The sequence below is a fragment of the Dermacentor variabilis genome, chromosome 1, assembly GCF_050947875.1.
Source record: "Dermacentor variabilis isolate Ectoservices chromosome 1, ASM5094787v1, whole genome shotgun sequence".
In the NCBI taxonomy this organism is placed as follows: Eukaryota; Metazoa; Arthropoda; class Arachnida; order Ixodida; family Ixodidae; genus Dermacentor; species Dermacentor variabilis.
Window position 1 is genome coordinate 137,023,326 of NC_134568.1, and position 144,179 is coordinate 137,167,504.

The 144,179-nt window shown below is 44.9% G+C and overlaps 4 protein-coding genes and 3 long non-coding RNA genes across 14 annotated transcripts in view; 3 read left to right on the plus strand and 4 right to left on the minus strand.

Moving 5' to 3' along the window:
- Positions 1-2,402: 2,402 nt before the first annotated feature.
- On the minus strand, positions 2,403-6,854 carry LOC142585116 (uncharacterized). The gene is made up of 2 exons (XR_012829032.1): positions 6,386-6,854; positions 2,403-3,884 (listed from the first exon to the last, which is right to left on the minus strand). It is a non-coding gene; the product is annotated as an uncharacterized LOC142585116 (long non-coding RNA).
- Positions 6,855-9,760: 2,906 nt separating this feature from the next.
- Positions 9,761-11,633, plus strand: LOC142585151 (uncharacterized). Its single transcript, XM_075695680.1, has 5 exons — positions 9,761-9,964; positions 10,131-10,900; positions 10,960-11,096; positions 11,170-11,221; positions 11,290-11,633. The coding sequence occupies exons 2-5, from the start codon at positions 10,157-10,159 to the stop codon at positions 11,368-11,370; spliced, it is 1,014 nt and encodes a 337-aa protein (XP_075551795.1). The 5' UTR covers positions 9,761-9,964; positions 10,131-10,156; the 3' UTR covers positions 11,371-11,633.
- Positions 11,534-97,354, minus strand: LOC142585135 (26S proteasome non-ATPase regulatory subunit 5). Of its 7 annotated transcripts, XR_012829043.1 has the most exons (11): positions 96,972-97,354; positions 94,920-95,064; positions 77,958-78,200; positions 61,888-62,140; positions 60,910-61,098; positions 48,860-48,969; positions 45,775-46,181; positions 31,544-31,601; positions 29,280-29,344; positions 23,889-24,024; positions 11,534-11,732 (listed from the first exon to the last, which is right to left on the minus strand). XR_012829043.1 is itself a non-coding variant. In XM_075695664.1 (8 exons), the coding sequence occupies exons 1-7, from the start codon at positions 97,151-97,153 to the stop codon at positions 45,792-45,794; spliced, it is 1,512 nt and encodes a 503-aa protein (XP_075551779.1). In that variant the 5' UTR covers positions 97,154-97,353; the 3' UTR covers positions 11,534-11,732; positions 45,775-45,791. The 7 variants fall into 7 exon arrangements, 1 of the variants encoding a protein (XP_075551779.1); XR_012829041.1 differs by lacking the exon at positions 29,280-29,344; XR_012829040.1 differs by lacking the exon at positions 29,280-29,344 and having other exon boundaries at positions 31,544-31,679.
- LOC142585152 (uncharacterized) lies at positions 12,927-14,157 on the plus strand. Its single transcript, XR_012829046.1, has 2 exons — positions 12,927-12,989; positions 13,744-14,157. It is a non-coding gene; the product is annotated as an uncharacterized LOC142585152 (long non-coding RNA).
- A 78-nt stretch (positions 97,355-97,432) lies between the features above and the next one.
- in (inturned planar cell polarity protein) lies at positions 97,433-107,175 on the plus strand. 2 transcript variants are annotated; one of them, XM_075695645.1, is made up of 2 exons: positions 97,433-104,012; positions 106,789-107,175. In XM_075695645.1, the coding sequence occupies exon 1, from the start codon at positions 97,795-97,797 to the stop codon at positions 100,492-100,494; it is 2,700 nt and encodes an 899-aa protein (XP_075551760.1). In that variant the 5' UTR covers positions 97,433-97,794; the 3' UTR covers positions 100,495-104,012; positions 106,789-107,175. The 2 variants fall into 2 exon arrangements, with proteins under 2 accessions (XP_075551760.1, XP_075551768.1); XM_075695653.1 differs by having other exon boundaries at positions 97,433-101,557.
- A 9,612-nt stretch (positions 107,176-116,787) lies between these two features.
- Positions 116,788-119,486, minus strand: LOC142585155 (uncharacterized). The gene is made up of 2 exons (XR_012829047.1): positions 119,223-119,486; positions 116,788-118,277 (listed from the first exon to the last, which is right to left on the minus strand). It is a non-coding gene; the product is annotated as an uncharacterized LOC142585155 (long non-coding RNA).
- A 24,200-nt stretch (positions 119,487-143,686) lies between these two features.
- Mvb12 (multivesicular body subunit 12-like Mvb12) overlaps positions 143,687-144,179 on the minus strand; it is a 33,528-nt gene continuing 33,035 nt past the window's right edge. Inside the window, exon 10 of the mRNA XM_075695722.1 lies at positions 143,687-144,179. This exon is cut by the window's right edge and continues 222 nt beyond it. The gene's annotated coding sequence lies outside the window, so the exon portion shown is untranslated.

The window sequence follows — 144,179 nt, forward strand, 5'->3', positions numbered from 1 at the left end:
GAAATGTTTTGCATTCTCCTCTTTCGACTCATTCCCCGTTTTTAGATACACAACTCCCAGGATTGTCTCAACATTCCCTACGGTGCCCTTGAGCCACATGTGCTCACTGCAGCTCTCCCTTACCCTTTCCCAGTCCTGTCCCTTCACCAGCGCCCCAAGGCCTCCTCCTCTGCGTTCTTTCCTTTTTCTATTGCACGCAACCCAGGTGTATCCCGCAACGAATGGTGGCTCTTCCTCATCTCTTAAATGGGTTTCGGCAACTCCATATACCTGAAAGTTTTCCGTTTGTAACTGTTCTTCTACTACTACAACTGGGATTTACAATCCCAGTTGATGTCAATGTCGCGAGGTGCTCTGTTTCGCGGTTGGCTGCGCATATACTTTAAAATTGATTTTAATGATGTTCTAAGCGATATTCGCCGCTGATATTTTATAGACGATGTGTGTGTGACAAACTAAATCGATCTCACAAGTTATCTCGACTTCAAATTTTTGTGTCAGTACTCCTTGAGTACTGACACAAAAATTTGAAGTCGAGATAACTTGTGAGATGATAACTTGTGAGATCGATTTAGTTGGTCACACACACATCGTCTATGATATATCAGCGGCGAATATCGCTTAGAACATCATTAAAATCAATTTTAAAGTGCGTGCGCGCAGCCAACCGCAAAACAGCTGGTTTAAGAGTGTACACTCTAAAAACAGGTTGCACCCTTTGGGGTGTATATTTGTCCCACAACGATAATCGTCATCTGCCTTGCTTGCGTTTCCTTTCTTGAAAACTCGGCGCTCGCTACTTTCCTGTCGAGAATGCTGCGTCACACTGATAACGCACATATCGTTCGTGACTGGGAAGTACCGGGCTCGCAGCGTTATAGAAAGGAAACGCGGGCAAGACAGATGACGATTATTGTTGTGGGACAAGATACGCCCCAAAGGGCGTAAATTTTTCTAAGAGTGTATAAAACAGTTGCACCCTTTGGGGTGTGTATTTGTCCCACAGCAATAATCGTCATCTGTCTTGCCCGCGTTTCCTTTCTTTAACGCTGCGAGCCCGGTACTTCCCAGTCACGCCAGTCACGAACGGCATGCGCGTTATCAGTGTGACGCAGCATTCTCGACAGGAAAGTAGCGAGCGCCGAGTTTCCAGGAAAGGAAACGCAAGCAGGGCAGATGACGATTATCGTTGTGGGACAAATATACACCGCAAAGGGTGCAAACTGTTTTTAGAGTGCACACAACGATAATGGTCATCTGCCTTGCTTCCCGAATTAGCACCAAAAAATAATTTTTACAACAGCAATAACAACCATGCATGTACTTTATATATATAAATATGCTCATCAAGTATCTATGGAAATAAAAATGTATTATGAGAAAGTGTTGCGCGCTTGAGAGGAATGCTAAATGTGTCATCTGCTACGACGCCTGTTTGCTGCGAACACGAGACTTTTCTCGCGAACGCTCGCTCGCCCTTTCGAAAGGCTGCGTCGGCTGTCACGGTTGCTGAACGTCTTCAAATACCTTTAAGCACATCTCATCATCATCATCATCAGCCTGGTTACGCCCACTGCAGGGCAAAGGCCTCTCCCATACTTCAACAACCCCGGTCATGTACTAATTGTGGCCACTTCATGCCTGCAAACTTCTTAATCTCATCCGCCCACCTAACTTTCTGCCGCCCTCTGCTACGCTTCCCTTCCCTTGGGATCCACATCTGCTGCACTGCTAGCCGGGATGCTTGAGGCCTCGTACGAGTATGCTTCGTTTTATGTTAAAGTATGTCCGTTTTATGTTCGAAGCGTTACGGCGTCGCTTTGCACTTACCCCTTTTGCGACACTAGACTACAGCCAGGAAGCAGAAACCTTTCCTACCACAAGTAAGTTTGTGTTCTCAAAGTCCTAAATCATGCATTTCAATGAGCAGATAAATGAGCAATGCATAATGAAGCCTTCAATAAAATTTGACTCAAGCTACTGCCCAGATGCATCCATTAGATGCGCATAATATGGTACACCTTGGGGATTCAGTATGTCCATCAGATATCCAGATTTATCCAGAAAACGTTGTATGGATGTACTATGGATCATCGCAAATGCATCTGCAACATGTAAGTAGTACGTTGTGGGGATGACAGTGCTGGATATATGCAACACCTAATGGATATCCATATTAACCACCCTTACGTCCATAGGCCGCTCATTGTACTATTTTTGGATGTTTCTTTTATTCGTCATGGATGCATGCACTGGGTCTCTTCAATTTGTTGTCCCAGAGTTCCCCACACTGCTTGAGACGCTACTACAGCCAGTGATTATTGGCTGTATGCAGCTTCTCAGAGTCCTGGACTGTTTGAGACAACAAATCGAAGTGCCACTGTTAGTAAGCGAAGAAAAACTTCCTTGTCACCACCAGCATTTTTATTGTGAAATTTCTTATTGGTATCAACCGTTTGACATGTACGTAATGATGCACGCAATATTTGCAGTGAAATACAATGGCAGACTGCAGCTGTCTCATGAAAATAAAGTGAACAGTAAAAATACAACACAATGCCATCTCTTGGTTTCTGAAAGGCACAATGAACACTTAACACATGAACCAATACAAAAATACTATGTATGCATAACAGCTAAGCATAAACATACTAAAGGATAAATAAAATGAGACATCAAAAGCAACGCTTGCCAAGGAACACTTCTCATAGTGCAGTGTTACATTCTCTCCAGTAAAATAGAACACAAATGGCACATTATCAGACTTCTCATGAACAAAAACAAAATTCACACACGGAAACATCAAAGCACTATTTGACTAGCTTTGTATTCAGCAAAAGAAAAATAGAAACAACATAGTGAAACAAAGGAGAGCAACAGCTGAAGGCCCAAAAGAGCAATATATCCTATAGGAAAAACAATCTGAAAACCACCAATACGTTAGCACAATGATAAATTCTGTAAGAAAAGCAGGCAACCCCCAACTGCAGAAGGGTGCAAAATTAGCTTATCCATAAAGGGGAAAAATTTGGAACACAGCTGCTGCATAAAAAGAAAATTGTTTTCACACATTGTTCTCACTCAACGAGGAAGTGATTGTGCTCGAATAAGTAAGCATGCAGTATAAGTACAAAAATGGTATGCTCTATAAATTATTCGAGTAGAATAACTATACCATATTTCCATGCGAGTGAGACTACAGCCAATTCGTGTGTAGATTCATGGATCATAAGGAATGTCAATGTAATTGCAGTTAGTGGTTACCTGGTACCACAGCACGCTTGGCATGCACTAGTCAACCAAATGCAGTGGTACCAGACCACACCATGCTGCTGAGAGTACTCAGCCATTCGTAGCAGTACCAGATCAGTGCTTTCCTTTTAAACTGTCTCACTGCTTTCTGTACACTCAGCCTGACATCACATAACACGATTCTATATTTGTCACATTTTTGAAAACATACAGCACTACTTAAAATGCAATCAGGTGCCACGAAAGGCCAAAACATTGATATTCAACCGATGCTGGAGACGAGCTGCTACATCTACATCTCCGTAGCGTTATCTGGTTGGTGTTCATACACTGGGCTCAACATAGCAGCAGTGTAATTGCATTGGTCTTCGCGGCAGTACTACCAAGAAAACATGTTGCACTGTGTGCTCATCTTAAGGTTGCCACTTCAAAAGGAACATTTTTGGGCGCTGAAGATAGTGAGGTTTAGCCTTGTAGTCATTACCGTGACAAGTTAGACCGCTACCAGTTTTAAAAGAGGAAGAAAATTTGCCAGCACTCCTAAAGGCACATGGTACGATGCTATGTGGGGCTGGAAGGCGAACCGTACTTGAAAGATCACTCTCTTGCTGGCTGGCTTGAGCATCCTAAACCTGAAAAAGACGACAATCTTTACAACTATGCAAACACATCGCTTATTACTTCCCCTGCATTCAGATATTCACCCTTACTTAAAGCCCATGCTTGACTGTCACTATAACGATAGGTGTGAACGTGCCCAAGACACTCACTGTCTCCCCTTGGGTGCGTTCGCGTCGGTCTTTATCTCGACCAAATCAAGCATGGGCTTCAAGTTAAGGCACATTTCTGAATGCGTGGGGATGACATACAAGGTAGCTTAAGACGCCTAATGTAACCGGTTTTCAGCTTCTCTAAATTCAGTGATTAGGTTAAAATCTTAAGAGTAGAAAACCACAGCTATAGCATCTTTATCACGGAGGCAGATCTAAGGCAGCTGCTTAAGTAACACTGCTGACAATAAAAATGACAATAAAAAGCAGTAGAGCACAACAAAGCTTTATATAATGTGCAAAAAGATCGACTGTTCAAGAACACGTGAAAGTACTACATGGCTTGTGCCTACAAATGATACAAGCACGTAATACTGCACGCTATACAGAGGAGCTATGTAAACGTGCAGAGGAGCAACAAAGCGTGCAAAATATCATGTAACTCTACAGACAGCTCTTATTACAAAAGACCTCCAAAGCAATGCATTAACGGCGACTACCTCACAACATCGAGCACCACTATCGAAAACGTGTGCCAGAACCACTGAAACAATCGTGCTGTTGTGCACAAAACCTGCGGACCGCGAGACGCACGTACAGTACAGTATAAGAAAGACTAGGACGAGTATGAGAAAATGAACTGAAACACGGAACAAAGGGAGACAAACAAGAATGTCGCTTCTCTGTTGCCATTTGTTTCGGGTTGCAGTTCAGCTGTTCACGAGTCTTAGCTATGCACCAATTAATAGCGTCCTCGATCACCTGCACCGGTGCGCACCGGGGCGCCTTGATGCGCACTTTCATCCTCGATCAACCGCACCGGTGCGCACCGACCATCGATGGATGGATGGATGGATGATTGAGGCTCAACCCTTTGAATCGGGCGGCGGCGGCGCGCGCCACCTAGCCTTTAATGGTTCTATATGCATGCATACCTATGTATTTACTCCTTTACTTTTGCGTTGATATTATCCACCAATCAGATAGTCTCCGTTTAGTTATTTCTACCTGTTCAAAGTCTATTCTACTTTCACTGTCTTTAAAACCCAAAGATTTGAATAGTTCCCCGTTAGATTCAACTGCAGGGTGAAGTTGTTTACAAGCATCAGGTGTTCAGCAGTTTCCTCCTCCTCTCCACACGCCTCACACACCAAATCTATCTCCTGGTATCTGGCTCGGTACGTTTTAGTCCGCAGTACACCTGTCCTGGCTTCAAACAACAATGAGCTTCCCTTAGAGTTATCGTAAATATTTTCTTTCGCTATTTCTTGCTTAAACGTCCTGTATGTCTCCAATGCCGATTTGGTTTGCATCTCTGTACTCCACATACCCCTCTCTGTCTCCTTAACCTTTTTCTTGACAGATTATTCCTTACTTGTCCCCCCACTACTGCCCAAGTATTTGCTTGTCAATTTTCTAGTTCGCTTCCTTCACCTCGTGTCAACATTCCTCGTGTATAAGTAACTGAAAACCTTCCTAGCCCACCGAATTTCCCCCATTTTTCTCAATCGCTCCTCAAATGCTATCTTGCTACTAGCCGCAATCCTCGATCACCGGAAGCGCACCCTGTTGGAGCGGTTTTCCGTTGCCCCGTCTCGCACCGAGAAAATCGGCGGTGCGCCGGGGTGCAATAATCCCAGCAAGCACTGCGGGACGCGCGACGCGCGCGCGCACAGCCGACTGCAGAACCGCAGACGCTCTGGCCCGATAGCTGCGGTTGCAATGGAGTTGACGGAGTTAGCTAGTGGAGATGTCGGCAATGAGAAAGGAAGCGCTAGTAGTTGCCGCAATCTATGAGCTTTCTTCAATTTCGTCTGACAGCGAAGACGACGTACATGCTGATCGACCTCGTCCAAAAACAATGTGGTGAAGAGCGACCGAAAGTGGACAGGTTCGTTGAACGGGTCGTCAGGAACGACCCGTTCCTGACGACCCTAATAGCCATTGGTGTTTGCTTGCAACCAGGTATGTCGGAGCACGCCGTTTGACAAGGTTCGAGCGCTTGCCGCGGATGCTCAGCACCCGCAAACAATAAAATGTGCGCGGGCGCGTGTTCGCGCACGTTTCGTGCGCCAGGGGTAAAGTGGCGCTGCATGCAAGCACCCTGCACGGGGTGCAGTTTTGTCCTCGATGTTGACCCTCCGCAGTGCGCCACCACCGCGGTGCAAAGCGCACCTTTTTGGTTTCGGGGCAATCCCGGGGCAAGGTGATAGAGGACGCTATAAGAAACGTCACCGACATGTCTTGAAGGGTACTGCCGAAGCGCTGGGCGTTCGCGTTGTGCATCAGCTCTTCCGGCCCATGCTAAGCACTCATTACCGGCATAAAAGAGAAGAAAGTACAAAAACAAACCACCGACATACCTTGAAAACCATGTGCCTGCTGACGACCGGACACCACTGCAGACATGGCGAGAATAAGAAATGAAGTGTCACAGCATCTCGTTGTGAGAACGGAAAGGTTGGCGCTATATTCTGCAGCCTTCAGGGAGCACAGCATAGAGCAGCACTGCTCAGCCATAGAGAAAGCTCAGCGCCAGCATAGAATAAAGAACTAACCGGCCGGACTGGAACATAAGTTACATGACCGCATGCGCTTGCTTGCTGCTGCACCATTGCAATGACTGCGCTTATGGTGACGTATAACAGGCCCGCGACTGTGATAATAATTAATAATTAGACAATAATGTTGCGTAAAATCTCTTTAAATCATTTAACTTTTCTGAAGTCATTAAACACCATTTTTCATTTAGAGCAAAATTTGTGGCGTGCTTTCGGCTACTTGTTTTCGACGCACATGGCCTCCGAGATGGAGTGTTAAGTGTCGGAGGCTACGCAATCACTTTCCCACGGGAAGATTGCCACAGTTTAAAAAGTTTGGTGGTGCTCAACAAAAGTAGAGCGCCTTGATATAATTTTCATGCAGTTTTTTCTACTATATAAGTTCATTCCCAAACATACTGTACCTTGTTTTTTCAATTACTTTTCCAAATAAAAAAGTCATTAATTGCAAAAGAAAAATAGAAATGGGACGTTATAGACATCCATTACATGTTCACTGATGATACCGCGCGATCGTCGCACCAAACTATAGGCTCCAACTGCGCAGCATCGGCCACGTCAAAATCGTAGAAGCACGCGTAGACAATGCGAAAAAAACGCTTTGGGGGGCCTACAATGCACGTTTAAAGTACAAACTGTATGGACGTTCCATGGACATCCAAAATTTTGTCTGCTGTACGTCTGATCGGTCTGATGCATTTTTGTAGAAAACTCTATGGTCTGATGAACCAACTAAATGAATCTTCATCGGACATCCAAAACTTCGATGCCATTGTACTAGGGTCGCTAGAAGGGGAGGTGTAAATACCGGTGGCGCTTTCCTTCGGGCGCGCGTGACCCCCTTGCGCACCGATGCCACCAGGGGGAATGTGGCGCTGCCGCTCGCGGCGGGGGACTCGTAGCCGTGCTGGCCTGCGCCTCCGCTGTCAGTTGGTCTCGGCGCCCCTTTTGGAGTGTTCCTCGCGACAATCCGTAATTCGAGGGCGAGATGCAGTCGGCAGCGAAAAAGAAGACGGAGCTTTGTGCCCGGATGTTATACTCGGTGCAAGAAAACCACAGGAAAGGTATCTCTTGTGTGCCCCTGCCTGCAAACGCAAGCGTGTTACACTGAATGAACGAGTGAGTTTCTTTTCAGGGGCATTTACCAGCTTATAGGACGTCGAGGTTCCCTGCAGAAGTCATGAGGTTATTTTAACATAGTTTTTCTCTCAAAACGGTGCATGATTGTTCTCTTTGGTATTTCAGACGGGGCAGCAAGAAAGAGGCCACCCTTGATGAAACTCTTCCGTTTCTTGATGAATGGGAGGCTCACTCCAATGGGCTCGGCTTTCTTAGTAACAGTACTTCTAAGGGGCTGACGATGACCATCCATTCAACAAAACACCTTCTAAAGTACTTTACCGACAATGCTGACATCATGTACATGACGACTTCGAAACTGAGCCAAGACCGCCTGGAGCAATGTTTTGGCGTTGTGAGACAAGCGAGTGGGGCAAACAATCATCCTACCCCACCTCAATTCATTCTAGTCATAAGGTATGTATACGTGCAAGCTTGGTAAATAGTACCAATGTTTTGCAGAAGTTCGGCATGCTTAAGTAACTAATGTTGCTTGTGCACATCCAGGTGTCTTAGCTTCTAGAGCCTCACAAGGAGCCCCAAGGACGGCGATGTGTCTTCGGATGTCCTGGAGTTATCTGTTGAAGAGGTGCTGGCTGAACAAGAAAGCCACAGTGAAGACAGCGTGAAGGCTGTGCCAACAGATGCCGTGCAAGTGGCTGTGGACCACCAAAGTTATGTAGAGCACCGCAGCGACGCACGGCTTAAGGTTATTACATTGCAGGTTATGTGGCGAGAAGGCGTGTTTTGCCCACACATTGTGAAGACTGCAAAGCAGCATGTCTTAGTGATAAAGGCAATATCCCCAGAGAACTTCCATCAAAGGCATCCAAAGAGCGGGACCTTGGGGGCATTTTATATCCCCCAGAATCGTCCTATAAGCTGGTAAATGCCCCTGAAAAGAAACTCACTCGTTCATTCAGTGTAACACGCTTGCATAGCCAAAGCTGTGGCCGAAATATTGCAGTCAATTCGTGATATGCCAAAAATTGGTTGCCTGGACCATTCTGCTACCCTGACAGCCTCAGTTACACGTTTTTATTGCCTCACAAGGATTCACTTTTTGCTTAAAGGTGTCAATCAGCAGGGCAGTGAGAATAAATGGAAAACACTGAAACCTGGTGTGTTGTAAAGTTTTCACTATTTTTTTCCTCACTTGTAAATAAACGATTTCATGACCAGATCTGTTGCTTCACTGTCTGCAGTCATGGGAAATTGCTTATATGAGCGTCAAAATAACATGCTACAGGTGTGCAAGTGCAGACAGAAAGTGGCATGTAAATACGTCGAGACGAATTATCAGGTAATGTCTCTTAATCTGGAGACATTACCTGATACGCATAGGGTGATTGACTACTGTGCGTGACTACGTCATAGGGTGACTACATAGGGTGAATGACTACTATGCGTGCGTCACGCATAAGGTGATTGACTGCGCTGATCTAGAGGACGACGGTCGCATTTTCAGTGAGGCGAAATGCAAGGCGCCCGTGTGCCGTATGATGCGAGTGCGCGTTAAAGAACCCGAAGTGGTCGAAATTATTTCGAAGCCCCCCACTAGCCCTTAACACCATGAGCCGCTTCACGAAATGTGCACAGACAAAACGCGTTTGAATCTCGATACAGTGCGAACTGGGCCCGTAAAATTTCACCGGAGTAATGATGTGGTCTGACGTAAGATCGTTTTCATGATAAATATTTATTCTTTGACGCTCGCAGAAAGCCCGGGATATCTGAAACGGGCTCACTTTCACTTCGGTTCTAGAGATGCAGCCGACGCGAGGCTGGCGAGGCGCTCATTTCGTCTGGCTGCTTCCCCCGCCTCGGTCAACAGCGCCGTCCCGCGGCATCGGTGCGCTGTGGGGTCACGTTTTCGCCGCCGGTATTCACACCTCTCCTTCTAGCCACCATAATTGTTCGTCCGGTTGAACGATCGCAGCGCCAGATTTCCCTCTAGCTATACTGATATGAAACTCTATTTTCGCGGCCAACGTTTTTGGCGGAGACAGCGGCAAGCAAGGGGAGGGCGGTTCGGTCGCACCACTAGAAAGCTTCCTAGTTCACTATGGTGTCCCGAGCATCGAAGCACAGAACACCTATCATCATCATCATCGATTACCCGCTTCTGCTGCTTTGTTTTCGGTTTGTCGCCATAACAACCTCCGTGGTACGGAGCAAAACTTGCGCGGAACGTGGTGAAGGCCCGCAGATTTCTTACATGGTCTACCTCAACGACAACCAGGCGTAGCGGCTGCAAGGAAGGTATAAAGCGCTTAATATTAAACATCCATAATGTCGCACTCAACTTGGGCGATCACTTGGTTGCCCCCTTTTGCTCTGCATGCATTGCGCGCGCGTGTGTGTGTACTTTACCGTTCGGTTTGTGTTCCATCCATCCTCTTATTTTTTATTTTATACGTGTTCACAGCACGCAGCTGCAGAAACGCTGAAGCTATGGACACAACCGATACTGAATCGGTAGAAGATGAATCTGAACAACCACAGCAACCGTACGTGGACATCGAAGCAGTCAACAACACGCTAACGGAAGTCCACCAGCAGTACAATAACCTGCTACTCAAGTACTCCAATGCTTTAAATATAATTGACGAGCTTAAATGCCAACTAGCTTGCGGGGTGGTCAATAAAGAAATCGCCGGTGGCTGGAGCGAGTCCAATGCATTGGAACTTCGAAAAGACGTTCGCTATCTCGAGGCTGATATAACACGGGAGCCATTGCCACTGGCCCCAAGTAAGCGAAACTCAAATTTTGTTACGCTACGACATTCTGGAGATCGCATCAATCGAGAGAGGGCGATCCTTTGTGCTTCTGACGTCGGCAGTTTGCCACCGCTAGAACATGGACAAGTTGGGCTGCACTCCCCCACTGGAGTGCCTACTTTTCCACCAGAAAACAACCTGCGGGAAGCGCGTCACATAGAAGCAGACTGTGAACTCGAAGCGTTGGAAGAACCTGCAAGCAGCTGTATGAGTGTCATACTTGACCCTACAAATGACTTTGTTTCATACACAGCCCCCACAAGCATGGATGATGCACCCAAATTTTCATCGCACCCGTGTGCCTATGATAGCACTCGTAGGAGATCTTCGAGTCACAAGACTGCTTCAGTGCAGCGCAAGTACCACCAAGTTGCTGTAGTTTATCCAGCGCAGCGCAATGCCGAGTTGTGCACTGTGGTGAGTACATAGCTATAGCATGTCTTGCGGATTTCTGCCAACAACAGATGCAATTTCAGGGTTGCTGCCTAGCTCATTCCTGCTGCTGCTGCACTGAACAAAAGAAATCCAGGCACCGCCAAATGGATGCTCCTCATTCCTCATGCTGCTTCAATGCTGGCCTTGACGCCACGTTTACACATCTTTCAAGAAAATGGTAATTTCATGTCTTAATTCAACTCCTGCTGGGCACACGTCTAAATTTGTGGCCATGTTTTTGTTCCCAACAGCCTCTGGCCCTCCAGTGGCACGAGTGCCACCGCAGATACTTCACTATTTAAGGTATTACTTTTGCTGCAGTACTCGAACGAATCATTGCATTAATTTAAAAAACAATTCTTTTATTCCAGATCTCATCAGCTTTGGACATTGCCCTCAAGCTTGCAGCAGAATTGAGGAAAAATTCCTCTTCTCTGCTTCAACAACTATAGGGCCAACTTTAGTTGTGATATGTCTACACTTTATTTACCTATATGACGGTATCCCATTGACTCACACAGGAAGCCTGCTGCTCACAGTGAATCGTCTTAAAATTGATTTAGCTGCCTATACTATAAAGATGCATTAAAAAAGAAATGAAACGTGCCAAAACAATTGAGTGAATCATGCTGCCATATTTTTTCTGACAGAAAGTGATCCCTTTATTTGTTTTACGTTGGTGACATTCTACAATAAAACATTTTTTGTACAACTTTCCGCATTGTTCTGTGTTCCATTAGCTGTGGGAAGGAGCTGCAGAAAACAGGTCTAGGCCGCCAATGTTCTAAAATCACACTGCTCCTTGAGCTTCTTGCTGAAAAAAGAAAAATCCATAGGTTATTTTTATTAGTGACGCAAGTCTATTATTCATAGTAACCTGAAGCTGCCTGCGTGAAATATTTTTAATGGTCAACTTAGGGCAGCAATACAGAAAAAGTTGGGAGCATTTTGTAATGAACCATTCATTTTGTTTTAACCCCAGCACCAGGGGGTCAGTCTTTGCAACAGCACATATGACAGGTGAAGATGGAAAAAAACAAAATTGGTTGTTACAAACTATAACCTCAGTTATCAATTTCCTGACTTCTTTTCCAGAGGAGTTAATCATTAACTAACACTACAAGAAATTGTAGACTGGATGAGGTTGAAAGGTACAGATATTCCAACATGCGTCACAAATAATGAGCTGAAAACAAAAGTACAAGGAAGTGCTGACAAGCAGATGCACTGCTTTTGAAGCATTTTACTTTTCCTAGACAGATTTTATTGAGAGTATCCAATTGAGAACTGCATAAGTTTAGCATTTCAAATATGCTGTAATACCTATAGCTTTCTTACTAGGTGTACTATCTTTGGGATAGTTAGTGCAACAAGCCCCTTAAACTTTTATCCTATATTTAATCCAGTTTATGGTCATTCCAGGTGAACTGTTGGATAAAATAATTTAAACTGATTTAACAAAAGGTCTAACAGGTTGTACAGGTTGTTCTGCAATTACTGGAACACAAGTGGACTCCAGATTAGGCAGGGCGCTTCCTCACCGACACACAGTCTGTCTACACGGTGGCGGCGCCACACCCTTCAGCTCGCTGCTTGTGGTTTTGTCACAATTTACAGTCGGGAGGAGGTGCGCCACTGGCCACAAGCTGAGAATCTATGGTTTTTGTGTGCGCAGATACTGGCTGTTTCATAAATGGGAGCGTCAGGCATATAGTAACCCCTCATTAACTTGAACTCCGATATCTAGAAATAACGGACAAGTTTTTTTTTTTTTTCCCCGGTCGTGGTGTCGACCCATGTTTTTCACCTCTTATATCGAAAAGCTTTCGCACTAGACCGCATATCTCGAAATGTCGACTTCGAAAATACAAGGAAAAGGCGACGTCGCTTGAACTAGCTTTCCGCACAGCGGCAGCTAGCCGAGCCAGACGCCGTGCCGGGCCGCGCTTCCTGCTCACGCTTACTTTTTCCCCTTCTGTCTATTCTAGTACACTATACTTCTGTCTATCACCGCTCGCGCGCACTTGCTTGGCTGCTCGCTGCCATTTTGTTGTGGCCTCAAGCAATAGCTGTGAGCCGACGTCTTTCTTATTCCTTTATCATTTAGGACGCTGTCAGAAACACATCAATGTGGTAACGGCGTATTAATAGTAATCATGAGCAAGATGATTGGCACTTTTGAACAGGCACGATTATAGGCCACGCTGTGCGCCCAAAAGAAACGAGCATGCGAGCCCACACTTCAGCAAGATCGCGGCTTGATAAGGACGCTCGCTTCATGCTTGCTCGCGCGACGATGAGGCGTATATGCCACATCACTCGTGGGTGTCTCCTAAGGCGTGGCAAGGGTGCTATTCTGCAGTTCAGTTTCGGTTTACGAAGCGAAATTGCAACGAGTTCATTATACGATGCTCAAAGTAGCAGTGTCAGCTAGTTGGATGACTGGAACCGCGGTTATGCTCGGACGACTGGCTTCAAATATTGCATCGGGATTAATAGTCTGTGCTGGGCACGCTGTTTTGCCACAGTGCCAGTAAAACCGTACCTTGCCCGTTGACGCCGACGCGTCCAGTGAACGCGAAAGTGGCCGAGATTATTACTGACGGAATTTTGAAAGACTCCACGTGGTCTATGCGCGACCAGCGGGCTTCTATTGTCTGAAATAGCTTATTTCGAAACTCCGCTTATCTCGCATCTTTTCTTTAAATACAGCTTCGAGTTAACGGGGAGTTTACTGTATATGGCACCTCCTGCTAAACCGCTTGCCTGTTCGCACTCAAATTGTTGTTAAGCACTTGCTAAGTACTGTTTTCCATGGTTTTCAGTGCAAACCCTAGATGGTGCCATGAATCCACCTGCTGGGCCCACGTAAGAAGAACCGGTGGACTGCAGCACGAGGAGACACATGATCGTCTGCATTTGCATGCACTACAGCATTCGACATTGGCATCCTGTGTGCACCCAAGGACTATTCACACTAACAAGGAGCTGTGCTGAGTATGCAACAGCATCTAGTGTCCAGCACAACTAAGGAGTTAAAATGAAAGTTTTTATATGCACGTGAGCAGTTTACTCATCAACCTTTATAATGGACAATGCTAGCTAGCCATGGCAACGCTATTTAGCCAAATCAAGCCTAATGCATCAGCATGTCTCCGGTAGCACAATATTTCTTTGCCAACAAATGGCAGTTACATGTTGTAGGCCGCACAGAAAATAAAATTTGCTTCTTTTCATCACACATGTTTCAAGAAATAGGTGCCATAGTGGGCAGTAAACCTGCAAAAAGTAGTGTACAGACTGCATTTGAATTTTCTAAAGAAGTTTGGCGAAGTAGATGTCCCTTTAAACAAACAGATACCAGTGTTCCTCTAGTCCTCTAAAAGGTACCTCGACATTAGTAGTACCCAAAACTCAAGATACTTTTAGTTGGACCATGCGTGAGCAAAAACAAGGAATCGGTATGCCAAGGAGCAGCAATGCAAGCAGGTGTTGAGGGTTTACTGCAAGCATGCCAGTGCTGTGACTCTTGATCAGTCATGTTTGAGCCAACACAAGGTCTGTTCTGAAAGTAGTAGGACTGGTTTTTTCCTGGGCGGACAAGAGGCGATCTGCACGCGCTGTAATGGTTGTGGTCGGGCATGAAATAGATATAGTAGCTGGCCCATGCCGTTGTCAAACTCATCCACACTGAGGACGTTGTTGAAGGGACAGACTTAATTGATTGAGAATGATCGAGGAATATGGGATTTATTTACAGTATCTACATGAGAATGTTACAGTTCATCGGTCTAGCATGACTGAAAGAGAATGCACACTGAACAGTCGACGACGGCTGCTTAAATACACTATGTCCTCCCTAGATCCCTAGGTGAGGGAAAACAGCCGTTCAGACTTCGACCTATGGGAGCGTCCAAAGTCATCGTCGCCGACCCGCCTTTGAAGGGGAGGGTTTACACACTCACTTCCGCACAGGTTTCGCTGACCACACCGAGGTGAGAGGGTTCTCGAAGACAAGGCTCCTGCCCCGAGCAGGCGCCTTTTGATCCCAGTGTTGACTCCGCAGACAGTGGCCGCCGCGTCTGTCCATTGACTGATGATTTCTAAGACCCGTCAGACGGCGAACACACTAACATTACTTGGTCCACCGACCGCGCCTAGATATAGTGGCGACAAGGGGCTGGGGACTGTCATATTGTCCTTACAGAGCGAGTCGCCGCAGCAGACATGGTGGTGCCATTCGGTTGGGGACTGTCGCTTCCCCGAAGATCGCCAGCCCCCGCAGGACGAATGTAACAGCGCAGGATTGGTGAAGGGGATATTGGGAATGCTCAGGGAAAAATCGGCAGTCGGCTTTCGGCCGCTGAAGAGAGCAGGTCGCTTGTACTGTGAATCCCTGTCGAAACGCCTAGTCACGGAGAATCATGGAGCGTGCACTGGATCAGCGATACGCGATCAAATTTTGTGTAAAGCTTGGTAAAATGGGCAAAGAGACTCACAACATGATTAAGGAGGCCTACGGTGATGCTGCCGTGGGTAGATCAGGTGTTTTTGAATGGCACATGCTATTCTGAGAAGGTAGGGAAAGAGTGGAACACGACGACCGCTCCGGATGCCCTTCGACCAGCAAGACCAACGAAAATATGACCAACGAAATGTGAAAAAATTTACTGAACAGTGACCGTAGTATGAGTATCAGAATGATTGCTGATGACTTGAGCATTCCTCAAACCCAAGTTTTTGAGATTGTGATAGAAAACTTAGCCATGAGGAAAGTGTGCACGAAGTTCGTGCTGCGAGTGTTGTCAGAGGACCAAAAGCCAACCGGAAAACGATCTGCCAGGATCTTCTTTATCATGTGATTGAGGACCCCGACTTTTTGGATAATGTAGTGACCGGTGACGAGACGTGGGTGTTTGATTACGACCCGGAGAGCAAGCGGCAGAGCTCAGAATGGCACACCCCTTTTTCCCCACGCCCCAAGAAAGCATGAATGAGCAAATCCAAGCAAAAGTCCATGATCATTTCCTTTTTTAATCGACATGGAGTCATCCACAGTTCGTACCACATGGACAAACAGTTAATGCAGTTTTTTATGTGGAAGTCCTCAAAAGACTGAAAACGCATTGTTAGTGTCCGCCCAGCCATCGGCAACAATTGGCAGCTGCACCATGACAACGTGCCGAGCCACACAGCGTTCCGCGTAGTGGAGTATCTTGTCCAGCACAAGGTGGCAGCGCTGCCTCAGCCCCTCTACAGCCCTGACTTCGCCCTGCCAGACGTTTTTCTATTCCAGAGAATAAAATCGAAGCTCAAGGGGAAGCACCACGGATTGGTAGAGGCGGTTCAACAGGCCGCGACGAGGGAACTAAACAGCATTCCGGTCCAGGCGTTCCTGGAGGCGTTCCTGGAGGCGTACAAAAACTGGAAAACTCGTTCGCAGCAGTGTATAGATGCGAAAAGGTGCTACTCTGAAAAATTTTAATTGTTTGCACTATACTTATGAACAACAACAACAAAAAAATGAGTCCTACAACTTTCAGAACAGACCCTGTATTTACCTTGATGCCAACAAACAGTTATTACTGTATATCTTGAAATGGCTGCTAAATTTTCCTTTTAAACGTAAGCAGATTTCTCTCTGTATGTCTCTGTGTGCGTACGTGCATAAAAAGTGATGATTCATGTAACTGCAATATTATTCTACCTGAAAATTAAACATAATATGGCAAATCAGTTCTGTGGAACTTCACAAGGTGGAGAAAGATGGATGACAGTGAAAAATTGTTATGCTGTCTTTCATGGTTGTACACCACCCTAGGTGGTGCTATGAGTCTGCCTGCTTTCGATGCTTTCAGTTGAGAAACAATTTGGCCTCACTATATAATTTGCTAGCCTTATGGTTAAATAAGATGGGAGAAGGACCACCCCGGAAAGGCGTTGGTCCTCGGTTTGTGGGGTCTCTCACACCGTGCTCTTGGGACAAAGGAACGACAACACAGTAGTGCAAACAATCACAAGGGCATTTATTGCACCTTTCATAGATCAATGCCTGATAGCCGAGTTGCTATCCACAAAACATGCCGATGGGCGCGCGACAAATCTAGAAGTCCGACTCACCGCGACCGGAAAACGAGCGAATATGTTCGCCCCATGCTGGATCCCAACGCCTGGTCGTTCGCGCGTACTGTCACGCGAATGGTGGCGCATTCCAAGGCGGCCACGTGAGGCGGTCTCGCAGAAGCATGGGTCGGCGGCGCGCGGGATGTCCACGCCGTTCGCCGACCCACCGGGGAAGAAAGCCAGCCCGTCCTCCCCTGCGCCCCCAAGTAACCCTGCCGTGAGGCGGCGTTAGCAACGCAACACTCGCGCCATCTCGCACTGCGCCCCAACCACATCGACCGCCGCGGGCATCACGCAGGCCACGCGGCGAAGCCGGATTACAGGAGACGCGCCATGCGGGAAAAAACATATCAGGGGACGCGCGAGAGTCGCGCATCCCCACAGGTTCAATCCCTAGACCAGAATACATTTTTATTCAATTGCGAAGCTTTCTTTCTGAGAAACCCGTATGGATTTCCTTTCCTTTGTAGCTTTGTGCTACTGTCGTGCAAATGAGTTTTTATCTTTCATGAACATTAAACTGCCCGTTTATATGCTGATATGTTGCATGCCAACTCAGTGATGCCATCAGACTGTCACCATGACAACCATGCATGATAACGGCATCATTGACCATACATCAGTTCTTGCAGCTGGGCACAGAGCGATACTGCATGTAAGGCACTGTTGTATGTAAGCTGTCACCAATCATGCAAGCACATTCACCAGAGCTGAAATTTTTGCAGAACAGACATCATCTTTTGTCTGTCGGTGACAGCTGACTGAACGAGAAAGCCACTCCAGATACAGCCCATCTTTTGGAGTTTGTGAACAGTTTGAAAGCAACACACATTGCTTGCATTTGTAACACAGTCTATGAGAAGAGAGCTCCGACTGAATTGGACCTTGAAGTGAATTTCAGAATATCACAATTTTTTTGTCTCATATAAACAGTGACTGTGGACTTTAACCATGAAGAGACCAAGATACTGTGTACTTTCCATTTTACGAGTAGCCAATGGGTACAACAGCTCTCTGCCTATGGACCAAACTTCGGGCAATTATAAAGTATCATGAACAACCTTCAAATTTGCCTGTAGCAATTAGTACTTGGCTTTAAGCTATCAATGCTATATTAAGATCTTGACTTTGCAATACTAGCTATTCCCACATGTAACAAAAGAACAATAAGACTGGCCGAAGACATAACACATTCTGAACTTACTAGTACTAACAATGTGACGGCATTCCTGCGATGGTGTCACCACTGCACCAACTCGGGGACCCCGTAGGCTTCCTTGTACAATATTGCAAATAAAGTGGAGAAAATAGTTGCCACACCAACACTGATGATGCCAAAAAAAGAAAAAAAGGAATGTTTCCTTGCATTTAATTGGCTAACTAACTTTTAATGTTTTTGTTACCGATCTTTCACGGTACAGTGCAATTAGTCTAATGTGTCCAACAACATAGCTTAGAGCACTTGAAGGATTCCAAAAAAACATTACAATTTTAATCAAAGCAAGTGCCACCACAACACTGCAATGGACAGTTCCACATCTTTCTCTAACTATCAAAGTTCAAGTGTCCATAAACATAAGTTCTGAGCATCTCTGACTTCATTAGAGGTGTAGAAAGAGCAATACTGTAATGCTTCTCGCATTTATTCAGTTCAGAAATGTGTTCTTCATTGAGAAAACTTCCATAAAAAGAATAATGTTAAGCTGTACCAGAAATCAAAGTCTCGTGACATGCCGGCATCGGTTTTGACTGGGCCAACAGAACACCAAAAGGGAAACAAAAAAGCCAGTGCAAATGCGAACAGGAAGTCAATGCTGCAGGAGCTGCTGGCAATTATAAAAACAATTAAAATGAAGAAGCTTCTTTTAGTGTCTCATTTGCATGACTGTCCATAATGGCACCACATTTACAATAAAAAACGGGGAAGGCAGGAGATGGAAATTCAAGATGATGAGCAAAACGAGAACATGGTGAAAGCAGGAGCCAAGGTTTCGACAAGAGGACTTGTCCGGATATGTCGCCTTGAAGAATACAAGTCCACTTGTCGAAATGTTGGCTCCTACTTTCACCTTTGTTCTCATTTTGCTCATCACATTTACAAGAGTCATTCATATAAAGTTCCAAGTACATGCACAAAAAATTGGAATAGGTGGTGCATGGCTGCATCCACATGGCTGCATCAACAAAACCATGTCTTTCTGCTCTTGGCACTATATAAATATTGCATACTATTGTACCGGAGAAAGCTGCTATGGCAATGAAAAAAAAAAAAATTCACGCAGAAGCTCCTCTGGTAGTTGTCTATGTATGTGTAAGCATTGTGCCACTTGCTCATCTCCACGCAGCCCGGTGTCATTATCAATGTTATGGAACTTGATCCGACCAGTATAAACCCTCATCAACCCTCATCAGTTGTTCGCTTATCATATTTGAAAGCAAATATGATAAGGCAGGAACCCACGAGCATTGGTGTTAAGGTGAAGTTAATTATACACAGTTAAGATAGAGTTAATTAAGGTGCTTGAACCCTCAACCTTTGGTGGGAGTCAAACCCAGGACCTTTGGTGTTAAGGTTAATTAGGGTTATTTAGCGAAGCTGTTGCAAAACCACCACTACATGTGCTGAGGGGGGGGGTATGCAATGATTTATTGGTGGTTCGGATACTTGTGTTGAGCTTGTTATTTATTCAAACGTATGCTGTTCTGTGTGTTGTATGGGTGATTTAAATGAATGTATGCACTGTTCACTTCACTTTGCTGAGGGCGTGTAGCATCTCCCTTACGTGGGTATGAGCCATTGCATTTTTTGCTTGGTTACGTGGGTATGAGCCATTGCTTAAGGGGGTATGAGCCATTCATTGTCTTAGGTGATGAACAAATTTCTCCTCGTGTAGGCATAGAAATGCTTACGCATTTAAAGAATGGTGCCCTCACAGGAGAAAGTTGACACTTAATCATTCGTCAATTTCCTGCATCGGAAGGGAACCAATATCAACGAGATTCTTGCAGAGCTAGTGGCAGAGTATGAGAACCACAACCCACATTCTGGTACAGCGGTCAGTTGCTGAAGGTGCTTCCCATATGGGCGAACAGAACTAGTAGGTGAGAACTGAGTGACCAACTGTCAGTCAGTGACGAACCATAAATTGTAGTGAAAGTGAAAACTCTTGGATTTACTCAAATGTGGACAAGTATTGAGGAGTTGGTGCAGCAGGTTAATATGATTCTAGGGTCAGAGCACACAGCATTTTCAAATAAAACCACATTTATTTAATGTTGCAGCGTACTGGGGTTCTATGGTGGCTGAAGGCCACGCAAAACAGACTCCTCAGATTGAAGCAGGCATGAAAATGCAGCTGTGTGAGGGGGACTCTGATGACTTTTTTAGTGCTTCATCACTACACATAAGCATTGGATACACCAGTCCTTTACAGATACAAGCTTACAAAGCAAACAATGGCAGCAAGTACACTCACCATTGCCCAAAAAAGCCAAGAGGTCATGCTGAGAGTGTTCTTACACTGCTGTGGTTTCCCCACTCAGATTATGCCAGGAAAGGCCAAACTGCCATGGGAGAATGTAATCCGGAGCTTATGACAGTGTTGCAAGAGGCTATCATGATAAAGCACCAAGGAAAGCTCATGAAAGGTGGCTATCTGCTTCATGCCAATGGACTTGGTCACTCTGCATGGGCAACGCATGCTGCCCCATTAGGCTATAAAGTGTCGCCCCATCCTTGATGTTCATCACACACCTAGTGGATTCTTCCTCTTCCCTCATACGAAAAGCCAATTTCGTGGGAAGAAGTGTTTTGAAGATGGAATGAGTGGCAAAATCGACCTACCAACGCCACAGTCAGATGGCTGTTCCATCACTGCAATCATGATTTGGTGCAATGTTTTAGCAGATGATCGCATTGAGACCAGTGAAATGACAGTCGACAGGTTAGATCTAACTCTGCATGAATTCTCGTTGCACTGCCACCACCCACAGTCGTCGGTCGTGTCGTTGTTGGTCTAATATAACAACGCTGTCATTCAGGCACACTGTCATGCGTCCGGAGAACTGGGGACAATTGCTGGTGTCGGTTTCTTCGCATCGATGGCCATCATAGGCATAGCAGCCTGAGGTGTCTTGGCGCTGGTGAAGAACTGATTTGGAGCAGCTTCAAGTATATTTGGTGCAGCGTTCACAATACATCTTTATACCAGATATGGGTCTTTGTGTGCGTGTGTCTGTGTGTGCGTTCAGCATGCTTCAAGCAACCAGGAAAAAAAAAAATGTCAACAAGATCAGACCCTAGTACACGAGTGACTAAACCGAAGTTACAGTGAAGACATCAACAGGTTTCTTCTAATGTGCAGAATCTCTCCAGAACATATCTATATGGTGTCCCACTTAACGTCAGCCAAGCTGTTAATTCAAAGAATAAAAAAAGGAACACAGTACAAGATACGATAATAAGACCTAGGTGTTCGGTCGTCAGAGGTTCGACGACTGAACACCGTGGGTATTAGAATCGTATCTTGTACCTCATGTAATAGCCTGGCTAATGTTAGCTGGTACAATGAGTATAGCTGTGCCATGAAATATATGAAAGCTGATTAAATTACAACCACAAAACAGGCCCTTCCAATCGTGCAGGTTTGCAGAGAAGGTCCCAACTCAGCCAATTATGTATACTACAAGTATTACAATGTTTTTAAAATGGAACTGCCAGTAACTTTGCTAATGAATGTGCAGCCGGACATTATTCAAGGCTTCTTTTTGATCTGATGTCCTCCTAGAGTGAGCTATGTGCCACGCTGCCAGGAGGAATACCAATCTGCAGCACACACAAAAAGATAGCACGGTGGCAATACATTCGAACAAAAGTGTGAAAACTACCAATGGAGAACAAACGGTGGTCCGCTGACTTGCAGGATGATGATAATGATGGCCGATGATGGCATGTTTTAGATCTTGGTTTCAGTTTTACTGCCCAGGCACTATCAACCTATCAATTGGAGATCACAGGGAGAGGCCTTGGTCCTGCAGTGGACATAAAACAGGCTGCTGCTGCTGCTGATGATGACTATCAACTGAAGAAGGCTTTAATTCTTATGCTTCATTTGGCACAGGCTTAATACAATTTTCCGCTAAAATGCCATTTTGAAGCAGGAAAGCACGAAGGACCACTCTTGACGGAATAGGCACAGCTGTTCCATCACTGTGATTGCCAAAAATGCCTGTGCTCGTATGTATATTTTGTTGTACTCAAGATGAATGGAAACATGCTTTCGAAATCCGAAGTCTGGACCATCAGCAGTGGCCTACCTATGATGTCATTTGCATTCAGCGTAGGTCTAGTGCATCTGTCGAGTTCGTGACTGGTGACCCAGCTGAGGAAGTTTGTTGAAGGAAATGAATTTTCAGTTGTTTGCACAGCAGCGACTTCTAATACAGTTATTCCTCGATATAACGAACTTCAATATAACAAAATTTTTGACATAATGAAGTATTCAAATTTTCATAACCTCTTGTTCATAGAACACCACATATTTATAACCTCAATATAACTAAGTGTGTTTGTATGCGATTTCAATATAACGAAATTTCGTTTTCGCCGCAAAAGAATGACGAGACAATAAATAGAAACTTTCGTGGACGCACATGTTCAAATGATTTAATTACAAGCAGCAGCTTGCAAACGCACCTCCCAAATCGCGCGCCGTGTGAGAAGAGGGACAGCCGAAGAGGAGCAGCATGTTCCGTATAATGTTCAAGTGCGATAAGCTCCTATCGCACCCCATGCACTGCGTGCTACAGGGGTGAGTGAAAGTGTGCGAGGGTGAGACAAGAAAGATAATGGATTCACGAGTGCCACCTTCCCATGCGAGCAAAGGGAAAAATGGGGAGGGGGAGCAAGCTCGAGATAACACGATCAAGCATGCGTGAGGGGCGGGGTAAGTTGGCATGCTCGTGGTTTTTCGTGCGCGTCTTGGCCATGGCTGCGCCTCACTGTAAGCGCGGTTGAGAGCATATGCAGCCGCGCATGCTGGTTTAGAGGTAATCTGCAGCGTGTGGAAATAGTGGGCGTGCCGAGATGGGCGTGGCATCATGTGAGTTGTCTTCCAGCGCATTTAGTACTTGAGGTTGCGTAATCTCGAACTTCAGTGACTCGTTGGTGTGAAAGACAGACGAAGCATTCGCTCCCCACTGCCGGCGTTCTTCACGACAGCGTCGTCCTAGTGCAGGTGATGCCATCAGCCATGGGGGCGAAGTGCACGCGAAAGCGTGGCTGGCTTCGCTTAATTCGTACCGCCGATGTGAAGATATCATCGACATGGCACGAAACCATATCATTCTTTGCCAACTCCCAAATTTATCAAAATTAATTGCTTTCTCATTCAAACTTGCTTTTTTCTATTGCTTGATACTTAGAAAAATTCCGTGCCCCTTTCTATGCAAGAAAAATCGATCGGTAGCTGTACTTATTTGCATAAAAGGTCAAATTTTAATACAATAAAATTCCAATATAACAAAGTAAATTGCCGATTTTACCTACTTCGTTATATCGAGGTTTAACTGTATAGCATTCCTGCCTTCGTGTGGTGCGTGGTGAACTGTGCAGTGCATGTGGTGAACCGTGGCATGTTTCGCGTGTGATTAATGGTGAATGAAGTTTAAAGGGCTACCTCTACACTATTTTCAGCTGGAAAATTAACTTCTGAAACCAAAAGACACTAGTACCCGAGCAGCGGGAAGTACATCTTCAGCTATTGCATCCATTTTAGCTGACAATGCACTCTTCGATTCGACATATGAAATCCTGCTCAGTACAAGTTTACAGTGCTCTTCTACTCACTTCTTTCAAGTGCAGGTGTCGTATGGGCTAGTTGGAAATAAATCATTCGTGCAGCCCTCAAGAACACTGATGCATTGAAGGAAACATGACGCAGTGCTGTATTATGTTTGAGTCTGTGTGTCCTTGTACTTGAGCACTGCAAAAAAAAAAAAAAAAAAAAAGAATGATTTATTTGCGATATGCACTCTGTGTGCAATGCGTAAGAGGAAGTGCATTACATAAGACCCATGCATGAAGCTGCATGTACAAGAATTGCTTTGATGCCTGCTTAAGCAGCAGCACATACTGAGTCAATGAAGCTGTAAGCACACAAAAATATTTGAATACACACGAAAACTGCTGCAACATGGCAGCATTTTGTGCCTGCCACAGTTTATGCCTTTTCTTGAATTTGGTACACTTGTTTCGAGTACATGTCCTCCACTATTTATTTTCATCTTCCACACCCTTTAATAAACTTGCCATGTTAAGCCTAGATGTTTTTGTCTTGTACATGAAGTCTTCATGACGCACCTCTGTGTTGGAGTCCTGCAGTGGTATTTTCGGGCAATCACTTTCGGCAATATTTTCACTTTCGTGTGACGTAGTACAGGGCACGTTGGACAATTCAAGCATTTTTGCAAGACCAGCTAATCAGCGCAGACTGAAAGTGATATCTCCGAAACCGATCGTCCGAGCATGTGACTTGAGTGATGAGTTGCATCAAAAGTGCATTGTTGGCAAATAATTTCTGAAATAAAAAAAATTAAATTATGGAGTTTTACATGCCAAAACCACGATCTGATTATGAGGCATGCCGTAGTGGGGGACTCCAGAAATTTGGACCAGCTGGGGTTTTTTAACGTGCACCTAAATTTAAGTACACGGTTGTTTTTGCATTTTGTCCCCACCGAAATGCAGCTGCCATGACTGGGATTCAATCCTGCGAACTCGAGCTTAGCAGCCCAACACCACAACCACTAAGCAGCCACGGCAGGCCAATAATTTCTGCTGAAGCCTACAAGGTAGAGGGAGCAATAAAAAAAAGAAAGGAATAAATTACTGGTGTTTCAAGTATGTCAAATAGTTCTTTTATATAACACTGTAGTATAAAATGGTGTTTAAGCATGTGATATATTATTTCAGTGCAGTAGCTTTTGTGCAACATTGTCCTAATGTGAGAATGAGCTTTCCTTTTTTTTTAGTATGAATTCAAGAGTGCAATAAATCACAATGTGCTTATTAACAGTATTCATCCTGCTATTCATTTCATCTGAGATTCAATAATGGTTGTCTAATGTGTCCAGTTCTGTACAGTAAAATAATATGGCACAGCAATTAGGCCCAGCAATTATTGCATACCTCACGGGACCAACTGAATGTCTTTGTCAATCTAAACATCACAGTCTCTGTTTGTAAACAATGAACAACCTGGTACTGGAGTGTTTAAATTATAAAAATAATATGTTTATATATTAACTTTTTAAAATAATGCAATGACCTGTCACCGTACATTTCCCGTAATTATTCCCAAAGCTACAGTTACGTATTTCAACGCTTTAGAGAGGACATAGATTTAGTTGAAGGTATGATGCCAAGTTGAAAACTAAATTTTTTTTCCAAGAAGCTAGAGTTTGTTTATTGCCTAATTAGACGTGCGATTCATTGGAGAATGTCTTGCAGCAAAAATTACGTTCCTGCACTGCCTCTTTGAAAAGCTATAGCGAGACTTGTAACCCCAACCAGTGTTTGTGAAACAGAAACTGGAGGTACAAGTTTCATTTGTAGCCTAAAAATGTCGGACTATGCATAAAATTTTATACTTTTCTTAACATTACTATTGTGTTCAAAGAAGTAATAAGGTTTCAAAGATAATTACATGTTTCCACCAGTTATAAGCTTTCAGAAAGGGAATACACTATGTTTAAAACATGTTGCTTACACTATCCTGGTGTTCTGTGCGTTAAATAAATACCAAGTTGCCTTTCTTTGTGGTGTTTGTACACTACTTTTCTCATATATACTAGTAGCTACAGTATGGCAAAGATTGGAGTTCGGAGTGCAATGGCGTGGGAAACAACAGTTTGTCAGGAATCAATACACAAAAGTCACTGCGTGCGAAGGACCCAGTGACAGAAGCGCCTCAGGAAGTGCACTGAAAATTGGTAATTAATGTGGAAAGTGTTTGCAATATTCTTGGCATTTGGTCACACATTGCCTTGCCTTGAATAAGTGCTTCAATAATAGAAGTTGGCAAAGGGCAACTAAAGACAAGGCATGAATCTGAACGCTCAGATTCTCAAGATAGTGGTATCTGAGGTTGTCCATCATTTCATTAATGCCAAGACACAGCTGACATGTTGAAGCCAGTTACAATAGAACATGGCCTTTACAGAGTGAAAACTTCTCTTACAATTCACTGGCCGCTCAGTGTGAAGGCCCCCCGATAAAGTATTGATGCTTCAAAACAACCTAGAAAAGTAAATGACGTGCTCCATGGGTAAAATTAGACAAAACCAAGAATCAGGAAGCAACAAGCTACGAATTTGGTGAATTTTAGCTGTTTTAAATGTTTTTTGTGAGTGCTACAGGTACCTCAATTCGTTTTTTTTGTTGATTTTCTCACCACCCACTTTTTCATGCTTCTTTCATGTACCAACAAGCATAATTATTATTGTAGTAAAGATTTTTCAATGATACTTCACACAATTATTTCTTGGCTGTGCAATGAAGCTGCAAAAATAAAATTGTATGCCAGCTTTCTATATGACTTTGTATATGATATGACATAGTCATGCAGGTGTTTGCAAAGCGATTGCACAGGTGTTGGCTATCTTGCAGACAGACGGCGCAGGCACTGAACACAAGTGCAAGAGCTGATGCTGATGGCTTGTGGACACTTTTGTTGCTGTTGTTATGCCAAAGGTAAAAAAGCTGTTGCAGCAGGCGTATATATTCATAAATCAAAAGACCTTTCTATACCTACGAAAGCATACAGGTCACTAACTTATTGTTTTGAGCTCAGTGGACAGCATGTTGTTTTAGGCCGTACTCGGATGGTTTAAGATGAAATGATTAAGAAACAGTGCACTGCAGCTGAGGAGCAAGCGCTGACATGTGCCTGGCCTAGTGTCCTGTGGTAGCATGCCTTTTCCTTCAACAGGCACGATGCATCACATTGGCTAGTCTGAGCGCACCCGCACGTGCCAACATGTGCCTACAGTTGGGGCTTTAGTTTACCATACACCGCACCCTTGCATACACTAGAAAGTAGCGGGTACAAGGGCGCATGCACAGAGCACAATAAAGAACATTACATGTTATGTGCCCAAGCTAACTTTAGCCTTTTAGCATTGCAGAATTTGCATGGCTTCCAAGGCTTCCATAACAACATGGTGGCACCCAAGTCACTTGCTTGAATCAGAATTTGCCATTGCTACTTGCTTTTCATCGCAACAGCAAGCAATAAATGGTAAAATCAGCTTTTGCAGTCTCAAAGCATAGTCTCATTTCACTTTGAGGATAAAGTATGAGTGATGTTTTGAGATCAGCCACCTGTTTTGACACTGCCACACCTATTGTCACAAAATTCCTTTGATTGTATGTATCAGATAGTGACACAGCATTGTGTGTTGGCCATGCACACTGGCAATGCAAAATGCTCTACTAAATGCCTCCCTCTGGGGTTGTATTCACAGACGGTCACTTTGAGAGATACAGTTAAACCTCAATATAATGAAGTCAGTAAAATCAACAATTTGCTACGTTATACCAAAATTTTGTTATATTGAAATTCGACCCTTTTTGCAAATAAGTACAACTGCCGATGAAATTTTCTTACATGGAAGGGGCCACAATATTTTCCAATTATCTTGCAAACAGAAAAAGCAAATTTGAATGAGAAAGAAAAATAGAATTTTGTTGAATTTGAGAGTCGGAGACGAAAGATAGGGTTTCATGCTACCCGCTCTTTCCTCTTTGCCGACTGAGGACATTTGTAAAACGGTTCCTCCTGATCTTCCTTCTGAGCGAACAAAAGCTCTTTGTCGCCTTTTCTCTTCTTATAGAGATATTTTTGCCCTGGATGACAACCCTCTTGGACAGGCACCTGTAGTCATGATTTTGGGTTCTAGCGCGAAGTGAAACACGGACACAGAAAGGAAGCAGACAGGACAAGCGCTAACTCACAACTAAATTTTTATTGAAACGAAGAACATATATAAGGGCGATTGCAAAAACCGTAGCATGAGAACATGACAAAGTAAAAAGCATCAGTTAAACATATCAGGGGGTATGGAAGTCAAAGAACAAAAATTATTTCAGATTAGTACACGTATTGCGAAGGTACTCAAATTCGCAATCTAACAGAGACAACGAAGCATGACTGACGCAAGTGTCTCCTAATCTTTTTATGTGGAAAGCCTCGATAATTTCCCGCGTGGTTTGGCATCTATGTCTAGAAAGAATTTTCGTATCTTCAAAGAAAGGATTGCAACCACAATCGAAACAATGAGCCGCTAAATGTGATGCGTTAGGGTTGTTTAGTGAATGTTTGTGTTCTTTTAGTCTAATGTTAATGCACCTACCACTCTGTCCAATGTAAGCTTTCCCACACGCGAGTGGAATGTGATAAACTATACCCGTGTTGCAAGGGACTAAGGGGGACACATGTTTAACCCCGCAATCATCTTTTCTTTTTCCACAACCCTAACGCATCACATTTAGCGGCTCATTGTTTCGATTGTGGTTGCAATCCTTTCTTTGAAGATACGAAAATTCTTTCTAGACATAGATGCCAAACCACGCGGGAAATTATCGAGGCTTTCCACATAAAAAAATTAGGAGACACTTGCGTCAGTCATGCTTCGTTGTCTCTGTTAGATTGCGAATTTGAGTACCTTCGCAATACGTGTACTAATCTGAAATAATTTTTGTTCTTTGACTTCCATACCCCCTGATATGTTTAACTGATGCTTTTTACTTTGTCATGTTCTCATGCTACGGTTTTTGCAATCGCCCTTATATATGTTCTTCGTTTCAATAAAAATTTAGTTGTGAGTTAGCGCTTGTCCTGTCTGCTTCCTTTCTGTGTCCGTGTTTCACTTCGCGCTAGAACCCAAAATCATGTTAACGTACCAACTCGCCCAAATGTCAATCCTTTTGCACCTGTAGTCATCATCACATCAACACTGATGATGCCAAAACCATTCATAGATGACCTCATCGCGCCTATGCAGCGGAGCGGGCCATTGTACAGAAAGAGGTTGACATGTTGATGGACAAGGAAATCATTGAGCCTTCGAGCAGTCTGTGGCCATCCCCGGTTGAGTTGGTATAAAGAAAAAGGACAACTCTTGGCACTTCTGCATTGACTACCATCACCTTAACAAAATAACAAAAAAAGATATGTACCTACTGCCTCGCGTTGATGAAGCCCTTGATTCTTCACGGATGACAATATTTTTCGTCATTGACCTCTGTTTGGGTTAGTGGCAGATAAACATAAATGAGATAGATCGTGAGAACGCTGCCTTCATTACACCAGACAATCTTTAACAATTCAACGTCATGCCCTTTGGTTTATGCACTGCCCCAGCTACATTCGGGCGTATGATAGACTCTGTCCTGTGTGGCTTGAAGTGGGCAACATGTCTTTGCTATCTTGACGATGTGGTTGTGTTTTCACTGACCTTTAAGAGTCACCTTTAGCGCCTCACTACAGTCCTGTCTTTCGTAGTGCTGGCCTTCAGCTGAACATCATTGAAGTCCCATTTTGGCTGCTGCGAAATAACTGTGCTCGGACATCTCACCAATGCTGTGGGAATACAATGTGACCTGGAGAAAGTTTGCGCTGTGTGCAAGTTTCCATGTTTATGTTCAGCAATAAATGACCAAAGTTTTATGGCATTATGTTTGCATTTTGGTTGTTTTGTTAAGACTTGCCGATATCGCTCGCGTGCTCACCAACCTTCTCAAGAAAGATGCGCCTTTTTCTTGGGGACCACAGCAAGCCTAAGCCTTCTTTACCCTTATTGATCGGCTAACAACTTTGCCGATTCTGTCACATTTTGACCCCTCAGCTCACACTGAAGTCCACAAAGACGCGAATGGTCATGGCATCGGCACCATGCTTGGCCAGCGTCAACGGGGTCAAGACTGCATCATCGCTTATGCCAGTTGCCTTCCTTCTGCACCCGAAAGAGATTACTCCATTATTGAACGTGAATGCCTAGCACTCATATGGAACAGGTATGGTCCCGAAATTCATACCTGTTTGGTTGCAGTTTTTTCATTGTAACTGATCACCCCGCCCTTTGTTGGCTCTCCTCTTTGAAGGATCCAACAGGACGCCTCGCTCGTTGGGCCTTACGTCTGCATCAAGACGCTGACTGCCTGTCCCGCCATTCTGTGGATCCTCCGGACATCGCAGACGCTGACTTGGACATGTGCATTCTGTCCATCTCTGACTTGCTCCACATCGGTGACGAATAAGGCCGCGATTCCGTCCTTCGTACCCTGATGAATTGCCTAACCTCCATGCCCAGTGACCCTCCCCTCAAGACGTTCACCCTGCATGATGGGACTTTATATCATCACAGCATTCACCCCGATGGTCCAGAGCTCCTGCTAGTCATTCCAAGGCACCTCCAACTCGTTGTGCTCCAGCAGCTAGACGACGCTCCTACCACTGAACACCTGGCTGTAACTCATACATACGACTGCATGAGACGCTGTTTCCCCTGGTTCAGAATTTATCGATCTGTGCGTTGTTGTGTCGCTGCTTGCAATATGTGTCAGCACCGAAAGACACCTGCATTGCCTTGTGCTGGTTTCCTTCCACATATTGACGTCCCCACGGAGCCATTCTTGTGTGTGGGGCTTGACCTGCTTGGACCTTTTCCTATTTCTACCAAGAGGAAACAAACGGATTGCAGTGGCAACAGATTATGCAACAAGATATGCCATCACGTGAGCAATTCCAACTAGCTGCGTGACAAATGCCGCCGGCATTCTGCTGCACAATGTAATCCTATGCCACAGCGCCCCTTGCCAGTTACTTACAGACCGTGGCTGTTACTTCCTATCGAAATTCGTTGATGAGCTGCTCCCCTCCTGCGCTACCGAGCACAAAGTTGCTACCACGTACCACCTTCAAACGAATGGTCTCACCGAACGCCTCAACCATGCACCAACTGAAACGCTTGCCATGTACCTTTCCGACGATCACCGTGATTGGAACGTCGCTTTGCCAGACATTATCCTTGCTCCGGATTTTCACTATTCTTCCTTTTGTTTATGTGAGCCTGCATTATCTATGAACACCTAACTCCCTATGAATTACAGACCCCAACCGCTTACACGCGTGATGCTACTGCCCTGGCCGTCCAGTACCGACGAATCGTTCATGACTGCCTTGCTGCCTTGCAAGGTTCCCAAAAGTGCCATTACGACCGCTGGCACCGAGAAGCCCATTTTTCCCCTAGTGCTCTTGTGCTGCTCTGGACACCTTTGCATAGTGTCGGATTGTCCAAAAAAACTCCTATCGAGTTACTCTGGTTTGTACAAGACCTTGCACCAACTCTCTGACGTGATGTACAAGGTTACAAGTCTTCAATGACTCCAGACATAAGCAGCAATGTTGTTCACATTTCCAGACTCAAGCCCTATGTACCTACCTTAATTGATGCTCCATAACCTGCATCGGGATGGAGCTACTCCGCTAGGAGGGTGATGCTGCGGGGAAGAGAATGAGGAAAGCGCCTCAGGAGAAGGACGAAGCCTGTAGCTGCAGCTTGGGGCGATTTCTATCCCCTGTAAGTACAACCCCGTTTGCATCGGTGCGCCTGCCTCTTTCCTGCATCAATATCTTCACATTGGCAATACAAAGCAAAGCCAGCCACACTTTCACGTCCACTCCGACCCCACAGCTGATAGCGTCGCCCACAGTGGGATGATGCTATCATGTAAAGCTCCAGCAGCGGGGAGCGAATGCTTCATCTACCTCAAGCTTCAACGTGTCACTGACACTCAAGATTACACAACATCCAGTACTAAACACGCAGGAAGACAGTGCACATGATGCCTAGTTAATCTCGGTGCGCCCACATTTTGCACATGCGGCAGATTATCTTTAAAACAGGGCATGCAGGCTGCGTATTTGCTCAGACATGCCGACAACTATGTGCAGCCACAGCAGCACTAGAAAAGAAGACACGTGCCAACCTACCCCCTACTTTATCTTCCCCTTTCCCTTGCGTGCGCTTGATCTCGTTACTGCGAGCTCGCTCCCATCTCCACATTTCTCCTTACTTGCGCAGGAAGACAGCGCTAAAAGCCACCATCCTTCTCGGCTTACAATCGCACACATTCATTTGCACCCAACGCATACAACACAATAGGATATCATCGCATTTGGACTTTATATGGAACATCACACTGCTCCGCTCTGGTGGTCATTTTTGGTCGCACAGCAGGTGATTTCAGAGGTGCATTCGCAAGCAGCCACTTGTAATTGAATTATTTCATTATCTGTTTGGGGAAGTTTCAATTTACTGTCTCACCGGCAGTGAAATTTCATTACATTGAAATTGTGTATAAACATATTTTGTTACATTGACATTCTAAACAGATGGTGTTCTATGGAGAAGTTATAAAAAGAACACTTCGTTTTATTCAGAATTATATTAAGTTTGTTATATTGAGGTTTAACTGGGTCACTTTCAGTGCGTGCTGACGGGCTGGTTGAGCAAAACCGGTTGAGCTGATTGACTTATTGATCAAAGCAAGTCAAATCATCCAACAAGTCTTGTACTACGTCATGCAAGAGGGATAATATTGCCGAAAGTGATCGTCTGAGAATACGTCCTCACAATGTGAGTAGCTGGGCAATACCTGTATTGCATGCATCCATGTAACAGCTGAAATGCTATACTGAAACTATGTAAAAACTTGGAGGACGCTTAAGCTTCGCCTTTAAGAGTGGAATGTGATAGTGTTCATCAGTACATGTCTTTAAAACACTTCATTTTAAGGTAAAAATAACAACCCACTCACTAGGTCCCCCTACTATCCACACCTAGCATCCGCAGCCACTAAGACAGACCTCAAACGGCAGCTGGGAAAGGGTTTGTGTTTCAGTTTCCGCATAGCAGAATTATGTTTGCTTGTATATTCAAATTAGAATCTGATGCTATCATGTCTGTAGATTGTAAGTCATACTTTACAAATTTTCAGACTCATTTTACTTCGAGCAATTCAATTAGTTCAGTAATGCCTATGCGGCAAGTGGAGGGCCTGTGTGGTTCGGGAAGCGTAGTTCGGAATTATTTTTCTCTAATGGGCAACGCCGATGACGCCAACGACAAATTTTCTGCAACACAGGGCCCTTAACGCTTTCACGTTAATACAGTAGAAACACATTTGTACATTTTGGAAAAAAAAAAATGCAAGAACAAAAACTTGAATGAATGAATGTGTGGTGTTTATTGGCGCAAGGGCCAGGTATGGCCAAAGAGTGCCAAGCCAGTGTTGATGAATTTGCAGTGGATTTATGACTTCTATGAAGTTGATGTGATGTGGCTGTAAAGGGGCCTGAAATATGGTCGCTTTAATGTGCATAGAGTCTATGTGTAGTAAGATTATGGCAATGACAACAGACGTGTACTATGAGCATTAAGGTGCATTGCGAAATAATGATACCATATAAAAAATGTATAAGATTCTAAAATTCACTAAAGCACCACGGCCTCGTTAGAGCCCTTGAGACACAAGGGCCTAGAGGCATGTGCTATACAAAGCAACTATCACAGCGGCATCCTCTAGAAAGAGGATGCGCTATGAATTTAATGGGCTTATAACATGTAGGACAACATCAAAATTAAGGACTACTCTGGTGTTAAAAAACGGTTCTTTACCAAGGAACATAGCTGGGTAAAGAGGGACGCAATAATGATATGCAAGAGGAAAATGTTTCTTTCTTTCAGATTCGGCTTTCTGACACTCCAAGAGGACGTGGAGGACGGTCAGCCTCTCACCCCATCGATCACAGGTTGGCGGTTCATCTCCAGTAAGCAGAAAATTGTGGGTACCAAATGTGTGCCCTATTCTCAGGCGACAGAATGGGACATCTGTTTGCCGAGATTTTGTTGGGGAGGGCCAAAAACCTAACTGTGGCTTTATAACGTGCAGTTTATTATTTGTTTCAGCATTCCACATGCATTGCCAGTGTTGTCGCAGTTTCTTAAGAAAGGCTTCAGATCTGTGACAGAGACAGCAGCCGTAGGAAAAGTGGTTAGTGATGTGAGTGATGTGGCCATTTTGTCAGCTAGTACATTACCCTCGATGCCTCTATGGCCAGGTACCCAGCATATTACTACGTGTCTATGTGATAGATAAATATTGCATAAGCGCGAGTAAAGTTCAGTGAAAACAGGATTTGTATGCTCTTGTAAAGAAATTAACGCTTTTACAAGACTTAACGAGTCTGTAAATACTATTGCTCTGTCGAGTTTTAATTTATATGTTTCACTGCAAACAGTACTGCATAGGCTTCTGCAGTGAAGATACTTGTTAGCGGGTTCAATACGTCAGATTTGGAAAAAGAGGGACCAATAGCAGCATGAGATACACCAGCATGTGATTTTGACGCATCTGTGTAGAATTCTGAGCACGAGTACTTCGATTCAAATTCACGGAAATGCATAGCGATTTCGAGGTCAAGTGCGTGCTTTGTGACCTCTGCAAAGGACACGTCACAGTATCACCTGCCACTCCCAGGGCGGTAATGGCTTAGCTGGAGGCATTAGGCGATGTTCGAGAACTGGGAGATCCATTTCTTCGCTAAGTTCTCTTGCACGGAGTAACAAAGGAAGTCTCATGGAGGGTCTATTACGCAAAAGTGTTTCGCAGGTCAAGTCGTTTACAGTTGTGAAACACGGATGTTCTTTATTAGAACGCACTTTGACAAAATATGTGAAGCTAATGCATGTTCTCTGAAGATGGAGTGACCACTCATCTGACTCTACATATAGACTTTCGATAGGGCTTGTTCTAAATGAGCCAGTGGCCAGGCGGATACCCAGATGGTGAACGGGGTCTAACATCTTTAGCGCGCTCGGTGCGGCAGAGTGATATACTACGGCACCATAATCTAATCGTGATCGAACTAGGCTCCTGTAAAAATTCACTAAACATTTCCTGTCACTACCCCATATTGTGTGGGATAGGATTTTAATTAAATTCATAGTTTTTAGACATGTTGCTTTAAGACATTTTATATGTGAGATGAAAGTAAGCCTCGGGTCAAATATCACACCTAGGAATTTGTGTTCATTGTTCAGAGGTATCTGTTGTCCACACAGTTCTAAGCAAGGATCCGGAACCAGGCCTCTCTTTCTTGAAAACAGAACACAAGAACTCTTGTGAGGATTGATCTTAAATCCATTTTTCTCTGCCCACTTTGACACCTTGTTCAAACCATGCTGTACCTGTCTCTCACACACTGTGAGGTTACAGGATTTGAAACCTATTTGTATATCGTCTACGTAGACAGAATAAAAAAATAGCTGGTGGCAGTGAAGCACGAACTGTTGTCATCTTCACGATAAAGAGAGTGCAGCTGAGCACGCCTCCCTGGGGTACACCAGTTTCCTCTATAAAAGGATGTGACAGTACACTACCGACTTTTACCCGGGAGGTACGATTCGACAAATAGCTTTCTACTAGGTTTAGCATATTGCCATGAATGCCTATTTCTGATAAGTCTCTCAAGATGCCGTAGCGCCACGTTGTGTCGTACGCCTTCTCCATGTCGAGGAATATGGATAACAAAAAATGTTTGTGTAGAAATGCGTCACGGATATATCCTTCAATACGTACAAGATGATCGGTTGTGGACCGCCCTTCTCTGAAGCCACACTGATAGGGATCAATCATTTTGCTCAGTTCAAGGAAATGAATCAGTCGCAGATTAAATCATTTTTTTCGAATACCTTACAAAGGCAACTTGTGAGGGCTATTGGGCGGTAACTTGCCACTGAGGAAGGGTCTTTGCCTTGTGTCAATACAGGGACCACAATGGCTGCTTTCCATGCGGTTGGAAGGTATTCTAGAGCCCAAATAGTGTTGAAAAGTGCAAGTAGTGTAACTTGGGTGTCATTGTGTAAGCTTTTGATCATTTCATACATGATTCTGTCAGATCCCGGTGCAGAGCTCTTGCATGCGCTCAAGGCAGCTCTCAACTCGGCGATACTAAAAGAACGGTTGTACGGTTCATTCTGTCGACTCTTGTGAGTGGCTTACATTCTTCTATTTGCTTATACTTGAGAAAGGATTTTGAATAATGGGTTGAACTTGACATACTCTCAAAGTGCTCCCCAAGTGAGTCTGCCTGATCTTGCAGGGTATCGCCTTGTGTGTTTATCAAAGGGAGTGGATATGTTTGTCGCCCTCTTGTCCTATTAACCCTGTTCCAGACTTTCGCCTCATCTGCGTACGAGTTGATACTCGATGAAAACTTCTGCCAACTCTCTCTTCTGGCCTGTCGGCAGGTTCTCCTGCCTTGGGACTTTACTTTCTTAAAGTTGACAAGATTCTCTGCAGTGGGGAGAAGGGCGTAACAACCCCCACGCTTTGTTCTGTTTTTTATGAGTGTTTCTACATTCCTCGTTCCACCACGGGACACGCCGTTTGCATGCCAAGCCACTTACTTCAGATATGCATTTAGATGTGGCATCTATCATGAACTCTGTAAAATACTCCACTGTAGCATAAATTCCTAACGAAGCCATGTCAGCCCATGAGATACTAGTAAGAGTTCGAAATTTCTCCCAATCAGCTGTATCAATCTTCCACCTAGGAGCCTGTGGTGGATATTCGTTTTCTTTACGTGATCTTAGCAGTATGGGGAAGTGGTCGCTCCCGTAAGGATTCTTGGTAACTTCTCATTCAAGTTCAGGCAGTATAGACGGGAAAACTATGCTAAGATCAATTGAAGAAAAGGTTCTGTTTGCAAGACAGTAATATGTGGGTTCCTCCTTATTCAACAGGCACGCACCAGAAGAAAAAAGGAACCGTTCAATGAGACGACCTCGTGCATCTATACGAGAGTCGCCCCACAGGCAGCTGTGCGCATTGAAATCGCCAAGAACAACAAGGTTATGGCAATTCATCTATAAAAGACCGAAATTCATATTTCGTTAATTGGTAATGTGGGGGTATGTAAAGCGAGCAAATGGTGATGAGTTTGTTTAGGAGGACAACTCGAACCGCCACTGCTTCAAGGGGCGTATGTAGCTGTAAAGGTTGACACGCTATGCTTTTATGAGTGACAATGGCAACACCACCCGATGATGCAACAGCATCATCGCGATCTTTGCGAAATGTAGCATACTTTCGGAGAAAGTTTGTGTGTTTAGATTTTAAGTGTGTTTCCTGTAAACACAGCACTTTTGGACTGTGTTTAAGGATGAGTTCTTGCACATCATCAAGGTTTCTAAGACCTCTGACGTTCCATTGAATGATTTGTTTATCCATATTTAAAGTAAATTGGTGCTGTGTATACAGAAACAGAAGTGATGCCTTAGATTACAGAGCTCTTTCCAGGCCCTGTAACGGGGATTTTGCCCTTTTTGGAGCATTTGAGGGAGCCTCGCCGCCCCTTAGGCGCTTGGTGCACCGTGAGGATAGGTGTAGCGTCCATTGCCTCTTGTGAGGCGCCAGACATGCGCTCTTGCGAGCGAGAAATTTTCTGAGAGAGTCCCGCCTTAGAAGGCATGGCCCCTGCGCCCACCAGCCCGGAGGTCGATGGGGCTGCCTGTGGGATTGGGCTACACCGGCTGTTGCCAGCGCTAGAAGGGGCCGGGGAGGATGCGGCAGCCTTGGCTGCGCCCATCTTTGGGGTCGATGGTCCCTTCTGCTGGGTTGGCGGAGCAGCGCTAGCTGCAACCACCGCAGGCGCAGATGGCGTACCTGCCGACTCACTGCTTGTGGGTTGGACAGCTGCCGGAAGCCGTTGTGTCTCTGCCCCCTGACGCGTCACATTGGCAAAGGTTTTCTTGGGCAGGTATGAAACCCACCTGCGTGCCTCCTTGAATGATACATTCTCTTTTACTTTGATCGTTACAATTTCTTTTTCTTTTTTCCAGGATGGGCATGACCGCGAGTACGCGGCGTGCTCCCCATCACAGTTTACACAGTGGAGAGCGTTCTCACAAGCTTCAGAGGTGTGTTCATGCACACTGCATTTCGCACAAGTTTGGCGGCCTCGGCAGCTCTGTGAACTGTGGCCAAAACGCTGGCATTTGAAACATCGGAGCGGACTTGGCACGTACAGCCTAACACGGAGCTTGATGTATCCGGCCTCGATTGACTCAGGCAAGACATTTGAACCAAAGGTAATTATTAGGTGCTTCGTCTCAATCTCTATGCCATCCCGCCTCATTTTAATTCTCCTGACATTGATCACATTTTGCTCACTGAAGCCCTCCAGGAGTTCCGCTTCAGTCAGCTCAAGCAAATCATAATCCGACACAACACCACAGGTGGTGTTCATTGTATGGTGCGGTGTTACTGTTATGTGGGTCTCCCCAAATAACACTAGTTCCTGTTTCTGATTGCGGAGCTCCAAGAGGAGGTCACCGCTTGCCATCCTCGACGCCTTGTAACCTGGACCAAGAACATCAGTCAAGGACTTTGAAACAAGGAACCGTGAAATGGTTCGCACTGCTTTGTTTGACTTTTCAGAGTGAATAACATGGAAGTAGGGAAAATTCTGGATTTGGTGTCCGAAAAACTGGAAGACATCTTCGGTGCGCTCTCGTTTCTGAGGGCGATCAGGAAGGGGGGGAAAGAAGTTTCCATGAAAATATATAAACATTCGGCAACAGCGCCAACCACCCACCACGGAGCCCAATGAGGGGAGGCGGCAGAGCTTGCATACAAGTCTGTACGATGCCAGTCGTACAGACTTGTATGGTGTACCCAATATGGTGTACCCAAGGTTGTATAGCCACACAGGGTTAACCCTTGCCACCAAGGAGAAGGAAGTAAATGGAAGAGAGAAGACAGGAAAGTTAAAAAATGAGAGATAAAAACGAAGATTTGAGGAAAGACAGGAAAGGGCGACTGCCGATTTCCCCCAGGTGGGTCATTCTGGAGGTGCCTCCTACGTGAAGCCGAGGCCAAAGGGGTACGTTGCTGCCGCCGAGGGGCCGTAGAGGTCCAAACACCCGGCATTGGCTCAACCCCCAGGATCCCCTTTTCCCCGGACACGGCTAAGCTACACGCAGGAGGGTCCAACCCTCAAGTGCACGGGTACATGGTGTCGCAACACACCAAACGCCTGCTGACGCAGACGCCCCTGCGGGGAGAAAAAAAGAAAGAAAGAAAGAAAGAAAAGAAAGAAAACCTTGCTAACCGGGAAAATGTACGATACAAAGTCACTAAAATGTTTGGTATAGTGAATATCTGTAACAACATTTACGTTGACATCTAATATGAGTTGACATCCACGAGTTGACATCTACATAATGCAAAGTGTTGTGTGTACTGTTGCCCACCGAGCTAGTGGGGCCCGAGTGGCCCAAGATGTGTGCTGTTCATTTTTGTGACTTTGGCAAGCTGTTGCTTGCGCTCCTCAAATTTGTCTTCTGTGAGCAGCTTCTTTGGGAGGGGCATTTTTGCAGGAATATGTGACCCACCAAAATGGAAGATTTGCTGGCACTAGAAGTAAAACCCAGTGCATGTCGGTATTTTCATGCAACACGGGCAGGCGAGTACTGCGAAGGAGCTGTCGTGGTGGGCGCCTACTTCTCTCTAGAGCATTTTAGCAGCCAGGAAATGTACCATATGACTACAGTTTGGAAATGTACTGAACGTTGCTGACGAAAAATTCATTTTCTGGGAATGTATTTACCAGCAAAAAGAAAAGTACAACTGTATTAGAGTCATCTTTTTTTTTTTTTCTGTTCTCGATCATGAACATTGGCGCAAGGAAATCGTATGAAACAATATCTTATCAACAAGGTTCTACTACATCACTAAACAAATAAAATTAATGCCTTTCCTACTCTCTGGTGCTCAGATTTTGCCATGCCTTACATTACACAATATTTGTAGTATGATATGTTGTTACAGGAAGGAAGAAGAGGGCATGTATTTACAGATGGCTTGTAATGGCTGAGCCAACATGCGCAGAGAAGCTACAGCCAAAATCTTCTCAGTCGTCTCTAAGGCCAGCATTCATGTCCTCTTCCAACATTAGACTGTGACATTACCTCTGGCGGAAGAACCTTATTGCTGCAGCTCACTGGTTCCAAGAAGGCACGGCTTGAAGCGGGTGACGTAGATGATATCAGATAGAGGTGAAGGCCCAGTGGCATCCAGTGGAGACACTTCATATGTGAAAGGGGTCACCTGGTGGAGGATGAGGTAAGGGCTGTAATATTGTGAGAGGAGTTTCTCTGGAAGACCAACACGCTGAGACGGAGACCAAACTAGCACAAGAGCACCTGGTTCGTATTTCATATCGTGATGGCGCTCACTGTAACAGCTCCTTCTGGCGTGTACGTGAAGCAGAGAGCTGAAGGCAGGATATCGGGCGAGCTTGTGTTTAGTAGCACATGATCAAAGTAAGTTGTCGGTGAATATGGCAAGAAAGTAGCTTCAGCGTTTGGTAAGAAGTTGACGAGGTGCACTGTGGTGTAAGGTAATGTCGTGAAGCAAGGAGTCAGCGACGTTTGTAGCGCAACTGGTGGGTAGGACTCTTGTAATGCCATAGCAGGTTGCATAGTTCATAGCTACGGCAATCCACTTTTTTTCATCATTTGATATAGGGAATGGTCCGAGAAGGTCAATGCCAATGCGAAAATAAGGGTCGGTAAATATATCCAGAGGCTGCAGCAGACCAGCAGGATGCACAGCTGGCCTTTTCCAGCATTGACTCGATTCACACACGGCGACATAGCGACGGACAGAGCAGTTGAGACGGGGCCAGAGAAGCAGTTGCCGAATCCAGCCATAGGTCTGAGAGATGCCGCAGGTCGCTCTGCTGAAAATGACACCGAAGGGCAGTTAGCAGCTCGGGCCTGTCGGGGTGCATGTTGCGACGATGCAGGGTGTCATTCTGCAGCATAAACATGAGAAGGGATGGGTCAGGCAGATCAGAGAGCAGGCAAACTGCCGTAACGATTCATTGCGTTGTTGTTCAGCATCACTATCTTTCAAGGAAGAAAGAGTGAGAGTGCAGATCACTGCGGCATCCACTAAAACGTCCAGTGCATCAATGGGATGACGAGACAGGCAGCTGGCGTCATGATGTAAATGACCTGACTTGTAGACTACAGTGTATGTGTATTCCTGAAGGCATAGGGCCCAGCGACCGAGGGGATCCTAAGGGAAGAAGGCCAACAAGGGCATGGCAATCGGTTGTAACTGTAAATGGTCGACCATATATGTAGGGTTGGAACTTGCCCACGGCCAAAATGAAGGCGAGATATTCGCGCTTGGTAATTGAGTAATTGTGCTCGGATGGAGGGAGGAGGCGGCTGGCGTAGACGATAACGCAGCGATGCCCACATTGGCATTGGGCTGAAATTGTGCCGATGCTGTGGCCACTGGAGTCAGTGTGAATTTCTGTCGGAATGGAGGCATAAGAATGGGCGAGAGCAGGAGGAGTGGTGAGTAGCATGATGAGGGGCGAGAAAGAAGTGGCTTGTTCAGAGCCCCAGAAGAAAGGACCATCTTTCTTGAGGAGGTCCGTCAGGGGACGGGCAACATGCACGAAATTTTTCACAAAGCAGCTGAAGTAAGAGCATCTTTGGCACAGGTTGGTAAGGGGAAATTCTGCATTGCATGGACTGTCGCGGAGTCGGGGTGAATGCCTGAGCATGTTTATTTGGTGGCGACTGAAGTGGCATTTGGACGGGTTGAGCTGCAGGCCAGCGGTGTGAAAAACAGAACAGATAAAAGTCATTCAAGATGGGCCGCAAAAGTTGGAGAGAATATGATGACATCACCTAAGTAGCACAAACAGATGGACCATTTCAAGCCACACAAGAGCATGTCCATCATCCGTTCAAAGGTTGCCGGGGCATTGCACAGGCCAAAAGGTCCCTGAATTGATACATCCCTGAACATCCCTGATAAATCCCTGAACTGATACAGTATAGGCCGTCAGGTGTAACAAATGCTCTTTTCTCGCAGTCTATTTCATCCACAGGAATTTGTCAATATCTGGAGCGAAGGTATATTAGTGGCGAGAATCTGGAGTGGTGCCCTCTCGCGAGTGACGTCACAGCCAGGACGCCACTCTCTCCGGCTTGCTCGGCTGCCGTGTGTGCTCGATCCCTATATGGATGCTTCTGGATTTTGAGAAGGAGTTAAAAACGCAAGTGGTGGTGGCAGAATCTAAACTGCAGTTTTAGTTAAGTCCTCGTGTTACTGCCGAGCATTTCTGTGAAGAAATAGAAAAATCCAATATTATACCGTAAACTACTCGTCGTGAGCCACACAAGTTTAGCTGGTTAAAATCAGGATATATGTTGTAGAAGTCATACATAGCCAGCGCTTAGTTGTGACACGCATGTTGCACCATGGTGAGTATGGATGCACCATGGTTGGTATAAGTGGATTCTTATGTGCTGTGCCTCTGCGTCGATGCTTTTATTATTCACGTGAGCTACCACTGCGAAGTGCAGATCTGCGCATAGAAAACCCGTAATACGCTGGTCTGAGCTCCCTCAGATGGCACTATAATGTTGCCTATGAGAAATATATTGTCGTCTAGGAAATAAGCTACCTTGATTACATTTTCGCGAACGAAGACGTCGTAAAATATATATTTGAGAGGCCCATCATAATTATACAAGCATAGGAAATGAGAGCGAACAAACAGAAACACTGCAGAAGGCACCCGGACACCAACTGGACACCGCCCAAACTGCAGCAGGCGACAGGCGCAAGTCCGTGCCCCGACGTCACACGAGCGGTGCTCGCAGCGCCCCCAGGTCGCTCTCGGGGCTACTTGACAAAAAATAAGTGGCACTCTGGAGATGATCCAGATCATCGTCAATGCGTGGAAGTGTATAGACATCTTTCTTGGTGATCTTGTTCAGATGACAATAGCCCACGCAGAATCACCAGCTGTTATCCTTCTTTTTGACGAGAACAACAGGGGAAGACCATGGCTGGAAGAATGTTCAATAATCCCTTTGGCAAGCATTTTGTCAACTTCGCTCTGAATAACTTGTTGCTTAGAGGGCAACACCCGGTATGGGCGTCGGCGAACAGGTGTCGCATTGTCAGTATTTATACAATGCTTCACAACCGTAGTTTGACCCACAGGGCGATGGTTCAGGTCGAAAAAGTGGCAGTAGGACTCGAGGAGGTCACATAGCTCTGCAGCTTGTTGAGGCAAGAGGTTGGGCGCAATTATATTTGCAAAGTCGTCGGGCGAGGCAGATGCAGAAGACATAGGACAAGCACTGGTCGACAACGGCGCAGCAGATAGAGTGGAAATATGGCACTCGATGGACAGTGACAACATGGTGAGAGACATGCCTTGAGGAAGTACTTGAGGGCATTGTCCAAAATTTAGGATGGGAAGACGTGTCTGATTGCCTGCTACAGAAACGATGGTATATGGGAAGGAGACATTGTGGGAAAGCAGGACTGAAGTCAAGGGAGTAAGGACATAGTCTCCGTCAGGTACAGGTGGACAGGCTAAAACAGTGATGCAGGTTGCTGCTAGAGGTGGGAGACAAATAAAATCCACACAGCGAAGCTGAGTTGGACCTTGAGCAGGAACGTCAATGAAAAGAGGTAGGTTAAGTTGTACAACACTGTCTGAACAGTCAGTCAGAGCAAAATGGGCGGTCATGAAGTCGATCCCGGGGATCATATCGTGAGAGCAGCATTCGATACACTAAAACAAAACGAATGTGTGGTGGCCGGCGACACTGACATGTGCAGTACACATTCCAAGTGCAGCCGGAGTTCCACCGTCTGCAATCTGGAGCGGTCGAGCCGGAGCAGGAATAAGTACGTTCTTCAAGCATGTTTGAAGCGTTGTACTCATGTAATCATAATGAAAATTTGCGGTCCAGTGTCGATGAGTGCTGTAACAGGCAAACCATGCATGTCCAAAAGCTTCCAATCAGTAGGCAGAGTCAACAGAGGAATTTCTGGTTAGGGTACTACAGCAGGATCACCTCCAGGAGCTGCACTAGCTAGTTTCCCGTTGGAGAGCAGTGACTGTAAGCTGGGGATGGGGAGTGACACAGCTGGGGTGAACGGGAGCGGCGACTGTGTGGTGATAATGAGCGGCTTGTCACAGTGGCTCGAGCGCTGTCAGATGCATCTTCGAACTCTGCAGAGGGTGCAGGCGGGCGAGGATTCAGTGGGAAGCGGCTGTAGGTGGGAAAGCTTGGTCAAGAGTGGGCTGGCCAGGAACTTCAGCAGTGGCAAGGGATGTGGCCCACACGTCTACAATAGAAGCAGGTGGGTCTACCATCATATGTGCGCCATTTGGCCGGGTTGCAATAGCTCGAGTAGGGACGATACTGGCTCCAGTGAACAGGGGCAGAGGCAGCAGATGAAGCAAGGTCAGGATGATTGGCGGAGTAGATGGACGGCAGACTCACATTAGTAAGTTCTTGGTGAATTACCAATTGAATGAGGTACACGAGCGGCCGGGAATCATCAAAGCACTGTGTCATTGGTGTGGCAGGAGATGCTGCTTCAATTTCTCACCCAACAATATGTACAATGTTCGCAGAGGAGGTGGGCGCGTGCGGAACAAAAAGGTCTTTGAATCTCGATGAAGCAGCAGTGTTGGGTAGAAGCATGAACTGCTGAACTATGCGGTAGCTCTTCGCATCTTCAAAGCGGCGACATTCAATAATGATCTCATTGACTGTTATGTTCTTGTAAACAAGAAGGTTAAATGTGTCGTCCATGATGCCTTTTAAAACATTGCTGACCTTGTCTGCCTCTGCCATGTTATTATCCACCTTACAGCAATGAGCCAGGACATCCTGGATGTACGCCACATAAGATTCAGTAGACGTCTATGCATGGGTCCTAAATTCTTTCTTAGCAGCACGTTGGCGGCCAATGGGCTTGCCCAACAAATCTCAAAGCTTCTGTATGCATTGGTCCAAACTTGTATTTGTAATCTCTTCATGTGTCTTGAACTAGACCCATGCAGTTTTCTTTAGGTAGAGCATTATGTTAGCCAGCATAAGCGTGTCATCCCACCCGTAGTGTGCACTGACCCACTCGTAATTCTGCAACCAGTTATCGACATCAACACTGCCAATCCCAGAAAACATTCCAGGGTCACGGGGCTGGGAAAGGATGACCGTCGGTGGTGTCGACAGGGCCACAGTGGAAGACTCTCTTTCAGACGACATCGTGCCCAGGTTATGTCTGCTGCGCAGCTCCGTCCTGCACAAGAGACTACCGTGCACGTCCACCAATTATGTTATGGGAAGGAAGAAGCATGCGTGTATTTATAGACGGCTTTTAATGGCTGAGTCAACATGCACAGAGAAGCAATAGCCAAAATCTTCTTCGTTGTCTCCAAGGCCAGCATCCACATCCTCTTGTTTTAACATTACAGACTGCGACAATATTTTCTAGTGTCCCATATAATTTCACTTGTTGGGGATCTATTGCATAGCATCCATTATGAGATTGATAAAATAACCAACCCAATAAAAGAAACCTGTTTTTATCAAGATAAACTTTTCAATGACCAAAATTTTTTTTCTGAATATTTGCAGCAGCCATTGCTTCACCAAACTTAGTATATATATTACCTGAAAGTGAAATACAGGGATAGAACTGAAGTTGATAGTACACCATGGTGATATCCTAATCTAACAGAGCCTAGGGATGCCAAGAATACCTTGTCAGATGAGAGCCTCAGGAGAGCCCCTCAAACGTTACAGCGGCTTCCGAGGCCATGTAGAAGGGACCCTCTTGGTAGGCAGTCCTGATGCGTTGCCAGTCATCATCAGCAAAACCACGAGGTTGCATCTGAGCCAAGGTAGCCACGACAGCAAACTTGGCTTCCTTGCACTGTTTGTCAGCCTCAGTGGAGCGGTCAAGAAGGTACTCAAGGAACCCTGGCTGTGCTGCCAGTGCAGCCTGACCCCAGGGTAATCGTGCCACTTCAGCAACCACAGTCAGGGTGGCACAACGCAGCTCAGGGAAAGGCTGCCGGCAGAGGCGGAGCAACATGTCTGTGGGTCGGTCGCCTAGAAGGCTGTACCACCGCTCTGTCAATTGCACCAAGTCCTCGCAGCTGCTGTCCTGCAAGGGAAGAGCACCAAACAATACTCAATAAATGAGATGTTGGGGAAGATGGAACAGACTGATCTTTGGCAACAAGTAGTGAAAGACAGAACACTGGGGGGAAAAAAAGAAGAAAGGAGGAAGAACAGGGCACTGCATCCTGTCTTCTCTTTCTGCCATGTCCTTGTCTTTAGTGCGTTATCCCAATGATGAACACCAAGCCCCATGGCACTCTGTTGGGGATATAGTGCAAAGAAATGAGCAACAGGAAGGACAACACAGCTGTGTAGTCATATATGGTCACAATTTCACGTATGGTCCGAATTTTAACAGCTTAGTTTAATGAGGCTAGTGCAGATCACTTATGTGGATGAGAGGCCTTTTCGATCAAAAATATTTTTCGGACATTTTCACAAGTTCTGCTGACGTCATATTGTAAGTGGAAAATGAAATGCAAACAATGAAACGCATGGCCAATGCTACAATTACGTAATGTGCCATTGTTGCACAGTCACTCACACATGCTTCAAACAATGCACTCTGATATATCTGCCTTATATCGTTGAATAGCCATTTCGGGCACTGCCACTCTGCCTCCAAAGCACAATGAGCGCCACTGCACTGTGGTTACGACAACGGTAATGGTGGCTTTGCACTGTGCACTCTTCAGCATTTTACATTGAGATAAACTCTGCAAACAGAAGTCACAGAGTGATGTCATGGTTGCTGCATGCTTTCTCTATGCAAATTGAATATATGATGCAAAAAAAAAGAAAGGCACAGTACACCACGCAGGACTCAGAATCAACTGCTTGGTGATGAAGGTGGCAGGGCTGATTTGCCTGGCCAACTAATGTGATATTCATGATGAGGTAAAGGCAACGCTCTGGTTAGACATCTAGACAGAGTAGACTCATAGCTTTCATCGCACTGCTTGGAGTTGCTGAGTTGCCCAATGTAGAACATTTCTACATGTGGCGCAGGCTCCAGTGCACAATCAAGAGAGAGAGAGAGAGAGAGCACTTGGGCGTGCATGCATGTGTGTGTGTGTGTGTGTGCAACATGCTACGCGTACGTGCCACTTTCTCACACACAGTACCTTCTGTCACATTCATTCTGGCACTGCCTGCTCTTCACAGTGGGTATGTGTGAGTGCATGTGCAACTGTGAGTGTCTTTGTTGACTGAAATGCTGCGGTGTGCTCTGATGTTGGGGGAACTTGCGTGATGACCCAATTTTTCCTTTGCACAAGTACTGATGTTCTTTTTATACGGTCTCTGCTGTCTCGCTGCTCCTGGCTAAAGTGAAAGTTTTGGTTTCTTTGTTTACTTTAGTTATTGAAGCATGGAGATACAGGAAACGACTGCAGTTAAATTTTATGGAGGCTGCTCGTAAGCACAGGTTTGGTGGAATTTTCCCGTTCAAATGCCATTTTGATGCAAGATGGTGCAAAGACTCATCCTTGGTGCAATTTTGCTCAATTGACGCAGCCGTTCCATCACTCACATGCAAGAATAAAAAAAAAAAGAATGTTAGAGATGCTGTTGCAAGTGAGACAAAAGGCCCCTCAAGACACTGTGAAGTTGCACACCGCCTTTGTTAGAAAGGCATCACCTTCACGAATCTCTTCCAGTATAAAAAAACTCGGGCACCATCAGAGCTGTAAACAGACAATGGTTGCCACTCTTCAATTTCGAACTAGCATGCCAGAAACAGATTCGGCACCACCAGCAAGAGGGATTACTGGCACAGTGACCATGTTCTCATGGTGCACTTTTTTGCATGCCTGTACAGACCATCACCAGTAGAAGCTTTATGCATGCTTGCTTGTTTCATTTTTCTGCCCATCTTCCTTTCCGTTTAACATGCTTCCTCTGCACTCAGCTCACAGTGGCCCCTGCCATTTATGAGCTTGTGCCACTTGTGAAATTGTGAAAGAAACTTTTGAACCGATGATTTCTTCACATTTACATGAGAACATATTGTCTGAACAATAAAAAGGATTTCAAATATTCCCAGGAAAGGACAGGCCACCTTTTGTATGAAATTACGTTTTTGGCGATGTGCATAGACACTATTTCAATCACACGTTCATAAGCAACATTTCTAGATTACTGTCAGTTGCTTAGCTAAGTGCCACACATATCCCTTCTTCATTGCCTTCTGCACTTACTGGACAAAGTCCAGTGTGCCCACCGCCTCACAGCAGATAGTGGAGAGGGATCACATGTGACACAGACTCCGAGACTGTGCACATGCTCCCAATGTCGGAGGCCAAGCCATACATGACCACTCTTTTGTGTCAGCCACATAATGGAAAACACCATGGAGCACGAACACCAAGTGCTGATCTTGGAGGTCATGCAAGCTGTGACCTTTCCACTCTGTCTGCTATGTGGTGAAATACGCAACAACTTTTGCACAATGAGTGCAGCAGGCAGTGGAAAGGCATGATTATTTTCACAGCACTCCTAGAAGGAATTTGAAAGTCAGTGATAATTTAGTAGTGTTGCTCATGACAACACACTATGCATTAGGCAAATTTATTTACCATATAAAAGGACTGCAGTACGGCCCCTCTGAAAGCTAGCTGGGAACAGCCTCAGCAGATTTTCCATTTAACCACACTTCCACGTCAGCTAAATAGACCCCTTTCTGTCGTTCCTTCTTCTATCCACTGATCCAAAGGGGCTTACTTGAACGTGCAGAACATTGGCCAGGGCACCGAGATATCGAACTTTGAAGTCGACCTTTCCACTGTGGATGTTCTGGCTTAATGTTTTTAGGTAGCGGCTCATCTGATCCCCTGAAATAAAGACACAATACACAATGAGCACTTTCAATCACATGTCTGCACTAACATGCTCTCATATTTCACAGGTTCTGAGCAACGCCACTGCACATATGAATGTGCTGTTTCACATTGGCAAATTCACTAGTACACAGTTGCACATGTGCATTACTACACCTGTACTGACCAGCAGCACCCACAATAGTTTCACCTATGCTTGCCAAGCTTGAGCACATGTCAGTGATTAATTAATTTTTGCAGCTCAATCTCGTGACATTTAAACAATCTATAATAAAACATCGGTTTAATATAATCATAATTAAGGATCACTGTTCTCAGGTTTTATTTTTCTTTTTATCAGAGGATTTAATCTTTCTGGGTTTATATTACTCACACGAAAGGCTTCTAACTTCTTTTTAGGCAACTATATTAGTCATGTAATAGTTACAGGTTTCTTACAGTGGCTGTTGGTATGAAAAATTATTGTTTCAGTAAAACCTGCGATACCTACAGTAACCACATTTCATGACTGCTGTCTGCTTGTTTTCATTAGCAGGATATTTCTGTAGTTAAGTAGAGGGAAGAGCCTAGCTGAAACAGTGCAATCCAGAGGTGTATGTGTCTATGCATGCTGTTCATGCCGCTAAGTGAATATGCTTAAAAATGTACCAACAAAGAGGTTATCAATCTTTTTCTTACCACAGGGGTTCTCTACAGTGAGGCTAGGAGCACGGTAAAAATGTCAAACACTTACAAAATGCAATGAAGTGCTTTCAAGGATCCCAAAAGGCACCTAGTTGACCAAAAGATACTTTTATTTCATATATTCTTCCACCTGACTCCAACCAATGCAACCAACGCAACCAACTTAAGATTGTAAAAAGCACATATACGCCAGCTGTCCCCATCATCTTATGAAACCTTATCATTTTATAACAGCTTCTCAATCATATTCAGCTTCACAGGCTGCAAGGACCCAGAACTTAGCATATCACAAGGAATCCTGCCCATGTCAAGTTTTTAGGCAAGCATGGAAACAAATGCGTGTGGCACATTCATTTTTCCCTGTTTGCACTTTAATCTAACTTTGTAATACAAAGCATGCTGTGCACTGTGCTTACAGTGTTCTGCACACAGCTTTTCAAAGCACGTATGCCAACCATGTCGGCATTCTACACTGTAACGAATGCAGATTTTGTGTCTATAGTGGGCATGGAGACAAAAAAGAAGTTACATTCATTCATTACATATTGCCAATCCCAATGGGGACTATTGCAGGAGGGCAAAATAAAATGAAAAAGAAAAACAATAAGTTGTCAAATATCCATTTAATTTCAATATAAGGTATAACAACACTTGTTAGTCTACAGTGAGAAAGGCAGATGCATATGGTGACTGTTCTGAATGATTCTGCTGGAGGGGAGCTGCGATTACTGCATAGAGGCACTTGCTACTGTGTGAACACATGGAGTTGCTAACTTCGGCTCGATAATTTCCAGTCATTCAATAAGGACGTCCCGCCTTTATAGCTTATGAATTTGTTTTGTCAATTAGGCAAAGCAATTTCTTACATGTTCGGGCATTGTCACCATTTTTGCATCCCTTTAAAGCTATGTGTGTTGCTATAGTATTACGCTTCCCTCTTTTAACATCCAGTGAGATGCTATTCATGTGTTTCATTGCTGTCATTGTTATGGTGCACCAGGTATGATCACCTTTCAGTTTCTCCTTACCTACAAACTCATCAGTTGATGAAATTAAGTCAACCTCTGAACAGCTTTACATGTACAGTATCAAATGATGGAAACAAGTTTTTTTTTACCAGAAGTATTTCACTTTGTTTAGAAATGAGAAAATATTTGGTATTCTATAATTATTTAAAGGTAGTTATTCTCAAATATTCGTAACTGATTCAATTAAGTAATCTTGCTATTTGAACACTCCTAATTAAATGGTAGGGGACCAATGTACTGCTTCATGCCTGTGACTAGCCATGAGGTCCTCATTCCAAAACATGCCAGCTGACAGTACCGAGTGTGCAGCAAGCAATCCAAGGGGAAGATCCAGGATACCCTGGGATCTTCCCCTTATTGCATTATTTAAACAATTTTTTACTCAGTATACTGTTATGAAGAGAGAATGCTGCAGGCCCCTTTTTTTCTTTTTGTGACTGCGTCTTCATCGATGCGTAGGAGCCTTTGTGTGGGAATGACTGTGACGTCACCTCGGGAATGAACTCTTGCCTGGCCGAGGCAGACGTACCACCTGACAGTCATCTTGTGTACGTGTCACGCAGTTGTTTCACACTTGGCTGTACTGTCCATCGAGGGGGCAGGGGGGTGTTCACAATCATGCCTGGTCGCTTAAACTCTGGCCCCTATTGGACCATGTCCGCTTGCTTGGTTGGTCTAAATAGGCGATTGGCGGAGAAGCCTGCGTCTCCCGACAGTCCACGGGTCCCTTGGATGCTGTTGAAACCAATTTAAGGAAGGGGCCTAAGTCACTTTAGCATGAGCTAGGAGGCAGCAGCCCACAGTGCCACTTCACCACGGGAGACCAGGCTAGCCAGGCCGGCCATTGGCAACTGATATGACAATGTTTTGTACGCAATATGTGTACAGTGTATCTTTAAAATAATGCCAAGTTAATAATGCTAGTTTTTCTAATGATACCTCTCATTGTCGTCGTACCTGCAGATCTGCACTTGCCTCTGCCAGAGCTCATCCCCCTTCTTCGCCGTCTCCCTGGTGAGCTGCTGCATCCGAACACTAAGAGCTGCCTCACGTGGCTACAATACAGTCAAACCCGGATATATCGAACACACATATAACAAATTATTGTGTATAATGAACAGCAGTAAAATCCCCTAGAAAACCTTCAAAAGAAGTTTTTTTTTAATATATATATAACGAATTACCTATATGTCAAACTTTTTTGAGATCCCATTCAGATTTAATATACAGTTAAACCTTGATACAACAAAGTAGGTGATGATGACATATCAAGTTTTATGATGCAAGGGCCAGCGAGCGCCATACACATGGTGACGGGTTTTCAATGAATTGTTCATGAAATGGAGAAATGTACTTTGAATGGTGGATGTGGCATGGCTGTAAATAGGCCTAAAATCATTCACTGTAAATTGTGTAAAATATATAAGTATTAAAACAATGACAATTACCAGAGATGTGTACTATGACACCAAATGTTTTGTTACACAGGGATGATGTAATACAGCGCATAGATGAACGTAGCACTGGTGCCTCAACAGGGCCCTTGAATGCAAGGGCCTGGAGACACGTGCTATACAGTCAAACCTGACCATATCGAACCCGTTTACATTGAATTATTCTATATATCGAACGATTTCTGAGCACGGTATAGTCACAATGAGCATATATAGCAAAGATTACGCTTACATCAAACAAAAATAGCAGTGACTCCCGATATATCGAGCGACATATCGTACCGAGCACAAGTGAAAGTGGGCACAATGAGGAAAGCAACGATGGTCCTTTGCCCACATCCTCCCAGGTGATTGGTGCACTTGCACTAGTCCGGTGCTTCTGTGCAAACGTGGAGAAGTATGTGCGTCGCAGACAGCGAAATTGCGCAAGCAGAAGGAAATACAGGACTATTTAATGCGAAACAAAGCTAGCTTCATCAATAAAGTGATCTTACAAATGGTATGTGCTTTTATAACATCCAATTCTTTAGCAGGCTTTTATCGAATTATGCCCTATATCGAACTGATGGCTGTTTTTTTTGCAAGTTTGATATAGCCGGGTTCAAGTGTACTAGATGTAACGAACGCAGCAGCAGCCTCTGGTAAGAGGCCATACTACGTAACTTTTGGTTTGATAATGTGCAATGTAAGAATGTCACTTAAAAAATGCATAACAGATTTGGTATCAAATAATGGATTCATGCCAAGAAACTATGCTGGATGTAATGGGATATGCTGTCGATATGCTAAAGGAAAGTGCTTTTTCCTCTCAATTTCTGTTTCACGATGCTCCACAAGGATGTGGATAACTGTCAGTCTTTCACCACATCTACAACATGTAGGTGATCCATCAACAGTCAGCAAGAAGTTGTGTGTACCGTATGTGCACCCTATTCTTAGTCGACAGAACAGGACATCGGTTTCTTGTGATTTTCTTATTGATGAGGAGGTGCTTACTGTGGCTTAATTAAATGAAGTTTATTTGAGGCTTAGGCGTCACACAAGCATTGCCAATAGTCTCTAATTTTTTCTGAATGAGAGGTTTCAAATCTATGGCAGGGACAGCTATGGAAGAGTTAAAATCTTTTGTTGCTGTGGATGTGGCGATTTCGTGAGCGAGCACATTACCCTCGATGCCTCTGTGCTTGGGCACCCAGCACATTATGACACTATGACTGCATGCATAAACAGCGCAAAAGAGTGTATAAAGATCAATAATTACAGGTGTTTCGTGCTTTTTTAGTGATACTAAAGCCTTGACAATGCTTAGAAAGTTGGTAAATATAATTGACATTTTGATGTACCATTATTGGATGTGTTTCCCAGCCAATAATAGTACATAGGCTTCAGCTGTAGAGATACTTGTTCGCGCATGCAGAGTGCCAAAGTGCGAAAAGGATAGACCAACTGCTGCATAAGAAACGCCGGTTTGCGACCTAGATGCATCGGTGTAAAACTTTGGGCAGCAGTACTTCAACCAAAGTTTAAGGAAGCACATTCAAATGTGCATCTCAGGAGCACGCTTACCGACTTCAATAAACGACATGTCACATTCCACGAGCTGCCACTGCCACAGCGGTGACAGCTTCACGGGAAGCAGTAGATATTTTCGAGAAGTGCAACACACATTTCTCCACCGAGATTCTTTACACAGTGAGAAGAGCTCCCTGGCTATGGGCCGATTATTAAAAAGTATGGCACAGGACACATCGTTCACAGTTGTGTAACAAGGATGATCAGGATTCGAGTTTGCTTGCAGACAATATGTGAAGCTGGAATATGACCTCTGTAGATGGAGTGACCACTCATTTGATTCTACATAGAGACTTTCTGCAGGGCTTGTCCTGAAAGCACTGGCCGCTAGGCAGATACCTTTGGTGGTGCACAAGGTCTAGGATTTTTAGCGCACTTGGCGTTGCAGAATGATAGATTATAGCACCATAGTCAAGGCAAGAGCAAACAAGGCTCTTGTACAAGTTCAGGAGACATTTTCGATCACTACCCCACATTGTGCCCGACAATTTTTAAAATGCTTATCAACTTCAGACATTTTGCCTTCAGATATTTAAGTTGGGGGATAAAGGTAAGCTTAGTCTAGAATTATTCCCAGAAATTAGTCTTCACTGCTCGCAGATAGTTCCTCTCGATTAATCATGAAATTTGGCACTGGTGTCATGCCTCTTTTGTTTGAAAAGAGTATACACATACTTTTCTGGGCATTTATTTTAAACCCATTTACATTTGCCCATTAAGACAACTTGTTTACTGCAAGCTGCACCTGTCGTTCACAGATCGCAATGTTACATGATTTGAAACCTATCTGCACATCATTGACATACACAGAATAAAACACGGTGCATGGAATGACTGTATACAGGGAGTTCATTTTTACGATAAAGAGTACGCAACTAAGCACACCCTCTTGCAGCATGCCAGTCTCCTGGGTGAATGTTCTAGATAAAGCATTGCCCAATTTTACACGAAATGTGCGGTTGGACAAGTAGCTTTCGACTGTGTTTGATTTGCACGGACCCCCCTTGCAGAAAGATCTTGCATATCTCGAAGCGCCATGTTAGTCGTATGCTTTCTCTAAATCAAGAAATACCGAAAGTAAAAACTGCTTATGTGTAAACGCATCTCTGATGTTCGCCTCGATGCGAACGAGGTGGTCTATTGTCGACCTACCATCTCGGAACCCACACTGGAAGAGGTCTAGTATTTTGCTATTTTCTAGGAAAGAGATTAAGCATCGGTTTATCATTTTTTCATACAGCTTGCACAGACAGCTTGATAGTGCTATTGGCTTGTAGCTGCTGGCTAAGGACGGGTATCTGCCTCGTTTAAGTATGGGGATGACTATGGCTTCTTTCCACGAGGACTGAATATACCCAGCCACCCACATGAGATTGAAAAGAGATAGGAGCGTTTTTAGTGCTTCAGGATGTAGGTATCTAATCATTTCATACATAATGTGATCGCCACCTGGAGCCAAGTGGTTGCAACAATTGAGAGATGCCTCAAGTTCAGTTAAGCTAAATTGGCGATTGTAAGCCTCACTCGATGAACCTTTGCAGTTAAGGGGCTGCCACTCTTCGCATTCTTTCAACCTCAGGAAAGTTTCTGTATAGTGCGATGCACTGAAGACATATTAAGAGTGTTCGCCTAGACAATCCACCTGATCTTCCAGGCTATCATCTTGGCTACTTACTAAGGGTAGAGAATGTGTCTGCGGCCTATTAATTTATTTACCCTATTCCAGACTTTTGTATCGTCTGCGTAGGAATTTATACCAGAGATGTACTTTTCCCAACTCTCCCTTTTAGCAGGTCAATGTGTTCTTCTGCCCTGAGCCTTTATTTGTTTAAAACTAATCAAGTTTTGGATGGTTTGAAAGTCGCAAAGTCATCCCCAAGCGTTGTTTTGATTTTTCCGTCCTTTTTTACATTCTTGATTCCACCATGGGATACAACGCTTATTCGCTAGTCCATTAGTTTGACAGATACATTTTGTGGCAGCCTCAATTACAAAGCCTGTTATATACACCACAGTATGGTCTATATTAAAAGAGGCAATATCATCCCGGATTAAATATGTTAGCTCTTGGAAAAGTTCTCAGTCAGCGGATTCAACCTTCTACTGGGGAACATGTGGCGAGCATCCATCTCTTGATAAGCTTAACATAATTGGGAAGTGGTCACTCCCAAACGCGTTCTTGAGAACGGACCACTCCAGGTACAGCATTAGTGTACTTGACACTATGCTTAAATCTATAGAGGAATATGTGTAATGTGCCCCGCTGTAGTATGTTGGCTCTTCTTTAAGTATACAGTTGAACCCACTTATAACGATACCAGTTTTAACAATATATCGGTTATAATAATGAGAAGATGCTGCACCGTCAACTTTTGTATGTTTTCCATGGTGAAATAACCCACTTGCTACAATGCCCCGGGGCCGCATTATCAGTTATTACAATGAAGCCTGGCTGCTGGATGCCCGTGCCAAAAGGTAGTAAAATGTGAAATTCTTGAAAAGAAAAAAGAAAACGAGAAATTCGAGCCACTGCACAATGGCCCGCTGTCCCAACAGCCGCCACGCACTCATTTTCTAGCCTTCTCCGCGCGCCTCTCTCCCGTCGTTCTTCCACCTTTCCGAACACGAATGGGCTGCATCCACAGCTCTACGCCACGCCACCCTACGAAACACGAATGGACCGCGCCAATTGCGCTGCTCCCACATTTCTCGCTGGATCTTCATTCAGCGCAGTTCTGCAGACCGCTTTAATAGTTAGAGTTCATCTTTGTTGGTTGCATCAAAATCGTTCCTGGCCGTATGGTTTCTCAATCTCGTTTGACTCGCCACATGAAACGGAAGATGGCTAATTCGCTCGCTTATCATCGGCAATGCAAGACGTTGCCAGAGAAAACAAAACGCATGGCTATAGATTTTTAAACTAAGTGCTCCTAACCGATGAGGCGATCATCGCGAACGTGCTTGCATCGGAAAGCGACGGCGCCAACGGCAGTGATGACGCAATAGGACAGGCTGTCTCAACATTGTCCTCACAGGAGGCCCGGCAGATGATTCAATCCCTCCCTATGGGACTTTTCGCGAGGAACCTTCCATGGAGCAACTGGATGCCTTGGAGAAGGATGTCGACAAGCTTCGCGTAAAGCATGCAAGGCTGACAGACATAGGTTTTTCTCGTGCAAGCCAGTGAGAAGTACATGGCGAGATGCTTGTGGCAATCTCATCTCAGCATTTCTTCTGGATTTATCAAGCTGACAGGCTGCCGTGGCAACCTTCTTGCATTTTTTAAAAGGCCCCTTTTGGGGTCACCTAAGCGATGTCTCGGCGAAGCTTGCATATCGCTTGCCACCTATGACCCCTTTTTGCAGTTGTTATAGCAGTGCCATTCTTTAACGCTGACTGCCGTGGCTTGTTACACGCAATCGGAGCGCCCAGGAAACAATTAAACAAGTGAACATAATCAGCAGCCGGATGGAGGAAGGTGGTGGGGAAAGGCACTAGCCTCCCCGCCATTATAGTTTTCTCAGGTCAGCTCTGCCATCCCCCTATTTTGATTTTTTTCATGCAACCTGGTTAAACAATTGTTGGTTGTAACAATCGAATTTTTGTAGCACTTAAATATTGTTATAAGTGGGTTCAACTGTACACGCTCCTGAGGAAAAGAGAAAGTTTTCAATTAGGCGACCTCTCGAATTGCAATGAGAGTCTCCCCACAAAGTGTTATATACATTTAAATTTCTGACAACTATGTATGGTGCCGGAAGTTCATCTATGTAGTTTTGAAACTCGGTTTAAGTAAGTTGATAATTAGGAGGTATCTATACAGAGCTGATAGTGACTAGCTTGTCAAATAATACCACTTGGACAGCAAGTGCCTCTAGTGGCGTACAAAGTTTTATTTCCCGGCAGACCCCACCTCTTTCAACTATGACAGCCACACCACTGGATGACACGACAGTGTCATTGCGATCTTTACGAAAAATAGCATATTGTCGTAGAAAATTTGTGTACGTTTGAGGTGTGTTTCTTGAGCACACAGCACCCTGGGACTAAATTTGTGGAGGAGGTCTTGAACACCATCAAGATTGTGAAGGAGACCTCTGACGTTCCAATGAACTATTTGGGTACCCATATTAGAAATAGTTTTGTGCTGTATGTTTAAGAAAAGACAGCGCCCTTTACAGGCCCCGTAATGCGATGCTTCTCTTTTTTGGAAAGGTCTAGAGATTCTTGCAGCTCCATAGGCGTTGGTGGCAACGTCTGGCTGGGAGATGTGTCCATCGCCTCTTGCGGGGTGCTAGAGACCTTCTCTTGCGAGCGAATTATTCGCTATATAGGTCTCGTCTTGGGGCACGAGACCCCTGAAGCCACCAGCCCGGAGGTCAATGGCTCCTTCTTCTGAGATAGCAGAGCAGTGTAGCCGCCGCGGGGGCAGATGGCCTCACCACCGGCTCACTACGCATGGGCCAGACAGCAGCCAGAAGCCGCTGGGACGTTGTCCCCTGACGTGTCACTTCGGCAAAGCTGGTTTTAGACAGGTAGGACACCTGCCTTCGTGCCTCTTTAAATGAAATGTTTTCTTTTGACTTTAACTGTAACTATTTCCTTGTCTTTTTTCCACGACAGGCAGGACCGTGGCATGCCCGCCATCACAGTTGATGCAGTGAAGTTTGTTCTCACAGGATCCGGATGGATGTTCGTGGGCACATTTCACATAGGTGGGGCAGCCACGACAGTCCTGTGAACTGTGGCCGAATCTTTGACACTTAAGGCAACAGGAGGGTTCGGAATGTAGGGCCTGACTCTGATCTTTACGTACCCTGTCTCGATGGTCTCGGGCAGCACACTTGTACCGAATGTGAAAATAATGTGCTTCATTTGAATCTCTACTCCATTGAGACTCATCTTAATTCATTTTACATTGATCACATTTTCATTTTCCTATCCACAAGTTCAGTTTCGGTTAGGTCCATCAGATTATCATCTGAGATGACACCACAAGTGGTGTTCATCGTGCGGTGTGGGGTCACTGCTACTGGTATTTCGCCAAAAGACAGTAGGGCATGCAACTTTTCATGCTGTTTTTGTCACAGAGTTCCAGAAGGAGATCTCCACTGGCCAACTTTGTAGCCTTGTAGCCTGGTCCTATGGTTTCCGTCAAACATTTCCCAACGACAAAAGGTGACACAACTCTTACATTCTTGTATGGTTTGTCATTATGAATTACGTAAAGGTGGGGAAAAATTTGTTTTATGGCCAAAAAATTGAAATACTTCTTGGGTGCGCCCCCATTTCTGGCAGCGATCAGCAAGTGCAAGAAAGAAACTATCCATACATGTTGAATGTGTTTCGGTGGTGGCGCCAGCCAACCACCGTGGAGCCCAACAAGGAGACGCCGCAAAATCTGTAGAGGACAGGTCCTGCAAACGCCAACTGTATGCCACCCCTATAACCAAATATGACTGACCTAGATTGGCTATGTCACACAGGGTTAACCCTTGCTACCTAGAAAATCAGAAGTAATGCAGAACAGAGGAGAAGACAGGAAAGATTAAAAGTGAGAGAGAAAGATGAAGATTGGAGAGAAGTACAGGAAAAGGCAACTACCGATTTCCCCTGAGTGGGTCAGCCTAGAGGTGCCGTCTATGTGAAGCAGAGGCGAAAAAGGTGTGTTGCCTCTGCCAGGGGGCCTTAAAGGTCCTAACACTAGGCATTGGCTCAACCTCCAGTATTCCCCTTTCTCCAGACATGGCTAAGCCGCGCACAGTTACACGGGGGAGGGTCCAACCCTCACGTGCTTGGGTATGTGGTGTCACAACACACCGAACGCCTGCTGACACAGACGCCCCTGTGGGGATAATGAAGAAGGTAAAATCAGCAATTTGCTTCATTATATCGAAATTTCATTGTACTGAAATTCGACTTTTTATGCAAATAAGTACAATCACTGATCGATTTTCTTACACGGAAAGGGGCCGCAGAATTTTCCAAATTATCAGGCAATTGGAAAAAGCAAATTTGAATGAGAAAACAATTCATTTTGATGAATTTGGGAGTAGGTAACAAATGGCACGTTTTCATGCCATGTACGTCAACAATATCTGCTTGGCGGTATGAATTAAGCTAAGCCAGCCACGCTTTCACGTACACTCTGTCCCCGCAGCTGATAGCGTCGCCCGCACTGGGACGACACTGTCATGAAAGCACTGGCAGCAGGGAGCGAATGCTTGCTTTGTCTGTCTCTTGCTCCAACGAGTCACTGAAACTCGAGATTACGCAACCTCCAATACTAAACACGCGGGAAGACAGCTAACATGATGCCACGCTGTCTCAGCACGCCAACTCTTTGCACATGCCGCAGGTTACCTCTAAAGCAGGGTGCACGGCTGCATATGCACTTAGCCGCACTTACAGCCACGTGCAGCCACGGCCGAGACTCGTGCCAGAAATCACTTGTGCCAACTTAGCGACCCCACCTCCGCCCCTCGCACGCGTTTGATCGCATTACCACAAGCTTGCTTCCCTCCCCTTTTTCCTTTGCTCGCACGGGAAGGCGGCACTCATGAAGCCACCATCTTTCTTGTCTAACCCTCGCACACTTTCACTCGCTCGTAAAGTACAATATGCGCGGGGCACGATAGGATTTTATCACACTTGGACTTTATATGGAAGATGATGCAGCTACGCAGTCGCTCTTGTCATGCCGCGCGCAATTTAAGAAGTGTGTTTGCAAGCAGCCGCTTGTAATTAAATCATTTGACCATCTGCGGCCATGGAAGTTTCCATTTATTGTCTCGGCATTCCTTTGCGGCGGAAGCGAAATTATGTTATATTGAAATCAGATACAAGCTCACTTCGTTATATTGAGGTTCTAAATATATGGTGTTCTATGGACAAGATTTTATGAAAACTTAAATAATTTGTTATATAGAGAATTTTGTTGTATTGAAGTTCATTATATCGAGGTGTAACTGTATCTGTGTTCGACTGCAGTACTACGATAGTTTTCTGGAGCAAGTGGTTACAGCCAAGATTACCACAGCCGGATGTTCTAAACACATTGTACTTGCTCACTAAATCACATTCAGGAAAATATTACAGGCCCTTTACATGTGTAATGACCATGCATCTCATCAAGGCATGCATTCGATCTCATTGCTGCACTGTTAAAAACATAGAAAGACATGAGCAGCACCCACCATGTGATTGAAGGACACGTTTTCCTTGAATGGTGGAGCTGATGATACCCACTGTTTCTGCAGCAACTACCTGGCATGCTGGGTCGTCACTTTGCACACTTTCGAAGATAAAGCCCAGCACCTGAGGGTAGTCAAGCAGCAATCGCTGGGGGCTGGTCACACCCATGCTGCCAAAAAACTTGAGCACTCCTGAAATAACATCATGACACTTTAGGACATGCTAATAAAACACATAAACATGAAATTAGTTTACTAGACACTAAAGCGTGCACCAATATATCATCGTGCGAGATTTCCTGCTTGCTCCCAGTTTCAAAAGATGCCTGTACCATGCAGCTGCAACATTTGAAACAAAAGAGGCCAAGACATAATAAGTGGCAACGAAGTAACTTCAGCCACCAGTGTGTTAAAGAACAAGTGCAGCTTTGGTCACACAATACATGAACAAAAGCCCACAACAGCCTGCTGCATACCTCATTATGACTGTATTTTGACCTCAAAATATAGGTGGAACCAGCTAAGGCTACACAGTTTTCTGGTGTGCATCAACACACTTTCACATACTGCGCAGATGAATAATATACATGTGCAGAACACGGTGCAGTTTGACATGACATACTAACCTGCCACCACAATGTTAGACATTCACAAGATGTTTCCAGTCATCCTCGTGTGCAGTGTAATGTGGCTGCCCTTCGTCCCTACACGCATAAAGAAATAGTTCCCTTACAGCTCTCATCAGCACAAAAAGGTGCATTTTCCCAACTTCCTATCCAAAGCACCTTTCTCCTCCTCTCCCTTTGTGCTGGTGCACACAGCAGCTAAGAATAAAGAATATGCACCATGGCAGGCTGAATGATCGAGTGATCTAGAACAGTAAATTGATGGACTAGTTCATGGGACATAATGGGTGAAGGGGAGCGCTAGTGTAGTGTAGAAAGGCAACTAAAGAAGTTGACACAAGAAGACAACACAAACCTGGGCCCAGAAAGTTACCGAGTGGGTCAGAACCAATGTTGAGGGCTTTCTGACGGAGCTTGGATATGATGCCAGTACGCTCAAGATAATCCAAGCCATGGCTACAAGACACAAGCTCAGTCAGCACTTCTAATGCATTCAGCTGAACTAAGACATCATTCTTGTCCATTTCTTTCACCAGTCTCTCCAGATGGCCGCTTTCTGAAAGCCGCTCAAGGTTTTCAGGAGAAGCCTTTGCCACATCCACAAAGACCTAAAATGAACATAAAAAGTTATACAACACTTTAATAATCATACTAGTAATATGAAGAACACAAAGAAAGAAAGTGTGTGTTAAGAGCTCGAATTGATTTACTTTCACCATATTTTGGGGGCTACATGTTCATCTTGAAAAATGTTGCACATAAATAATTGCACATAAATAATCTTAAACACACCATAATGTTAATATTTAATGGGGCATCATCATGTATCACAATGCCCGGTGAGTGTGTGCTTGAGGCCATTAGTCATTACAAGTTCTCTAGTCTAGCCATACACTTCAAGCTACGTACTTATTGTGGCTGCACCTCACAAAATATTGTTCACAAGGAAGGCACAATCTTTGTCATTTGCCTGCAGCTAGATTAAATAACTAAAAATCACAAAAAAATAGGTTAAAAGGGTCATGCAATGCATATTCAGCATGTAATTTTGATTCACTGTTCATACAGAATCACTCTTGTTGATGCCTCAATTGATATTGACAACCTTAACTCTCATGAGAATGAGATCAAAACATTTAATACCTATAAGGTGCTCCATAAACTTATAACACACCGAGTGTAGTAGCAAATGACAAATTTTTGGAAATAAATATAGATACGCTGTTCACTGCAGGCAGCCGAGTATGCAGTTTGTGCAATCACATTGTTATAATTTACAAGTATAACAGATTGAAGAGCCAGGGTTCAGATTTTTAATAGGGGTGGGCAAATATTCGAAGTTACAAATAGAAATAGAATATTACACACTAACTATTTGTATTCAAGAAGGAACTATTCGGTATTTTTGAATAATCTGAACTAACCAAATATTTTACCACTACAGATTGTTAAAGCCTGCTTATTGTTCTCAGTCTCCTAAACAAGGTATTGCAAATTATCAGAAGTGAAACAACAAAAGCTTTCGAAGCAATGCAGAAACAAAATGGGCAATGCAAGCTTTATTTTTGGTTTCACAGCAGAAGCTTACATGATAACCTGTGATTCTTGCTTGTAGTCTGTCATTTAGTCCTTTTGGCAGTCTAGTCATGTAGCAGTTGTCTTTTACACTATGACCAGTGCCGTTTTTGCAATGGGCCTTTTTACATGTGTCTACGGCACAATTCTTTCAGCAGCATTTCCTTTTTCCGCAACTTCTTTACTTAAATAAATGCCGACCACTTATTCAGCATTTTTGGAAAGCTAGTCATACAACACCCTTTAATTCCTGGTAGGCTTGTTTGCAACTAGGCTTAAAGATGTTGAGAGGCTGTTCAAGCAGTTCTTTTAATGAAAATTCTAATGTTTAATTTAAAACTGATCCCTTGTCCCTGATAATTAGCTATCATTTTTGCACTAGTCAGTACAGGCGTAATATTTTTGCTGTAAATACATGCATCCGCTTTTCACCATTCGATATTCTATTCCATATTCAATACTCACTATTTATATTCAATTCGCATTAAAAAAAGTTGATATTCGTCCACCTCTATTTTTTAACCCTTTGACTGCCACTCCCGAGTATAACATACTTGCACAATTCTAACACGCACTTTTTTTAAAAAATAAAATGTGCATTCAAATTGGCATGCATGCTACAATCGTAACTAATTCTACTCAAGCCAATAAATGAAACCAATTCTTACAAAAAGAAAAAAGAAAAGAAAGCTCCGTGCAAGGTAGCTACCCACAGTGCCATTTAACGTTTAAGATTGTCTTAAGAAAGAGACGCTTGGAGACATCGCAAGATGGGTCAATGGTGCATGGAATGCCCTCCCGCAGACAATAGTTGCAGAATCCTCCAGAGGTGTGACATTTCTAGAGCATTAAATTGAACTGAAGATTACTTTCTGTGTTCGGTAGACAGCAAAAAGGACGCGTCATTGGACTTCAACAGCCACTAGATGCTAAGATTCTGCTGTGTGCGTGTCTGTGTGCCTTTGTATGCTCCATAATATTGTTTCAACATGGTGCACATCGACTCAGGTTTTGTTACTTGATGTGCGCGGTAGAATCAGCACATTCCCTACCTCGCAATAAGCAATTTGTGCAAAAATGAACATTGTGTACTTGTTTTACTATCTACAGAAAGGTCATAATAACAGTCAAACTTGTAAGTTCAATTTCTAATAGCAGGTGGAGCAAATGTCTCGGTGCATGGTCGCTTTGCCTTGGCAGGACAGCCATGGCAAATCAGCGTAGCAGGTTCATCTGCACTTTGACAGATGAAGGGATTTGTAAACTGTTGAAGAACTTCACATTGGAAGAAAGCAACAACGAAGAAACTGTTTCTATGAAGCATGAAATATCCACTAAACTAGCACGCAAAAAAAATCTGGCAGTACATAGGCGTGAAGTCTCGATTTTCCAGGTGGGGGCCAGGGCTCAGCAAACCGCGAAAAGTGAATGTTATCTTGCCTCGGCCACTACGAGTATTCTGCCACTGCATCAGGCAGAAGTTGCATCCATGGTCTTCGAGGTTCCTTGTTGATTTTGCAGCGGAGATGGGTCGCAATTGTTTGATTGATGCACTCAGCCATGCCATTACATTGGGGGTGTTGTGATGACGTAAACAACTGGTGAATATTATTGTACTTCATCAATTGTTTGTATTTTCCGGTGGTGAATCCAGTGCCACGATAGGAAAGAAACTTCTTAGGTTTCCCAGTGATGAAAACACTTTTCAGACACGAGATGCAGGAGTTGAAGGTTTCATTCTTATGAATAAAAGCCCAAATGAAACGGGTGGCGTGGTCCACGACCAAATGAATAAATCGCGTTGATGAGCCATATCCCACAAAACCTCTAATGTTGTTCATAGCAAGAAGGTCAAAAGGCTTGTTCAGCTGGTGGTAATTTCTCAAGAGATCCCAAACCTCTTGCTCTTCGTCCTTTTGCAGCATTGGCAAATGCCACAAAGGCAAACATATTCTGACATGTTGGTTATATTGTAATATCAGGCCAGTAATACTGTTGTGAAAGTAGCCTCAATGTTTTCTTCACACCTACATGTTCAAAGTGGTTGTGTGCTTTCTGAAGGTTAGGTTGCAGGGCACTTGGCATGCGGCCTTTTCGGATTCATTTGTGTCTTACAATCAACATACCATTCTCAATTGTATCTTTTTAAGATGGGTGGTCATGATGGTGCTGCTGGGAGTTTTTGACATGACAGAAGCTAGGCACGTACCTAGGGGGGGGGGGGGGGTTCCACCCCCCCGAAACTAAGTTGCATACTTCCCCCCATCTGCACTATCATTGCTCACACACACACCGCCAAATCAATCTTGAGACTTGACAGCAATTCGGCAGTCAACATTTTGCTGCCTTTTCCACTTCTTTTGGATCGCGGTAGTTATCAGCATCTCCTGGGGTCTGAAGGCCAGTTTTCTCAGCGCGATTAACTCGAGATGCATTCAGTTGTCACCATCTATTGAAACGGTCGGTCACGCGCATCGCTGTTGCTTCGTTAGTTCAACCTCCTTTGTTTAGACTGATCCAGGGACCAGGAAAGGGATTCAGTTTGTAGTCAGCTTGCCTGTATGCTCATGGAACGATTTGTGGCCAGAGACAATGCCAGTGGCGTTTAACTTTTCCTATTGCTCCATTATTTCCTTGAGTGACGGCTCGCTGCGGCGCTGGCAGATCCTCGGAACCATACTCCCGTGATATAGGTTAGATAAGGTGGAAAATAATGTCATGCGAAACAGCGTCTATCATCAAACCCTGCAATAACCGTTAAATCCATAAGCAATATCAATGTCACCTGTTAACCTGTCTGGTTTTTCCCTAATTGTACAGCACTTTTCATGCAAAATTGGCAACTGGAAACAAGAGTCGCAAGGAGTATAGAAATTAAGCGATCTACTAAGGGAGAGAGCCAAGGCAACAGCCAAACAGGAAGGATAAAAGAAAACTAACAAATTTAACCGTTGTTTGAGAAAATATTTATCGATCAACAACTTTTTCGTCAAAAGAGAAGTTGACAAAACGCCGCCGGAAGTGGAGAAGGATTCCGTGTGTTTTGAATGACGCTTCTACCATTATCAGTCTAACCGCCTGACGTAGCCACTTCTCTTTTATGCGTATGTGGGTGTTTTTCTAACCTCCCACGGTGGGCACAGTACGTCTAGAACTGCAGTGCCCTGCACTCTACGCTGTTGTACGGTACTGGCGGCTACGCATCGTTATGCAACTTTCCAAATAACAATACAAGTCAGTTTTAGCACCTGAACTTGGTAGAACAGTAAACGAGGGATCCAAAAGAACTGTGACAGTACCACAGTAATATATTTCTCTATATTTCTTCCAGAGCTAATTAAAAAAAAGCGCTACTAGAAAACTTAATTTTACACTTTCGCCTGTTTACTTGTTCTTGGCAGTGTTCTTCCTGTGCAAGTTCATGTGATGTGGTTCCTTGTTTGTCAAGCGAAGAAGAGGTATCTCACAGGCGTATACCTGTGAGATACACCTTATTTCTCTTTTGCAGGGTTATGCATCTTTATGCTGAATGGTCGGCACTTTTCCCATTTGTACTAGTAAAGGTACCCCCCTCCCTCATTTGCACAGGAAAGTTACCTTGGGTTGCTTCCCCGCCACCCCCCCGCCCCAAAAGTATCCTGGGTACGTGCCTGACGGAAGCTGACCAATGGGGTTCCAGGAAAGTGCGTCGGCTTCAATTTTATTGGTGCCTTTTTGATGCTTGATATTAACATCATACATGGGAAGTTTTAAATACTACCAAAATAAATGTCCTTGAGGGTTTTTGATGTTTTTTTTTTTGCCATTGCAAAAAAATTAAATTATGGGGTTTTACATGCCAAAACCACTTTCTGATTATGAGGCACGCCGTAGTGGGGGACTCCGGAAATTTCGACCGCCTGGGGTTCTTTAACGTGCACCTAAATCTAAGTACACAGGTGTTTTCACATTTCGCCCCCATCGAAATGCGGCCGCCGTGGCCGGGATTCGATCCCGCGACCTCGTGCCCAGCAGCCTAACACCATAGCCACTGAGCAACCACGGTGGGTTTTTGCCACTGCAATGCAGCATGGTCAGTTATAATGATGAATGATGCTCCGTGTAAGTAACAGTGCCACTTGTCAACGGCATCAACGATAGCAATGGCAGAGTTAATTACCATAATAGTTCATCTGCTTCAGTACAGCACCAATACCTTTGCCAGAAGCATCACGAATGCATGGCCTAGAGCTGTCACATATCGTCACAGCTGGTTTCTACGCGATTGTTTTCTTCAGCTGTGAAAACGCAAGTTCGCAATGTGCAATCCACATCCACTGTTCGTCCTTCTTTAGTAGTTCGGTCAGTGCAAAAGCTATGTCACTGAAACTTGCAGTGTAACAGCGATAAACATTAACAATTCCAAGGAAACACTGAAACTCTTTCGGACATATCAGTCTTGGAAATTAAAGGATGGCATCCATGCTGTTTTGCTTGAGCATTACAGTGCCATCAGAGACCCGGTATCCAGAGTAATCAATGGAGGTTTATGTGTACTGGCACTTCTCTTCAGTTTTATCTTAATTCCTCCATGTTCAAAAACTTACAGAACCATATCAAGGTGTGTTATGTAGTCCGAGAAGGTGTTAGAATATACAGCATCATTGAAGTAGTTTGCAACACTGCGTAGCCAATGTTCCTTTATAACACACTTAAAGGCATGTGGCGGGAGCATTTTTCAAACCGAATGGCATAACAAGCCATTTGTAACAACCACTGAAATTAACAAAAGCTGCCTTCCTTATGTCATCTGGATCCATCGAAACAGGCCAGTAGCCTGAGGTGATCTCTAGCATGGAAAAATACTTGGACTTTTCCAGATGGTCTAGTACATCATCAATGCGAGGTATAGGCTGGTGGTCTAGCACTGTTACTGCATTTAACTTCCGGTAATCTACGCACAAGTGTATGCGACCGTCTCTTTTCTTTTCTGCAAGAATAACAGGTGTAGCATTGGTGATTAAGACAGTCTGATCACACCTTGTGCTAGAAGAGCATCAATTTGCTTTTTGATTTCAATTTTGTCAGATTGCAAGCATTGATAAGGTGCTCGATACATGGGGGCGTTGTGATTCAGTGCTATTTTCATAAGATACACATAATGTTGGTTTGACTTTTAGAAAAAATGCCATCGTACCTACCAAGAAGGTGTTGTAGTGCTGTTTGTCGAGACTTGTGTAGGACGCTCCCTATCCCCTTTAGTCATGGCATACACATTTCTGGGCACAACTCATTTTTGCCATTTCTGTGCAGTGGTTGTAAGGAATACACAACGAACTTTAGGCTTTGAGTAAATTTAACATTATAATGCTTTCCTAAGGTACATCCATTTCACTTCTGAGTGACATGTATTGCTTCAGACGACCGCTTTGGCCAAGGCAGAGCAGCGTTTGACACAACATTTGAATTGTGCCGTTCTGGTAGTAATTGCGAGAGATCATTCTCTTCCTTTGTTGTAACGCTCGCACCCAATAATTAAACTGTGCATGTAATTAGAGTGTAATTGCACGCAAGTGCATGTAATTCCTTAATATTACTAATGAAGAAACATAGCATGACTGACTGTGCAATAAATGAATATTTAATTACTATGTAATTACAATAGGTCACTATATCAAATGCACAGATTCAGTCTGCCACCTTGACTTGCTTTCTGCGAGTCTCCAGCACAATGGCACAAAATTATGTAAATTTCACACATTTACTGAGAGTCGATCGTAATTCGTGACTGAAGGGGATATCAGGAGTCGGAGCAAGTTGGACGTATTCACCTTTAAGCTATACGCTGTGTTGTTGTAGGACCTGGCTGCCTTGAAGATGAGTCAAAGTGTTGAGGTCGATAGAGAGGTTGGAAAACAAAACATTGTCCAAACCAAGTAGCAGTTCAGTTCGCATGCCTGGGAGCACGTGCGCTTCCATATTCTTTGTCAAATTATCAATGTCCAAGTTCACAAATACACAACCCAAAGTTTTATGTGGAGACCTCACTTGCTCTATGTTGATGCAAGAGTTTTTCCTTAATTGTCGTTCTAGTTTACGGAACATGGTTTCCTTGATCCACGTGATAGTGGCCCCTGGGTCAAGCATTGCACCAAGTGGCTCTCCATCAACGAGAGCTCTGAAACTAATTTATGCTTTGGGTCGTCGCCTCCGTATCCCTGAAACTCTGCTAGGTTGTAGGCACAGGCTCGGCGTGGGCACTCATTGTGGCAGTGCATCTGACATCGAAGGCCAGCAGCGACACAGTATTTACAGTCAGTCTCCGGACCACAAGCACTCAATTGCACTGGCGTCAGTCAGTTTCCTACTCATGGCTGCATATCACGAGCGATTTTTCGGCAGTTGCACGACTAATATTGCGTTCCTGTTCGCTAAATTGATGATTCTATTTGTAGCGGTGTTGTCAACCACTGCCTCAGAGTGGAGGCGGTAAGCACAGCAAGAGCAAGCTCAAACTTTGCAGGAAGGCCATCAGTCAATCCTAATATGATGCAGCTCTCTCTCAGTTCTGCGCAGTGGCCCAGCTGACTATTTTCTTCGTTATAGCTTTTGACAGTTTGTCCTCTCCTTGATGTTGTAGCGGATGAATTCGCAGAATCAATCCGCCATAAAACTAGTGAAGCATTCAAGCATTCCATTCTTGATCTCCTCCCACAACTCATCTTTAATATCCAAAAACCTTGGTGATGTACCAGCACAATGCTCCACTGTCAATGAAGCACTGAAGTGTCCAATGATGTTGCGTTCTGTCCACGAAGCAGTGTTCCTCTTCTCGAAAAGCTGCAGCCATTTGTCCAATGAAATGTCTTTGGGTACTCCAGTGAACTTTGGTATGATGAGTGCCTTCTTTCCTGTGGCCATGACATTGATGATTGGCTGTTCAGGTATTAATCCTGTCGACTTGTGTGAAGAAAGAGGCCGAGAAGGCAATATGGCGACATGAAAACTATCTTCTTTAATCATTGTCTTCTCCTTTTACCCCGATTTACTAATGGAGCGCCGCATATATACCTCTCTACCACGTGGCCGGCTTTTCACACTTGACATGCACTTTTTTATACTTAAGACACTCCTAATGCTAATTCACTAAAAAAAGAAAGGAATAAATTTACAAGTCTGAAGACAAATAGTGGGACATTCAAAAGAAAAACATGGTCTAGTATGACCCCTAACATGTTACCCACCCCATGTGAGGAATGGCTGGAATGGGCTACACTGTACACGAGTAATAGAGAATAACTATGAAAACAGAAGAAAAAGAAGTTCCATAACATAGTTTACCAGCTAGTCCTTGCGCACGAGTTGATTTAGTGTTACTTGACAGCAGACCAACGATGCCAGTCAATAACATTGGATCCGGTGAAGCGGACTACTGCAGTAAACAATCTGCTCCTGCATCCAACATGAAAGCATGACACTCCTTCCACATTACACATCATGAAAGTAACCTGGGTGACGTGGGGCTGAAGACGAAAACATCAATAACCCCCACACAGACAAAAATTATCTGCCCCTTCTTTAAAACGACAGCCATTTGGTGCAAGAAAAGGCCGCACCTCCATATTGCCGGGTCATACACAGGGAAAATGAGGGCCTGAAGGATTGAGAATGCCTGCTTACAAAATTGATTCTTTTCCATTTCTTGCTACCACTTGAAAAAATTTCCAGGGCCCCCCTCACACTTCCCTCACTAACACATCTAAACACTCAGTTTTGAATATACTGACTTCCATCATCCACGACCACCACGCACCAACTTATTTTGATTTTACCGTTATGGGTGGGGGGTCAGATGGAAAGAAGTTTCACGGTCGCACGTTTCCGTCGAAAAGCCATGTGGCAGTTTTTGCCCTGACGAACACAACTCGTGTTACCAAAAAGCTGGCTCTACTAGATACATTGCTTGTTCAATTCTAATTACGTTCACGTTAATTGAAGAAAGAGAGATGTGTTTGGGGGGGGGGGGGGGGGCACCGCCCAGCAAAGAAAGAATCCGCCATGTGAAACGCAACCACAATGCAGCAAGGGAAATGTGGGGTGAATGGGTCAGGCAAGCGCCTTCTTTAGAGGGAAGACAAGCACTGGTGTCGATGGAGAAACTTCACGTGGCCTTGTCTCTTCCGGAAAAGATTCAACGAACTAAGCAGCTCCCAGATTTCCTGTGAAAGGCTTTCCGTCGAAAGGCCACGTGGCAGTTTTTTCCCTGATGAACACAAGTTGTGTTGCCGAAAAGCTGACTCTACTTGAGACATCGCTTCAATTCTACTTGACCCCGTTATGTGAACTGGAGAGAGAGATGTGTTCACGGAGGGGAGGGGGGGGGGGGGGGAGCATGACCCAGCAAAGAAAGAATTCACCATGGGCAACTACAATGCAGCAAGAGAAACGTGGGGTGGATGGGTCGGGCATGCGCGCCTTCTCTAGAGGAAAGACAAGAACTGGCATCGATGGAGAAACTTTACGCGGCCTTGTCGCTTCCAGAAAAGGTTCACTGAACTACGCGGCTCCCAGATTTGTAGATGCCTTACACGTCAGAGAGAAAGAGAGTAACTGGAGAGGAGAATGTGCCACTTTCTGCAGTGCTTTAGAGAATATAGTACACTCTAAAGAGCCAGACATTGGCATACGTAGGTGGGGGCAAGTTTTGTGTTCCCTCTAAAATGCCTCCACGTTGGCCATGAACAAAGATGGGGACCATGCTCATTTCACTTTAACCATAACAGGCCATGTGCACAATACCTATTTTTTCAGCTAGTGGCATGCATTCACGATGTACCTGGCGAATGTCCAAAGTGAATTGCAATAATAGTGGCTTTTGCACTGCCCTTGCTGACCATTGTTCAGATGCCAGTCATTGCAGTCTGGGCCAGCAGAATTCTTCTCTTCCTTTCTTTCCTCCAACACCCACACACAATCACTTTTTCTAGAATCGGATGCCATCAAGCTGGTGCAGATGTGTAGGTGTGTTCTTTTTTTCATGGAGCAATCTTGTCTCTTTCATTTCAGGGAGGGGAGGGGGGGTTGCAAATAATAAATTTTTTTTTGAGTAGCAAGGTGGAAGAGGGGCTTAGCTTGAAGTTCCCGGTGGGGACAATGAACCCCCTGCCCCCAGGTAGTTGACTCCTATACGGCAGTCAAAGGGTTACTGTGACAGCATTAACCCTTCGATGTTCACCTACAGAGCATACTTCACCCACTCTGTAGGCATCACATTCCTCTGACAAAAAGTGTGGGCTGATACCAAAGGCAGAGCAGTCTAACGAGTGCCTCAATGTGCTGGCCGTCATGAGAGAAGAATGCAAGAAACTGGCACATGATGCACATGTCAGGCATTTCAAAGAGTGACTTTGGCATGAGAGAAGCATGTGTGCGATCATGGCCTAATGGTAAGAGCACTGGGCTGCTGTGCTGGAGAACAGAGGTACGATCCCACCATCAGTCAGACATTTCTTTACAGCATTACAGATGGACTTCACTCACTTTGGAGGCATCGAACAGAAAGCTCGAGGCGTGTTTAGCGTCTGTGAGCGCAACACAGTGTGCATGAAATCGCAAGTTTGTAAGAGATGAGAGATAGAGAAGAATCACTTTGATAACACTTTCAGCAGGCAGATATTTTTTTGCTTGAAATATTTAGTGTGAAGAAGCTCTCGGAAGCATGACACAAAATGAAAAAATTTAATTTTACCATTTTTAACAAAGTTATAAGGTGTCAAATGACACGACCAGTGCTCGAAGGTTGTGAATCAGCACGTTATGTATTCTGTTAAAAACGTACAGCTTTCTTATATTTTATATGGCAGGAGCTCAAAAGTTGAATTTTATTTGCATCAAACGTTACGTTAGGTTTTGTAATGTTCTAACAAAAAAATATACCTGTATCAAATGAAAAGAAGATTATCTCAGGTGCTGAGACCTCTTGTTATAGGTCGCAGTTTGCGCCGAGTTCTTGATATTCGTAGGCCAAGCTGCTCGATGCAATCTTCAGTTTCTTTTTCATCTAGTGAACAGGTTGGGCACACGAGTTCAATGAGTCTTCTTTGTTTTCATTGAATCACCTGAATGCCCTATGTGGTTTTATTACATTTACAGCTAAATAACAGTCCCAAACGAGTAAATACAGCCAAACCTCGGTGATACGTTCCCGCTATGTATGTTTTCCTGGCGTCAACGTTCGCAATTGAGAACATAAAAAATGATCCATTAGAGTTGAGCTCAATTTTCACCGGTTCATATGTTCCCAGAAAACACCATTTTTCAGAACCAACATTCATTACGTGGCCAAACTGCGGTCGTATAATATGTTCTCCGGCCGCTAGATCCCATGTAAAAAAGAAAATGCGCGAGGCGCATGCGATCGAAAACAGTATATAGGTTCCCGCTGAGGCAGCTTCACCGCTATACTCGCCCACTTGCCTCACATGAAAATGCAGGCGCATACTCAATTTATCATTTTGGTACAGCAAATCTTCTCCGGGGTCGTTGCACGCGGCATTCACAGCTATCACTGCCAATCCTATTACGATAAGCATCTTCGGCTATCTGTTTCACAGCATGTGGTGCCGTCAGAAGTGTAGCGGACCTTTTTGATAGGTCATAACCGAAACGCGCCGCCGTTCCCTGCTGCAGACTGCGATCATAGACATTGTCCGCCTGCTAGATCCTATGTGAACAAGAAAAGGAGCATAATGCGCACGATTGAGCACAGTATATAGCCACCCGTCTCATGTGAAAATGATGGAGCGCAGTTTCTTATTCCAGTACCAGCTAATCTCTGCCCTGGTCGTCGCACGCCGCATTCGGAGCTATCACCACCAAACCTACTGCGATAAGCATCTTCACCTAACTGTTTTACAGCGCAGTGTGCATAGTGCCATTGGTAGCGTAAACACTTTTAGTAGGCGATAATCCAAACGTGCTGTCGTTCCCTGCTCCAGGCGGCGCGATGTGGGCATCACGTTTCACTTCGGTGGTATCCAGCATCGCCCACCAGCTCAATTTCGCTTCAGTTTCCCGTCACCCTCTTAAAACATCATGCAACAGGAAAACAAAATGCGTCTCGGGCCGCCGGAGCACCAACAGCATGACGCGCATCGGCACCTCGTGCAGCAATGATCCACGCGACACTTCGCATTACGTAGATGTCAACAACAGCTGAATCTGTCATTTTTCTAGTTACTTCAGATCGTATGTTTTCCCGGTTAGTACGTTTTTTCTCACACTTTATTCGAAAACATATGAACGAGGTTCTACTATACCAAAAATCAACAAAAATACCCACTATGCTTCTAGAAAATGTTACGGAAAATGTGAAAGAAAACGAATTGACTACTCACAATCTCAATTTTACAACCACTGAGCCAAGGTGGCATCAAATTCGCACAATGCCAAATTAGCTATTATACGAGTCGCAAAAATCACTCTGCTTATATATATTTTTCTTGAGCTGCTGTTCAACATATTTTTATTCTACAATAAACTTATGAAGACAGATGCCCAAGTTGTTTGGCCCTGACAACGTCCTAAAAAGAAACAAAGAGTGTTACTGCTAGTATTGATTTTCTTAGTTTGATTTTTCGTCATAACAACTGTTGTTTCGCACTATTCGACGTACACTTCTGGAAATCGCATCAAGACTATGCTGGATTCATGTCAAAAGCTTAACTTTTTCTATTTACTTTGTTTCATGAATTGTGTGGGACGTTTTCTGTAATGTCATCAATTGACACCACTGAGGCTGAAAGCGACAATAAGAGTGTCCCAATCATCACATGCGCATACTTAGAAAATTCACAGTGCTAAGTTCTGGCCTAGTTTTTAACATATAAAGCAAACACAAAAACAAGCATTAAAATATCAAGAGGACTGCAAGCCACACCACAAGTGGCACTGCCTGCCACCCCTTTTCTCTTTCTGAAGACTTTCTGGCAGAAAGTGACGTGGCCTCCAACCTGTTTCTCCTACAGCTGCCTACGTTCTTTTTTTGCCGGTGCTGTCACACGAGGTGAAAGGATATAAACAAAGCGTGCAGGCAGCAAATGGAAATGCTGCCTCATCCTCCTTTCCATACAAAAATTAGGGTCAGATCAGTAAGCCCCTGTCAGTTTGAACCCAACCTGCCTGCAGCATACTCTGTTGCAATATTGGCATGTTGTTCAGGCAGACATTGTAATAATAAAAAATTATTGAAAATAGCATGTGGAAAAGTAACCACAGCAAACAGCATAAGAACAGCAACAAGAAACAAAAGAACCAAGAAAGCAACATGACTTTGACGGAAGAGCACAACGAGCCAATGTCTTTTACCAGCAGCATGTAACTTGTGTCATGTCACAGGTGACAACACATTACCAGACGAAACAACACAAGTCGCATGCTACTGTTGCAGCCATTGTAGTTTCATGGCAGTCTCCACATGTGTGCGTTATTTTCAATTCACCCTCCTCCCCCCATGCACAGTGCAATTACATTCTTTTATTTATATTTATATTTTAATGTGTTTCATTCACTGAATGCCTAATGGTTATTTATGTGCTCCTTAAATGATGGCATTTCATTTCCGAGGAACACTCCTGTTATGAACTTTTCATTAGACAGACTCAGTTTCCTTCGAGTTTGTCTTAAAGGGCCCTAAACTACTTTGAGCTAAAAAATTTGTGATATAGTGGCAGTTGTGTACCAGTCCAAATGAACATACAGCAACAAATTTTTTAATGATGTAGTAATAGCAAGGTTACAGGTGTTTCGTAAAGATACAAGCAGCCACTGTTTCTCACTCACCTTCACTACCCTCCCCACAGACACTCTCTCCTCCTCACTGGACACTCTCAACAACTCCAGCAGTGAAAGTTATGGTTCACATAAACACAAAACAAGAAAGGCTCCTACATTGTCTGTGCAACACCGGTTGAATGGCAGCTTCACGGAAGGACCTGTGGCACACAATGGGTGAGGCCCTACCCTTTTTGAGAACACATCATGTTGGCACTATTGTCCCAGTCCGTAGTAAAAGCTCTTAATTTGTCAACCGATGAACTGACAGCTTTTAACCTGGTGACATCACATGCAGGATCTCGTTGGCATCACAATGTGTGAAGCGGGAACCAGAAAAGCCCAGAGAGAAGCACGGGATTGTTTTTTTTAATTTGTGTTTTTCCTACGGCCTGTAGCACTGCCATGTTCACCAAAGATCATTGTCACAGTATTCTGTACCTGATGCGCATTTAAAATGTGTTTGAAATTTCAAAGGTGGTTCAGGGGCTCTTGAAACCGTCTACTATAGACATACCAAATTAGGCTATAGAAGCACAACTAAGATTCACAGCAGTAAAAAATGGACAAATGTGCTGGAAGCCCGCTATGTACATGTTTATTCCTGAAATAACACAACACTATACACTGTGCACAATAATTACTGTCACAAGCCTTGACCAGTCACTGTGCCACTGATATTTTTCATTTGTCCACCTGGTCCCTCCAAGAGTTTCTATAAGCCTTCTTCTTTGTTGTGTTCCGACCAAGTTTCATGCTGGTTTGTAGATAATTCAGGAAATGACATTCCCTAGCCCACATCGATCTGCTATAGCCCACATCGACCTGCAATAGTCCACATCGATCTGCAATCTTGACACTGAATGAGGCCGGGCAAGCTGCCTCTGAGATCGCCAAACTCTGAAAATTCACAGCAAGATAGTACACTGGACTCCACAGTGGTCTCCCTGTCTCTGTGGCCAATTCTCAACTCAGGGAAATTGTGAGAAAGAAGATGCAATGCCAGCCATGAAGGAGCATCAGAAGGTTCCTCACGGAGCTAAATGTGTCTGCCACAACAACAAAAAGTCATGCGACGGGGGTCACAAAATATTCCCCTACAGGTTCCAAAAAGAACATACTGACGGAGGTGCAGAGAAAGGGAAGATTGGAAAAATGCTGGCTGATGTTGGTGCATGTCATGAAGAGGGAGCACTTGACCACTGTCTTCCCTGACGAGAAACTTTTTGCAAAAGCCTGCCACTACTCTGCACTCTTAATAGCATGTGTTTGCTCCAACATTACAGCTTCTCACAACTCCCTATCAGCATTTGTCATGGTTTGGGATGGGGTAACCGCCATGGGACGCACACTAGTTTTTGTGCCAAAAGGTGCCAAGATTGACACAGACCTTAAAAAAAACCTAGAGCCTCCATTTGCTGCCTTGGTCCCAGTCCCATTTCTGCGAGCAGTCTTGGAAGTTGCAGCAGAACAATGCCCCAGCTCCCAAATGAAAGGAAAGCCAGCAGTCATATCGCACCAACATGCCCCGAGTTCACTCCATCTGAAGAGTAACCTGCAAACTAACCCAGGACTTAAACGCAATGAACTTGCATGTGCGCTATTCATCCCATCATATGTGTTGATGGGGCTAAGCACCTATCAACACACCAGCGTGGTGGCCCTGAAATCATTGCTAGACCAACCTTGGAGAATGATTCCCCAGGAAGCCCTGCGAGATTCAGTTCAGGTGTACCCCGAACATTTAAAGGTTATGATCAATGCCAAGGAGGACACATTGAATAAAATATTTTGTGTTACATTTCTATGATATTCAATGCCCTTTGGGCCTATAAGGTATTTTTAAATAAACAAATAAATAAATATCAATCAAACACTTTAAAAAAAAACTCTTAAAGAGTTTTTTTTTTTTACTCTCGATTAAATATTAGGCATAATCCGTATGGCAGTAAGGTGCATGCTGTAGTCATGTAAAATTTGTGAAATGGATGCTTGATGTCATACAACAACCCATATAGTTGGCAGAAAGCATAAACATACCTCAAACACTCTAAAACGGCACACATCGCCACCATCCATAACGCTGTCCAGAACGTGTGCCACAGGGGGATGCAGCATGGCACTTAGTACTTCCTTTTCCCGTGTCATCTGTTTCAGCAGAATAGCACTCTGCTTGGATGACCAGAGGTCCTCGCTACCAAGGAGCCTCAAAACAGATTCAAGGATGCGGTGATCACGAGCAAGCTGAGACACTGTAGCATTGTCCTTGGAGCATCGAATCAGCTGTAACATAAAAGCACATATTTTTAGAGCAGTGGCCACTTTACACTGTAAGCCTCAAATAAGATCTGTGTAGCTAGAAAAAATACAACCATGAGATATCAACAGAACACAAATATCACATGTCACATGGCTGAAATTTGTCAAATGAGACAAAGTTCGGCCACACCCGAAGCAGGCTAAACTACAATAATCAAAGATTAAGCCTCCAGCAAGACCTGCAGCTACTATGACACACTATGCATGGCACTTCTAGCTTGCCCCAGAATTACTTCTGGCCAACTTGGAACATAACCTTTTGTTAGAGATACTGACACATTTTTTTTCTTTTTTTGGATAGTTAACTTATTTATTGTGGTATGAGGTCTTGATTTCTTGAAAACACAATAAACTATTAATTATACCACATTATAATGCGAGCAGTGCATGCCAAGTGCAGCACAACTCCAGGCTTATCACAGATGGCTACCGTGTGCATCAGTCAGCCTGGTGCAGTGGTCACAGGCCATATCATGACAGTGCCAAGAGCCGAGTCCTCAACAGAACCATAGGTGAGAGGGGTGCTCTACATTTTCAGAGAATAAGACTCCTAACCTGACAAGTGACACCAGAGGACCAGACTCATCTCATGCAGAGAAGGGCAAAATGAACGAGAAAAGGTTGGCAGATGTGGAAGCGTGGACTAAGCTTTCAGCAAAGTGGTTGGAGTTATTAAAAATTAAATAAATTCTGGGGTTTTATGTGCCAAAATCCTGATAGTGATTATGAGACACACCGTAATGGCAGACTTCGGATTGACCACCTGAGGTACTTTAAAAACTGCGCCTAAATTCAAGTACACAAGCATTGTTCAACTGGCCACATTAAAAGATGATATAATTAAGTTCGTTGTATGCTTGTGAAATTCCATGACGACAGATCATTCCTTCATACGATGCCTAAGGAGTCAGCAGTTACCCAATAAAGCAAAAGGAAAAAACAAGGAAAAGGAAGCAAGACAAAATTGCGTCAGTACCCTTTTGAAACAACGAACATAATTTCTGGCTAGACTAAAGTACAAGCAGCTATATTCAGTATATCATTTAGAAAATTTCTTTTGCCTGAGCAGCCTCCTTGTTTCTGTGTAATCGCAAAAACTACATTCAACAGTAGGTAAACACATTTAGAGGCCATAATTTCATAATTAAAGCTTAAAAATAAAGTAACTTGATACAGCCCCATACTTTATTCCCTGTGGGCACTAAGTAGACTGTTCTCTAAGCAGACTCATTATGCAATCATAAGCAACATACATAACGCAGTATTACCTATAGGTAAAGTTTACCGCTTCATACAAGTACTGTCAACTCACTTCAAGACAAAGAAATGTACCTGGTATTTTCAATATTAATTCAGCACTAATTACAACAGCATGTATTCTTGCGAAACAACTTTCTGTCGCAACGAAGGGAAAGCTACAGGGGTGGAGCTTCTGCTCATGTGTAATTGCAACAAGTATTCCGGCAGCGTTTAACAGCACTCTTGGTTTCTTGGAACAGCTACTTAACCAGCGTAGCTTCCACATGTGGCGTTTTTAACTCGAAAGAGATAAGTAGAACAAGCCAAGCTCTGCACTGTGTCTTACTTTACTGTTGTAAATTAGATGTCTATGTTTTCTCTTACCCAGCAAAAAGTAATGCAGATAAGAAAGTAATACACTTTTCAGGAGCGCCCTTGTGTGCGATTACTCTCCCTTGCTTATGCTTCACTGCCACAGAAAGTTGTCAGCTAGTTTATTATTACCTTAAAGAATGCTATCAAAATAAAAATTGTACACATGGTTGTCATCACAGTTGATAAAAACCAGACAGCATTTCTTGTCATTTTAGAATAAGAAAATGACACACTGCAGAGCTACACAAAAATGTTTGAATGAAGTGTACATGGCCTGAGTGAAACACTTTAGTGTGCAGTCCGGCATAGCACAACTACAAACTGAAACAAAAAATATATATATATGCTTAGATCAATAGACTTAAGCTATGATCAGAACAGAAGTGTAAGCAACACACTGCGTATGTGTGTCAATGTGATCAATAATGCAGACATACCTGTTGGCCAATACGAACGCTGATGCCACTTATCAGAAAGGTTGAATTCTGGGTGTCAAAACCATGATTTCATTATGAGGCACACCATATTGGGGGGACTCTGGATTAATTTTGACCACCAGCGGATCTTTAACGTGCCCCCAATGCGTGGCACACCGCTGTTTTTGCATTTTGCCCCCATTGAAATGCGGCCACCATGGCCGGGATTTGATCCCGCAACCTCGTGCTTAGCAGTTCAACATCAAAGTCACTAAGACAGTGCAGTGGGTTTAACAGAAAGGTTAGGACCGTGCTCTCTGTTGTACTTGTCTAGCCAGAGTCCTCAAGGTTCAAAACATGTAATAAAACAAGTTTCTGGCTGGTATTTTTTAGGCCACATTTTGCAATTTTCTAGAAGAAAAAAGGACGAAAAGTGCTCTTTTAATGTGGCATACAGAGATCAAGAACTAAGAAGGGGCAACCAATATGTTATGTTTGCTTTAGGAATGTCAATCTTAAAGTTTGAAAAGTACTAAAAATTATTTTATTACTCAAAACACTGATTGTTTATTAAAGATTCACTGACTCTTTTATGGGAACGTTGTCAAGATGTCCACTGCTATACGGGGTGTTTCACATAACTTGTGCCAAGAATTCTAAAATATGTGCTTAGCCGTAACTGATCGAAGCCAACAGCATACGGTTTGCCATCATGTGGCACTCCTTAGAGTATTTTTTATATTCCGTTTAATTAGTTTATTAGCTAAGATCAATTATGCAAAGTTTTTAATATTCAATATAGGGCCAAGTGCGTTTCCTTGCATTGCAGAGGGGGTTCAGAAACGACCAATCCAATTTTTTGTGGCAACAAACATGCTGCATGCTGATTTTTTTAGGTGTTTAAAGAAAGCCAACGAAATATGAAATAAAACCATGTGACAGCCCTCGTGCACTATTGTATTGCAGTGCTCTCAATCGTGGTTTGTGTGAAAGTAGTGTGAGCATGGACCGTGGCAAAGTGAGCAGCCGCGACTCTAGGCATTGGCTTCACAGTGCGTCAGCATCTTTGGTGGTGGCATACGGAAAGGACGTGCCGTTGTCCCTGATAAGCGATAGGCTTGACCCACAGTTGAGAGCGCTGCAATATGACAGCACACGAGCGCAGTCACATGGTTTTATTTCATATTTCGCTGGCTTTCTTTATATAGTGAAAAAAATCACCACGCAGCATGTGTTGACACAAAAAATTGCATCTGTAACTTCTGAACCCGCTCTACAACACAACGATATGCACTTGGCCTTAGAGTGAATATGAAATATTTTGCATAATTCATCTTAGTTAATTAACTAATTAAGCGGGATGTTACAAATACTCTAAGGAGCGCCACATGACAGCAAACCATATGCCATTAGTTTCATTCAGCTGTGGCAAACCACTTTTTTTTTTAAATCCTTCGCACAGTTATGTGAAGCACCCTGTATATTCATGGGGAGCATATCTGTGTCACAGGAAAACTAAAATGTTCACGATGTTTATTCACAAAATATTCCTGCAAAGGAGACTGAAATTTTAGTTGCCGTTTACCCCGATTTTCTTAGTGGTGGCGCTGTTGCTGGTAGGTCCGAATAATCAAACAGGTCCAAAAAATAAAGCTCTGAAAAACTGGCCGACAGTATTTGTATTCTTTTAAGATCAGTTTTTCAATAAATTGGACGGAAATAAAAAATCATGAAGTTACTGGAGTTAATACACCAACGCAAACATAATAGCAAAAGTTGGCAGGTATGCATATGCTTTCTGTGCTGTACTATAGCCCATGTTATGTGGCAAAAGCGCACAAAAAAGCAAACATAACCAAGGAGAACACAGTATTACAGAAGGATAACAGGCCATGGCAGACACGCTTCTATTATTTAGCAAGAGCGTGGAGCCCTAGTAGGCAGACAATTTCATCACTACAGCAAGAGATCAAACGGTTTTTCACACAAAATACGATTAGAATCACAGACATCTTGGTGAACTAGTTGATGTGCTTCTTAGCATGACTGTCTGCATGAATACGAACAATCACAAAGGACATATTGACAGGACAAGTGTAAACTACCAAGTTTAAGGCATGCTTCACATCAGAAAACATGATAAAAGGCTGACATTTCTCCAATGCCAATTGAAAAAAAAAATGCAATACCACTGCCACTTGCCTGCCATTCTTTCCTCTGACAACGATAATTGCACTAGCATCACTTCTTTTGCGTTAGTTGCATCATTACGCTAAAAGTAAAAAGGTAAAGCAAAACAGCAAATGCTGTGCATTAAGAAAGCGAACGTGTTGGCGGGCATTAAGAAACCACCAGACCCATGCACCTGTTGGTGCCTACAGTCAGGCACTAGGAATAGCTGCTACTGCTGTTGTTAACCGCTTTAAGTAAACTTTTTCTATGTATTTTTTGTTGGAGGTCCCTCCTCAGTCTTTGACTATGGGACCTCCTAGAGTTACTTCTGTAAAAAATTTCAAACGCTCAATAAACTGAAACTGAAACTGAAACCCTTTAGTTTTCACCAGACATACTGGACGTAGCTTTAACCATGCAAGTAGCCCAACGTGGTGGCCACAATGACGTCAGTGCACCGTATTCACTGCCACAGGCAACCTGCCTTCACTGTGACAGGACCGGAACGCTACCGGCATCTGTGCCAGAGCCCCCACAATGCCGTTGCCTCACTATGACCATGCCCTGTCATGCTCCCAGGTATCTTGTTTATGAAAACAAAAGTAGAAGAGATTTTTCATGTGCCATCAAGGAGGCAGCTTCTCACCACTCTAGCACCCAAACATGATGGCTACAATGACATCAGTGCAAACCATCTATAACACAAGATCTTGTGCAATTATGTGCAATCCTATGCACAAAGAAGGGGGTTTTGTTGTAATGACACAAGGAACTTTGAAGAAAAGGCCCTTACCGCCATTTAAAATAACCAAGTCCTGTGGCTTCATCCCAAAGCTTCAAAAAAGCACAGCCATCAGGATGTTGAAGGACTTCAACCTAGATTCACTTCGGGGAAGGGCTGAGAAGACTGCAACAAGTGCATTAGAAGCCTTCTTTATGGGAAAAACGCACAAGCCAGACTGTCCTCTACGAATGATTGTCACAGGGAAAAGTTCATAGCAAAGCCTTGTGAGACATTTACAGCAGCACCTAAGTTCACTAAAGAGTGAAGACCTGTTCCTTGTCCGCAGCTCACTTGACATCATAAAGGAATTCAGAGACAGAGAAGTGTCCGGCACCAATGGTTTTTCAATCGACGTTGAGGCCTTGTTCTATTCCGTTCCTCATGGTGAACAGATTCATGCCATATGAGAGGTGATTAACGAGAACGGTGAAATCAGATTCCAAAATGCCACAGGGGTAAGCAGCAACAACTTCCTTACAATACTTGAGTTTTACCTTGAATCAACAGCCATTAGCTTTAATGGCCAGTACTATGTGCAAAAAACAGGCATATGTATCGGCTCCTAAGTAGCTCCATTTTTATGTGACATTTTTAAAATCATTTGTCAACAAGCACATAGCACCCAAATTTAGAGACTTTCATGTCACTAAAGCATACAGGTATGTAAATGACTATCTCCTGATTTTGAGCAATGTAGACAGCCCTATAAACTACAATATTACTACAGGCATTTTGAACCTTTTCGACAATTCAGCCAAAAGGACTTAGGTTCATCTGCGAAATGGAAGACAATAATCTATCCAATTCCTGGATATAAAAATTATCTTCAAGGCCAACCACATATGTTGGATATATAATCAAAAAACTAAAAAATGTCTGTTGCTGTTTACAGCACATATTCAAAAGAGGAATCGGCATGATTTGCATGAAAGCATCGCTAGACAAGTCATGCCATCATGTGGTTCAAGGTGGTATCGATATCCAAATTGAGCACCTAAAATCAGCCAAGTACCCCGATTCCCTTGTTTACAGCGTCTGGGAGGCCCTTCCGTAGAAGCTGGAGCCTTCAGGATAAAATAGTGCTACAGCATGTGAACAACAGCCAATGCTAGCCATTCTATACATCCACTGCATATCGCACAAATTGAAGAAAGTGGTTTCTAAGTAAAATATCAATGTTGTATTCTCAGCCCTGTGTAAGCTTTCAAAAATACTCTCCCTCACCTCGAAAAGGAACCATACGCAGTGTGATAAGAGCCACGCCACTCGTCTCACTGAATGCGCTTTGAATGTTGTGTATAGGGTCCTCCTTAGTCGTGATAAAGTTTACATAGGACAGACAGGATGATGCTTCAATGATAGGGCAAGAGAGCGCACACTATCGATTAAGAACTCGGGAGGGCACCTAGCCGAACATTGCAAAAGGTATGGGTGCACACCGGAATGTGCATATGCATTTCTAAAGCGGTCACAAGACAGACTAGAAAGAGAAAGAGGGTGAAAAGTGCATTAGCACGCCTTCTTTAGCACTTAATGACGAAGAAGTTGCCTTCCTGGAAGGATATGTGTAGTGTCCCAATTTATTCATGTAGCAACTCACTCTTTAAGCAATGTTATTGCTTTTTGTTTATCTCTCATGTATGTCCCTGTTTACTGATGCAGTGCCTTGTTCTTTAAGCACTATTATTGTTTCTTTATATTGTTACATGAGGCTGAAGTTGAATACTATTTACAATTTATTTACAGGGAAGCTCACGGTGGCCAAAAATGGCGACGCTAAATCAAGCCGGCACACACGTCGTCTTCGTTCTCCGCAGTACAGCCACACTGCGGCGGCTGTTCCGTAGCATCACCCCCGGCTGTAGAAGTACCGTCCCGGTGCTTAATCTACACATCCGCGGTGAAAGGTGTGTGGTATAGTTTTAGTCTTGCCACGTGAACGATGTTACTTGCAGCTGGTGATGAAACTGAGAGATCGGCGGGGATGATTTCATATGTGACATCGGTCACTTGTCGTACCACACGGTAAGGGCCAGTGTAGCGCGACAGCAGCTTTTCAGAAAAGCCCACACGTCGAATGGGTGACCAGAGAAGCACCTGAGAACCCGGAGAAAAGTGCACGTCACGATGGTGGCAATCATAGAGGCATCTCTGATGCTCCTGTGAGGCCTCGAGACGGGTGCGGGCAAGCTGGCGCGCATGGTCAGCGTGTGCGATCGTGTAGCGGGCGTATTCAGTGGCGGAACGTGTGGCCGAGGGCAGCAAAGTGTCCAAGGGCAACACGGGTTCTCAGCCATATAGCAGATAGAATGGTGAATAGCCGGCGGTGTCGTGACGCAATGAATTATACGCGAACGTAACATATTGTGAAGATCCCAGTCGTGGTGGTCGGTCGCAACGTACCTCGAAAGCATGTCGGTGATGGTCCGGTTGAGGCGCTCCGTGAGACCGTTGGTCTGTAGGTGGTAGGACGTGCTGAACTTGTGCTTTGTCGAGCAGGAGCGGAGGATGTCCTCGACGACTGCCGACAGAAAGCTGCGGCCACGGTCAGTGAGTAATTGGCGCGGAGCACCGTGCACTAAAATGATGCAGGAAGTCAGCAACGTCAGCAGCACAACTTGTCGGAAGGGCTCTGGTGATTGCGTACCGCGTAGCATAATCAGTAGCGATGGTGACCCATTTATTTCAGGAGCCCGAGAAAGGAAACAGTCCAAGAAGGTCTAGACCAACACGGAAAAAGGGTTCCGGTGGAATGTCGTTCGGCTGGAGACATCCAGCTGGAGGTGTGGAGGGCTTCTTCCAGCGCTGACAGGGCTCACAAGCGGCAACGTAGCGCCGCACGGAGCGGACGAGACCCGGCCAAAAGAATCGACGGCGTACCCGGTCGTATGTGCGCGAGACGCCCAAGTGTCCAGCCAAGGGAGCATCGTGAAGTTTCTGGAGGACAGTCGAACGCAGGTGCGATGGAATGACGAGCAGAAGGTCAAGGCCATGTGGATCAAAATTGAGGCGGTAGAATGCCCCCTCCTTAAGGAGAAACATCCGGAGAGAGGCGTCCCCAGGAGTTGACTTCAGACGGTCGATGAGGGCTCATAATGAAGGATCGCGCCGTTGCTCATTGCCGATTTTAAGCAACTGGGACACAGAGAAAACGCAAGCGATGGCGTCTGCATCAGCCGGTTCGTCGACCGGGTAGCGGGACAAACAATCGGCATCCTGGTGCAAGCATCCCGTTTTATATACCACGGAGAAGGTATATTCTTGCAGGCGTAACGCCCAGCGAGCGAGTCGTCCAGTGGGGTCCTTGAGCGAGGATAGCCAGCAGAGAGCGTGGTGATCAGTGATGACACAGAAGGGGCGTCCGTACAAGTATGGACGAAATTTCGCAACAGCCCACACAAGAGCGAGGCACTCAAGCTCTGTGATTGAATAATTGCGCTCGGCGGGTGATAGAAGTCTGCTGGCATAGGCTATAACGCGATCATGTCCACGCTGGCGCTGTGCTAACACTGCTCCTATGCCGTGACCACTGGCATCAGTTCGAACTACTGTTCAGGCAGACGGGTCAAAGTGGGCCAAGATTGGAGGCGTGCTAAGGAGAGTAGTCAGCTGCGAAAAAGATGCTGCATGGTCAGGACCCGAAGAAAAAGGGACGTCTTTCTTCAAGAGGTCGGTAAGGGGAAGTGCGATGGTCGCAAAATCCTTCACAAAGCGTCGGAAATAAGAGCACAGCCCTATGAAACTACGAACGTCCTTGGTAGACTTCGGAACAGGAAAATTCGTAACGGCGCGAATTTTGTCCGGATCGGGTCGCATGCCTCTGGCGTCTATGAGGTGTCCAAGGACGGCGATTTGGCGGCGAGCGAAATGACATTTTGACGAGTTCAACTGGAGACCGGCGCAACGGAACACGTCAAGAATCGCTTAAAGACGGCATCACCTTGAACTGATAAAGGCCGTCAGGGGTAACAACTGCAGTCTTCTCTCGGTCCATGTCATCTACGGATAACTGCCAGTAGCTGGACCATAAGTCGATAGAAGAAAAATAGGTGGCACCGTACAGGCAGTCTAGAGCGTCATCAATACGTGGCAAAGGGTACACGTCCTTTTTTGTGATTTTGTTCAGGTGGCGATAATCTACACAAAAGCACCACGTTCCATCCTTCTTTTTGACAAGTACGACGGGAGATGCCCAGGGACTGCAGGAAGGCTCGATAATGTCCTTTGCAAGCATCTTTTTGACTTCCTGTTGGATAACTGCTCGTTCCGACGCAGAAACGCGATATGGACGTCGGTGAATAGGGTTCGCATCGCCAGTATTTATGCAATGGGTCACGACGGACGTTTGACCTAAGGGTCTATTGTCAAAGTCAAAAATGTCGTGATAGCCTTCAAGAACGCGGCAAAGAGCTTCAGCTTGAGCAGGTGTAAGGTCAGAGGAAACCATCTTCTTAATGTCGACGTCAGTACCGTACGATGACATCCCGGTATGGGCTGAGCTGTAACGATCTTTCACTGTGAATGGCTCGAGCTCATCATCCTGCAAAGCGCTAATTATAGCCAAGGAGATCCCCTGAGGCAGAACTTGCGTGGTTAGCGCGAAATTGACAAGTGGAAGGCAGGTGCGGTTGCCAGTAATTTTCAGCACAGTGTGCGGCACGGTAACACCATGTGCAAGCATGACGGCCGGAATTGGTGCGGCCACGTAACTGCCATCAGGTACAGCTGGTGAGGACAACAAGTCGATGTGTGTCACAGAGTGAGGCGGTAGGCGAATAAAATCCATGCAGCTCAGATGGCTTGGAGGCGTGTCCACAGGGTCGGCAAGAAGAGGCAAGTCAAGGCGAAGTGAGCCGGCCGAACAGTCAATGAGGGCAGAATGATTGGCAAGAAAATCCAGACCGAGAATGAGTTCGTGAAGACAATGCTCGATGACGGTGAAGAGAACGACGGTGTGTCTCTCAGCAATGGTGAGTCGGGCAGAACACATGCCAACAATAGCGACCCTCCGTCGGCGACTTGTACAACTCGGTTCGGGGCAGGCGTCAGAACTTTCTTGAGCCGACGGAGAAGAGCAGCACTCATACTGGACACATGCACCCCGGTGTCAATCAACGCGCACACAGGAACATTGCCGACGAGAACGTCGAAAAGATTCTTGTTCGTGGGTAAGGTGAAGCGAGGATTTCGTGCCAATGTCGTCAATGCAGCTTCACCTCCAGAGGCTGCGCTGTCTAGTTTTCCGGTCGGAGAAGGAGCACGGCGTGACAGGGGCGAGCGAGATTGGCGGCGGGAGGGGGAAGGCGAGCGGGAGTAGCGGGGTCGTGTCAAAGGTGTCGCAGGGTCAGATGATGGAGCAGGCATAGAAGGGGCGAAGGAAAAGGATGCGCTAGATGGGCGAAGGGGGTAATCAGGATAATAGCGCGTCGGAGAAGTGCAGCGGCTGCGGCAGTGGCGAGCGACATGTCCAATGCGTCGGCAGTTAAAACAGATTGGCTTGTCGTCCACGGTTCGCCATTCGGAGGGGTTGCGTTGTCCATAAGAGGAGTAAGAAGAGCGTGGTGGGGACGTGCGTGGAGACAAAGGTTCCGAGCGTACGGAACGAATGGATTGCAGGCCGACGTTGGACAACTCTTGACGGACGACGGCCCGGATCAAGGAGATTGTCACCGGAGAATGATCAGGTAACGGGAATGAAGGGGCCGCCGGTTGTGCGGCTTCGACCTCACGACGAATGATGCGGGTCAAGTTGTCACATCGCGACGGCTGGTGGAAGAGGTCGTCACAGGATGACGTAGCAGCTGTGTTGGGAAGTCACGTGATGTGCTGGGATACCCGGCAGCTTTTAGTATGCTCGAGACGGCGGCACTCCTTGAGGATGGTATCGATGCTGGTGACGTTCGTAAACACCAGTAAATTGAAGGCGTCGTCAGCAATGCCTTTGAGGACGTGATTAACCTTATCGTCCTCAGTCATGTTCAGGTCAGCCTTGGCACAAAGGGCCAAGATGTCGAGAATGTACGACACGTAGGACTCGGTCGACGTCTGTACACGTGTGGCAAGGGCTTTCTTGGCATTGACTTGTGGACCAACCGGATTGCCAAAAAGGTCGCGTAGCTTGTCCTTGAAGAGATCCCAGCTCGTGATCTCCTCTTCCCGAGTCTGGAACCACGCCAATGGAGCTCCGTCGAGGTAGAAAAGTACGTTGGCAAGCATAATAGTCGGATCCCACCTGTGACTGGTGCTGACACGTTCGTATAAGCGGAGCCAGTCATCAACATCAGGACTGCCGACTCCGTTGAAAACACCAGGATCCCGAGGTGGGGAAACGGCGACGTAGGTAGGGGCTGTAGGCGGAGACGCTTGCGTAGATGAAGTGCTGCCAGCAGGAGCCGAAGCTGCATTGTCGCCGTTGCGACCACTGCGAAGCTTCATAACGGGTGCCGCCACAGTGGCTCCTCAGTGCCACTACAGTGTGGCTGCACTGAGGAGGACGAAGACGATGTGTGTGCCGGCTTGATTTAACGTCGCCATATTATTCATGTTTCATATACTTTGTAGCCAAGTGCCATAGGTTGGTTTATTGTTTTCTTGTCTTTTGTTTTGTTTATTTACTCCTTCCAGATCCTGCTTTCCAGAGCAGCATCTTCTTTTTTAGTTTTCTAAGTCATTTTATTTAGATTTTTATTAGTTTGTGGGTCTGCGAAAGTGCTTTAACCTATCTTCACATATTTTGTAGAGGCAGGCATTGTGCAGTGCAATAATCTCTGTTGTCTCTAATCACCTTTGGTATACTGGGCCACACAGATCTGTCACGGTGCATGTCAATGATGTGGATGTTTTGAAGGGGTTCTGGTGCATTTGATATTTGGTGGCTTTATCATGAATGTGATACCCCAAGTTGGCCTCGTGCTTTACTTATAAATATCATGTTTCTTCAATAAACCTCAGGTGGCGCGGTAAGAAGGTAATTGAAGCGGACTGGTGAGAAGTTCTTTTTCACGAGTACGTTGTTTCGAATCATGAACAAAGACAATACGCACCAAAATGACCTTGGGACAACGTGGACATTCTCTTCTAAATACTCTAAGAGGCCTTTTAGCTCTGGGTCTGCTCGCTGCTGTTCAATGAAGTCTTCCATGCTTACTACTCCAAGGAAGGCGTTGTCATCCTCGTCGCCTTGCGGCGGCGCGTCAATGGGGGCGCATGACAGGCAATCGACATGAGAGTGTTTTCATCCGGACTTGTAGATTACAGTGATGTCATATTCTTGCAGTCTGAGGCTCCACCGTGCTAGCCATTCTGATGGGTCCTTTAAATTAGTTAGCCAACACAATGCGTGATGGTCACTGACAACTTCGAATGGCCTGCCATACAGGTAAGGGCAGAATTTTTCTGTAGCCCAAATGATGGCGAGGCATTCCTTTACAGTCGTAGAATAATTGCCTTCCCCTTTTCAAAGCGACCGGCTAGCGTAAGCCACCACCTGTTCAAGTCCATCTTTCCTCCGGACTAGGATGGCCCTGAGGCCTAGGTTGCTGGCGTCAGTGTGGATTTCGGTGTCGGCGTCCTCATCGAAGTGCACAAGTACCGGCGGCAACTGCACGCGTCTTTTGAGTTTTTGAAATGCGTCGGCCTGCGGCGTTTTGCACTTGAAGTTGACATCACATTTAGTTAGATGTGTCAGCAGCTCAATGATGCATGAAAAGTCCTTGACAAACCGCCTGTAGTAGGCACACATGCCAAGGAATCTACGCACTGCCTTCTTGTCGATGGGCTGCGGGAACTTTGCGATTGCAGCTGTCTTTTGTGGGTCAAGGCAGACTCCCGATTTGCTGATGACGCAGCCTAGGAACAGAAGCTCATCGTAAGTGAAGCGGCACTTTTCCGGCTTCAGAGTGAGCCCTGATGACTTGATGGACTCTAGTACTGTCGCAAGCCGCCTAAGGTGATCATCAAAATTTCCGGCGAAGAGGATGACGTCCTCCAAGTAAACAGGACACATCTGCCACTTCAATTCTGCTAAAACCGTGCCCATGACGTGCTGGAACGTTGCAGGTGCTGAGCACAGTCCGAACGGCATGACCATGAACTTGTAGAGGCCGCCTGGCGTGATGAAGGCAGTTCTTTCGTGATCTCTCTCATCAACTTCTATTTGCCAGTAGCCAGACTTGAGGTCTATCGATGAGAAGTATTTAGCGTTGCAGAGCTGACCTAATGCGTTGTCTATCCATGGGAGGGGGTATACATTCTTCTTCGTGATCTTGTTCAGTAGACGATAATCGATGCAGAAACGTAGGGTTTCGTCCTTTTTCTTTACCAAGACTACAGGAGATGCCCATGGGCTTTTCGACAGCTGGATGATGTCGTCTCGCAGCATTTCGTCGACTTGTTGCCTAATAGCTTCATGTTATCGCATCGAAACTTGGTAAGGGCTCTGGCGGGGTAGTCGAGTGCACTCTTCGGTGATTATGCGATGCTTTGTGACTGGTGTTTGTTGAATCCTCAATGACGTCAAAAAGCAGTCTTTGTATTGTCGGAGCAGAATTCTGAGCTGTTGCTGCTTAATCATGGGGAGACTTGGATTTATGTCGAAGTCTGGTTTGGGAACTATGGTCGTCAAGGTAGAAGCGGCAGAATCCGTGAGGACAAACGTATTGCTGGTTTCTAAAATTTCCTCGATGCGCGTCATTGCCTGGCCCTTGTTGATACGCTTGAACTCCCGGCTGAAGTTGGTTAGCATCACTTCCGCTTTCTCTCCGTGGAGTCGAGCGATCCCTCTTGCAACGCAAATTTCGCGGTCGATCAGTAGACGTTGGTCGCCCTCGATGACGCCTTCTACGTCAGCGGGTGTTTCAGTGCCGACGGAAATAACAATGCTGGAGCGCGGTGGGATGCTCACTTGATCTCCGAGCACACTCAAGGCGTGGTGACTATGACAGCACTCCGGCAGTATCGCTTGATCTTCAGACAGCGTTATCGATTTCAACTTCAGGTCGATGATTGCGCCGTGTTGGTTCAGGAAGTCCATGCCGAGAATGATGTCTCATGAACACTGTTAAAGGATAATGAAGGTGGCAGGGTAAGTTCGCTCATGAATGGTAATTCTTGCCGTGCAGATTTCAGCCGGCGTAATGAGGTGTCCTCCAGCGGTCCGAATTTGAGGGCCTTCCCATGCAGTCTTAACTTTCTTCAACTGGGCGGCGATGGGTCCACTCATGACGGAGTAATCAACTCCTGTGTCCACTAAGGCGGTGACTGCGTGGCCATCAAAAAGCACGTCAAGGTTGGTGGTTCTTTCTCTTGCGTTGCAGTTAGGTCTTTGCGTCGGATCACGGCTGCGCCGCATTGACCTGTGACTGGTACGTGGCGTTGTCAGGTCGTCTTTCGTGGACATATTCTTTCCTTTCAGACTTCGTTGGGATGCCGCCGTCTCGTCGATATGTCGTCGAGACAGGATTTTCAGTGTCTTCGGCAGGCGGAGGATCTTGGTCAGTTCGACGAACAGCAACCGCACCTCCATTGGTTGCTGGTTTTAGTTTTCTGGATATGCGCTCACAGAGCAGCCCTGGGCTGGGCCAGTGTATGGAAGACGCTGTGGCACCAGGTAGCGGCCTGGTGATGGCGAACGAGAGGGTCGTCGAGGAGTCCACTGAGTAGCGGCGAGGTAGTCAGCGATATCACAAGGGCTTCCACCTTGCTGAGGGCATGAAACGTTGACGTAAAACCCTCGTAGTCCCATTTCGCGGTATGGGCATCGGCAGTAGATATGTCCGACTCCCCCGCAGTGATAGCAGAGTGGGCGGTGGCCACGGGCGCGCCAAATGTCCGTCTTTCTCGTGTGGCTGTGCTGTGCATTCGGCAGGCGTGCTGGCGGCGGTGGACGACGGAATTACGGCATTACAGGGCCCTGGCGGGGACGCAGAAGGGGACTTTGACAGCGGCGCAGGTCATCGCTTCCGGTATATGAAGCGGTGATTCAGGCTGCACTTCGGAAACGGCCAGTGATCATCGAAGTTCGTCCTTGACGATGTCAGTGACTGAGGACAGCTGAAGTTCCGACGATGGAAATATCTTGTGCAGTTCGCGCACAATGACCCTTATGTTCTCTAGGGGGTCACCGGAGCCCAGTGCTCGGATGACGCACTGTGGCATGAGCACTTGGCGGTTATATAGCCTAGTGTGCATTTCTAGAGTTTTCTCAATCGTCGTTGCCTCTGTCAAGAACCAGGCCATGGTCTTCGGTGGGTTACGGATAAGTCCAGTGAAAAGTTCTTGCTTTCACCTCGCATCAAGAAACACACTTTTTTATCTTTGGACATTTCCAGGTAGGCGTTCCAGAAAAGACGGGTCATCTCTTCCATGAAGATAGCAATGGTCTCATTGGGTAGTTGCCCTCAGGTTTCCAGCAGAACTTCGGCCCTTTCTTTTCGGACAACGCTCGTGAACGTCCTCAGGAGTTTGCTGGAGAACAGGTCCTACGTTGTAAGGGCGGACTCCCGGTTCTCGAACAAAGTCCTCGTGGCATTTTCCAAGTAGAAGTACACATGTCGTAGCTTACCCTCAGAGGTCCAGTTGTTGAAGGTCAAGATCCTTTCGAAGGTTTCGAGCCAGGTTTCCGGATTCTCCCACGTAGCTCCACGGAAGGTAGGGGGCTCTCTGGGTTGCACGATGGGTGACGCTGGGGCTGCCATTGTGGTAGTTGAGCTGGCCACGGTCTTCCTGGTGGCATCAGGCAGAAGTCCATGCTCTGCAGGTAGTCTTTGCCGCCTGTGGCTAGCTCGCTGCATCTTGGTTAAGACGAACATTCAGAGTGACCGCCACCGCTACCGGTCCTGGAGGCTAGCAAGAGTACCACTTGAAAACAGTTTTCTATTATGTTCAGCTAAATGAATGCTTTTTATGTCCTTTTAAACCCTGTTTTAAATCCACTTCATTTACAATTTTGAAGTAAGATAAAATTTGGATGCATATGCTCATTTTGCCAATTATTCTTCTGATAAGATGAACAAATTTTCATGGTCCCTTCAAGTTCATCTTAAAGCAAGTCTACCGTACTTTTAAGCAGCCTAGGGCCAGAGAAACATGACAAAGAATTTCATCGATCAGCAAGCACCTAGAGACCATATCTTCTTTTCCTGGACACTCCCACAAGCAGTGTACTGGACAGATCTCAAAGGGTAGTCGAGTGCTTGATAATTAAAAATTATGGGGTTTTAGTGCCAAAACCTCTTTCGGATTACGAGACACGCCGTAGTGGGGAACTCCGGAAATTTGGACCACCTGGGATTCTTTAACGTGCACCTAAATCTAAGTACACGTGTGTTTTCGCATTTCATCCCCATCGAAATGCGGCCGCCTTGGCCGGGATTCGATCCCGCGACCTCATGCTTAGCAGCCCAACACCATAGCCACTAAGCAACCACGGCGGGTAGAGTGCTTGATAATAATAGTTCAATTAACATACATGAAGAATCAGAAAATCGTGTTATGTACCCCTAAGAACTACTTGCTGCAAAATCGAGAACTACGATGCTCATTCTTCACAGTGTCCTGTTACCTACCTGCACAGGAAGCTTCCCCAGTAGTCAGGTTTTTTTCAGTTTTCGTAAATGAAACAGGAATATGACACTGACTGAATATGATGAGAAAAGAGGTGATATGCACTAGCAGAGACTTAATAATTGTATAGTCTACCTGGCGTAAGACGACTGCTTTCAGTGCCCCATGAGAAGTGCTCAATGCAGTCACAAAATGCTGCTTGTGAGCGGAAAGTAATGCGGATGGTGGAAACGCATCAAGAAGCTTTCCAAGCAGCTCACTGAGTTCATCTAAAGTATTCCTGGAAAAAAACAAAAACAAAAAAGCAAGGAAATAAAAATTGTCAGGACTTGCACAGCACAAACAAAACCCGAAGCTCAAATGACCAACGGCAGCAGACATGCGAGCAAACGTATACAAATTTTGACATGGAACATGGAGGACAACACCAATATCTGGTGTGAAGAAGCACTTCCACGAAAAATTACATTATGATCTTGGCCACTTGGACCTCAAAAAAGAATAACATTAAATTTGATATAAAGGCTTATGCTAATTTATTGTGCCATATTTACATCATGGTCATAAAAGTAAAGAATGTACAAGCTCCTAGCAAAAAGAAAAAAAAAATGTGCCCCCATTTATTTGTTACACAGTGCCATTGATACAGCTCCATTAAGCTCTGGTCAAGTGGAACACTCAAACATACACTTTTATTGGGAAAAAGTTTATTGTAAAACTCATTTGTCAAAAAAAAAAAGATATTCAAAGTTGTAGTTAGTCACAGTATGTTTAAATATATGCAATCACAAAGTAGGTTTAAAAATATCTTCAATAATGCCTAATAAAGCTGAATTACATTACAAACTAATACTAAAACCACCAAAGCTTATTTTTCTGTATTATACGATACAGTACCATCTATAAATGGGCCTAGCACACATATTCTTGTTTAGAAAACCATTGCTCCACTGCATAAATGCAGACTTGGAGCATGCTTAGCGATGAAATTGTATTCTACTACCGATGACACAAATGCAGCAGCACTCATGGGTTAATTTTTTTGAGAATGCAGGGAGAAAAAAAAAAGAATAGGAGCGTACAAGCCAAGCACATATTGTAAACAAGCTCGGAGACACCCATACTGCAATACATTAAACAATTTGGGCAGCACAAAGCTCAGGGGCTTCTTTAAAAAGCAAGACTGCTCGAACTTGCACATCACCCAAGAGACATCCCAGTACCAATGTGCTGGTGCGGTTGTCTGCATAATGTCCTTTTTTTTTCTGTTTTCTTAAGCAATCCCTACTACTTCTGACTTTTACAATAGACACACACTACACACACATAAATATGACTTGCAAAGTGAGAGATGACCCCGCTTGCACAATATTAAAGCCGCAAGACTGAAAGTTGTAGCACAAATGCATGGTTGTACCACGAATGGTGCCACATATAAAAGGAACTTCGCAGTCTCTAGGAGATAAGAGACGAGTGTGAAGAGACAACACGATCAGTGTGCTAATAACCTTCGTTAGTGTTCTCACTAACAAAGTCCGATAACCGTGCTTTGGCAGGCACTAATCAGAGACAATCAAATACTGCACTCGTGCATGCACGTAAGCAGTGCGAGCCCGTAGTTCACCTTGCGTCATCTGTCAAGCTACGTATTAACTTAGCCTTTTGCAGCAACGATTTTCTTGTGCGTCATATTGCAATGCGCTTGACCTATTTGCTTTGAAGTTCCTTTATGCGAATCAAACTGGACAAACATTCCAGACGGTATGAGATATTTAAAGTAAAAATCGCCGATTTTAGAGAAAACCACACAGACACCGGTTGCTACCCGAGGCGGTCGCACTGCACGTTATTACGTCTCAGTAACTCGAGAATAAACAACTATCCGGTGAACCTTTTCAGCGAATGCGAGTTTTCAGATTTGACCCTCTCACTACGATTCTTTACGACAAACAGGCAGCAACAGCGGTTTGAGCATAGCTTGACTGCAAGACGAGTTAAAATGCCGAGTCATTAGAACGTTCGAGAAAAAATTCTTTTTTGCCTGCACAAATAAAATTGTCTCGCTTCAGCTCTTGCTAGCCTTTGTTTCGTTGACTTTTTCCCTGTGATTCTAGTTTCTTAGCCGTACTTTATCGCATGCCCACACTCGTATAAATAACAGCACAGAAGAGAAGCACACATATTTACCCGTTAAACGTGCTTGAACAGCTGAACAAAGGGCTTAGATCAAGGTCTTTCGATACGTTATAAATATTTTCTGCGCGCGTTGCACTCAAAATTGCCTTCGCTTCAGCTAAGTTTTCACAGGAACTCTTTTCTGAAATGTCTCTCAGCAATGCAGCAAGCACCACCTTCAGATCAGCCGCCATCTTTACCAATGATGCTAAAAATGAAATCAAAGAAGGTTGGTTTCGTAATGAAATAGTCCTCACGGTCCTCACCACTTCTCGATCTACAACTTATAATCTAAAAAAAGACGAAACACAAAAATAAATATTAATATTGGTAAAAACAATGTGTTTTTACAGGTTGACGTGACCACATAGCGGACGCCGGACGGCCGGACGCCCTGCCTGTGGCCCTGCTTCTGCCTGCCTGACTCTGCTTGCTTCCTCCGAACGTGCTCAGGCAACGTTGGCTCAGGACACTGTGCCTCCTCTCCGTGCTCCTCGCCATAGAGTTTCTATGCTCCTCGCCCTCCTCGCCATCCACATTCGCTGTGGCGTGTGACCCGAGGCGTTTGCGGCATTTGTTGTTACGGCAGCAGTTGCGCTGTCAGTACTGAGGCCGGTGGCTTGGTAGGGGAATAGAGCGCAACAACATCAACGATTCCGGCAGATTGCTGTGGTGTTGGTCTGGACCCGGCTTGACAATCACTTTACCACGAATGTCATCCTCTCGAGCGCTAGTTCAAGCGTCCGATCTGCAGAACGCATGAATCAAGAGGAACGGAGGTGTCCTGTGGGTCCTATTGTGAAGCTTTGACAACCTGCACACCAGCTCAAACAAAATGACTTCAATGCCTCAGACACTTCGCATTTTAGAGAACTCTCACGTTAACCGTGCTTTCTCTGAAGAAGCTTGCGACTGTGAATCGAGCAGCGCAACCCCGGACGGATGCAGTGACAAGTCGTACGAACCGGAATGGGCTGAGAATATTGGACCAAAAGGCGAATTGTTCTTCATTGAACCAAGGTACAAGTCGTCATTCGGGACAAGATCCGTCGCTGCCTCCGACAAGAGTTCCGGAAACGACTCTCAAGTTGCGCGTTCCAAAGGTTTCGGCTCTGAAGCTAAAAACAAGATCCGAAGCCTAGTAGGACGCAAAAAGGTTAAACATCACAGTGGGGATGGTCAGCTGGACGTTTCGCAGTGTCGGAAAGAGCCATCGCTGCGCTCCTTCAACAAAGCAGAATGTATCGAAGTGTTCATTGACGTCGATCCGGCGCGCCACAACTATGGACGAAGGGCGACAATCTGCGAGGCGCTCTTTGGCATAATACCTGGAAGTCTACCGTCGAGGCTTGCCACCGCTGAAATGCTTGGTGAATGCTCACCAGTAATGGTGCAAGGACTTTTGCCAGATGGCGAGGCCATTAAGACAGGAGCTATTAAAATCGGAGATGTCCTGAGAAGTGTCGATGGCTCAAGTGTGAATGAGAAGAACATCGATAGCATTCTGCGAGGCATTTCCAAAGCACAGAAGGTAAAGCTTCAATTTGTTCGCCCTGAAGAGAACACACTTGCGGGATGCGACAAGTACACGTGCCCTCAGAGTATCGATACTCAAAGCTCACTTATAAAGCAATTGACTGGAGACAGTGCAATGGTTCAGCAAGTGAAACAGCAACTTCACCAAATACCGCATGCATTCCTCTACCAAGGATTCTGCAGTGACATGCACCAGCAGAGTGAGCCAGCACATCGAACTGAGCATTTTTATAGATTTCCTGATCATGATCATACACTTTCAAACCTTAGGGGCATGTTTGTGACTCTGAGTTGTGTGCTTGGAGATGTTACTGCAACCAAGCCACAGGGCAGCAGCCTCACTGTGGACGGTCATTTGGTTCATGTCGCCTACTTTCACAAAGAGAACGGCATAGCTGTCCTCTGTCTTCCAGCAGCACATGCAACCCCAGAAGAAGTTCATATTTTTCTTTTGGACATTGTTAAGCTACTGAAGTTGGAATACAGGTCATTGTCACAGGCCTTTAGCACCGTGGAGGCTCATAGCTGCATTGACCTATTCTTGCTCCACTTCTTTCGGGAAATGCTTTTAGACCCTGGACAAGAAGGTAACAAGCTCAGGTTCATACGTTCCTTACCTCATGTACATTGGCTGCACCTTCCCATGGAAGCGCAAGCTCACGTTGACACTGTGCTAAGTGAGCTCGAATCGGCAGACGTGTCTGAGGCATTTGATCGTTCATCCAGATGCTTTACATTCCTTGGCTCATGTGCTTTCTATAAGGGCTTCCTTCTTGGGAACCACTTGCCCAGGGATTACCTTGAAAGTGTATTTCTGTATTGCCGCCACTATCAGCTACTGACACTCACAAAAGAAGAATCAGTTGGGCAGGTGGTGGTGTGGAAGGAAATTTACCTTCAAGATGACTTTGCGACTGTTCGGCATTTTGTGCTTATTGTGGGGCTTAAGCATAGTCTGATACTGTCACTTTTAGAAGTTGGTGGCTGCGCATCTGTTTCTGAGGAGAATCCTGCACCTGATGCATTTTACATTGACAGAGTTCAAAACTCTTTGCTGCAGCTTGAATCTCTTGGGGTGCTCTCTGTGGCTGAAAGTTGCCTTTTGAATTGTGGCTCTGCACCTGGCTCAACAGCCAGTTCTGCAAGCTCCAAGAGCTGGTGCCAGAGTTCAATGAAAGACAGTCATTCAAGCTTGTCCCTCTCAGTTCCTCCATCACTCTCCCCAAGACGTGCAAGAAAGAGTAGTAGTGATGTAGAACAGTGTTATCTTTTGCATTGTACAAGCAACCACTTTGACTGTTCTGAGCATGACCCCCAGATGAGCAGAAGCTACAGCAGCTGTAGTGAATCGAATGGGCTACGTGCCAGACATTGCTCTATTTCCACCAGTTCTGATTGTGACTCCCGCACCAGTGGCAGTGATGTCTACCAGGGACGGGATGAAAAATTGCAGAGAGCATTCACCAGCAGTTACGACCTGAGCAGCCTCCGTCGCAGCCTCGAAGATGGCAGCAGTCAAGGCCAAAACCAGGCACAATCGTCACAGTCGGTAGCCTGTGCTGATGAAAATCTTGTTTTTCACTACCTCAGTATAGATATGGCAGAGGGTGTCTTTGTAGCGCCAGTAGAATGTGCGCATAAGAGCAATCTGGGTGCTGAGATTGTTGAAAACTTCTACCGATGTTGCCTAGAAATCAGGAAAGTATTTAACAGTACAGCAAAAGACACACGAACTGCAAGGGAAGATGAAATAGAGTGTGAGAGCAAGTTCCTTTCAGACAGGAGCCTTTCATGTGTAAAAGAGCATGGAGTGCTTTTTACCTGCCCGTCTTCCAGTAGTAGTAGAAGCCGGGCCAAGGGTCCAATTTCATACTGGGTTGTGGGCCGTCTCTTTGCTGACAAATGTCCACCGAGGGAGGTTTATGTCTGTATGCATGAGGACGCTTCTTCAACTGCATTGGAGATTGCATTCAGGCTGTCCTTTGGCTTGCAGATATAAGCTGCACCCTTGTCTTTCATAGTCCTCTTTGATGAGCTACTATAGAGGTGTCAGGTGAAGCATGTTCCGCTATATTTATAACCACATATTCATTTGGCATTACTTTTGTTGTGCTTTATTTATTTGTAGCATTGCTGTTTGGCCTGTTGGATGTTGCATGTCACAACTGTGTTTGAAGTGTTCACTTGGCTGCCTAATAGGTTGCCTATAATTAAAGTTGGTGTTTTGCGTTAACAGCAGAAAACACTCACACAAAAAAAGAGTATGTTGAATTCAGGTTGGGATAACATGAAACTATTCCACTTGGTTTTCATTCCAACTCCGCCATTAGTCTTCCATGATTGATCAACATGGCCTGCGCCCTGCCCATATTAATGGCGGATTTAGAATAAAAAGAAAGTGGAATAGTTTTACGTTATCTCGGCCCTATTCTCAGAACTTCACTTTTAACTGAAAAATGTCACTATTCAATTTGGCACAAGAAAAAAATGAAGAAAGGGTAAACATTATGCACTTGCAAATTTTGTGACGGTAAAATGTGATAACAGGTGAGCAGTACAAGTTCAGCATAGGAATAGTGCTAATTTTATGAGTAAATGGCAAAAAGTGCACCCAAAATTATAATTTGGTTACATTCCCTATGAACTGTGAAATTATTGCTTTCTCCTTGTCATAAAACAAGAGATAATTTTGGTTGGATACCCACCCAAAATTTCAATCGTGTTAGTAGATGTTTGAAGTAAAAGTTAAATATATTTCTCATTGCAGCCACCATTTTTAAGAATAATCAGAGTTCCATGGATTCGTATGTACAAAAGTTCCGTACATGTCATGGCAGTATAACCCCAATTCAATCTTGAGTATCAGCGAACACTTTCAAAAATTCTTAATGGAAAAACTTTATTGCTCTATATCTCAGAAAGATTGGCAGTGGGCCGGTGTCTTCATGTCTTGAGTCCTGGCCGCTTCACAAGGTCGGCGCCCCTATTCTAGGGCACCGCTGAATCTTGCTGCCTTGCAGGCATGCTGCACAAATTCCTGTTGGGCTGCGAGCTCACTGCTGGTGAGCAGACCCTCCCATTGTTTCGCACTTGGGTTATTTACTTTATGGAATGTGAAATTACGCTTGCATTCCCACGTGATGTGGTATAACCCGCACCACGGACATGTATCCCTGTACTGGGTAGGGAACATTTTGTGTAGTGTGTGCAGGTTGAAGAACGTACCTGCTTGTAGTCTTCGCCAACTGACTGCCTCGTGTTGTGTGAGTGATGTGTGGGGTGAGGGATATTTAAGTCTCCTTCCTCTGTAGTGGTTAAGTATTTCTGCATACGTCGGCTCCACCATTAAGGGGGCCTCTAGGGTTTCCGACTGCCCTGCTCGGTGCGTGAGTTCGCAAACTAGGCTGTCGACCCTTGAGTTGCCTTCTATCCCGGTGTATGCCGGTATCCAGAAGATCCTGTGTTTTATGTTTTTGTTAAGATGCTCTGTTTCGAGGAGGATTCTCAGTGCTTCCTTACTAACTCTGCCTTGTATGTAGTTCCTCCATGTTGCTTTGGAGTCTGTTAGAATTATCAGAGAGTTGTTCCTGCGGTAACCTTGAGCCTCCGCTAGAGCTACGGCGACTTCTTCCCCCTCCGTTACCGTGCAGTTTCTCAGGGTTACGCAGCTAATTGGTTCTCCCGTGTGGTCTACCACTGCTGCCGCGACTCTAAACATTCTAGTGTTGCGGTCCCATGGGTGTACGGCCACGTCTGTGTATACTGTGTTTTCTAGTGTGGCTAGGTTTCGTTCCACGTAATGTGCTCGTGCCTGCCTTCTAGCGGCGTGGAGATTCGGGTCCATGTTTCTATGTAGGAGGCTAATCTCCAGTGTCTAGCGAATGCTGTCTGAGATGCTAGCTGCCCGATCCTCTATTCCGTCTGTGCTATGCCCTATTCTTTTTAGGAGCTTGCAGCCGGTGGCAGTCTGCTGGAGCCTGGCGATCTGTGCATTGAGCTGCGCTTCCGCAAGTTGTTCGAAGGTGTTGCTTAGGCCCATCTGTAACAGTTTATCGTTGGGCGTGTTTCTTGGCAGATGTAGCGCCGTCTTATACGCTTTTCTTAGTAGCGTTTCCGTCTGTTATTTTTCATGCTTGGTCATGTTGTGGTATGGGAGCGAGTACATGACTCTGCTGACCACCAGGCTTCTGACCAGCTTGATTTTGTCTCCTACTCTCACTCCACTTCTTCTTTGAGATACCATCGTTATCATTCGGCTTACTTGTTCCGTCGATTTTTTGAGTACGCTGATTGTGTGGCTGCATTTCTTGCTTCCTTGAATCCACATGCCTAGCATGTGTATCATGCTCCTTTCATGTATGTTTTGTCCCTCTAGTTTTACTATTAGTTCTTCCTTGGTGAGGTTTCTTCCCACTCTCAGGATTTCAGATTTTTCGGTGGAGCACGCCAGGCCCCTTTCTCTGACATATTCTTCCACGCACTTGGCCGCTTCCTGCAGTTTTTCTTGCTTCTGTCCTAGGGAGCCTCGATTGAACCAGACCATGATGTCTTCAGCATATATTGCATGCTGGATGCCATCAACCTTGCTGAGTCTTCGCGCCAGTCCGATCATTGCGATGTTGAGTATTGGTGAGATCATGGAGCCCTGCGGCGTGCCTTTGCATGGGGTGGTAAAGACGTCACTTTGCAGATCCCCCAATCCCACCGTTGCCATGCGTTTGGTCAGAAAGGCCCTCGCGTAGTCGTGGATTCTCTTGCCGCAGTTGGCATTGTTCAGTCCTTCCATGATGGCTTTGTGGCTAACGTTGTCGAAGGCCCCTTTGATATCTAGGGCCATGATAACGTTTTCGCCTGCTCTGGGTGCAATTCTAGTTCATGAGGTGGTCTACTCAAAGCGGCGAACACTAGTTGCACAAGAAATTGAAATGCATAATAGACTAATTAAAGATAATTAAGTTTTAACTAATTACCTTATGGCACGTATTGCAATTTACAAATTCTAGCCGGGGAGCTCGCAAAGTGGATCCACTTGGAACAAATTCTCAGGATGACACCAGTTTCAAGATATTAATTCCCAAATGTTGCAGAGAAATGCGTTGGTGTTCCAGTTACTTTATTAACAAAATGTCATTTTATGCCTTCAAGCACAAAAGTATAAAGCTTAATTAGTGTATTTTTGTTAATTAGTACATTATGCATTTCAATTTCTTGTGCCAGTAATGTCTGCCTCTTCGAGTAGACCAGCTCATGAACTAGAATTGTGCTATCTGCCACAGGCAACCTTTAAAAAATTTTTGAAAGTGTTTGCTGAAACATCCGATATATATACACATACATACACATGCACACACCTTATTTAGTACTACAGCAATTTCACATTAATAAACAAGGGCATCAGTATATCACCTTAAGCTAGACATACACTCCCTATTTCAGAAAGGACAGATGAACTTCCATGTAATTAATTGCCACAAAAAAAGTGGTGCACCCTTTGTGGAGACAAACAAGGAAAAAAATGTGAGGCTTTCATTAAAAGATATTGTGATGTATGCACACAAAAAATATGGAAGCTGGCTCCAAACAAAGACCTGCAATGTGTGTGTGTGTGTGTGTGTGTGTGTGTGTGTGTGTGTGTGTGTGTGTGTGTGTGTGTGTGTGTGTGTGTGTGTGTGTGTGTGTGTGTGTGTGTGTGTGTGTGTGTGTGTGTGTGTGTGTGTGTGTGTGTGTGTGTGTGTGTGTGTGTGTGTGTGTGTGTGTGTGTGTGTGTGTGTGTGTGTGTGTGTGTGTGTGTGTGTGTGTGTGTGTGTGTGTGTGTGTGTGTGTGTGTGTGTGTGTGTGTGTGTGTGTGTGTGTGTGTGTGTGTGTGTGTGTGTGTGTGTGTGTGTGTGTGTGTGTGTGTGTGTGTGTGTGTGTGTGTGTGTGTGTGTGTGTGTGTGTGTGTGTGTGTGTGTGTGTGCATTAATAAAAGCACTGCTGAACCATACTGAGTAATGATTGCTGCATGTTGGGCAAGTTGATTGCTGATATTACAAAATATGCTTGCAGCGCTAAGGAAGACAAAACAGGCACTAAATGCACAGGACGGGTACTGGTCCTGTGCATTTCGTGTTTGTGTTTTGTCTTCCTCAGGCCTGTGAAAACGCATTTCATAATGCTCTACCGAGTAAACTCTAGTTCATGGGATGACTGAGAAATGACTTGTTGCTCTGCCATATGTATTGCTTCATTTGTTCCGTGCCTGGGGACTGAGTAAGCATATATATGGACTTGTCTGACATTACAATACAGCGGTGTTCACTTGCTTAGCATAGTGCACTTATTACTTGTAGACTTTTTTTTTTTTCTGACGGAATGGGATACAGAAACGCAATTTGTTCTTCATGATAACTGAAGTTTTGGAAGTAAAAAATTAGGAGCCAACATGCATTGTCTTTTTACATCATATTTACATTTGTTTACCATGACGGGAAGTGGCCTCTCTCTCTCTCTCTCTCTCTCTCTCTCTCTATATATATATATATATATATATATATGTGTGTGTGTGTGTGTGTGTGTGTGTGTGTGTGTGTGTGTGTGTGTGTGTGTGTGTGTGTGTGTGTGTGTGTGTGTGTGTGTGTGTGTGCGCACATACACTTAAGCTCTTATTAAAACGTGTATCTTTCTACTGAAACCTTCCTTTTGTTTTTAGGTTGGCCCTTTAACCCTCTGTTGTTTGTTGACTTTTAAGGCCATTGTAAAGAGTACTTAATCGGCTCCTTATGCTTCCTGTATATCTAATAATAAAAGTATATAGAAGTGCCAAGCACATAAGTGAATAAATTATAGAAGTCGGAGGTGTTTTGCCACTTTGTAACATTATGAAGTTGGAGTGCACACCTATCTAGTGTAAATCATTTAGAAGCATTTATATTGTTTTGACTGCTTCTGAATCTTCACATTTTTGTTAAGCTGAGAACTGTAGTGGTTCATGCCTTGTTTAAAGAGCAATTGCATGCTGGTCCTGAAGGGGTAAGTTTCAAAATGGTAATGTCTCAAGGGTGGTATGTTCCCAGAGGGTAGTGTGGCACATTGAAGGGCCTTGCATTTATATTGTGGAAGCCACATATCGTTCTGAGAAAGGTATGTTGCCCATCAGAAACGTATGGCCCTAGAGGATTATAAGACACGAAATGTTTAAAAGGCATTAATTTTGGAGGATCAAGTAATCCCCCATTTAGTGTAAACTTGGCAATGTGGGATTGGAAATCAAAAGGTTGATCAGTACTCGGACATTTGGTTGGTTGGTTACTTCATCCTCCAAAATGAGTGCCTTTTAAACATGGTATGCTTACATATGCGTGAAGCAAGGTGCCGCCAAAATCTTTTAGTGTTCTGCTGGTCTAGTACACTCGTCAAACACCACCACCAGTCACCAAGCAACAAAGCTGAACCCAAAGTGACAATGCTGCAGCACTTGCACCAAGTTATACTTGCTATGGACCAGTGGTCTAATGGTCTACTACATGTCTGTGGTGTCCACATTTTCTGGCTGCTGGACTGAAAGCCTATGCTTCAAATTACCTATGCTTCAGAATAAGCTGAAAAAGACGTGACTTGACAAAGAGGTTCCGTCATAGGTTTTATAATCATAATCAGGCTTTCATTTAAAGGATCTAGGTGAAAGTAGAGCAAAGCTATGCACATACTTAGCTCAGATATTTGGCTTCAAACCAAGAAAAGTTAAAGCTTTGGACAAAAGCAGAAAACAGCTCTCACTCTGCCAAGCTCATGCATGATCCAAAATGCATATTCTTATTGACATGAGCACAATCTACAAAAAGTATTACAGATTAGCCAGGCCAATAAATAGTTTTTTTTTAAGTTCATTATTTCATGATCCCGAACACAAGTGGGAAAGATAGCAGTCAATATGTAAATTTTGCAAATGTTTATTGTCTTAGATTTGTCCATGCTTGAGCACCTTCTGTGCGAGACTAATGATGCATTAGTTTGTGTCATTTTGTGTGGCTGCTTTTATAAAAATAAAAGTTTGATGTAGATAACTAAGGTTTACCTGAGATGTCATTTTACAGCTCCATACAAAAATGATGCTTTGTGCACCATGTTTACTACTTTTTAAACTTGTGTCAGCCGAAAATCTGGGGAGGGGTCTTGCACTGTTGGCAATGTCCAATATCAATAAAATGTAAGGTGGAAAGCTGTGAATGAACTATAACAAGGCTTACTATTTGTAGAATGGCTTATTCTTGACTGGGATAATTCAATGATTCTATTCCATTGCTTTTTCTTTTAGTGCTTCGTCAGTGGTGCAAGCAGCACTCTGCCTACATTATCAGCAAGATAAGCTGGTCGGTATCAGTAGATAAAAAAAAATGGTTATGTTGTGCCGGCTCTGAAGAATCTGTTTTTACGCAAGCCTTTTTTGTGTACTTTGTGGTTATTTGTCTCTACCAAGTGAGTGTTAGCATTTTGTTGCATTTTAATCAAGCTTGAAATTCCACACCATGTTCAATTATCATGCATGCTTATTGCTTTTATACTTATCTGTCACACTCTATACTGTTGCACATAAAGTCCATCCCATTACTTGGAAAGTCTGATTCAATTTGCCTGTAGACCAGTAGTGCCTCATACTAAGGTGTCACTGGGTGCCTTTCTGAACATAAAACCTATGACGGAACTCTTTGTCAAGTCACGTCTTTTTCAGCTTATTCTGAAGCATAGGTAATTTGTTTTTTTTTCACCTAGTCTAGTTGCACTGCCAAGGTCCAAACACTTGCTTCACAAGTTAACATGTCTGCTCATTGCCAAACACAAAAGAAAAAATTTTGATGCCCTTTAGGGCATTGTTATAGGGATGTGTGTGCAGCTGTTGAGAAATTTCTAAATCAATTATGAAGATATTCTAGCTGAATTCTTAAATATTTATCTTATTTTACTTGTGTTTTAATATTCTAGCTGAATTCTTAAATATTTATCTTATTTTACTTGTGCTTTATTCAAATTTTGTTAGTGTTTCATTTTAGATTTGACTAATTATTTTGCTAACTCATCTGATTCTTGGCCAATCTCCCGCAGTGCACACATAAAGGTGTGTTGCCCAAGTACTGCATTTGTGCAAATATATGTGCAGGCGGGGTATTTTGGAGGATACGTATATGTAAAGAAAGAAAGTGGGGGAGATGATTTTAATGCGCAATTCTTGACAACCGTAGCGGCAGGCTTCAAGGAGAACACTGCACAATGCTGCTCGGGGGGGCTGGGTGCAATCACGCTGATAAGGGCCCAGTAAGTTTTTCCTTTCTTCTTCCACTGCTGGGTTCTTCTTGCTGTTTTCATTTGTTGTCGTCGGCTATCCTTGAGCTGCTGCCCTGTTCTCGTGCTTCGGTATTCCGGGACTCAAGGTCGTGGGTGTGAATAATTTGAACTGAATTTAATTGCAGACAGACATTAGAGGGTACACTGTGAGTACATTGTCAACAAGGAAAGCGAGTGCACATGGTTAATGAATGCGGTGGAGCAAAGGCCTCAAGGCAGTCCGTCGCTCCGATCGGGCACTTGGGAGATCGGTCCATCCAGTGCTGGTCTGCACTAGAGGTTACACTGCGAGTATATTGTTCACAAGTGAGCGCACATGGTTAATGAATGCGGCTGAGAAAGGGCCTCGGGACAGTCCGTCACCCGATCAAGCACTTGCATTGTCCATTTTGTCTCTCAAGTCTCAGACCACATTACCCACTTAGCCGTGCATTCCCACCCCCAGCCCCGGCACCATGTGTCCGGGCAATGGAGGCATTGGTCCACACCAGCGGTGAGTGCCACTCAAACAACTCGAGCCACCCGTGCTGCCTCGCTGCCAACCCAAACACTCCCCAAAAACTCCCTTCTCCAAATGCCACTGCTGCGCCATTTATGTCCGCTTGCAAGAACTAGTACACGAGAACCCCTGCCTCTCCCTTTTTCGTTGAACCGCGTCGGCCCAACGCCTTCCCAAAGTAGGCTTTGCAGAAGTTCTCAGGAAGCGACTTAAGTCAACAGCTCAACATTATGAGGCAACAAACCCGCAAATACAGAAACAAGCCCATACAAGACGAGTGCAAGTGCATTTCAACTAAACAAAAAGAATGCATACATGAGTGAACTAAGGTGAACCTTCACAACGACCTTAGCCTGCAACTGGTCGTACTTTTAGCACCATTGTAGCCACCTTCATGGTCACCTGCTTACGTGCAGTTCAGAACCGCGATGTTGGAACCATTTGTAAATATTTTCGTCCCTTTTTTTCTCCTCTATTTTTTTTTTCCTTCTCTTGCGCCTCTCGATGCGGCCACAGGCAGTGGCATATGCGCAGACTACTGTCTCACGCGGGGGTGGGGAGGCTGAGCCCCTCCCGGGCAATGTCGAAGCCCCCTCCCACACACACACATACATAAAGTGCCATTACCGGAGCTTTGTCACCCACATCATTTGAAGTTCCTTTTGACTTGCCTCAACCTCTTCACTTGAAACTTTACTGGGGCTAGTAGCATACTGCATCGTTGTTGGCACGGACATGCACGGCATTTAATTCATACTTTCGCTTTATTTCTGCAAATCCTGACAATGGGAGGACACGCTCATTGGAAGCGCTAGCGGTGGCTGTCTCATCCATATTTTCTCACTTCAATATTGTTTTAAATTTCCTTTGTAAACACCATGCACATACACAATATATTTAAATATACACTATTACAATATATTTAAATATTTAATAGTGTATACAAATATACAATATATTTAAATACACAGTTTATTATATTTTTGAAAGAGATGGAGATAGCCAATTAAAAATGATTTCTAAAGGTATGGATAGCCTACGCCTAAAGAATGAATATTTTGCTGTATGTTTGCCACACTTCAAATTGCTTTGCATGCTTTTTTGACCATGAAAGAAACCTATAGGCTTCAGTGACCCCTTCGGCAGAATCTTTTATCAATGGCGTGTGCAATGCACGTCAATGTTGTGTGTCTCGGTATTGCTAGTCTTTCTAGTAAGCAATGCTAACGGCTCATAAACAAAAAACATTTCTAATAATTTATAACATCTCCTAGGGATGCAAACATCACCAGTTGCATGCAAAGGTCATAAATATATACAGGGTGTCCCAATTGACTATCATGCACCAAGATTTTAAAAAAGAGCAATGCGTCACTCGAAACAATATTGTTTCCAGTACAGTGGAGTAACTGCCAGTAATTTTTTCGTTACTGAGATTTAATTAGATAAATAATTAATTATCTAACTTGAGACATACTATCCTAATTATCAAGGTATCCTATCCTAGTTATGAAGATGTCAATGAGGCATTTGAAGGCACAGTCAAGAGACATCTAACTGCAGTATTTTCAGCGACGTAATAATTTATTTCCAACTGATAAATTAACTCCGCGAAATATGGAGAATACCACGTGACTGCACTCCTGCCCGGATCATATAGCAGCGCCCTTGAACAGGCTCAATCTGCATTAGAACGAAATAAATGAAATAAAGAAAAACATTGTGATCGAGCTAGTGATTATCTGCCATGCCCTGGCTGAAGTAACACGTCACATATGATGTTAGTTGGAAACAAGCTGTGATAGCTGTTGTCTTAGCGTAGATAAAGTGCACAGATTTTTTTTTTTTTTCACAAAAGCTATCGCCACAAAAGTGAATTGACAATGCCAGTGCAAAGGTTTATAGGTGCTTTTTGTTTCGTCCCAATTGCCGTGTCTTTCTCTAATGAGCAAAAGGTTAACCGGATCCTTGCCTTGGGATCTGCAAATGGCAACAAGAGGAAGGACGCAAATATATAAAATATAAATATAAAAAGCCTTCGTATTCAAGTACTATGTGCCATGCGCGACGATCCAACCTCTGGCCATCTTGGCTCTACAAGAATGCTCTACCGTGCTCAAGAGCGCTTTTACTCGCCCAAGATGCATCACCATACCGAGTGGTACGTCGCCAGCTGCACCGAATGCTAGCGTTACAAGTGACCCGCAAACACACCGTCCCTTTCGAACAAGTTGGTATAGATCTCCTGGGCCCCTTCCCGCAATCCTCCAACGGCAATCATTGGATTATTGTGTGTGTAGACCACTTGACCCGTTATTGTGGGACGGCAGCGCTGCCATTGGCAACAGCAGCAGAAGTCTCTCTTTTCCTATTATATTCCATCATTCTCCGACATAGGCCTCCTCGCATTATAATCAGCGATCGTGGGAGACAATTTACCGCAGACATTGTTGAAGAGACCCTTCGTCTGTGTTCAGCTACCTTCCGGCATTCAGCACCATACCATCCACAAACTAATGGTCTGGTTGAACGTACAAACAGAATGCTTGCCAACATGCTATCAGTGTATGTTGACTCCGCACATAAGAACTGGGACAGTGTCTTGCCTTTTATCACCTATGCATTCAACACCGCAAGACACGAAACCACCGGTTACTCACCATTCTTCTTTATGCTCGTCCACCTCGCTACATGCTCGACACCATGTTTCCTTCCTTCTCTCATGATAATGACTCTATTACCAAGCTCCTCTGCCAAGCAGAAGAAGCGCGACGCCTTGCTTGGCTACGCACCCTGGCTTCACAGGACCGATCAAAGATCCGCTATGACGGCCGTCGCTTACATGTATATTTCGATCCTGGTGACCTTGTGTGGCTCTGGATGCCATTACGGAAGTGCGGCTTCTGCCAGAAGTTTTTGGCCCACTATGTTGGGCCTTACATTATACTTGAACGCCTCAGCGAAGTCAACATTTTTTTATTGCCTTCCTCACAAACAGTGGTCGACACTCAGCCAAAACTGAAGTCACGCACATTGCCCATCTGAAGCCTTACAATCCACGAGCAACCGACTGACTTGCCCAGCAGGCTTCGTCAGCCAACGGGAAAATGTCACAAGCTCTCGCAACCAAGGGCAGAAGGAGCAGGAATGATAAAAAGACGGAGGGTGGAAAAAGAAGACGACGACGTTTGGCGGGCTACCTTTTGATCGCTCCCGGAAAAAACGCCAACTGTTTCCCTTGATCTGCCTTGCATTTTTAAATAAACGGTTCACGCATAACGATATATATCAGTCATGGAAGTGTAGTGGTAGACCAAACGCATCGACTATCAGCAGAAGTTATGAAAACTTGAGACAAACCGGCAGCTTCAAGAAACAGCGGCGGAGGACTACATCTTTGAGTCCTAGCCTATGCACAGATGTTCTAGCATTTATGGACTCAAACCATCATGCTAACGTGCAGGACATGGCCTCCAAGATACCAATTTCCAAGTCATCAGTGTGGAGGATTCTAAACGACGGCCTTTAACCCGTGCCACCTTAAGCACCAATGCTTAGAAGATAGGGACCTGTAGCATCGTTTAGATTTCTCGAAATGGGTCCTTGCAAAAGCCGATGAGTCACCAGACTTTTTGAGCAACATCATGTGCACAGATAAAGCCAATTATCGCACAAACACCTAGGTAAATATGCATAATGCACACTCTTCGAGAGACTCCAATCTACAATGGGTAAAGCGCAAACAACGCAAGTACCAGTGGTAGCTCAGTGTGTGGTTCGAAATTTACGCCGGTGCTATAAACGATCTCACCTACTTGGATCACACAGCGTTAGGTGGACGAAATTCTTAGAGTGGTGGATGAGTTTCTCAGCGAAGTCCCGCTGTCACGACTTCCACTTCTGTGGTATCAGCAAGATGGGGCACCCACACACAGCAGCAGCTGAGCACGAAACTGGCTGGATGTGACTTTTCATGTGCAATAAATTGGAAGGTACGGGCCTGTAAATTGGCCGGCTAGGTCACCTGACCTCTCTCCACTCGATTTCTTTCTTTGGGGGTTATGTGAAAGATTGTGCTTACGTGATTGAGACTGACGTCAGATTAGTTAAAGGCAAGGATAACGGATGTCTTCCCTAGAATTCCAGCGTCGGTCATCAAGAAAGTCACTGAAGATCTGATAAAACGGACACAGTACTGCATAGCTGCAAAAAAGGAGACCTATTTGAACATGTCCTCTAGACAGCAGCTGATGTTCAACGGCGCCTGCGGATTCGTAGATAATAAGGGCACACTGAAATCTGATGTCTTTTTTTGTGTGTGTGCAGACATTCCGATTGCTACTTCGGCTCATTCAGAAGGGTTATATGTACTTTCTTGAAGGCATCGGTTTTGCCTTTTCTCTACATGTTGGTCGCTTCCTGGTCTGTTTATTTCGCTTTTCTTTTATGACACGAAGCTGTTTTTGCAGCACATATACACTTTCATGAAAAATAAAATGGTCACTTTAATTTGGCTTCTTTCATACCCCCACGGCATCCAGTCATTCGTAATTTGCCACATCACCTACGTTGCTGCGTATCTAAACTGGTACAAGGCTGAATAAACCAAGATCAACATACTTATACGTGGTGTCTATAAACAAGCCCTCGGCCTCCCCGGTTGCACAAGCACTGACCTCCTCCTTCAACTAGGCGTCCACAACACACTGGACGAGCTCATCGAGGCCCAACGTCGCTCTCAGCTGGAGAGACTCTCTCACAGCGACGGGTCGCCATATCCTCACCTCGCACGGTATCACCTACCACCATCAACACGGCCATAAGCACCAGATCCCCTCCACCATACGAGCTTGGATTCACGCCGATCCTATCCCCAGAAACATGCACCCCGAATACAACCACGCACGTCGCACAGCACGTGCCACGGTTCTCACCAAATCCCTTACTCGCTACGACGGTGTGAGTTTCGTCGACGCAGCCGAATATCTCCACGGTACCCGCTTTGCAGCCGTCACCACGCGTGAAGGCTCTCTCCACCATGCTATCAGCCTAGTAACCCCACACGCTGAGGAAGCTGAAGAAGTGGCCATCGCGCTAGCCACACTAGACCCAACATGCCATACCATCGTCTCCGACTCCCGCTCCGCCGTTTTCAACTATATCAACGGCCGTATTTCACACCAAGCCTTGCGCATCTTGCAACAAGCGCCCCGCTCAACCGACCATCAGGTTACACTCGTCTGGTTCCCGGCTCATGTAGGCACCGTCCACCCGCACCTCCCCAACCTCAACGAGGTTACCCACTCCCTAGCGCGAGGCCTAGTTAACCGCGCAGGAGAAGGGGAGGCTGCCCCCACCGGTAGGGATCGCCTGACACGCTACAATGATCTTGTGAAGTCCTTCTACTTAGAGCGTAGAACCTTCCCCGGCCCACAGAACAAACTATCCCGAGCGCAGGCTACAACTTTCCGCCTGCTACAAACCAATACTTACCCCTCGTTACAACTTTATAACAAGATCTACCCAGACATTTACCCCAATCCCACGTGCCATATCTGCAAGACACAGCCAGCCACACTTCCACACATGCTTTGGGACTGTACACACCAATACCCCGACACTAACCCCCCCCCCCCCCGACCATCTCGTCGAGATGGCACGCTGCCCTGCGTAGCCCCAACCTTGACGACCAACTCTGGGCGACCCAGCAGGCCTGCGAGGCGGCGAAGAGGCAACACCTCGACGTCCCCACGTGGGAAGACCATCTCTTGCTGGTTTCAATAAAGTTTATTCAGTCAGTCAGTTTCATTTGGCTTTGGTCGGAAGCAAGTTTCTGGCACGAAATATAGCTTCACACGCACTCTTTCGATGCAGTGTGAGCAAAGCCGGAATTTCGAAACGTTTTATGCTTATTACATTGCTTTTCGCATTTCGTGCGTGGTCAGAGCAGCGCTTCAGCTGCGTTAAGGGGCTTTTGTTATCAGTGTGATCAGTCAGCCTTGAGAGACAGATAATAAGCATGACATAGAAATGAGAGGAAGGAATAGCTGCGAAGCCGTGAAACCTGTTGTTGGTGCTCCTTCCGTACCATTATCAAGATATGCGTTAGCTCTTCGGGTTTGCGACAGGCAATGCAGTTGCTTCCAATCAGCTTATTTGAGGGTGCTGCTTTATGATGCGGGTGGGAGCACTCTCACGTGGCATTTTTCATACTTCGTGAGGTTTCTTTGCCAGTCAGAAAAAAATGTACGTAATTAGTACGTCGCTGAAAACACCGCAGTTAGATGTCATTTTGGGCTGCCTACAAATGCCTCATTGACACTTCGAAAATTAGGACAGTACTTCTCGAGTCAGATTAATTGCACTTACCGAATTAAATCTCAGTAACTTTCTTAAATTTTTTTTTAAACAGTAACAGATTTACTGGTGGCTACTCCACTGTACTGGAAACAATATGCACTAGGTTTTCTTCGAGTAACGCAAGTGCCTTTCTTTATGTCTTGGTGTATTATAGTTGGAGAACACTGTATAATTCACTCAGTAACCAGAATGAGGGCAAGCCCGATTCACTCGAAATAAGAATCAACAGCAATATACTCGGACTCACAGAAAAAGAAAAAAAAAAGGTAGAGGCTGAAGTTTCGCTGGAAAGGCGAAGTAGTATTAGTGATAGCCAAGTATGCGACAATTACGCGATGGAAGATTACACCTCTGAGAGGATTCAGGCTGTGAAATTGAACTGTCTCCTACTATGAGGTCTTTTATGTACACATTTAACACCATCACTTCAGTGCTCAATTCTTTGAGGTCACACAAAGTTTCTTCAAGTGCAAGGAATATATGGTCCCCCCCTGCCGCCGGAAAAATAAACTCTCTGCCTATGGACAGTGGAATGGAGCCGAATAAATAACGTAGTGCTACCTATCCCGACGTAGGCAATGTAGGTTCCTCTGGGCTGGCCTTCTGCGCCACGAAGGAAGGAAAATGTTAGGAGGGAGCATCGCACAACGCGACTCAAGCCAAACCTGGCAGCCGAACATTTGATCGCGTGAACACGTGAAGTCAAAGTGCACAATCGGTTTTAGTGTTCCCGCTCTTCAGGCAGAGCCATGGCAGCTAAACAAGTGCGCACCGAATAAGAAGCACTTGCATAGCTATTGGGAACCAAACGTCTCGGCAAATCTAGATTCTTGCTCCGTGACCTCTTGGTCACATGTTGGGCCACCACTGAGCAAATGGATGGGCTTCACGGAGCGTTTGCTTGCCAAGGCTGGCAGCGCGACTCAATGCTCTCTCCTAACTTTGTCCTTCCTCCATGTTCTGCCCCTTAAGGTGCCCTCTCCTCCTAGAGGGTTATCTGACTGACCTATTTTGGATGCTCGGATGCTAAAGTAAGAAGTTCACATCCTTTATTATTACAATAGCAATTATACGGAGACTCCAGGCAGATGCATTTGTGCCGTTGGCGTAGCAGTGATGTTCTGTATAAAGACTAACGCCTATAACACCCTCACCGCTCGTCGTATGCTGTATGTGGGAGTGAAAGCACACGAGGAAACCCGAAGATTGCGGCTCAATTTGGTGTGCGCGAAGGAGAAAGTGGAGAGGAAACGTGACGTCTTCCTTTGCGCGAAAAGCCATGGGGGGATGGGCGCTGCGCATTTCGCAACTCGGAGGAACAGGAATTGACGATCGCGGCTCAATCTCACATGCCATACATGGAGGAAAGCGCGGAGGCAGTGCGGAAGCGAAGGGGCACAGCGTCGACTACGCCAACAAGAGCATACAAGTTTATGTAGGCACTCTGCGAGCGTACTGCGTACTTTGCATGGCCACGCACGGTCGCGTGGGCCGCATCTTGAAAGGGATCTGCAGGCGGCTCATGCCTTTGTGCGCGCTGTGTCCGCTGTTACATTGAAGCGGACGGCACAAAGGTCACTTTGCTCACTGCTGCTGCTGCACTTGCTCACACCAGCGCTTTGACGAGTGTCCGCGCTCATTGAGTGTGATGTTTGTGATGTGTTCATGTGAGCTTATTCGTGCTGACACAATATCCCACATACATCCATTAGATGTGCATAATATGGTACACCTTGCAGATTCAGTATGTCCATTAGATATCCAGAAAATGTTGCATGGATGTACTATGGATCATCGCAAATGCATTTGGAACATGTAAGTAGTATGTTGTGGGGATGTCAGCCCTGGATATATGTAACATCTAATGGATATCCATATTAACCACACTTACGTCCACAGGACATCCATTGTACTATTTTTCGCTGTTTCTTTCATTCGCCATGCATGCATGCACTGGGCCTCTTCAATTGGTTGTCCTAGACTGCCCCAGACTGCTTGAGACACTACTACAGTCAGTGATTATTGGCGTACACAGCTTCGCAGACAGTCCTAGACTGTTTGGGACAACAAATCAAAGTGCCACTATTACTAAGCGAAAAAAAAAAAAAACCTCCGTAATTGTCACTACCAGCATTTTTATTGTGAAATTTCTTATTGGTATCAACCGTTTGACATGTACGTAATGATGTATGCAATATTTGCAGTGAAATACAATGGCAGACTGCAGCTGTCTCATGAAAATAAAGTGAACCATAAAAATACAACACAATGCCATCTCTTGGTTTCTGAAAGGCACAATGAACACTTAACACACGAACCAATACAAAAATACCACATACGCATAACAGCTAAGCATAAACATACTAAAGGATAAATAAAATGAGAGATTAAAAGCAACACTTGCCAAGGAACACTTCTCATAGCACCGTGTTAGTTGCATTCTCTCCAGTAAAATAAAACACAAATGGCACATTATCAGACTTCTCATGAACAAAAACAAAATTCATACATGGAAACATCAAAGCACTATTAGACTAGCCTTGTATTCAGCAAAAGAAAAATAGAAACAACGTAGTGAAACATAAAGGAGAGCAACAGCTGAAGGCCCAAAAGAGCAATATATCCTATAGGAAAAACAATTTGAAAACCACCAATACGTTAGCACAATGATAAATTATATAGAGAAGCAGGCAACCCCCGGCTGCAGAAGGGTGCAAAATTAGCTTATCCATAAAGGGGAAAAATTTGGAACACAGCTGCTGCATAAAAAGAAAATTGTTTTCACACATTGTTCTCACTCAACGAGGAAGTGATTGTGCTCGAATAAGTAAGCATGCAGTACAAGTACAAAAATGGTATGCTCTTAGAATAACTATACCATATTTCCATGCGAGTGAGACTACAGCCAATTCGTGTGTAGATTCATGGATCATAAGGAATGTCAATGTAATTGCAGTTAGTGGTTACCTGGTACCACAGCACGCTTGGCATGCACTAGTCAACCAAATGCAGTGGTACCAGGCCACACCATGCTGCTGAGAGTACTGAGCCATTCGTAGCAGTACCAGATCAGCCCTTTCCTTTTAAACTGCCTCACTGCTTTCCGTACGTTCAGCCTGACATCACATAACACGATTCTATATTTGTCACACTTTTGAAAACATACAGCACTACTTAAAATGCAATCAGGTGCCACGAAAGGCCAAAGCATTGATATTCAACTGATGCTGGAGACTAGCTGCTACATCTACATCTCTGTAGCGTTATCTGGTTGGTAGCAGTACCAAATCATGCACTGGGCTCAACATAGCAGCAGTGGTTAATTGCATTGCCCCCCGCAGCAGTACTACCAAGGAAACATGTTGCAGCGAGTGCTTATCTGAAGGTTGCCACTTCAAAGTTAACATTATTTTTGGGCGCCGAAGATAGTGAGGTTTAGCCTTGTAGTCATTACCGTGACTACAAGTTAGACCGCTACCAGTTTCAAAAGAGGAAGAAAATTTGCTAGCACTCCTAAAGGCACATGGTACGATGCTATGTGGGGCTGGAAGGCGAACCGTACTTGAAAGATCACTCTCTTGCTGGCTGGCTTGAGCATCCTAAATCTGAAAAAGACGACAGAATCTTTACAACTATGCAAACACATCGCTTATTACTTAACCTGCATTCAGATATTCACCCTTACTTGAAGCCCATGCTTGACTGTCACTATAACGATAGGTGTGAACGTGCCCAAGACACTCACTGTCTCTCCTTGGGTGCGTTCGCGTCGGGCTTTATCTCGACCAAATCAAGCATGGGCTTCAAGTTAAGGCACATTTCTGAATGCGTGGGGAAGACATACAAGGTAGCTTAAGACGCCTAAAGTAACCGGCTTTCAGCTTCTCGAAATTAAGTGATTAGGTTAAAATCCCAGAGTATAAATCCACACCTATATCATCTTTACCATGGAGGCAGATCTAAGACATCTGCTTAAATAGTACCAATGACAATAAAATTTGTCCTTGCAAGTAGTAGAGCACAGTAAAGTTTTATATAATGTGCAAAAAGATCGACTGTTCAACAACACTTGAAAGTACATGGCTTGTGCCTACAAATGATACAAGCACGTAATACTGCTATGTAAACGTACAGAGGAGCAACAAAGCGTGCAAAATATCACGTAGCTCTACAGAGAGCCCTTATTACAAAAGACCTGCACCGGCGGACGGAACAAAAGCAATGCATGAACGGTGACCACCTTACATCGAACAACACTATCGAAAACGTGTGCCAGAACCACTGAAACCATCGTGATGCCATCGTGCCGTTGTGCACAAAACCTGCGGACCGCGAGAAGCACCTACAGTACAAGAAAGACCAGGACGAGTATAAGAATTCAGATAAACTAAAACACGGGACAAAGAGAGACAAACAATAACGTCGCTTCTCAATCGCCATTTGTTTCGGGTTGCAGTTCGGCTATTCAAGCTAGTCGTAGCTATGCACCAGCAACCGAACAAAATGGAATTCATCATGCAAGTCGACAGAAATGCGTGTTATGAAAACACCTAGCTCTGATGTCTCGATTTGACGAGTCATCCCAGAATTGTCATCCCAGGATTGACGAGTCATCCCAGTTGAGCAGCCGTTGGCTGCACCGCACCCTAGCATATTAAGCTAAGATGGGGCAGCATGACAAGCAAAAAAAGAAAAAAAAGGCTCGGCGGTAGATTGGGCTGACGCCCATGGTCAGTTAAAAAGTAGACCAAGTAGACTGGCCCGACCACAGCAATCTGGCTTGGGCCGGGCTTGGCTTTTGCAAATGGCCGGCCCGTTTGTCACCCACCTGCATTTGCCGGCCACCGGGGCCCGCCTCATGCCCGCCCGTTTAATTATCATATGGTCGCGTTCGTGCAACACACGGACCGGCGACTTCCCCACGACGGCAACATGAGCATCGCTTGTCCGCGGCAAGCGTTCCTGTGCCGTATTAATATTTGGGTTTTACCTACTCAGCCTAGCCCCCCCCCCCCCCTTAAAAAAAAAAAATCAATTCCTTCTATTCTCCAAATTTATCCGGTGCCCACCTCTATGGCGTAACGCAAAGACCATGTGTCGCTTCGGGACGTATACTGCACAATTAACAAATTATTATATGCTAGTGAGAATATACGCATATGGCCTATTCCGAGGAAGTACTGAAATGAAATAGAAGCGAATAACGACCTAATTACCCGGCAAGACGTAATTTAAGCTAGAAAACAGACATGTAGATTATAGACTTTCGACTCCAATTACCTATACAGCATTCGCATGCGGTGTGCATTGACGTACTCCAAGCATTGACTCCAAGGGGTCGATGCTTGAAGTCAAAAACATCGGCACCTCATGTTTTACTCCACCTGATGAATGTGATACAATAATTGAGCGACAATTCCTCTAAATGAGAGTGAGACTTCTCGCGTCAGGTAGCCGTCAAAGGACCGGCACCGCTTCGGTGATTCCCCAAACTAACCTAAATGAATTTTATTTTTTATAGGATATAGAAAGATGAAAAGGGGGAAGGTGGAATTGCTGCCAAATCACTTGCTATGCCGGTTAGAGCACTTTCCTACATCGCGTAAAGTACTCCATGCACCCCTACCAGTGACATTAACGCGTCAGTCGCGAAGCAGCGGATGTCACTTCCTAGTTGTTGTAGAAGTAATATTATTGACCTCCTTAATGGAAAAATCGATGGCAAACATGATGATGCGTGATTGAACAATCGCTCTCTAACTTTCTGTGAAATTTATAGCGGGTTTCGGTCGTTTTCTTAAGTCAAATAATCAAATTCGTCCTAGCATCAAGACATATGAGCGAAACGGCGCGCTATAGGCTCATCACGGGATGACTCCAACCAAGAAGAGCGTGCCTAATAGGTTTCTCGGTATGCACTACACCAAGTGCTGTGAGAGTAAAATAAATATGGCCCAGCCTAATAAAGAGCGCGAGAAATGACTGTGTTTTTGCCCTCATCACTCATAAAAAATAATGCTAAGTGATTTATGTGGTGAGAAGCTTGTTTCTGGTTATGCATATTGATTAAGCAGGCTGTTGACAAGCTGTGGACAGTACCAGCTGGAAAATGCTCGTTAGTAAAGTGCGCTTTCCCGCAACGCCCGAGGTCCGTGTGCGCCTGCGTAGCTTCACTTCGATGCGCCTCCGTGCCGGACGCACTGGTGCCCCGCGGAGCGCGGCCACAGTGATACCGTGAGCCGTGTTCACATACGACCCTGTACTTTCAAGTGTTGTTGAACAGTTGATCTTTTTGCACATTATATTGTCACGTGGTGGTGACGTTGAAGCACAGTAGCACTTTCTGACGATAACTATCACGTAAGAGGAGTAGTCGGCGCAACACATAAGCACCAACCTCTCCTTAAATATACAAAACAAAAAAAAAGGATATTCTACAATGGATCACATCCATATGTCATCAATTAGGTAATCGAGAAATCTGCAGATTACAAGTAACCTCTCTATATGGCTTTCATAGATTTGATTAAGTAGAGAGACCAGCATGGAGACATTATGTAATCAAGGAATACAGGAGGCATTCGTACAGGAGGATATCTGAACGCATCATGTTTTCAAAGGCAGGATGCGCATAATTACGTAGAGCAATTCGGATCCATTCTATCTGCCAGAAGCGTTTACTTCCTTATTACTGTGCGGCTGTGATGATGGTGACGTAGTGGTGGCCAGCCTCTTTGTAATGGGTGAACACACACAATGTCAGATGCGTGAAGGCGAGCGCCACTTGGTAGTGGTGCGAGGAACCAAGCAGCGCGTGCGACGCACATACTCTGCTATGATTTGTTCGTGTTTTCAGCAAGGGAACAGCCAGACTGCAGCCATAGTCACGAAACCCAGTGAGGTTCATAAAAAAGCTTCGCTTTTAAAAGTTGGATGGCGATTCAACCTATCGTCGCGATCAAAGACAATGCCTTCGTGGGCGAGCGCGGCATGGCACTGCGAAGGCAAGTAGTGAGCAAGCACCGGTCTCATTACGTGCTGCACTTCCAATGTACTGAAATTTCGCTAGCACGATCATAGACGCGATTATGAGCGAGTACCGGTCTTGTTCCATGCCGCTACTGAAATTTCCCCGTGATGCACACTCCTCAACGTCCTGAAGGCAGAGCTGCTGCACATGCCACTCTATATCGCGTGCATGAGGGTAGTAGGAAAATAAATGTAATGCACAAAATTCAACACAAGGACGCAGTAAGAGACATGAACCAGCGCTAATAGGAGGAGTGTTGAACTTTAGACTGCACTCTCTTCGTGATCAGTCCACATTTTGAAGAGCTCTTTTCTTTAGCTGACTTCACACGGGGTTGGCATATCTGGGATCTCATTATCTTGTAACCACTTCCACAAAAACGATCAGTTAGGTGACTTGTAGATGTCACATGAAAATGAAATGATACCTCTCCTTTCCGAGAACAAGTAATAAGTTGGTAACTAAGGATATAGTAAGAATTATTATAATTAGCTGTAGATGAGGTGGGATGCGAGTGCTGTCGCTGTCGCCCTCTGTGATGTACCAGCTTGGCCTTCGAGATTGCGTGCGCCGTCAGGTTTTGCTCAGGCCGTCGCATTCGGTGCGCTCCCCAGCAAGAAAGTGTAACGGTGCACATGCTCAGCTGCCTCGATCAGATGGCGCCGTTAGCTGAGGGCCCTGGTGCCTGCAGAGGTAGCCGTGGAAGATTTATCTCGACGTTAGCATTGCCTCTCTTTTCATGTGTTGCGGAAGATTTTCACAGGATATATATCCCATGCAGGCAATTTTTCAGCTCTGCCGTGTGCTATTTGTCCATGGAACACTCTCCCGCATAACATCAATTTCCAATTAATCCAACCATGACATTTCGCAAGTCGACTAGTCAATTACTTTGTTGTCTCGACCGACTAATCCTTTGGTGCCCTTATTTTTTTCTGTACCTTTCTACATGTTTACTATTTTTCCTGTATTCAGATTTTGTAGTATCTATAGTCCATACATACACTGTTTATTAATTTATTTTTGTAAACAAATCTTGCGTCGTCTTGCACACCATTTATTGTCTGTGAGCTAGCTTATCGTAGATGGCAGTTTCATTGTTGCTTGCCTTTCTTTTTAATTTATTGCAGTGATTTATGATATATGGTTATTGTTGCATTTTTACGCCTACACTGTAGTGCAATATTATCTTCATGTAATAGTTACTGTAGTACGAGTCCGCTGGCTGAGTGCACTGTGCCTCGCTTACGACAACCATATTTGGCTTACGTCTGGTGCATCCCATGCACACCATGTGTACCCATGTGTATTTTTGGTCACGTAGATGTTCACATAGTCACCACTACTTCCGATTTTGGCGTCTACGACTCACCCGACGTAAGCCAAATGTGGTTGTCCTAAGCGAGGCACAGTGCACTCAGCCAGCGGACTCGTCGAATTACCCTACAGCAGCCACGGTATCTATACTACGTAGCAGGACACAGCTACATGCAACTGTAGTGCATATGTGCAGCATTTGCTTTGTGCACAACAGGGCTTGAGTGCGTGCGCACTCATGCTCTAGTCTGGCCGTGCTACGTGGTGCAGACTGGCTTTGTCCTGCACCAGCTTTACAGAGGGATAGTAGCCACATCCAACTTACACATTTAGAAGCGCTATCAATAGCTTAATACGAAGTGAAGTCTGCCAAGGCATTTAACCAGGAGCGGCCAAGATTGAGCGCGCTGGCAAGCGGGCATGTGGTCTGACCTTAACTTTCACGTGGTTGGAGGATAGTTGAGTGTTCAAAACTAGTTGAAATTATAGAGAGACTTGACGGCTATGACACCATTAAGCAGGGTGGCCAAAATTTAATTCCTACGCAGCCGGCTGCGGCTGAGCATGAGAGAACGATTGATAGTCAGCTTCTTCCAGGAGTACGTGATTATTATCAAAATTCGAAAGCATATTTTAGTCTACTTCAGCCTGTTTATTAAACTTCATCAATGAATATACACAGTAACCATAGCAAGAAGCATACTGATCCAAACACCCTTCTTGATTGATGTCAGCTATTGGCCAATAGCAGACATTATGGGAATCTGCTTTATTATAAAATAAGGCATCGAGAGAAGAGAGAGGAGCTGGCTTCTGTTGAAAAGATAGAGTTTGGGAAAGGCGACTTCGTGCTTCGCTTGCGAGCTCCATGTACCGCGCATGACCTCAAAACATGGCCGAGATATTCACAGCAGCGCATGCTATCTGCAAACTATGTTTCTTCACCAAACCCGAGGGGTGGTTCAGGAGCCTTTGAAACATTATTTGTAAGTTTGTACATTTCGGTGACACTTCACCTTGAATATTTGCCTTTGGACTAGCATATTCAATCAGGGAAGTTCGGTTTGTCCATTTGATAACAAAGCGAGTACTAGATACATAGACCAGCATAAAAGTTCATTCTGTACTCTCAAATAGTAACAGTTTTGAATGGTTTAGCTTGTGAACTTATGCATGTTTGTGAACCACTTTGTTTCACTTCGCGCATGTACGGTTATGCTCTGCTTCTTTTTTTTTTCTTTTTGTTGTGTCAGCAATTTGCCCTGAACAACAGTAACTTTCTTTCATGTATTCTATAACTGCTTTTATTTGTCAATGATATATGTGCTTCTCCCCCCCACTGTAATGCCAAATTGGCGCTGTGGGTACTGTGATAAATAAATAAATAAATAAATAAATAAATAAATAAATAAATAAATAAATAAATAAATAAATGTCGACACACAACACTAGCACCATTCAATAAATGGTTCAATATTTCAACATCAAATGGAAAAGTGACCCCATTACAAAAGGTGACAGCATGGAAAAGAGTGGCAATTGCAGCAGGAGAAAAAAACAAAAAACAGATGAGAATGAAAAATCTGGGTTGTGCCAAAAATACGATAGGATTATGAGGCATACTGTAGTGGGAGACACCAGATTAAATTTGACCGCTTTGGCATGTTCCCTAACATGCACCTACACCTAAGTGCATAAGTGATGGTCGCAGGTTTCTGTGGGCAGATCATGCTAAGTCTTGCTCCTCGCCCTTGTTGCAAATGGGCCGCAAGCCCCAAGGGTAGCGTTGGCCTGGCGGCCTGGGGCACAGCTGGAAGCATCCAAAGGTCCTGGCAAAGGATGAGTCGACTGCTAACAGAACAACTTGTTTATTACAGCATCGCAAAAGAGCGGCCGGTCAGGTCGACCGAAGTGGAGAGACGGGAGAGCACGTTACTCGACGGAAGAATTCGAAGCCTCTCTCTTGGCCATAGAGTTAGTAGAAGAACTCTAGAGGAAAAGCTGGGCCGGAAAAGTGGGAACCTCTAGGGCGCCGCCCTGTTGCTACTGGTCAATGTGGCCAGCGCAATTACTATTGAAAGAGCTGAAAGCAAGTACAGGTCACCTTATGCTTTCTCATCTAAAAGCGCATACCTGATGGCTTTATGAAGGTGGTACGTTAATATTAAGTTTACAGAAAGCGCTCGCTAAGTCCGCGACTTATGTAAATCACGATGTACGCATTCTTGCAATAAAGGATGACACGAATTTCGGTTTCGAATCTGTTTTTTGGATGCGTAGTAGTTTCGTACAGTTTGGGTTTGACATGCGATCGCGCGTCGACATCGGACGCTATGGCACACACACTCGTGCCTTGTGTGCCACCGAAGTGCTCTGGCATATACCTTGACATGTAAGTAAACGAATGTATCTCCTTGTTGAGAATATCACGCGAGCAGGCAGCTCTTGTGGTGCATCACAATCGTTTGAGAAGCGTCACAGTAGAGCATTTTTCTGCATGCGGAGCGGTGTTTTTGTTTGCAAGTTTCCCTTCAGTAGGAAATTGCTGGACAGGCGGACCAGCGCACCGGAATTGTACTGGCGAAGCCGCAAGCAACTCAAAGAATCTGTTTAATTGTTGCACTTTGTACAATCATGCTTCTACAAAGGCCACAGCAGACAAACAGTCTGATGCCGAGTATATCTCTGCCACGAAGTAATCAAGAGGCGAGTGCCTAATGCGGACGAAATCGAGTGCATCGAGACTTAGAACGGCAGAAAGCTCAGCTACTTGGTAAGGATTCATTATGCAAAACAGAGGTGAGGCGTGCAGACAGGACACAAGAGTAGAGAAGTGGGCGGCGCTCGTGTTGTTTGCTTGTAAATACTCTACTCTTTGTGTCCTGTCTGCACGCCTCACCTCCGTTTTGCATAACGAGTGCATCAACCCACATATTAATAGCCTAGGCGTTTTATTAACTGTGCAATATTTTCAACACTTCCTTGCATGCCATTTCATGTGGAATATCTTTTCTGGTCACAAATTTGTGCAGCGAATCTATTTGCATGATTGACTCCGGGCCTGCGGGAACGTTCACTTGCACTTGATGCTGAGTCTTTTACATCTATCCATAAACTGAAGATATGCACATCGGATCCCTGCGAGCATTTTCAAAATTTAATTATTTTAGACAACAGGCACATATGCAATACTGACATAATCCCGAGCACCACTAAGCAGCTGGGACACATTTTTGTTGGCCATACTCGCAGGTAAAATAAGTAGATCATGTGGACAGCTCCAGCTCATTCTCCTTAAAACAGTGTGTACAAGGGGTATGCAAAGATAATTTTTTTCTCGCGCACCGATTATTTTGCTGTATAAGCAAGAGAACCCACCACGTTAGTGTAACGTATCTTGCACATCACACTAATATGTGCTTTAATTTACCAAGTGAGATGAGTTACTTTTATAGCTCATTCAGTCATATCATACTGCAAGCTGCATTCATCAATCTTCAATTGGATTTTGGAAATGTTTAATGAAACATGTTTCCCTTTTATGCAGATATGCAATGGCAAGCCCTTCCGTGTGTTCCAAAGGTAAAATTTAAGCTCTAAATTAAAAAAGACATTTTTAGTCAGAAACAAGCAAAAATGGCGAATGCAGAGTATCGAAGCCCAAGGTACAGAAATTATGAGAAGTGTCGAATGGTTTTAAGGAAAGAGTCGTATTTGCAAATGCAACTCTTTAGTGGAGGTCAAGCAAGTCAGTATAGGTAGAATACTCTGCAAGATTATGCGAGTGAGGGGATGTCAAACAATGGGTCAGGAAATGCGTTGTTTTTCTGCAAAACAAAAGCTATGATTGTCATTACATAAGTCATTTTAGCATCATGAGACTGGTGCTTGATAAATTCAGAAATAAACCAAAAAACAAGACAAGCAAAAATAAAAAAACAATTTAATGATGCTCTCTCCACACTGGGATAAATAAAAATAAACACATCACATTTAATGTGGACATATCAGACGCCTTGTGAAACACGAAAGGAAAAATTCAGTTTCGAGCTATGGAACTTGCCGCATAGATTTGGGGGGCCTTGCACTAATAGTGATAGTTACCACTGCATTTAGAAATTGAAAGCATTTGTGCAGACAAGGATGATTCTTTATATTTTTGGCTACCACTTCAAATGCCTCCACCAAGTGTTACAATGCTGCACGCAGCCATACTAAGGATCTCGCAGCAACACCTGCAGGTAAAAAGCAGAAGCAGTCAAAGTCCTGGTGTGTACTGGACACCATATTTGAAAATTTTTGGGCAAGAAGAATGCAAGAAGCAGACATAACTGCATTGATTTCAATAATTTCCCATTTGAATGGCCTTTTTTTTTTGTTTAGACAATGCCTACGCCTAGCCACAGCAGCTCCCTCATACAGACTCCGCAAGCCAAGAGGCCGTGGAGGCAAATGCAGGTAAGAGGCAAGAAGCAATAGCACTGGTGTCGACATTCATCTAATTTCTTTCTTTTTCTTTCGTTTAGGCAGCCAGCACACCTCGAACAGCCACCTTGACTGTGGGTGTGTCACCCTAGTCGTAAAGGAAACATTTGAGGCAAAGCGGCAGGCAATGTGAACAGCCACTTCTCCATGTAAACGATACTCTTTCTCTCGGATGACTCCTACGCCTCGCCACGCCAGCACACTTGTGCACAAAGATGCCGCGGAGGCATGTGCAGGTCAGAGGCAAGAAGCAGTGGCACTGGTGTCGACATTCACCCAATTTCTTTTTCTTACACTGAGGCAGCCAGCACACCTCGAACAGCCACCTTGACTGTGGGTGTGTCAGTAGATTCCTGTTGTACATATGCTCATAATAAACTTCAGTAAACTTGAAGGCAAATGGGACATGGATGCATTGTATTTTTGAACATTTATTGTACACATACAATATATGTTACACTTTGCAGTGCTACAGAGCGTATTTTGAAGCTTCCCCCTATATTTTGCACCTTTAATTACGTATGTGTTGTGTGGCCCTCAATGCAGTTCATGTTGTAGCAGCTGCTTTGTGTGCGTATCGCACATTGGCTTAAGCTCGTGATATCCACATACTTCTCTCACATATACAAAATAAAGTTCTATGTAGTCCTCAGTGTTACAACAAAAAATGAAAGTAAACAATCCGATCGTGGAATTGTGTTTAATACAGTGATTCCTATGACAGTTACTGAGAAGTTGACAACTTGAACTGGTCAATTGGTCCATAGCCTCCTCTATTTTTCAAAAATAAAGGAGGCAATGGATCCGTCATGGCAAGGAATTGTATGTATACATAAAAAGAGGGGGGGTATGTGTGTGTGTGTTTGTAGTAGGGGGTATAGGATTAGGGCGGTACGAAAAAATGTACCAACACCGTCCTCTAGACCCATTGCGTTAAGGTACCGTAACAAAGCGTATTATGCATAAAGTTCACACAACCAACTCTGATGTTACTGCACACGCCAGGCGACACGAGCTACATTTGTCATGACGCATTCGCGACTGCACCGGATGCCCTCCATATTATTCTCTTTAATCGTGCACACTGTACCGAGGCAAAAGAAAGATCATGGGCGCAGGTGCCTTTTCTCGACCTTGCGAGGCTCTGCTGCGCGTGCCAGGGTAGCTGTCTGTGCGAACACTCCCTGGCACACACACCTGCCTCGGCGGCCCCAACCTACGTACCGTTCTGCTTCGAGCTTTGATCCGCCCACTGTCACTTCGATGCCCTGGAGTTCTTGCGCCGCCTGCTTTATTATAATCTCAGGTGCTCTCCTGATACTTCCGTTTGTCGGTTACATGTGCCCTACAGCTGGATCAGTACTCATAATAATAAAAAAAAAAACGATCTATCGTCGCGACGATAGATCGCGAAAGCGGCTTTTGCAACGTACCGCGCCCGTGCGAAGAGAATTACGGAACGCCAACGAGGAATCTGACCACAGCTTCGAGCTCGTAATCTCGTCGAGTAACACTCCTGCAACAGGCGTGACCGCTGAAAACCGCATACCGCCGGAAACTTCAACGGGATCATCCCTCGGTTGCATAACTGCCACCTGTACGGCCAACATGGACCACACCCGCACCGTCCCGCAAGATAGAATAAAGAACCAACTTGTAAAGCCCAAACACACGGCTGCACGCACACATCACGAAAGTACAAGCGAGACGCCATGCTGCTACGCTGCTACTGTTGCCGGATTAAAACTGACTACTGTCACCAAGTCTAGCAAGCGTCTCAGGAGCTGGCAACCTCGGCGCGTAGCAACATGGCGGCGCTCTTGCGGTTCCCGATTTCAATGCATGGGCCCTATGGGTAGCTTGTCCTCTAGAGTCAGTATAGTAACTCTATGCTCTTGGCGTCCGGGGGCAGCTGCTTTTATACTCTCGAAGTCGAGGGCAAGAAGAAACGGCTCGGGAGAGACGCCCGTGACGGCGGCGCACGGACACGTTGAGACAAGTGACGCATCCGCTGGGCCGGCGCTGGGCAGACCTTTTCGCTTCACAGTTGGGGGAGCTCCTCTCCCCGGCTGCCGCACTTTGACAAGCGTGGGCACCAACATGCACACACACACTCACACACACTCACACATACACACGAAGACACGTGGCATTGAAACATGCCTGGACGCGCTTGGCGGGAGGCGTTGCGGCAGCGCTGAACTGGCCAAAATGTCCGCCGCTTTGAACGAAGCCCCGGTGTCCGTTGCATCCGCGCCGGCTATACCGCACGTCGGAGGCGAAACGTAACAGACCGCCCCGCCGGCAGAAGGAGATCCCGATGGTCAGGGGACTGCATCCGCTGTCCGGAGGGATATGTCGCTCGATGATGCTCATAACCGAAGTCGGTCGTCCCTCGGCGTTTCTTGAGCGCAGCGCACCGAGAAGGTCTCGTTCTCACGTTCAGGTTCACACAGGACACTGCAAAGTGACTTCGGGAGAGTTGCCATTTTTGTTCTCGTTCCCATCAAGCGTTAGAACTACGCCGAAACTCAACCGCTTAGTCAGCAAGCACGACACAACCCTCACAAGCCATGCCAGGCTCTTTCCCCTTTTATGCTACTGCCTAGTTCCTTACAGTAGTCTAGCAGCACTCAGAACGCGTCCACAAATTCGAAAATTGCACTAGAAAGCACGTCATGACTTTGAAACACAAAACAAAAGCAATATGTTAAAAATCCTGCCTCAGGAAGAAAAACATCAGTAACAAATAACTTTGAGGCTGATTCCTACGTTAGGGGCCTCGAGTTAAGCCATCGGCGTTACCGTTGAGACTCCCCTTTTTGTAACGCACCTCAAAGGAATATTGTTGCAAAGCGAGGCTCCAGCGCAGCTGGAGGCGGCCATTTTTGGAAGAGATGGTCTGCAGCCATTGGAGAGGGCAGTGATCCCAATGTATCAATAACGAACCGTCTAAAAGGCTCCGTAATGACAGGCACCAACTTCAACGGCGCCCTCGATTTATCCCCTGGTTTGCCCACCCGCTGACAGACGTCACATGTCCTCACAAAGTGTTCTGCGTCACGAAAACACTCTGGCCAATAGTACTCTTGCAATAGACGGTCCTTAGTCTTCTTAACTCCTAGGTGTCCGGACCACGAACCTCCATGCGACAAGCGCAACAGATCCTGACCAGCTGATCGTGCACTGAGGCACGATCAGCTGATCGAACTCCACTCCCCTGCGGTCTAGATACTTCCGGTACAGGACCCCACTTCTTTCCACAAAACGAGCATTTTTCTTGGCGATACCTTCCTTGACATTGCAGCGCATGTTTTCTAGGTTGCCATCCTTTTTTTGCTCGGCTATCAAAGCCGACCGGCTGACTTTTAGCAACCTATTAAGTCGATCTGACGTAGGCACGATGAACGAATCTGCAGATAGCTCTTCTAACTTTCCCGTGTCGGGCATTTCCTCTCCAGTATCTGGTGCCTTCAACGCTACAGGCTCAATTTTATTCAGTTCGGACGTGCTCTGAATATCAGCTTGCTGCGCCTCCGACCGTTTCTCATTGTTCGACAACGTACCCCGAACTCTCGATCTGGTTAAGGCCTGAACGCTAGCCTCACCAAACAAAAGCCCCTTCTCGCGCAGGAGGTGATGGGACCTGTTCTAAAATAGGTACGGGTACTGGGGGGCAGCATAGATGACACTGCGGCCTCCGTCTCAAGTGCTCCGAAAGGTCCTTCAATAAGCACTTTTGCTACGGGCAGACACACGCTATGAGCTTCCACGGCTTGCTTGATCCATGCGCACTCGCCCGCATCAACATATCGGGTTCTACGTAAGAGGGGTGAACTACATCCATTGTAGCTGCGGAATCACGAAGCACTCGGCGCTCTTTCCCGTTCACGAGGAGGTCTCGCATGTAAGGCTTGGAGGCCTTCACGAGGAGGTCTCGCAGTGGACTCGGCGGCACCGTACGGCGCACGATGCTGAATTTCGTGTTCTGCTTTGTACAGGTGTTCCTGTGGCTACCTGGATCCGCCCATGGCTGTTCCTTGCCACTGACTGACTACACATCCCGTCCATGTACAGAGGCACCAACAGCATTGTGTCTGCACAATCACGTGCGGTTTACTGATGCATCCGTTTTCCCACCGAAAGCACCGCCGCAAGAGGACAACTGCGCAAGGCTGCTCAAACTGGACATCTCGTTCTGCACACGTCCCAAGCGAATTACGTCATCAGATGGACATAAAAAGATGGATCGACCGGCTGCACCTTTCAGTGGACTCGGCGGCACCGTACGGCGCACGATGCTGAATTTCGTGTTCTGCTTTGTACAGGTGTTCCTGTGGCTACCTGGATCCGCCCATGGCTGTTCCTTGCCACCGACTGACTACACATCCCGTCCATGTACAGAGGCACCAACAGCATTGTGTCTGCACAATCACGTGCGGTCTACTGATGCATCCGTTTTCCCACCGAAAGCACCACCGCAAGAGGACAACTGCGCAGGGCTGCTCAAACTGGACATCTCGTTCTGCGCACGACCCAAGCGAATTACGTCTTCAGATGGACATAAAATGATGGATCGACCGGCTGCACCTTTCAGTGGACTCAGCGGCACCGTACGGCGCACGATGCTGAATTTCGTGTTCTGCTTTGTACAGGTTGGTGAGAAACAATTTTGTAGTAGTCCTATTAGAAGTAACTGTGTTGGATTACTGGTGCTGCCGAGTCCCCACTGCTTGTTCCAGTGTTGTGTTGACCTATCTCGTGTTATTTTCGTGTTACTAAAGCTTAGTGGTGACATTGAGGAGAACCCAGGGCCCGATCAAGACAAACTGGATGCGATCTTAAGTGCTGTTACCGCAATTAAGACATCACAACATCAGTTAGAGTCAGGTCTACTGAGTGTCCAATTCAGGCTTACAGAAATAGAGACAAATCTTGCTTCTCTGCAGCTTTATAATGAAAAGGTTCTAAAATGCGAGGAAGCTATTAACACTATGAATCGGGAGATGGCTCGGTTAAGCAATAAATTAGAAGACCTGGAAAACAGAAGTCGCCGGAATAATTTAATCATATACGGTCTCAAAGAGGGAGACAACGAAAGCCCGGCAATATTGGAAAAACGCGTGATACATGACATTTTCAAAGACATTCTTGCAGTTGAAGTTAAATCTATTGAACGGATTCATCGTATCGGCAAGAAACGTACTGCACATGAACGCCCAGTAATCCTTCGTTTTTTCGATTTCACTGAGAAAATGTCTGTTCTTCGAAACTGTTCCAAGTTGCAAGGCGAAAAGATATCTATCTCAGAAGACTTCTCACCAGCAGTACGGGAAATGCGCCGGAAGCTATGGCATTCATCCCAAGAAAATCGTACCACAGGAGACAAGGTCAAGCTTATATTTGATAAATTGAGGATAAACAGCGATCTGTATGCCTGGGATAGCACTGAAAATAAGAGGACACTCGTGAAGCACGAAAGCCGTATGGCTTATGAAAACAGTCACTCCAGCTCGTGACAAAATTCACCTCAACTCTCGCTATTATGTTTGAATGCAAGAAGCGTTCTCAATAAAACCGAAAAATTAGAAGAAATAGTGCTGGTATACAGCCCCGATATAATTGTCATCACTGAAACCTGGTTGCATTCTCACATTGACGATTCAGAGGTGCTTCCCAATTCCTATTTTATCGTTCGTTTCGACCGCGATGGCCGGGGAGGGGGCGTTGCCATAGCTATTAAAGAAGGCTTATCATTTAAGAAAGACGAAGGAATACCCAAGCACGAGAGTGTGTGGTGCAGTATTACTATCAATGGAATGTCAGTGTTCGTTGGCGGCATATACCGACGACCAAATGCGCCAACTGACTATCTTGCTGAATTGCACGCCTTTCTGTGCCGTAAAATTAACGAGCATACTAAGCTAATCTTAGTCGGAGACTTCAACTTAACTGGGATTGACTGGGGAACTCTGACAATTGGTGGAAACGAGCACAATAGTTGTGAAATGCTTCTGAATATTATGTTTAGTTTTTCTTTAACCCAGCTTGTTAGGGAGCCAACGCGTAAACAAGGGCAAGCAAGCTCCATTCTTGATCTTGCTTTTGTTTCCAAGACGCTAAACCCTGATATCAGTATCGAAAATGGAATCTCGGACCACAAAATGCTTTTACTTACTTTTGATAACTTCAGTTTCAGTCCCAACCAAATCCCCAGCATATCTCGTATATCTGTCAAGGATTACAGCAGGGCAGACGATGTCAGTGTTATTGATTACATTGAGATAACGCTAGATAGTCTTTTACAGTCGGGATTTGAAAACGTGAATGACTTATGGTTAAAGCTGAAACGAATAGTAGCATACTGTGAAGAAAAATTTATCCCATCAATAAAAAAACGAGTAAACAGGAAGACACCTTGGATTACACGCAGTATTATCCACCTCAAAAGAAAGTTACAAAGAATGCGTAAAAAGAAAACCAACGTCGATGCTATAAATGAACTTTCGCAAATGCTCAGAGCAGAAATTTCTTCAGCAAGAAGCAATTCCTTCACAAATACGCTGACCAATTTTATGACACAGGAGCCAAGAAAGTTCTGGCGTTACCTGGCAAAACCGGGGGCGTCTATCGACCAAATGGAATTAATAGACGGAGCCATTACGGATAACGCAAATTGTATCGCGAACGCCTTTAATCACTATTTCCAGTCTGTGTTCACCCGTGCTTCTACCTCAGAGTTCAATCAAGCGGAATACCACTCCCGCATGCCTGACCTTGTCATAACAGAATGCGGCATTCTTAACTTACTGCTACAGCTTGATGAAAAGAAATCGCCTGGGCCCGACGGATTACCCAATGCTTTTCTAAAGCGATACGCGCAACAACTGTCTCCCCTTCTTCAAAAAATTTTCTCCATATCCATGGCAACAGCATGCGTGCCCGCCGACTGGCTTTGTGCGAAAGTGGTCCCGGTGTTCAAAAAAAATGGGAATAGGCTCTTGGTAAGCATGTACAGGCCTATATCACTAACTAGCTCTTGCTGCAAATTAATGGAGCATGTAATTAACAAAGCAGTCATAACTTACTTGGAAAGCAACAAGCTTTTATATGTAAACCAGCACGGCTTTAGGAAGGGACTATCAACAGTTACGCAATTACTTGAAATTACACACGACTTCGCGGCTGCTATTAACTCTGGTTTCCAAGTGGATGCAGTGTTCGTTGACTTTGCAAAGGCTTTTGATTCTGTCCCACATTGTAAATTAATTGAGAAGCTTAAAATGATTGGTATTAATTCAAACATAGTTTCCTGGATTGCAGCTTACCTCTCAGGCCGTACTCAATACGTCGAAATAAAAAATGCCAAATCCATTAGCCTAGACGTTTGCTCTGGTGTTCCACAGGGATCAGTATTAGGACCTACACTTTTTTTAATATATATAAATGACATTTTTTCCTGTGTCACTTCAGATGTTGTACTGAGATTATTTGCAGACGACTGCGTTGTATACACTACGGTTCGTTCACAAGATGACCAAAATAATCTGCACTTAACACTGACTAACATTGATTCTTGGTGTAAAACTTGGGATATGAAAATAAATGTAAGCAAAACGTCATCTGTCACCATAACAAGGAAAAAAACTCCCATCTATTTTACTTACCTTTTATCGGGATCTGCTGTGACGCGTAATAATGAAGTAAAGTACTTGGGGGTAACGTTTACTGAAAAATTGAGTTGGGAATCCCACGTAGATAACATATGTACAAAAGCATACCGACAACTTGGATTAATCCGACGAAAATTGTCAGCTGCACCAGCGCATGTAAAACTAAACGCCTATATGACTCTAGTAAGACCCATCCTGGAGTACAGCGCCATAGTTTGGAACCCCCATCAGTCTTACCTGAAAACGAAACTTGAAAGAATCCAAAACCTCGCACTTCGTTTTACTTATTCTCGTTACTCCCGCTACGATAGCGTGACGCTTCTCCGTAAAAGGGCTAGCATCTCGACGTTAGAATGCCGACGACTAACTGCATTTATGAAATTTCTTTTCCTGTTATATCATGATTGCATCAACATAACTAAAGACGTGTACCTAAAGCCACCTCACCACCGCTCCAAAAGAATCAATCACGACTTGTGCATACGGCCATTTGCTGCTAGATGTAATTTATTCAAATTTTCTTTTTTTCCTCGTTCCATAGAACTATGGAATAGCCTGCCCCACCATATTGTGAATGATGTGTCAATTGATGTTTTTGTTGCGAATGTTGAATCTTTCTTTGAAAATGCTTTCGTAAATGTGTTGTAGTCATAGCCTTCTTGATTATGAGTCACGGATTGTATGATTCTACAGCTCTGCACACTTTTTGATTCTATTATTTATATAAGTTATGTATCTTTTCATTCATGTTCCGGAACACCAAACCTGTTGTACCACTTATTGTACATTCCACTCCTGTCAGAGCCTGAGAAAGGCTCACAGTATTATGAAATAAATAAATAAATAAATAAAAGAAGCTTCATGTTCTCGTCAGTGCTGCATAATGACAAAAACACTTTTGTTTTTGTTTCTGGACACTGCGCCGAAAAGTGACTCGGCTTCTGTCACGTATAACATTGTGCACGCGCACTTGCCTTGTCTCGAACCGCTTTCTGCGTTCGGCTTCGGCTGCCGCCGTCTCCTTACGTTTGGTCGGACTGCTTTCACTCGCATCCGCACTATGTGTGTCCCCCCTTGCTCTCATGGGTGTGAACTTCGGCCTCTCAAACTTGGAGCCAAATTCACCCTTTTGACCGTCCTTAGCTCCGCGAGCCCGACGCGTCACAAACTCATCGGCTAGCTCGGCGGCTTTAGCCACCGTACTAACGTCTGGCCTATCCAAGACCCAGTACCGCACGTTCTCAAGCCCGAAACACTGCAGAACTTTCTCGTGGTCACCAAACGCTTTCTCTTCTTTGAGCCACTCCTGCATGTTTGACATAAGCCTGTAGGCAAACTCTGTATATGACTCACTTCTGCCTTTCTCATTTTCCCGAAACTTCCGACGGAACGCCTCCGCTGACAGCCTGTACTTTTTTAGCAGACTCGATTTCACTTGGTCGAAATCCTCTGCCTCCTCTCTCTTCAAGCGAGCGACTACGTCGGCCGCCTCGCCGGGTAACAAAGTGAGCAAGCGCTGTGGCCACGTTTCCCGAGAGAACCCCTGCTTCTCGCACGTTCGCTCAAAGTTAACCAGGAACAAACCAATGTCCTCTCCAAGCTTAAATGGCCGCATCAGGTCAGTCATTTTGAACGATACTCGTTCTCCTGCACCGTGTGCCTGACTTCCATTACGAGCGCGTTCCATCTCTACCTCGAGACGCTTCATTTCCAAAGCGTGTTGACGGTCACGCTCCTCTTTCTCTTTTTGCTCTTTACGTTCGCGCTCCCTCTCCTCAATGGTCTCAAGGCATTCCGACAGCTTGTCATCCTCAGCTTCTAACTCAAGAATAGCCCTTAGCAGTTCTGGTTTTCTGAGTTTGTCTGAGACATCCAGACCCAATTCTCTTGCAAGCTCCAGCAATTTCGGTTTGCGCAACGACTTCCAATCCATGGCTGCTCTGAATGCTGTTTTCTCTACTGCCTACTATTGTCTTGCCGCAAACTAACGCGGCAGCAACGACGACCACAATTACCAGCTCTGTTTCTGACACTAACAAAAGCCTGGCAAAACTCAGAAGAAGAAAGTCCCGCACTCACCAAACCTCGCAGCCAAGAATTCAGCGCAGTCGTTCCGCTGCAGGCAACCGTCATCACACAGGGCTCCTTGCATTGCTCCCGGATGGTCGTTGTGCTGCTCAGCATACAGTCGACCGCATATCTTCGCTGCCGGCCTCCGTTGTCGCGATCTCACCGCTGACAAACAGTTGTTGCAAATGGGTCGCAAGCCCCAAGGGTAGCGTTGGCCTGGCGGCCTGGGACACAGCTGGAAGCATCCGAAGGTCCTGGCAAAGGATGAGCCGACTGCTAACAGAACAACTTGTTTATTATAGCATCGCAAAAAAGCGGCCGGTCAGGTCAACCGAAGTGGAGAAACGGGAGAGCACGTTACTCGACGGAAGAATTCGAAGCCTCTCTCTTGGCGTCCGGGGGCAGCTGCTTTTATACTCTCGGAGTCGAGGGCAAGAAGGAACGGCTCGGGAGAGACGCCCGTGACGGCGGCGCACGGACACGTTGAGACAAAAAAGTGACGCATCCGCCGGGCCGGCGCCGATCAGACCTCCTCGCTTCACAGTTGGGGGAGCTCCTCTCCTCGGCTGCCGCGCTTTGACAAGCGTGGGCACCAACATGCACACACACTCACACACACACACGAAGACACGTGGCATTGAAACATGCCTGGACGCGCTTGGCGGGAGGCGTTGCGGAAGCGCTGAACTGGCCAAAATGTCCGCCGCTTTGAACGAAGCCCCGGCGTCCGTTGCATCCGCGCCGGCTATACCGCACGTCGGAGGCAAAACGTAACACCCTATCATGACAGCGAGATTCACATACGAAAGCAAGTGCAGACACCAACAGACTAGTCATTCAAAGTTTTCATGCCAGCTCACAAAATAATAAACATACATATAGCCTGCAAATTTTCAAGTGTGTTTCTGGCACATGAAGAACTCTTGCAGAGGTATTTTTCTACATACCTAAGTAAGGGCCGGGTGTGCGAATAGTGATTTTTGAGATCGAATCGAATACAAATCAAATAGTACCAGAAGCCAATCAAATCGAATAATTTTCAAATAGTTTTCAAATAATAATAATTATCACCATCAGCCTATTTTATGTCCACTGCAGGACGGAGGCCTCTCCCTGCAATCTCCAATTACCCCTGTCCTGTGCCAACAGATTCCAGCTAGCACCTGCGAATTTCTTTTTTAATCATCACCCCACCTAGTCTTCTGCCATCCTCGACTTCACTTCCCTTCTCTTGGCACCCACTCTGTAACCTTAATGGTCCACCAGTTACCTAACCTATGGACCATTATGGTTACAGAGAACAGATGTTATCACATTTAGTATAAAACGATGTTCACATCCCGGTATTCTTAATGTTAGCAAGTTTTTGCCTTACTTAGTATGTTACAAGATGTTTAATAAAAGCACAAATGGATCATTAGGGTAAGCAAGTAGTCTCTTTGCATGCACAGGGCTCTTCAGAGTGTGCTAATGATTGCGATACAGCCTGTAAATTATTGCTACCAAAGTGAATTAGCCTGCTCCACTATGGAAGTTCTCAGGTTGGATGTCTATACTATGCCCGCGGGGGTGGAAATTTACCATACTATTGCTCCAATTCGAAGTATATTTGGGCACAGCTGACGTTTTGAAATTCAAAAAGTATTCGAAAAAAAGTCGCATTTACGCATACCAACTATTCAATTTGAAGACCAAATCGAAAAGGGCACTATTCGATTTGTTATTAGAAAGTTTCGAATATCTGCACGTTCCATACCTACGTGAATGTAGAGGGAGTGTTAAACAGCGCGACACAGGACACAGCAAAACAACCATAGGACAGAGGGCTGTGGGAGTATGTGTGGGAAAAAAAAAACGAATCTAAAAATAAATAGGTGCCAGCACGCTTTGCCTCTTGTTCACCTTATGCCATCATTTCCAAATCACTGCAAAATAATTTTTTTCTCACCTCACACAAGCTGCAGCAACAGTACTGGAGTGTCCAAAAGCCTCCACAGATGCATGGAAAGGCCTCGGTTATTAGCGCTGCGGTGCGGAGGAGCCGACCACACCCATCACTGAACCATCCCATTCTCTCCGTATGAATGGGACAGCCGGAGCAAAACCTGGCAGCATGTGCAATCTCGAAGGTCATGTGCCATCTAACTTAGCAGCTGCGCCCTTCACCAGATGGCATAGAGTACCAGAGTTTGGAACGAAGGATAGCTGGGTTAAAAGAGCAGGCAAAGTGGAGAGCTGCTGGCCATGCGAGTGTGTTGCCCGAGCCTTTGGCACGTGTTTTGAAGAAGCCATAGACACATGGGGCTAATAGGCCCTATGCTTCACAGCGGCGTGAAAGAGCAACAAAACCAAGGCAAGGGGTGCATTCCAGAGTGTCAAACACTGAAAAATGAAAGGGTCAACCAAGTGTCGACACTAAACAAGACAAGGTAGACATAGTGCGTATGAAATACGATATGAATAAGATATAAAACGAGTGTATAATGAACATAAGGAGACAGAATAGTGAGAACAATCTACATATAATTATCTAGTCATTTCAACCACCATGTACGTCAACCTTGTCTTCTTCAGCGTCAACACTTGGTTGACTCTCTTTTTTTAAACGGGAAACACAGGCTAGAAACACACAAACCAGATATTGAAAAGTGTAGGTAATTTCCTTGAAAGACATTTCCCCGTACTCTTAAACAATCCTTGACTCAAAGCTCTTCCTGCAGTTCACCAAGCTAAGCACAAGGCCGCTCCTCAACTGAAGATGATGCTACGTTTTCCTAGAATTGCTGTGGTGCGTCACTGAACTGTGGTGACTGCGGCCAAGAGGCGCACTTTCTCGAGTCGAGGTAAAATGTTGAGTGGAGGTACATTCTAGAATATGGGGGATCGCCTTTAACAAAATCTGAGTTATAATCGCAATAAGGTTCAACACATGTTAACGTTTTTTGGAGCCTGTGCCCGCACAGGTGTGCTTTCGACTTTCAAAGGCCAACGGTATATTTTTAAACGACGATTACTTATCAAATTATGGAAGCATCCCATATTCTAATGAATCTGGACGAACCTGTATAGATAAACTTTGACTCATTGTGCAGAAGCAAAATTAGAATGTTTCGATGTCAAGTATTGCAGGACAACAGGCTGCTAAAACTGCAAAAGTAAGCTGTGAAAAGTTGGACGAGTATCGATGAAAAAACAATTTTAAAAAATCTAGAAAGGCTCGTGCCATTTGTCAATTTATTCCTTAAATTCCTCATTAACATTCGCAGTTTAGCTGTCAACATGCAGATTTTCGACATTACACCAAAGGTTGAAATTTATGTCCAGTTTTTTCACGTCAGCCTGACATCATACCTGCATAGTTGGATAGCTAATAAGGTCACTATTTCCTAGCTAGTCTTACATTATTTTCAGAGGACTATATGGATAAGCTGCCTTGATTCAGATAAAATGGGTGGCCATTGTACCGGCAATGCACAAATGCACTCTGTGTTATTGGAACCTGAGGACACCCCTTACAACATACTTTCACAGTGCATTGGCTGACCATTCGTAAGAAGGTGCAAGGTCCTCCAGCTGTGCATCACTCTGCTATGGTGCTTCTCCAGTTCAGTTTAGTTTGCCTGTGTGTCTTTGTCCAAGTGTCTCTAAGAGGCTAAGTGCCATGGACTTGTATTTGTAAGCTGTGCATTTAGAATGCCTTTGGGATACCAAATGACAATTTTCACTCTGTTTCCTCAGCTGCACACTTACACAGCGATATCATTATTTACAAAAGGTACTATCAGGAGCAAAAGTTTGGATACCACTGTAGCATCGAAACAGTACTGCCAAGATATTTCACTGCATGGCGCCTGGGGACGGCGTTGCTTCTTCTATCTTCTCTCACTGACCATCATTACAAACCAAAACAAACAATGATGACCACGTACACCATGCAGCAAACAGGTTAAATTGCTGCTACAACAGAATCCACACTTCTACCCCTGACAATATGTGCTTAAGCTTTGTCACATTAATCAGACGACATAAAACCAGGGTGTCTACCAAGCTGACATTTCCAAATTCCCTGAGTTTTCCAGGTTTTTCCCTGAGCACTTTTGCTAAATTCCCTGATTGAGCCAGAACTTTGTTTTATGTTAAGACAGGCTGACACAATGTTGCCCGATGCTGTCACTCTCTAGTAAGCATGCATGTTGAAACAAAAAAAAAAATGACTTAATCCAGTTTGAATAGTAAGGAGTAATATCTATTTTATTTAAAAAGAAAACAGAAGGAAGATGTTAGTAAAATAGGCAGCAAAAAAAAAAAAAAAGTAAAACCCATTCCAAATTGAGTCGAACATTTTCAAATACGAATGAAAAGGAGATGCATACGTAAGTAAATATTTTTGAATAGGAGCTATTTCTATCAACTGATAGCAAGCTCATCGGTACGAGGCCTGAACTCTGAATTCTCTCTCAGCAGCCGGCAAGTCAACCTCAACTGTTCTGACATACTCTCAGCCCGTACATGACATCTGTGCTGGGTTTCACTGCTTTAAAGAATGTATTTTGGTTTGGATGAGGGACACCTGCATCTCGGCGTCAGCCAACACTGTTTTTTGAGCTCAAGCTCCTTCAATAAGGCGGCGGCACGCTTCCTTTCCTGTAAATTCCTCAGTGCGTCGGTCCTTTCTGTTCTCATCCTCCTTCTGCCACGCTTTCACAAAATGGATCATTTGAAGCATCCTCTTGGTCAGTTGTACAGTCAACGTCCGATTTTTCGGACTCGCTAGGGGCCACAATCGCATCCGGAAAATCGGGCAGTCCGAAAACAATGAACGCATGGCTTTAACTATCCTGAAGGGCTAAAATTGTCACAGGCACGTCCGAAAAAGCTTTTAAGGCCTGCCAGTACACTTACTAGGCATATCAGTGCTCGTACTGTGACAGGAGATGGGGGAGCACGCGTCTGTAATTAAGGAATACATACTGTGTCCCGTGACAATTGCCCCTTCCCACGCTTGTTAAGCTTCAGCGCCTAACACTACTGTACTGAGGCGAAGCTAACTTTCGGGGACTGGCATTACGCAACGCGCTGTGCTCTGCGAGCTTCGAAGCCAATGGCGAAGATTACCACTTTCAATGAAAAACACGGCACCGCACGGCAAGAAGCTTAACAGCGAACGTAGAAGCAGCTAGGCCTACGTTGCCTGCGTGCGGATCTGCGTGCAATAGTGCCAGTTCGAGGCGGCGAGATAATCAAATTGGCGGCGGTGGCGGCTTTGAGTAATGCCATTTCAGGCCTGCAGTCAGGGCAATATACATTGACTATATGGAGTACGTGGTGGTGCCGCAAGGCCGTGCAAATTATCGGGCATGTCCGAAAAAGCGTCTGGAAAATCTGTCGTCAACTACTCTGGCAATACATCGTGCCGATGACACGGCGTCAATGACGATTCGTTGCGATTCCTCCGTTACTGGAGCCAGCATTAACACGACTTTCGTTCCCTTTCAATAAAGTTACAGCTAATTTTCTCTGATAGAAGGTCAAATTCCCTGAGTTTTCCCCGAGTTTTTCCAGCCTGTTCAAATTCCCTGAGAATTCCCGGTTTTCCCGGTTGGCAGACACCCTGATTACGTTTATAGATACTGAAGCATTTTGAAATACTGTCGATAACAAAGTACCAAGCGGCGCCTGCCAAGGCGTCTGTGAGTGAGCCCGTGAGCCCAGTGAGCGCGCCCTGAAAACGTGCCATGCAGCTTCAAAAATTTGTGTTTTGCTTGTTTTTGGTGGTTTAATGGACACAAAAGTATGCCAAGCTTCGCAAAAGTTCTGCAACCATATAAAAGGAATACGATCCACCAGCAGCAACCAAAAGTACTAGGCAACCTGTAGTGTATTAACATTTCTGCAAGCTAGATTGTCAAACATTTAATAAAAATAAGCAATTTATTGTAAAACTACCATTGTAGTTCACCATGTCATCGTTATCTGTTGTCCATTAGATACACCATGTAGGAATGTAGAGCACTGCTCTTACGACATGCCAAGGTGGGAAACATTGTCCAATGTGGTCCCAACTTTGGCGAATAAAGCTAAAGAATTGCTACATTTCTTAGCTCACAGTGTCCGAGTAGCCAACAGTATGTTTGAAAAACTAGTAGTACTGCAACTGGCAAGAATTTTAAATTTTATTTTGCGTAACATGACAATTTTTCTATAATAGTAGGCTTACTTTAGAATAATTCAAAGATTCATGCTGTGCCAAAGTAGAAGGATAATATATACTGCGTATAGGCTAATATATATATTTCCCACAGAATTTTATCCTCAAGATATGTATTGTTACACGCAAGATGCTCCTTGAGGATGGTAAGACTGTTTAGCAATAAGCAGTCACGCAATAAAACATAGTCATGTTTTCGCTACAAGGGTGCCGACAAACGCAATACAGGACTCGGATGTCGACACTTTTATTGTAAGAGGACTGTCGCAGGGCGTGAATTTCTTTTTTTAAATGCGAAACATTAGCGAGAACAAATGAACACAGTGAAGTGAAGTACTGCAAGAAAAACAATAAACATCATGCTAAACATCTGAAAACCTACGAGATCCATTTCACAGTAGGAGAAAAACATGGTGGAAACAATCGCACATTAAAAATCAAAGCGCACATGTGGCACCAGAAGCTGGCATGTTTCAATATAGGAGAAAAGAAAATTCACATAAACGCAGTGCCTAAAGGACGGTGTCATTTACAAAAAGCTGAAACAAGTGTTGGCACTACAAGCACAAAGCGAATATCTTTTATGTAGTACAATCAACAGAGCCGAGAAAGCTCCCCGAAGCAATGCAAGCACACTGCAGAAGAGAGAAGTCTGTTCTAAGTCTGTGTAACTGCTCAAATGGCTGATGCAGGTGTCTTCAGTCCTGCTGCACTGTTGCTCTCA

What these genes read in the sequence shown, in the direction of transcription:
- LOC142585151 (XM_075695680.1), top strand. Translation starts at nt 10,157, where the DNA reads ATGGACACAACCGATACTGAATCGGTAGAAGATGAATCTGAACAACCA. An exon ending in ACACATCTTTCAAGAAAATG is followed by an intron (nt 11,097 to 11,169) that starts GTAATTTCATGT and finishes TGTTCCCAACAG; the next exon opens with CCTCTGGCCCTCCAGTGGCA. An exon ending in CAGATACTTCACTATTTAAG is followed by an intron (nt 11,222 to 11,289) that starts GTATTACTTTTG and finishes CTTTTATTCCAG; the next exon opens with ATCTCATCAGCTTTGGACAT.
- LOC142585135 (XM_075695664.1), bottom strand. Translation starts at nt 97,153, where the DNA reads ATGGCGGCTGATCTGAAGGTGGTGCTTGCTGCATTGCTGAGAGACATT. An exon ending in CGGTAACTTTCTGGGCCCAG is followed by an intron (nt 61,099 to 61,887) that starts GTTTGTGTTGTC and finishes ATGTTATTTCAG; the next exon opens with GAGTGCTCAAGTTTTTTGGC. An exon ending in ACGTGTCCTTCAATCACATG is followed by an intron (nt 48,970 to 60,909) that starts GTGGGTGCTGCT and finishes TCTTTATTTCAG; the next exon opens with GGGATCAGATGAGCCGCTAC.
- in (XM_075695645.1), top strand. Translation starts at nt 97,795, where the DNA reads ATGACTTCAATGCCTCAGACACTTCGCATTTTAGAGAACTCTCACGTT.